At 44.0% G+C, this 143,259-nt stretch overlaps 4 protein-coding genes and 1 non-coding gene across 10 annotated transcripts; 1 reads left to right on the forward strand and 4 right to left on the reverse strand.

Moving 5' to 3' along the window:
• Window positions 1-23,030: 23,030 nt before the first annotated feature.
• On the reverse strand, window positions 23,031-57,685 carry Kng1 (kininogen 1). Of its 4 annotated transcripts, none has more exons than XM_035444690.1 (11): window positions 57,403-57,685; window positions 54,067-54,177; window positions 51,046-51,130; window positions 47,453-47,625; window positions 46,265-46,372; window positions 40,726-40,810; window positions 39,141-39,313; window positions 31,196-31,303; window positions 26,870-26,956; window positions 25,238-25,312; window positions 23,031-23,126 (listed from the first exon to the last, which is right to left on the reverse strand). In XM_035444690.1, the coding sequence occupies exons 1-11, from the start codon at window positions 57,595-57,597 to the stop codon at window positions 23,031-23,033; spliced, it is 1,296 nt and encodes a 431-aa protein (XP_035300581.1). In that variant the 5' UTR covers window positions 57,598-57,685. The 4 variants fall into 4 exon arrangements, with proteins under 4 accessions (XP_035300581.1, XP_035300582.1, XP_035300580.1 ...); XM_035444691.1 differs by lacking the exon at window positions 26,870-26,956 and adding an exon at window positions 31,021-31,107; XM_035444689.1 differs by lacking the exon at window positions 23,031-23,126 and adding an exon at window positions 24,605-24,850.
• A 6,650-nt stretch (window positions 57,686-64,335) lies between these two features.
• On the reverse strand, window positions 64,336-76,062 carry Hrg (histidine rich glycoprotein). The gene is made up of 7 exons (XM_027412987.2): window positions 75,847-76,062; window positions 72,941-73,057; window positions 72,075-72,165; window positions 70,554-70,720; window positions 69,002-69,082; window positions 66,984-67,085; window positions 64,336-65,172 (listed from the first exon to the last, which is right to left on the reverse strand). The coding sequence occupies exons 1-7, from the start codon at window positions 76,060-76,062 to the stop codon at window positions 64,336-64,338; spliced, it is 1,611 nt and encodes a 536-aa protein (XP_027268788.1).
• Window positions 76,063-83,971: 7,909 nt separating this feature from the next.
• Fetub (fetuin B) lies at window positions 83,972-96,740 on the reverse strand. Its single transcript, XM_027412990.2, has 8 exons — window positions 96,697-96,740; window positions 93,404-93,641; window positions 92,985-93,095; window positions 91,269-91,356; window positions 88,952-89,115; window positions 88,175-88,273; window positions 85,645-85,749; window positions 83,972-84,349 (listed from the first exon to the last, which is right to left on the reverse strand). The coding sequence occupies exons 1-8, from the start codon at window positions 96,738-96,740 to the stop codon at window positions 83,972-83,974; spliced, it is 1,227 nt and encodes a 408-aa protein (XP_027268791.2).
• On the forward strand, window positions 94,299-94,405 carry LOC113835435. The gene has a single exon (XR_003484980.1). It is a non-coding gene; the product is annotated as a U6 spliceosomal RNA (small nuclear RNA).
• Window positions 96,741-118,155: 21,415 nt separating the features above from the next.
• Window positions 118,156-124,667, reverse strand: Ahsg (alpha 2-HS glycoprotein). 3 transcript variants are annotated; one of them, XM_035444692.1, is made up of 7 exons: window positions 124,317-124,667; window positions 122,894-122,983; window positions 122,475-122,559; window positions 121,993-122,156; window positions 120,773-120,874; window positions 119,350-119,433; window positions 118,156-118,733 (listed from the first exon to the last, which is right to left on the reverse strand). In XM_035444692.1, the coding sequence occupies exons 1-7, from the start codon at window positions 124,527-124,529 to the stop codon at window positions 118,407-118,409; spliced, it is 1,065 nt and encodes a 354-aa protein (XP_035300583.1). In that variant the 5' UTR covers window positions 124,530-124,667; the 3' UTR covers window positions 118,156-118,406. The 3 variants fall into 3 exon arrangements, with proteins under 3 accessions (XP_035300583.1, XP_027268793.1, XP_035300584.1); XM_027412992.2 differs by having other exon boundaries at window positions 122,873-122,983; XM_035444693.1 differs by lacking the exons at window positions 120,773-120,874; window positions 121,993-122,156; window positions 122,475-122,559 and having other exon boundaries at window positions 119,350-119,415; window positions 122,906-122,983.
• Between the last annotated feature and the right edge of the window lie 18,592 nt (window positions 124,668-143,259).

Consider the following 143,259-nt stretch of genomic DNA (forward strand, 5'->3'; position numbering starts at 1 on the left):
GTCGGTTCCAAATAGTGGGGGTGCTGATGGAAGCACACCCGCTGGCATTTTTGGCCGTGCTGCTTCTTTCTCTAGCTCTGCTTCCTTGTTAGAGTCTAAAATCTCAGAGTCTGAGCTGCTCAGCTCTAAGGCTTCCAGTTTCGTTGCAGGGCAGAGGCTAGGTTCCGAGTCCTCATCTCTCCTAAATTTACCGGGGTGTGACCGGTTATCTCCTATTTTCTCTCCCTCCTTTTCTGTCTCTCCCTCATCCAGCTGAGCTGTTCCTTTTAAAACTTTATCTCTTGAGCTTTTAGAGTCATCAGAGCTATCAAGATTTAAAGCTTTACACATTCCCTTGTCAGTAGACATTCCAGGAGGTCCTTTTTTCTTATTTGTTGCTGTACACACTCCCTTGTCAGTAGACATCCCGGGAGGTCCTTTTTTCTTATATTTTATTGTTAGGCGCGCCCCATCTCTCATTACATTCGGTTTCTGATATGTAATTCTGGACTTCTTTAAGATTGCTACAACAGTGAGAAAAGTCAAAATAGCTCCTAGTAAAAGCATAGAAGCCTCTATATTAACCTCCCACAATAGCAACATTCCCAAGCCAAAGTCCAGAAAAATCATACCTCTCCGAATTTACCACCCTGCAGTTCTGAATCCGCCTCGTTAGAGGGGTCTCCGAGGTGCCAGAGATGTTCACATGTTCCCGGGTTTCGGCACCATATGTCCCGCGCGCTCTCTGTATTTCTCGCCAGCAAGAAATCATACGCAGGACACTCGGATCCTTCTGCAGACAAGCTTTAATGCATCTTGAGAGTTAGAGAGCATAAGCTTCCCAGAGCGGAGACATTGAACCAAGAAAACCATCCCTATATAAAGGCTGGCCAGCCGCCTGGGACGTGTTACCCTATGAATGGCTTCAGCTCCTCAGGCAAAAATGAGCCACCGGATAGGCAGAGATCAAAGGAATGGAGATTACCCAGCGCCTGTGAAGTAATTTACAACTTGGTGTCTTCTGGCACCTATTATAGTAATGGATAATGCAGGAACCGGCTTCCTACACCCTAAGCACTGTAGATTTCATGGGATGCCAACTGGGTTTTGGTTGGGGTATTTATATTCTTCTTCTTCATAATTTTAAGGGATTTTTCTGTTTGTTTGTTTGTTTGATAGAGGATATCATTATGTACAGCAGGTTGGCCTTGAACTAAGATCCTTCTGCCTCTGCCTCTGCCTCTGCCTCTGGAATACAGTTATGGCCTACCATACTGGCATCTTCAGAAATTGTATGGACTGGTTTTTATGAATTACAATTGATTTGTCTCTTTATTAACTTTAAAGACTTATTTTAACTGTAGGCATATGTTTGGGGTGGGCAGTAAGTGCATATGCGTTCAGGATCCTGCAGAGGCCAGAGGCATCAGACTCCCTGGAGCTGGAGCTGTGAGCCATCTTGTGGGTGCTGAGAACCAAATGCTCTCTTAACTGCTGAGTCGGCTCCCCAGCTTCCTCTTTCTTATTTTGTGCTCTTGTGTGTCTATGTGTTTGGGTGTGTGTACAAGTACTATACCACTTGTGTGTCAATCAGAGAATGATGTGTAAGAATTCTCTCCTTCCACTGCGTAGGTCCTGGGGAATCAAGCCAGATATTCAAGAGTTTCAAAAGATGGCTTTACCTGCTGAGCCGTGTGACTGGCACCATTGTTTTTTTTTTGAAACAGAGTCTTCCTATGGATCCCTGGCTGGTCTAGAATGCAATTAGTTCCCTTGCTGATGCCTCCCAAACACTAGGATTGTAGAGGTATACCACCATACCTATGCTTTGTATGTTTGTGGGGTAAAAGTGAGGAAGCTCTATTTGTGGAGAAAGTAGTTGCTTCAAGTAGGTCCTCATTCTGTAGACCAGGCTGGCCTCAAACTCACAGAGATCCACCTGCTTTTGTCTCCTGAGTGCTAGGATTAAAGGCGTGCTCCACCACCACCACCACCACCACCACCACCACCCAGCCCTTAATTCTTGGTTTAGTTTTTGAATAGACAATATAGTGACAACAATTACCCCATCTCCCTATTTCTACTATTTCCTTCCTTCCTTCCTTCCATCCTTCCTTCCTTCCTTCCTTCCTTCCTTCCTTCCTTCCTAAGATTTATTTAATATACACAGTGTTCTGCCTGAAAGTATGACTGTAGGCCAGAAGGGGCACCAATCTTGACAGATGGTTGTGAGTCACCATGTGGTTGCTGGGACTTGAACTCAGGACCTCTGGAAGAGCAGCCAGTGCTCTTAACCTCTGAGCCATCTCTCCAGCCCCCTCTACTATTTTCTTAAGATTCAACCAATGATGCTAGTTTCTTCTGTTTAACATCTATTAATGTGTAAGCAAGAAAATGTGACTTCTCTCTCTTTCTCTATTTCTCTATAACAAAAAGGATAGCATACTTTATTTTTCTTCATTTGTATTGTTTTTGACAGTTTTGCTATGTCAGCCATGGCTGACCTGAACTCTCTTTGTAGCCCAGGCTGTCCCCAAAATCATAGCAATCATCTTGCCTTAATATTTCAAGGGCTGTGATTACAGGTATGTGCCATCATGCTCCATCCCCCTCCCTCCACATTTTCTTATTGGTGTTTTGCGTGCTTATATGTATGTATATAACATGTGTGCCTGGCACTTGCAAAGATCAGGAGGAGGGAGTCAGACCCCCTGGGACTGGATGGAGTTACAGACAGTTGTGAGCTGCCATGTGGGTGCTGGGATTCAATCTGGGTTCTCTATTACAGCAACAAATGATCTTAACCACTGAGCCCTTGATGCTTTCTTGGGTCTGCATTGCATTCCATTGCAAGAATAGATACGGTTTGACCAGGGACATTCATGTATGACCATCTGTTTTTGTTTTGTTTGTTTGTTTGTTTGTTTTGTTTTTCCTCAAGACAAGGTTTCTCTACATAACAGTCCTGGCTGTCCTGGAACTCCCTCTGTAGACCAGGCTGACCTTGAAGTCACAGAGATTTGCATGCCTCTGCCTCCTGAGTGCTGGGACTAAAGGCATGTGCCACCACTGCCCAACTTTGTATGGCCATCTTTAGTTACTACAAACATGACCAAGTTGCTATCACTATCATTTACATGTGTACAGATATGAACTAGAGGACCATAGGTCAAATATGTAAAACTATAATTTAGAAGGGAGTTGTTACTTTGTTTCCTTTGTGAGTATGCAATATAGCAAAATATTTAGTGCAAATGACAAAAGGCTGAGTGGAGCTACTCATTTATAAAGTTTTGCAAGCCTGTGGTGGTGGTGGTGATGGTGGTGATGGTGGTGGTGGAGGTGGAGGCGTTGGTGGCACACTCCTTTAATCCAAGAACTCAGGAGGCAGAGGCAGGCAGATCTCTATCAGTTTGAGGCCAGCCTGCTGTTTGACAAATCTGAGGCTACACAGAGAAACCCCATAAAAACAAAGAAATAAATAAAAAGCTTTTGCTTGTCATCCCCTCCCTCAAGCTACGTCCCCTGAGTGAACACAACCTCTCTCTCAGATCCTGGAGCAGTGGGTCCTTCATTCTACTCTGATTTCTTATCTTTCTCTCCTCTCGTCCCTCTTTCAGGGTTTACTAATTGTCTTGATGTACATGTGCCTGTTTTTAGTCTCTAGTTTGTAACTGAGGGGGTCATTCAAAGAAAGAAAAAAAATTCTTTTTTTTTTATTGAAAATAGATTTTTTTTCACACAATATAAGAACCTGGACTGCTTGCCCAGATGTCATCCTTGAGCAGAAAACACAATAACCTCTGTATCAACCCAGTTTTACCGTATGTGCTGCCAAAGCAAACATAGGAAGTGGAAATTCTGTTTTCCTCAATCTAATGAACACTTTTGAATGTCTATGAGAAAATAATAGTTTACATTAATAATTTGGTTCTCTTTAGAATAATATTTGTAAACTTTATTTTGGTGAATTACAGTTTTACTGCTGTCTAGAAACAAAGACACCCTCTGTTTGCTCCTGGTTGAGGACACCTTTAAGGTTTAAGTCTTGGAAGACATAAACTTCCTGGTGGATTTGGGAAATCTCAGACTGCAATTTCAACAATGGGCACCAGGTGGCAGAACACTGTTCTTTTTGCTGTTGAATTTTATTCTGACTTGAAGACTCATTTGCTCTGATGATCTTTTTTTTTTTTTTTTTTTTTTTCAAAACAGGGTTTTGTTTTGTTTTGTTTTTGTAAACAGGGTTTCTTTGTGTAGTCCTAGCTGTCCTGGAGCTAACTCTGTAGGCCAGGCTGGTCTCCAACTCTCGGAGATCCGCCTGCCTATGGTAGGATTAAAGGCATGCACCACTACTGCTTGGAGCGCTCTCTCTCTCTCTCTCTCTCTCTCTCTCTCTCTCTCTCTTTTTCTTTTTTCAAGACAGGATTTCTCTGTATTGCTTTAGAGGTTGTCCTGAAAGTTGCTCTATAGACCAGGCTGGCCTCGAACTCACAAAGATGTGCCTGCCTCTACCTCCCAAGTGCTGGGATTAAAGTTCTTTTTACAGCAAACAGAGATCATTACACAAAACCACAAGGGGTCATGATGCAGAGATCAACAGAGCTAAGCACTGATGGATACATCTATAGCACATCTCCTGCACTAAACATCTAAAGCATAGAGAGCATCAGAGAAGAGGGGAGGAAAGATCATGAGAGCCAGAGGACCAGGAAGCCTGTCCTAAGACGGTGTCTCCTAGAAATGACAGGGAGGCTACACCCATGATACCCCAACAATATGGCTGCCAAAACAAGACATGAGGGAAGCAGCATCAGAACACTTGCTAATAAGGAAGGGGGGAATCTCACGGGGTCACACCCCTAGGCAAGAACCACAGGCAACTACTCACTGCTGAGAATGAATCAGCCTTTCCCAGGGATGAGCCCCCAAATCCCTTATCCATGTTAATGTGGCCAGCCCTGAAATCATATACACACAGACAACAGCAGGCTCAGCAAGTTGGGAGGCATTGGAGGGAGGAGAGGGAAGGGGGAGATGAAATTATAAAAAGAGACAGACATAAAAGACTCCCCTTCTTAGATTCATGTAGTCTGTGGTCCCTTGAATGTGCTGTGCGAGCCTCCTTGCAGTCGAAATGCTTCACTAGCTGTTTTATAAGTTGTCCTAAGGGTCCTTTGGATGTGTTGTCCTATCGGTTCAAGGACTTCCCCCAGGTGAGGTTCCCACCCCAGTAGAAAGACTTTACTTCTATAAGTTTCAAAAAACCCAGAATCCCTGTTAAGGTTCTAGGTCTCCTAGATACATGTGGCATTTATGGGGGGGGGGGGAAGAAGATATCACAAACCCAAAGCCGGATAACAAAACAGATGAGAAAACTTAACACAAATGGCACCCTGGTACCATGGACAAGGAGAAACAGATGTCTTAGTTATGGTTACTATTGCTCTGATGAAACACCAGGACCAAAGGGTTTATTTGGCTTACACTTCCACAGCACTGCTCATCACTAAAGAGGCAGGAAGAGCAGGAACCCGGAAGCAGGAGCTGATGCAGAGGCCATGGAGGGGTGATACTGGCTTGCTTCTCAGGGCTTGCAAGACCACCAGCCTAGGGGTTTCCCCACCCACAATGGGCTCTCCCAAGTCAATCACTAGTTAACAAAATGCTCTCTACAAGGCTGGCCTGCAGCCAGGTTTTTTTTTTGTTTTTGATTTTATTGTTGTTTTCTGAGACAGGGTTTCACTGCGTAGCCCTGGCTGTCCTGAAACTCACTCTATAGTCCAGGCTGGCCTTGAACTTAGAGACCTACCGCCTCTGCCTTCTGAGTGCTGGGATTAAAGGTGTGCACTATCACTGAAAGGACCAGCTTCCCTTTTGGCAGCCATAATGGCAAACACGTGCTTCTATGATCTTGTCCTAGACACTAGAAAGTCAGATGCCTGCCTCGTGACAAGGAACCAATCAGAAGTTAGCTGGTGGCGCTATGCTTTACAACCCTGGGTGTGCTTTACGGATAAGCGCACAGCAATGACGCACAAAGCATAGCAACCACCCTGGGAGGGCCTATGGGCCATAACAACCAGTTGAACAATCAACACAGGGCAAACCCTCCAAGCCTGGAGGCACACCAATCGTGAGCCTGTGCGTACCCCTAGACACTCCCCTTATGCTGCCCTACAAGATCAGTACTCATCGGGTTTGAGATGTCTTTTGCAAGCCATCCTCCATGGCGGGTGGGTGAAAGACCCGAGCTAACATGGGGTTAGCTCGTTAAATTACAATAAAGCCTCGTGCAGTTTGCATCAAGCTATCGAATCCGCCTGGTGATTGGGGTGACCGCAGTCATGGCCTGGGACCCCGGATACCTGAGTTTTCCGGAGGTCTAACATCACCACCCAGCATGCAGCCACATCTTATGGAGGCATTTTCTCAACTGAGGCTCCCTCCTGTCTAATGACGAGCTTGTGTAAAGTTGATATAAAACCAATGAGCACAACGGGGGAGAGAGCAGCTTCTCAAAGTAACCACAAGTCCTCAAAGAACAGCAGTCATGCAGTTACACTCCAGGGCGGGGGAGTGGCGGGAGGAGCTGCCTCTTGGGTAAGTCGCCTCATCCCAATGTGACTCTCTACGAGGGTCTCAGGGTCCTGGAATCCTCATGCATCTGAATGAAACTAAAAACATAAGTGAAGTCACTTTCAAATGTGGGAATACCTGTTGAGGAAGGACCCTTGGTTTCCCCTGGAAGCCCACTTTCAGTGGCTGCTGGATGGGCTCCAGAGTCCCTCACATCTGTACTAGTGAAGGCAGTCACCGGCTGTGACAGGAGCAAAACAATGCCGTGCTTCCAGAGTTTCTTACTGCAGTTTCACAGCTGTGCATTGTTACTGGGAGATGGTCACAGTTATCATTATAATAAAACGGATTTATGGAAATTGAAAATCTAAATTACAGGATTTGAATCTAAAGACACATCTAAACAACTATCATTTGTCTCCATCAGTGGCTCTAGCTAGCCAGCATGGCTTTGAACTCATAAAGATCCATCTGCCTCTGCCTCCTGGGTGCTGGAACTGAAGAAGTGCACCACCAGGCCTGATCCTCATTATGTTTTACTTTTTTGTTTTTGTTCTTTTGAGACAGGGTTTCTCTGTAACCAGCCTGGCTGTCCCGGAACTCACTCTGTAGACCAGGCTGGCCTTGAACTCACAGAGATCTGTCTGCCTCTACCTCCAAAGTGCTGGCCTCATTATATTTTTATATATGGTAACAACCAAGATTACAAAAAGCCCTTACAGCATGATTCCATTTGAGGAAAACACACACCTAAAGACATTTGGAAATTAATATTTCTTAGAAGCTATATCCAGCTGGGTGTGATGGCACACACCTTTAGCCCCCAAACCTGGGAGGCAGAGGCAGGAGGATCTCTGAGTTTGAGGCCATCCTAGTCTACAGAGCAAGTTCTAGGATAGCCAGGCAGGATGGTACACAGAAACCCTGCCTCAGAAAAATCAAACAAATAATTAGTTAATTAACTAATTAATTAACTAAATAACTTTAAAAAGCTATAACCAAAATTTCCAGTTGTTTCTTTGTCGCTAAGATTAAGATAGGCCTCCCCCCACCCTTTCTTTTGGAGACAGGTTCTCTCTACATATCTCAGGCTGGTCTTCCACTTTCAGACCTCTTGACTGTGTCTCCTCAGTGCTGGAATTATAGGCATGCACTTCCATTTCCTTTATTTTCTTTACACTTTTCCGCCTTTTCCCCATTAAGGTACAAGCTACAAAATAGTAAATATAACAGAATACACATCAGGAAACAGGAAAATAGTATTGAACACTTAAGTAAATAAATAGTAGCCAGCATGAAATAATATATCAATACAAAGTATCTCGCTACACATTTTCTTTTCTTTTTTCTTTTGTCTTCTTCCTTTCTTCTTTTTGGAGTAGAGCAAATGTAGACTTATTAAGGAAAAGTGAATTCCCAGGAGTGGTTGAGGCTCCAAAGAAGGGAGTTCTTCAGTCCTATATTTTCCTGGATTTTTTTTCCCAAGACAGGGTTTCTCTGTGGCTTTGGAGGCTGTCCTGGAACTAGCTCTGGTAGACTAGACTGGTCTCAAACTCACAGAGATCTGCCTGCTTCTGCCTCCCGAGTGCTGGGATTAAAGGTGTGCGCCACCACCGCCTAGCTTTCCTGGCTCTTTAAAAAAAAAAGTCATAAATCAGGCTGGAGAGATGGCTCAGTGGTTAAGAGCACCAACTGCTCTTCCAGAGGACCTGGGTTCAAGTCTCAGTGCCTACATTGCAGCTAATAACTGTGTGTAATTTCAGTTCCAGTTTCTGAAACCCTCACATAGATGTACATACAGGCCAAACACCAATGCACATGAAAAAATTACTTAATTAAAAAAAGATCAAAACCCTACACCATGTTTGTGTGTTTATTTTATATTAAAATTGTGTGTGTGTGTGTGTGTGTGTGTGTGTGTGTGTGTGTGTGTTTGTTCATAGAAGTGTGGGTGGTAGTATGCCACAGCTCACTTATGGAGGTCCAAGGACAACTTGTGGGAACAGTACTTGCTTCCACAGTGTAGGTCCTGAGGATTGAACTCGGTCATCTTTGCAGCAAAAGACTCTACAGGCCCAGCCAACTCACCAGCGTTTTCCTGGCTTTTATTGGTTAATATTTACATATTCTTCAAAACTGCCATGAGTTGCTTGGGGATAGATTAGATTACAGGATCAGCTCTGTGGGTGTAGCTCGGTTGGTAGAATGCTCACCCAGCATGAACTTAACTCCCAGTTAGATCCCTGGCACTGCATGTACTCTCTGCACCTGTCCTCTCAGCCCTGGACAGAACTCCAAAGGCATCCTTGGCTATACAACCAGTTCAGGACCAGCCTGGGCTACATGTGACTGCTATGCCCAGTCAACAAGACCCCCAGAGAGACCACCACTCGGAGCCAACTTACCAAATGCAATTTACAAGGTTTCTTTATTGAATTCAAGCCTAGGCAGGGACCTTGTCCCACAGACTGATGCAGCAGCTGCAGAAGGTCCCGAGTCTCACAAGCAAGGGGTTTATAAAGACAAAAAAAAAATCCCACAGGATAGGAGGGGTATGGGTTTAAAGCTGATTGGCTGGGGTGTCTAAGTGTAAGACCCCCGGAAGCTCAGGCCTCCAGAATCTTTTCCCAGGACTGTGGCCACCCCAACCACCAGGGAGGAGGCAGAAACTTGATGCAAACAGCAAAAGGCTTTAATGAAAGGTAGACGTTTGTACAAATGTGAGACCCCCGGAAACCTCAAGTATCCGGGGTCCCAGGCCACGTTCGAGGTCACCCCAATCACCAGGCAGATTCGATAGCTTGATGCAAACTGCACGAGGCTTTATTGTAATTTAACGAGCTAACCCCATGTTAGCTGGGGTCTTTCACCCGCCCGCCATGGCAGATGGCCAGAAAAGACGGCTCCTAGGGTCTCCTGAAAGATCTTATAGGGCAGCGTAAGGGGAATGTCTAGGGGTATGTACAGGCTCACGATTGGTGTGCCTCCAGGCTTGGAGGGCTTGCCCTGTGTTGATTGTTCAACTGGTTGTTATGGCCCATAGGCCCTCCCAGGGTGGTTGCTATGCTTTGTGCGTCATGCTGTGCGCTTATCCGTAAAACACACCCAGGGTCGTAAAGCATAGCGCCACCAGCAAACTTCTGATTGGTTCCTTGTCACAAGGCAGGCATCTGACTTTCTAGTGACTAGGTCAAGGTCATAGAACCACGTGTTTGCCATTATGGCTGCCAAAAGGGAAGCTGGTTCCTTCACAAACGGGCTCTCTCAGCATGCAGGCTAGAGAGCAGCCCCATCCCCCAGGCTCAGGCGTTTTTAAAGGCAAAAACCATAAGCTTAGGGAGGGGCCTCGACACTCTGTCCGTTGAATACGTGACCAGAGTCATGGGTTCCTAGGAGGCCCTTTGTCTTGAGGGGAGGCCTGGGAATCAGATGGCCTCCTGACCCCACCAGTTGTAAAACCTGCAGACCTCAGGATGTGCTAACTAATGGTAGCTATTTCTTTATTTCACAGGGACCCTTCATTGTTAATGATTGACACATTGGCCAGTGGGGCAATCTGTTTCCTTCATGAGACCCTCAGGGAGGGTGGCCATCTGGGAATTCTTGGTACCCAATTATCTTATGCCTTGTAAGGGAGTAATTGCTGGTGGCTGGTAAATTCCAGGCACTAAGTCATAGAAGTAGCCTTGGTCAGTTTCTGGGCTATATTTCTTTACTAATTTTTAAGTCTTTCATAAGGAACTTGGGGTGTTTGGCTAGTTTCCATAGATTTATCTCTGGTGCCTCCTGTGCCTATAAAGGTTATTTTTGCAACTCTGTTAATTGGCTAACCTGGGGTCCGGGCCAGTTGGGGTTATCTGTTCTTCCTGAGGGCCTGCTTTTCCTGGAGCCAGTGAACAGGTCCTGGGGCAAGGTTCCCATATTCTGTTTCTGGCCCTCTTTTCTAAACTGGCCCTGGTTTGGTCTCTTAGTGACCCTGTCTCAAAGTCAAACAAACAAAAAATAGCAACAAAGAAGAAAAAGAGGGAAGCATTCAGGACCGGGGTGATCATAAACACTAGGAAGGAGCCATTAAAGATCAAACAGAGCACCATTCTGTGCCATGCCTTCCTAGCTGTCACCAGCACCCATAATGGTCCTCCTTTCCTCTTGGTCACCTGGAGGCCTGTGATGTAAAGCAGTTTTCAGAATCCAGATCATTACAGACTTGAAGAGTGACTGGAGGCCAAACCCTTCCTCCAGTCCTAACAACCCCAGGCCTCCAGTGGGAGGGGCTTGGAATGCTTTCCCAGGTGGCTCTTGACAGGATGCTCAGAGCACAAACCAGGCCGCTCTCTGCTTAGGCCATTGTGCTGCTTGGTTTTTGTTTGTTTGTTTTTGTTTTTCGAGATAGGCTTTCTCTGTGTAGCCTTGGCTGTCCTGGAACTCTCTCTGTATACCAGGGTGGCCTCTAACTCACAGAGATCCACCTGCCTAACAAGTGCTGGGATTAAAGACATGTGCCACTACCACCATCTGGCTTGGGTTTTGTTTTTTGTTTTGTTTTTTTGTTTTCAATTCAAATCAAAGGAGCACCTGGGAAGAGGGCACCTTGATTGAGAAAATGCCTCCTTTACATTGGCCTGTAGGCAAGTCTCGAGAGCACTGCCCGGATTAACATTGGTGTGGGAGGGCCTGGAGGGGCACCCCTGTGCAGGTGGTCCTAGGTTGTCTAAGAAAACTGGCTGAACAGACTTCAGAAAGACAGCCAGTGAGCAGTGAGCGGTACTCTTCCGTGCCCTCTGCTTCAAGTTCTGCCTCTAGGTTCCTGCCCTGACTTCCCTCTGATAGAGCAGGACCTAAGTGTCGTAAAGGGAAATAAACTCTTTCCTTCTCAAGTTGCTTTTGGTGGGTGTTTTATCTAAGCAGTGGAAAGCAAATCAGAACAGCTATTTAGTGCTGGCATGAGGCAACCCTGAGCATGGGCTCTGTTCAGAGAAGCCCAGGTACTGTCTTGCCTCTGATATCAACAGCACTTGTTTATGTTAATTTCTTCACTGCAGCTACATAGGCTAAACACCCTTCTATCATTGTAGCTGTTTGCTAGTGTGTGCTTGCTAGGCAATAGCAAACATACTTAGGTTATCTAACAAAGGTCGACATAGAAATACAGTACTTTCTGTTGCATAAAGTACTGAGAGGTCATCCTTCTGTTAGAACCTGACAGTTTGGAGACAGTCCCTGGCTCCCTCTTGTCATTCACTTTCATGTCTCCCAGAACCTTCATAATAATCTGCCTTAAGCACTTGGGCATTTTAATGCCATGACAGGGACACTCCTGCCTCCTTCACTCCAGCTGCCAGCCTGGCCCCCTTCTATCTTCCACATTGGCTCTGAGACCTCTTCAACATCCTCTCATTTTATTGGTCAGGTCTGTTCACTGATCCAAAAATGATCATAGTTTGATTAAGAGTCAGTTCCATATGCTTTAAAGCAAATAATTTTTAGATTTACTTGTTTGGTGTGTGTGTGTGTGTGTGTGTGTGTGTGTGTGTGTGTGTGTGTGTGTACAACAGTTCATGTATAGAGGTCAGAGGAAAACATGTGTGGAATTGGAGTGTGGAGGCAGGACAACTCCATGAAGTAACAAGTCCTCCATGAAGTTTCTAGGGCTTGACTTCAGGTTGTCTGGCAGAAGCCATGCTGCCACCCTTGGGAACCACTTATAGGTGTGTTGCATATGGAGCTCCTAAGACGGCAAGGCCTTTTGGAGAATCCCATCCATTTGTCAAGGACCTAGAGATACAATACTGCAAACTCCTGTGCTGATTCTAGGGAGCTCCTGGCTTCAGGCTTCTCTAACTTTTGTTATGCTTATTCTTATGGAAACTCTTAGTTTTGCCTCGTTAGTCGTGATTATGCCTGAGTTCACTGGGAACAAAAGCCTCTACAGAAAAAGAAAATTTCTCTGATCTGTTACAGAAACCAGTTTCTCCAGTCGTCCTTGACTGTCTTTGCAGTCATCCTGAATAAGCAGGAGGAACTCACTAAGATTAAAGATTATTGCTTATTCAATTCCAAAAAGAGATAAATATACTCCAAAGAACTTAAGAATCAAGAAAGCAATTTCTTAAAGATGACATTAAAAACCTTATAGGAACACAGAAGAAAAAAGAGATAGGACACGAAAGATCAGACATTTCTCTGGCACCAGGACATGAACACTCAGATACTTTTTCAATATCAAAGCATCAATAAAGGAATCTAAAACTCCTCGTTCCTCTTAAAGAAGTACATTTAGAAATTGCCAGGAAGAACAAAGAAACTTAGTCTCAATAGTTAAAGAGTTAGGTATTAATCATTACTATTTTGAGAACTTACAAAGAATAGGATTATAACTGTAATCCATATAATAAAGGTGCCATACAGACTACTCAGAAACTGGTATACACCTGAAAATGATATCCTATACATCCCAATACACTCAGCTGCTTTTATATTGTTAAGAATTAATCACAGGGCTCAAATCCGGCTAGAGCATAGTATGAATAAGACGTACCTAGCTAGATATAAACATTTGGCTTGCTATATAATGATATGGGGTAAAGGTCAATGACATCAAGGGAGTGGGAAAGAAGAGAACGTAAAATGAATAATTGTTAATGATTCTTGGAAAATGATTAAAGAGAAATGATTTGAAACTGCTCATGCTTGAATGCATTAGAACTTGTATAAATAAAGATGGTCTGAGCTAGTCGGGGCCATCAGTTTGAAAGACAATTAGTGGTCAGACTCTTCATTTTTTGCTGACTTCACACATCCTTCCTATGGCACAAGAACCCCACTGGAGCTGGATTCCAGATGTTGTCTGTTTGGGCACAGGTGCCCTTACATACAGAGCCATCTCACTAGCCACCCTCATGCTTTTGTCTGGACTTTTCAGTGAGATTGTAAGCCCTCTCTAAAATTCATCTTTCAGGACCTGGCCTACTCAGTTACAGTTTACCTTAGTACTGAGACTAGAGTCAGCTAGAGCTATGTAACAGTTTATGGTTGAAATAATGACCATCTCAGAGTCATAAACTATACTGGTATATCTTTTTTAAAACATTGTTTTGTGTGTATGGATTTTTTTTTCTTGCATGTGTATATGTGCACCATGTGTGCACCGGGTGGCTTCAGGTTCCCTGAGACTAAAGTTACACACAGTTGTGAGCTGCCATATAGATCCTGGGAATAGAACCCAGGTCCTCTGGAAGAGCAGTCGGTGCTCCTTCCACCCCGTTGGCATGTATTTTGTGATACTAACCTTGAAGAAAGTCTCAAGGTGGATTGGTGGATTGGAGTTTAAAGGTCTGAGTTGGAGTACCAGCTCTGCCATTTACTAACCTTTGGCATTGGTTCCTTGACCTCTTTCAACATCCTCTTTTATCCCAGTGGCCAAGGTATTGAGAATAAAAGTCTCCTCAATGTAAAAGAAACTTGAGCACAAAACCTCAGGGCATTTGTAATAATTAAATGACCAAAAGTATGTGGTCTGGTCCACTAAGTGGCTGTTACAGGCATTAGATGGAGGTTTTGTTAAAGAAAATTTAAATTATCTACAATGTTTGGTTTCATTAGTTTTCTGTGTCCTCCATCACCCGGATCAAAGAGTTAATTTCAGATTCCCCTTGCGTTTTTTCTTTTTCTTCTTTCTTGCTTGCATACATTGTATCCTGGTTACACTCATTACCTTATCTCATTTCCCTCCCATTCCTGTTGATCCCTTCTTCCTTCTCATCTGTCACCCTCTTATCATAATGCCTCTCTCTATGTGCTGTTCTGGCATAGGTGGTCACAGCTGCTGTATGCTCACGGTGGCATGGCTATTTTATATCACTCCTCTCCATCCTCCAGTGTTGTTGGTTGTTGTTGTTTTTTTTTGTTGTTGTTTTGTTTTGTTTTTTAACTCTTTGCTCTTTGAGGGCTTGTCACCCAGCTCCCAAATAAATACACAGAGAGTCTAATTCTTTTTTTTTTTTTTTTAAGATTTATTTTATTATATATACAGTGTTCTGTCTGCATATATCTATGCAGGCCAGAAGAGGGCACCAGATCTCAAAAAAGATGGCTATAAGCCATCATGTGGTTGCTGGGAATTGAACTCAGGGCCTCTGGAAGAGCAGCCAGTGCTCTTAACCTCTGAGCCATCTCTGCAGCCTAAGAGAGTCTAAACCTTAATTATAAATGCTCAGCCTTAGGCTGGCTTGTTTCTAGCCAGCTTTTCTTGATTTAAATTATCCCTGCCTACCTTTTGCCTCTCAGCTTTTTGTCTTTCGCTCCTTTTTATTCTGTGGTTTGTTGTGTAACTGGGTGGCTGGTCCCTGAAGTCCTTCTCCTTCTCTTGCTCATCGATCTTCCCATACTTCTCCTCTTTATTCTCCCTGCCTGGCAGCCCCACCTATCCTTTCTCTTGCCTTGCTATTGTCTGATCAGCTCTTTATTAGACCAATCAGGTGCTTTAGACAGGAAAAGTAACACAGCTTCACAGAGTTAAACAAACACAACATAAAAGATTGCAACACATCCTTGCATCATTAAACAATGTTTCAAAGCATAAACAAATGTGGCACATCTTAAAATAATATTCTATAACACTCCAGCCCTCGTGGTCTTTGTATCTCCCTCTTCCACAATGCTCCCTGATGCTTGGAGAGATAGAAGTGTTCCATTTAGTGCGTAGCTCTCAGGAATCTCTTACTCTTAGAACTCTGATGTGTTGTGAGTCCCTGCTTTACCTGTTGCTCACAACCCCATGAAGCTTCTCTGACAGCTGTGCCAGTCTGTAGCTATAAATGTATTTAGAAAGTTGCTTAATTGCCCATTTAGTGTTTGAGTTTTGGTACAGGGTTTCTCTGTATAGCACTGGCTGTCCTGGAACTCACTATGTAGACCAGGCTGGCCTCAAAATCACAGAGATCAGTCTGCCTCTTCTTCCCACGTGTTGGGATTAAAGGTATATGCCACTGTACCCGCGTAATTGTCCCTTTAGCAAAAACATCAGTACTAGATTCCTCCATAGGGACTTTGTCCCTAGTCATAGGCTTTTGACCATGTTTATAGTGTGAGGTATGTGTTCCCTCTCATGAAGCATGTCTCAGACCCCATGGAACATACATGTCACTATGCAGCTGTGAGTGTATTTGGGCTGGCAAGTCAATGGTCCATATCTGTGTTGGATAATTGATGAATTTTCTTCTAAATATCTTACATAGCACTTTTTAGCACCATGAACACTGGCCATCAGGGAAGAAGCTTCCAGCCTACTTCTAACTTAATTTCTCTGTGTTCTGTAAAGATAGTGTGCTTTCTTCAACAGTGGGTCTTACTATCCATATTAGTTTGCTTTTTGTTTCTATGATAAAACACTGAGAGCAGCTTGGTGAAAAAAAAGAGGTTCGTTTTGGAATCTTGAAATCTGCAGGCAAATGGATGGAACTAGAAGAAACAATCCTGAGTGAGGTAACCCAGTCATAAAAATACAAAAATGGTATGGACTCACTCATATATGGATTTTAGACCTAGAGCAAAGGAGTAGCAGCCTACAATCCACACGGCCATAGAAGCTAGGAAACAAGGAGGACCCTAAGAGAGACATACATGGTCCCCTGGAGACGGGGAAAGGGACAAGATCTTCTGAGCTAATTGGGAGCACGGTGGGGGGGAGTTAGAAGAAAGAGAAGGGGAGACTAGGAGGGGAGAGGAGGTAGAGAGAGAGCAGGAAGATCCAGTCAGGAGAAGAATAGAGTAGACAAGAAAAGAGATACTATAATAGAGGGAGCCACTATAGGTTTAAAGATAAATCTGGCACTAGGGAAATGTCCAGAGATCTACAAGGTTGACCCCCAACTAACAATCTAAGCAATAGTGGAAAGGCTACCTTAAAAGCCCTTCTCCGATAATGAGATTGATGACTACCGCATATGCCATCCTAGAGCCTTCATCCAGTAGCTGATGGAAGCAGAAGCAGACACCCACAGCTAAATACTGAGTTGAACCCTGGAACCCAGCTGCAGAGAGGAGGAGTGATGAGCAAAGGGGTCAAGACCAGGCCGGAGTAACCCACAGAAACAGTTGACCTGAACAAGGGGTTGCTCATGGACCCCAGACTGATAGCTGGAAAACCAGCACAGGACTGTTCCAGACCCCCTGAAGGAGAATGCCAGTTGGAGGTCTGGTTAATCTATGGAGCCTCTGGTAGTGGATCCGTATTTATCCCTAGTACATGAATGGACTTTGGGAGCCCATTCCACATAGAGGGATACTCTCTCACAGGGGATGGTCTAGGCCCTGCTCCAAATGATATGACAGACTTTGAAGATCCATGGAAGGCCTCACCCTTTGTTTTAACTTACAGGTCATAGTCCATCATTGCGAGAAGCCAGGACAGGAGCACAAGACAAGAACCTGGAACAGGAACTGAAGCAGAGGCAATGGAGAAATGATGTGTACTTGCTTGCTTTCTGTGGCTTGCACAACCTGCTTTGTTATACAACCTAGGACCTCCTGCCCTCCCACACTGGTCTGTGCCCTCCCACATCAATCATTGATCAAGACAATGCCCTACAGACATGCCCCCAGGCCAATCTGATGGAGGCAGTTCCTCACTTAAGGTTCCTTTTCTAATTACCACCTCCAGCATTCTCCCATCTATTTCTTTTGGGACACGCATCTTACTCTTCTCTTATTTTAGTTTTATTTCCACACTGCTACCACCTCTACCTGATGGCTCCTTCCTTGATTCCTGACCTCTACAGATATTCACTCCAATTTAAACACAGAAATTTAAACTTTGAATCTAGAGCTCCCATATAAGAGAGAACCTACAGCATGTCTTTCTGGGCCCTGGTTACCTCACTTGGTAGAGTATTCTCGAGTTCCATTCATTTTCCTGCAAATTTCATTTCTTTTTTTTAATTAGCGCTGAATAGAATTCCATTGTGTAGTTGTGCCATACTTCCATTACCCATTCATCTGTCGTAGGGCACCTAGGCTGATTCCATTTCCTACCTATTGTCACCAGGGCAGCAATGAACATGTAAATACAAATCCCTGTCATGGGGTACAGAGTCCTTCAAGTGTAATGCCAAGGAGTGATACAGCTGGGTGATATGGTATGTGGTGGTTTGAAAGGAAATGGCCCTCAAAGGGAGTGGCACTATTAGGAGGTGTGCGTTGGAGTAGATATGACATTTTTGGAGGAAGTGTGTCATTGTGGAGGCAGGCTTTGAGGTCTCATATATGTTCAAGCCACACCCAGCGAGACAGTTCACGTCCTGTTGCCTGCGCAAGACGTAGAACTGTCAGCTACCTCTCCAGCACCATGTCTGCCTGCACACCACCATGTCCCACCATGATGACAATGGACTAAACCTCTGAACTGTAAGACACGCAATTAAATAGTTTCCTTCCTAAGAGTTGCTGTGGTCCTGGTGCCTCTTCACAGCAATAGAAATCCTAGACATGGTAATTCTACTTCTTAAAAAAAGATTGATTGATTGATTAGTTGATTGGTTGATTGATTATGTTTAGTGTTCTGCCTGCATGTATGCCTGCATGCCAGAAGAGGGCACCAGATCTCGGAACAGGATGTCAGACTCCCTAAAGCTGGAGTTACACAGATGGTTGTCAGCCACCATGTAGATACTGGGATCTGAATCTAGGTCCTCCTCAACTCAAGAATAACAAGTGCTCTTGACCACCGAGCTACCGCTCCAGACCCTGATGTTGAACATTTTAAACAATACTTATGGGCTGGAGAGATGGCTCAACGGTTAAGAGCACTGGCTGCTCTTCCAGAGGTCCTGAGTTCAATTCCCAGCAACCATATGGTGGTTCACAACCATCTGTAATGAGATCTGGTGCCCTCTTCTGGCCTGCAGGCAGACATACAGGGAGAATACTGTATACATAATAAATAAATAAAAAAAATCTTTAAAAAAGGTGTTGGTGACACATGCCTTAAAAAAAAAAAAAAGCTTATTAGCCACAAGTATCTCTTCTTTGAGAATCATTTAATTCCATTTTCTTGCCATTTATTTTTTGAGTTCTTTGTATAGTCCAGGTATTAACCCTCTGTTAGGTGTAGAACTTCTCATGCTGAAGGCTGCTTCTTCACTTGATTGACAGTTTCCTTTGCTGTACAGAAGCTGAAGACCCATTTGTCAGTTGTAGCCTTATTTTCTGAGCAACATGGGTCCTACTCAGAAAGTCCTTCCACAGGCCTGCATCTTGTCACGTGCACCCTCCTTTTTCTTCTTGAAGTTTCAGGTTTTAGGTTGAGACCCTTGATACATCTGGAGCCGATTTTTTTGTGTAGAGTGAGATACAAGAACCTGGTTTTAGTCTTTTTGGTGTGATATCCAGTTTCTCAGTACCAGTTTTGAAGACGATATCTTTTCTCCAGTGTGTATCCTTGGCATCTTTATTAAAAAAATCAAATGGCTGTAGTTCTATGGACCTCTTTCTGCAGCTTCTTTCTGTCCCATTATCAGCTTGTCTGCATTTTTTCCAGTACTATGGTGGCTTTATTCCTATGGCTCGAGGTGAACTTTGAAATCGGACATGGGGATGCCCCTAGCTGTACTCTTTTTGCTTAGGATCACTGTGTTTATCTGGGGTCTGTTGCGCTGTTATAGGAATCTTAAGGTTTTTTTTTTCTTTCTATTTCTGTGAGGAATAGCAAGGAGATTTGATTGGGATTCCAGTGAACTACAGTCTGCAGAGATAGCTTTTGGCAAGGTGGTCTTTTTTACAGCATGTATTCTAATCCCTGAGCACAGGCCATTTTTTTCATCTTGTTATGTCTTCCTTGATTTCTTTTCTTAGAGATTTAAAGTTTTCATTGTAGAGGTCTTTCAATCCCTTAGTAGCAGGGATTATTCCAGGATATTTTCTTTGAGGCTGTTGTGAATGGAATTGTTTCCTGGATACTTTTCCAGTATGTTTGTCATCAGCATATAGGAAGGCTAATTCCTTTTTTTTTTTCTGCAGATTTTTTTTATTTGAGTTAGAAACAAGATTGTTTTACATGACAATCCCAGTTCCCTCTCCCTCTTGTCCTCCTTCCTATCCCCCCAACTAAAACTCTATCACATATCCTTTTTGCTCCCCCTGGATAGTGAGGCCTTCCATAGGGTGTCATCAGAGTCTATCGTATCCTTTGGGATAGGGCCTAGGCCCACCCCGATGTGTCTTGGCTCAGGGAGTCTTCCTCTATGTGGACTGGGCTCCCAAACTCCACACCTATGCTAGGGATAAGTACTGAACTACTACAGGAGGTCCCGGAGATTTCCGAGGTTTCTTCACTGAAACCCATGTTCCTGGGGTCTGGTTCAGTCCCATGCTGGTATTCCAGCTATCAGTCTGGGGAGCAAGAGTTCCCCGATGCTCAGGTCAGCTGTTTCTGTGGGTTTCACCAGCCTGGTCTGGACCCCTTTGCCCATCACTCCTTCTCTGCAACTGGATTCCAGTTCAATTCAGTGTTTAGCTGTGGGTGTCTGCTTCTACTTCTGCCATCTGCTGGATGAAGGCTATAGGATGGCATATAAGTCAGTCATCAATCTCATTATCGGGGGATGACATTTAAGGTAGCCTCTCCTCTGTTGCTTAGATTGTTAGCTGGTGTGATCTTTGTAGATCCCTGACATTTCCCTAGGGCCTGATTTCTCTGTAAACCTAAAATGTCTCCCTCTATTATGGTATCTCCATTCTTGTTATCTTCTATTCTTCCCCTGACTCAACCTTTCTGCTCCCTCATGTCCTCTGCATCCCTCCTCTTCTCCCCTTCTTGTTCTCCTAGCTCCCCCTCTTCCCATGCTCCCAATTTGCTCAGGAGATCTTGACCCTTTCCCCTTCTCCAGAAGGCTACTTACTTTATATATTAATTTTTTATTATGCCACCTTGCTGAAGGTGGGTTTTATTTGTTGTTGTTGTTGTTTTAGTTCTAAGATTTTTTGGTGACATATTTAAGTGTTTCTTAATTTTTTAAATTTACCTTTATTTATTTGTATGTGTGTGTGCTCACATGCCATGGAATAGAAATGCTTGTAGAGAGGTTTGATTGACAACTTGTAGGGGTTGGTTCTCTTCTCACACTGTATGGATCCCAGGATTGATCTTAGGTCATGAGGATTGGCCACAGGGGCCTTTACCCACTGACCCACCAGGCTGGCCCTAGAGTCTCTTATGTCTAAAAGCATACCATGTGCAACTGGAATACTTTGACTCTTTTCCTATTCATATCCCTCTTCCTTTTTTTAATTGGTCTAGCCAAGACTTCCAAGAACTATATTGAATAGTAATGGAAAGAATCGTCACTCTTGTCTTGCTCATGGTTTTAATGATATTGCTTCAAGTTTGTCTCCATTTGGCATGATCCTGGGCCTGGGCTTGTCATATGCAGCCTTTATTGTGTTGAGATATATTCCTTCGGGCTGGAGAGATGGTTCAGCAGTTAAGAGCACTGTCTGCTCCTCCAGAGGAACCTGGTTCTATTCTCAGCAACATGGTGGCTCACAACCATCTATAATAGGATCTGGCATAAAGTTGTACATGCAGTTAGAGCACTCAACATACATAAAATAAATACATAAATCTTAGAGATGATTTGTTTTGTTTTTGAGTCAGGGTCTCACTATGTAGCCCTAGCTGGCTGGAACTTGCTTTGTAGATCACCAGGATGGCTTCAAACTCATAGAGAGCCCCTGTAAGTGCTAGATAAAAGGCATGCACAGCCATTCCTGGCTCTCTCCAGAGCTTTTAAATTAAGGGATACTATATATTGCTGTGTTGGGCTAGGGTTAAAGCACCAGAGGGAGTTGAGGTAAGGGTTTTGTCTATGGAGGGAGTAAGTGTTTCAGGTAGGTCTTGGAATGGTGGGGTTCAAGTACAGGGAGGAAAGTGGGAGTGCTCTATTCATGGAGAGAGTGATTGCTTCAAAGTAGGTCCTCAGATGACAGGCCGGGTTTCTCTGTATAGTCCTGGCTGCCCTAGAACTCTCTCTGTAGTTCAGGCTAAGCTTGAACTCTGAGATCTTCTTGCCTCTTTATCCCAATTGCTGGGATTAAGGGCAAGAAACCCTATCCATCTTGGTTTTTTTGGGGGTGGGGTGGGGAGGTAGTGTTTCTCTATGTATCTCAGTCTGGCCTTTAACTCACTATGTAACCCAGGCTGACTTCAAATTCTCATTAATCTTCCTTTTCCCAGTCTCCCCACAGTAGGTGTTACAAGTATATGCCACTGTGGTCACTGGATATTTTCTGATAATGAAAAGTTAGTAGACATCATATTGACATAGATTATTTTCTATTTTGGTAATTACCCATATTTAGAAATATTAATAAGCAAGTCTAAACATTCCTAGAATTGGCTTGGTGAGCAGGACCAGGGGAAGAAGAAAGAGCTAATTTTTAGATACCGACAGAAGTGGGCCTGCCACATTTTCTCTATCCATTCTTCAGTTGAGGGGCATCTAGGTTGTTTCCAGGTTCTGACTATTACAAATAATGATGCTATGAACATAGTTGACCATCTGTCCTTATTGTATGAGTGTGCATTCTTTGGGTATGAGCCCAAGAGAGGGATTGTTGGATCTTGAGGTAGACTGACTACCATTTTCCTGAGAAATCGCCATATTGATTTCCAAAGTGGCTGTACAAGTTTGCACTCCCACCAGCAATGGAGGAGAGTTCCTCTTTCTCCACATCCTCTCCAGCATAGATTGTCATTGGTGTTATTGATTTTAACCGTTCTGCTGGAGACTCTAGTCATAAAGCTGGGGAAACAGCATTGGACCAAACCAAGCCCTCTGAATGTGGGTACCAGCTAGGAGGCCAAGACAGTCTATAGGACCTCAAACAGCAGAGCCAATCTTTATCCCTAGAGTACAAATGGACTTTGAGAGCCCATTCCCTATGGAGGGATACTATTGCAGCTCAGATACAGCAAGGAGGGCCTAGCCCCTCCCCCAAACAATATGACAGACTTTGAAGGTCCTTGGTGGAGGGCCTCACTATTCCTGGGGAGGAGTGGGGGTGGGGTGGGTCGGGAACATGAGAGGATGGGAGGGTGAGGGAATGGGGGGGATGGATATGTAAATATGAGTAGTAATTAAAGAATTTAAATAAAAAATATTAAAAAAAAACCAAAGAAGTGGGACTCCCTAACCCTTCACTTAGCACCTGTGATGTCTCTGTGAGAAGGAGTCCATCTAAGGATTCCTGTCTAATTTAGAGAGAATGTTCCACAATGGGGTTGTAAGCTTCTGTGACCCAACTTTGGTGACAGCTTCGATTTGCTACAAGATAGGTGTGGCTTAAAGGAGACCACTGTGAACTTATCAAGTCTGAATTTTATTTCACCCAGGAGCAGAGTGATGAAGGGACATTCTTCCATGTTACATGTATCCCATGATTCTTCTGGTCCCCTTCCACTCAGGTCGTTGCTGGGGCTATTGTGCCAAGTGTGAAGATTCTGCCTTACTCCCAGGCGCTGACTCTGCCCCTGCCCCCGAGGGTCTGCCCTTGTACTCGCAGTTTAGGCGCCTCTGTAAGTATAGCAAAACTCTGTTAATTTGATGTTCCTGCTCAACATTTATTTGCAAAGTGATGAAGCCAGTTGACGAGGTGAGAATGTTTCCTAATGTCATCGATTCTTTATTTTAAAATGTAGACAATATTTGAAATAAAAGAAACACTCAGAGCTCAAATGCTTCCAGTAACTTCAAACAGCAGCAATACATGCATTCACAGAGGGGTATAGCTGTTAAAAGCCACATCCTTATTTTCTCTTCACTTTATTGCATTTTATAGATTGTTTTTCTAAATTCAAGGCTTGTGGCAACTTTACAAGGAGGGAATCCCTTCAGTGATGTGGGATCGCTTCCTTTCTCTTTCACATTTTGGTAATTTTGAAATATATATATATATATATATATACATATATATATATATATATGTATATATATATGCTCTCTATGTATGTACAACTTTATGCCAGCAGAGGGTATCAGATCCCACTATAGATGGCTGTGAACCACCATGTGGTTGCTGGGAATTGAACTTAGGACCTCTGGAAGAGTAGTCAGTGCTCTTAACCACTGAGCCATCTCTCCAGCCCCTGTAATTCTTTTCTTTTCTTTTTTTTTTTCCCGAGACAGGGTCTCTCTGTGGCTTTGGAGGCTGTCCTGGAACTAGCTCTTATAGACCAGTCTGGTCTCGAACTCACAGAGATCCACCTGCCCCTGCCTCCGAGTGCTGGGACAGCCCCTGTAATTCTTGCAGTACTTCAAAACTTTTCATGTTTATATGTGTTTTGGTTGCTTATGATCAATAATATTTTTAACAAGCTGAATTTGTTCTTTGACAATTTCACATATATACATATATATTCATTTACATATACATGTATGTTTATATATGTGCACATATATATTGTTCTTTGAAATTTTCATATATATATATATCTGTTATTCTAATTCCCCACACTGTTTTTTCCCTCCCATACTTGTCAGTGCCCCCTTCCTCAGGTCCATTTCTCATGTTCAGGTTTTTTGTTTGTTTGTTTGTTTGTTTGACCATTAGAGTGTCTCAGTGACCATAGGTATGGAACTGTCTAATGGAGCCTGATGGACTCACTAGTGGGTACAAAAAAAGCCATATTTTTGCAGGATAATTGATCACGTTGTGAATCCTGAGATTGCATTATTTACTGGGAAAACCTGTTTCTAGTTGTGATGTGGCTCAGCCATAGGACACACCTTTTCATCCAAGATCTTTCTATTTGAATATTGCAAACAGGATTAAATAAAGTTAAGAGGCAGAGCAAGCCTTCCAGTTGACAGGAAGTGAGCATAAGATTATTATGAAAAAAACATAGAAAGTAAGAGGTAGTCAGGAGGATGGATAGACTCAGAGGAAGTAGAGGGGAGGAACATTGAGTTGGCGGAGACTTAGTTGAGACAAGGAGAGGACGAAGGTCAGCTGGGTGCTTTCTTTGCCTCTCTGACCTAGCAGGCTGTATAAATTAAGAAAGAGCATCAGTGAGATCAAAATCAGAATAGCCTCCCATTTCTGTGCCTGGATCCTTTCTACTATGAGCTGGCTTCCACGGGCGTCCAGGACATTTGTGGGACGTTGCTTCTGGAAAGTCAGATATCAGCTTAAATGAAAGGCTATCTGGTTGTACATGGATATCAGGGATCAAATCATCGTCGATCTCGGTGGCATATGGTGGTGTGGTAGCTACCACGCTGTCAATTAAATCTGAGTCCTGAAAGTCAGAAGGCGTAACCATTACACTTGGCTGAGCTGGGGGAGGGCTAGGGGAGGTCCTCCCCTGTGTCTGTGTGGAGGATGTAGTACTGTCTTCAGAAGAGCTTGCCAAAGGCTCTGTTCTCTGGTCAGTGTGCTTTCCTTTGTTTTTGTCTTTATTTTTGTGTTTACCGTGACCATGACCATGACCATGACCATGACCATGACCATGACCATGTTCCTCTGGATGTCTGTGGCCAAAGCCATGCCTCCTTGGGGGCCAATGGCCTTGGTCATGCCCATGGTCAATCTTATGCTTTGTTTGTTTGTCATGCCCATGAGCAGGTCTTCGTTCATTTTCTGGATCCTGCTCTTCTTGCACCATGGCAGTATAGGGTGGACTTACAGTTGTTCCTTTTGTTTCTTGTGCGTGGACTGACCGGAAAGGCGAAAAGCCTGGAGGCCTTCTCAACATTGTAATCTAAACAGGAAATATTAAGATGAATGCATTATGTTAGAACCACTCTGTCAATGAGGGAAGAGAGACTGAGACCCTGATGATGCCGTTTTGATTTACAATGGGGTGATTCTTTGCTGGATTTTAAATACTATATTAATTTTCTAGAAAAATTAATTAACAATATGCCTTCTCTTTGGATTGTTCTTAAAACTTCTGGACTTTGTGGTACTGGAGATTGAACTCTGTACCTTATACAGGTTGGGCAAGTACTCTGCCACTGAGACACATCCCCAGCCTTGCCCGACTATTGTTATTCTCCGAGGCTGAGAGTTTTTCTTCATTTGGAAGAACTAGGTGGTTGAACTACATAAAAGCTAGAAAACACTGTTTGATAACTGATGCCACTTCTATTATAACCATTGCTCTTTTTATCCTTAGAGGCCCGAGGCATCTTTACAGTGCCACTTTGTCAGCTAAACCACTGTAGGGCTTGCTCACAAGCTTGCCGGGAAGGCTTTCTACAGTGTGTTAGACACACTGTACAAATGACAAGGACCTAAGCTAGAAAAAGAGAGGGGCGACTTGCACGAAAGCATGGCTTTGTTGATACTCTGCACCTCCATTTCTACCACCTGTGAGAGGTGACAGTTGAAGCCAGTGTTCAGAGGTGAAAGAAATTGGGCTTCAGAGACATGTAAGATCTTCTCAAAATTGGGATCATGATGGGAAGGGTGGGCTCTGATTTGACTGCACTCAATGCTGTAAAAACTAACTTCACTTTTCTGTGAAATAAACATAACAGCATCTGCCTCCCTAAGGACTGGGGAGAAAGTGCAGGAAGTTTGCTGTGCAGAGCCTGGGACAAGGGACGGAGAGCTGTGATTCATCTGGAGCCTCAACAGCATTTTATTTATTTATTTATTTATTTTTTTTTTTTTTTTTTTTTTGAGACAAGGTTTCTCTGTGTAACAGCTCTGGCTTTCCTGGAACTCATTTAGGAGACCAGGCTGGCCTTGAACTCACAGAGATCCACCTGCCTCTGCCTCTGAGTGCAGGGATTAAAGGTGTGTGCCACCACAGCCTGGCTCGAATTTCAAATCTTAGTGTCCCATCTTTGATAACTAACAGAGCGCTATCACAACAAGACATTCTTTAAAGACTTCAGAGGACGATGCAGTGTAATCTCACAGACTTGGATCATGTGTGGGAATCCCATGAGGACCTGGTTAAGATTCATTAACTGTGGAAGGGACACAAAGTCCTTGAATGTACAATACACAATGCTGCATGTGTCTCAGGCACATCTTGGAGGTGTGTGTCTAGGGTTAGCCCCTGGGCTCCTCACTGCCAGCCAAGAACTTCAAGGAACACTGACAACGAGATCAGTGACCAAGAGGTCACCTGTCCTCCTTTCCAGTCATAAAAATCAAGATCAGCATAGAAACATGCAACTTCTTACTGTTTTAAAAAGATAGCCCCTCCCCCAGTTTGTTTTAGTAATGATTCATTTTCGATACTCAGATGTGGCTTTTGGAATAGGCACAACTGGCCCGATGCTGCCTGTCATTGAATGCCTACCATTTCTAATGCTCCGCAGTTGACGGTCGGTTCGACTTTGTTCTCCCAAGGTCTCATGTACACGTTAGCCTTGCAGTTGAGACTTTGCTAATCATGAAAGCAGAAGCCAAGAGAAACATCGTTAGTCATGAGGCAGATGAGAAAGTGATTCTTAAAGCATCACATAGGCACAGTGCTACTCACACCAGCGGGTTTGACATCACAATTTGCTGTCAGTTCTGTGTTGCTCTCCTTGGAACACTTGGTTTCTCTGGCTATGAACTCAATAAAATATTTCATTCCACCCACCACCTGTAAATTAGAACAAAACAAGAGTTTAGCCGGGCAATGGTAGTGCACAACTTTGATCCCAGCACTTGGGAGGCAGAAGCATTAGGATGTCTGTGAGTTCCAGTCCAGTCTAGTCTACAAGGGCTAGCTCCAGGACAGCCTCCAAAGCCACAGAAAAATGTTTTTCGGGGGGGGAAAAAAAAAAGAAAAACCAAAGAAACAAAACAAAACAAAACCCCCACAAGTGTTTAATAAGGATTTGTAGAATAAATTATACATTTTCACTCTGATGAGTTTAAAGTTAGAACCTTGAAATTTCAATTATATATTGACCATATTAAATAGTCATACTCCCCAAGCTATCAATGTCTGATACAGACTTTGGGTTTGTGTGCATACCTAAGATTTCTGGATATTAGTTGGGTTAGCTTCCATTACTAAGTAGAAGAAAAGCAGGCTATACTGTTTACTTTAATACACACATATCTATTTTAATGTTCAAAAGCTGCAAACTGCACTCACTCATAACTCAGGGCTTAAGTTACAATACAATCTACAGTAGGGGAGGGCAAACTTAAAACACTTTCTTTACACATCTTTTTCTTGTCTTGCTGTCAAACAATGAATCAGTAAGTTCTTATGTAGATTAAATTATGCAATTAGGAAAATATTTGATTACATATTGTTTCTCTTAATATTTTTAATATTGAGAAACCGCAAATCTTTAAACTATCTATGTATGTATGTATGTATGTATGTATGTATGTATGTATGTATATATCTATCTATCTATCTATCTATCTATCTATCTATCTATCTATCTGAGACAGGGTATTACTATGTAGCCCTAGCTGGCTTGGAACTCACTATATATCCCAGGCTAGCCTCAAACTCACAGAAATCTCCCTGTTTCTGCCTCTTGGGTGCTAGAATTACAGGCCTGTGTCACCACTATCAGCCTGAGATTTATTTATCTTGATTTTACATGTATGGGTATTCTTGCATGTACATCTGTGCAACACACAGGTGCAGTAGTGTCCTCAGAGCCCAGAAAAGGACACCAGATCCCCTGAAACTGGAGTTACAGAGGGATGAGAGCCACCATGTGGGTAATGAGAATTGAACCCCAGTCCTCTATAAAAGCAGCCAGTCCTCTAAACCACTGAGCCATCTCTGCAGTCTTTCCATTTAAGTACTTAGTAGATTTTAATCACTACATAATGTCAATAAACAGTTGTCTAGAGCCAAATTTTGTGATCTAAGTATTTATTATAGGATTTAAATGTATGTGTGTGTGTGTTTGGAGTATTACATATCTATTGAAAAGAATTCAGGGCTGGAGAGTTGGCTCAGTGGTTAAGAGCACTGAATGACTGTTCTTCTAAAGGACCTGGGTTCAATTCCCAGCACCCACATGGCAGCTAACAACTGTCTATAACTCCAAAGATCTGATACCCTTAAGCAGATATACATGCAGGCAAAGCACCAATGCAAATAAAATAATTTATTTAAAAGAATGCATGTATACATATTGACCTGGAAAGACAGCTCTGATTGAAAAAAAGGAATTACATACTGGTACCACAATCCCACTTTGTAAAAAACAACTGAAACCTTTTCTAGCTCTTTATGGTTTTATTGTTTTTTGTTGTACTAGGGATGGGTGCTAGGACCCAGACAGAGGCCTACCATTGAGCCATATTCTCAACATCTTTAATTTTTACTTTTTTTTATTTGAGATATAATCTCAGTATGTAACTCAGATTGGCCTGTAACAAGTGGTCCTCAAAATCACAACCCTCCTGCCTCAACCTTCCAAGTGCTAGAATTATAGATGTGAGCTGCCATTCTGGCTTCCTGATGCTGACAGCTCAACTTAATTCAGAGCTGGGGGCGGGGAGGTCAGGACAAATTGAACACACCTAGTAGGGTCTCAAGACTGTATCCACACTTCCATCACCAAGGCATATTTATCAAGCTTTCCAATGCATGAAGGCTGAAGCCACTGTGCCCAGGTTCTTTGTTTTGTTTTGTTTTGTTTTTCACACTAGAGAATACTGTATGTCAATAGAAATCCCAAATGTATTTGAAAGTTTAAAATAACTAAAGAATAAATATTCATCAGAACCTAGGATATATATGGAGAGACATTCCTAGGAGAAACATAATGGAAGTGTATGAAGTAAAAGGAAAATGTTTATATTGATAAGCAATAATGCAAATCATTTCTCAGGCATTGGTGGTGCATGCCTTTAATCCCAGAACTTGGGAGGCAGAGGCAGGCTGATCTTTGTGAGTTCGAGGTCAGCCTGGTTTACAGATCAAGTTCCAGGACAACCTCCAAAGCACTACAGAGAAACCCTGTGTTGAAAAACAAAACAAAACAAAACAAAACAAAAGAAAAAGCCAGCCTCGAGTCTCTAGAGTAGGAGTCTGTCCTTCACATTCTGGTCATAGACTGCCAGCGCTGTTAGAGGTTTTGGCTTTTCTAGTCCAGCTACTCATTTTTCAGATGGGGCTACAAAGGCTGATATTTTAGTAACCACACAGAGCCACCAAGGATAGAGGCTATGGTAGTGTTGATCCTCTGACCCCAGATGAAGGTAACAGGTAGTGAAAGGAGAGCTGAGCCCCGAGAGATACAGTTGTAAGAGATGAGGGCATTGGGGACAGAGGGAGTGGTGGGAGAAAAGACATGGCCTCCTGAGAGTGAAGGGCATTTAATGATGACTATCAATGTGGCCAAGTCCAGTGGTTTAGTATCTCTCTCTCTCTCTCTCTCTCTCTCTCTCTCTCTCTCTCTCTCTCTCTCTGTGTGTGTGTGTGTGTGCGCGCGCGCGAGTGTGTTTTTGCATGTGTGTATTTTTTTTAATTTTTATTTATTTATTATGTATACAGTCTTCTGCCTGCATGCAGGCAGAGGGCACCAGATCTTATTCAAGGCGGTTGTGAGCCACCATGTGGTTTCTGGGAATTGAACTCAGGACCTCTGGAAGAACAGTCAGTGTTATTAACCGCTGAGCCATCTCTCCAGCCCATGTGTGTGTATTTTAAGACAAGATCTTGATATGTAGTCCAAGCTGACCTAGAACTTGCGGCAACCCTCCTGTCTCAACTTCTCAGAGCTTGGATTATAGGTGTACACCACAACACCTGGCATTAAATGTTTTTATCAGAGAAGAATCTGGAAAGACGGAAAAATAAAAGCCTTGCTTTTCCTAGCCAAGATTTTGCTAATTATACAGTGGTTCCCAGTATTTGAACAACCTTTTGGAATTTGGAAACCTTTTGGTTTGTCATATATTACCTAATTTGAGCTTTGCCCCAGACATTTTTAGGTAGAAAACAGAGCTTTTGTTTTATTTTGTTTTGCTTTGCTTTGCTTTGCTTTTTGTTTTTTGAGACAGTGTTTCTTTGTGTAGCCCTAGCTATCCTAGAACTAGCTCTGAGGACCAGGGTGGCCTTAAACCAGAGATCTACGTGCCTCTGCCTCTTGAGTGCTGGGATTAAAAGTGTGCACTACCACCTCTGGCAAACAGAACTTTAGAGACACTTGTCCAAGACACTCAAGCACACAGAAGAGTTAGAACTTTGGAATTTAAACCAACAAATCCTGTTACCATGTATAGTTTCCCCAACCAGAGCCAAGACTGGGGGACAAATTAGCAATCAGTCTATGCGTAGGCTACAACCTCCCATGTTTCTAAGTGTTTACAGACCTGCGATGTTGCTTTTTTCACGGTGTCAATCTTGAAATAGAAAGAATGGCTATTGTCTGTGTTGAGCTTTGTGATGGCATGACCAAGTGGCTCTGTCAGCTCCGGGCTGTCTACAGGAATGTTCTTGGGGCATCCAGGGCAATTCTCAGGAAGTGGCTGTACGGTTTCTAATGCTCGGCAGTTGACAGTAGGTTGGACTTTGTTCTCCCAAGGTCTCATGTACACGTTAGCCTTGCAGTTGAGACTTTGCTAATCAGAAGCCAAGAGAAACATCGTTAGTTATAAGGCAGGTGAGAAAGTGGCTCTTAAATTATTACATAGGCACAGTGCTACTCACGCCAATGGGCTTGACCTCACAATTTGCTGTCAGTTCTGTGTTGCTCTCCTTGGAACACTCAGTTTCTCTGGCTATGAACTCAATAAAATATTTCATTCCACCCACCACCTGTAAAGTTAATTAGACCAAAACAAGTGTTTAATAAGGATATGTAGAATAAATTATACACTTTCACTCTTTTTTGTTGCTGTTGTTTTTTCCAGACAGGGTTTCTCTGTGTAGCTTTGGAGTCTATCCTGGCACTCGCTGTGGAGACCAGGCTGGCCTCGAACTCACAGAGATCCTCCTGCCTCCGCCTCCCAAGTGCTGGGATTAAAAGCGTGCACCACCAATGCCCGGTTACACTTTCACTCTGATGAGTTTAAAGTTAGAACCTTGAAATTTTGATTATTTTTTGACCATCTTAAATAGTCATACTTTCCAAGCTATCAATGTCTGATACAGACTTTGGGTTTGTGTGCATACCTAAGATTTCTGGATATTAGTTGGGTTAGCTTCCATTACTAAGTAGAAGAAAAGCAGGCTACACTGTTTACTTTAATACACACATATCTATTTTAATGTTCAAAAGCTGCAAACTGCACTCACTCATAACTCAGGGCTTAAGTTACAATACAATCTACAGTAGGGGAGGGCAAACTTAAAACACTTTCTTTACACATCTTTTTCTTGTCTTGCTGTCAAACAATGAATCAGTAAGTTCTTATGTAGATTAAATTATGCAATTAGGAAAATATTTGATTACATATTGTTTCTCTTATATTTTTAATATCAAGAAACCTCTTAAATCTTTAAATTATCTGTCTGTCTGTTTGTCTGAGACAGGGTATTATTATGTAGCCCTGGCTGGCTTGGAACTCACTATATATCCCAGGCTAGCCTCAAACTCACAGAAATCTCCCTGTTTCTGCCTCTTGGGTGCTAGAATTACAGGCCTGTGTCACCACTATCAGCCTGAGATTTATTTATCTTGATTTTACATGTATGGGTATTCTTGCATGTACATCTGTGCAACACACAGGTGCAGTAGTGTCCTCAGAGCCCAGAAAAGGACACCAGATCCCCTGAAACTGGAGTTACAGAGGGATGAGAGCCACCATGTGGGTAATGAGAATTGAACCCCAGTCCTCTATAAAAGCAGCCAGTCCTCTAAACCACTGAGCCATCTCTGCAGTCTTTCCATTTAAGTACTTAGTAGATTTTAATCACTACATAATGTCAATAAACAGTTGTCTAGAGCCAAATTTTGTGATCTAAGTATTTATTATAGGATTTAAATGTATGTGTGTGTGTGTTTGGAGTATTACATATCTATTGAAAAGAATTCAGGGCTGGAGAGTTGGCTCAGTGGTTAAGAGCACTGAATGACTGTTCTTCTAAAGGACCTGGGTTCAATTCCCAGCACCCACATGGCAGCTAACAACTGTCTATAACTCCAAAGATCTGATACCCTTAAGCAGATATACATGCAGGCAAAGCACCAATGCAAATAAAATAATTTATTTAAAAGAATGCATGTATACATATTGACCTGGAAAGACAGCTCTGATTGAAAAAAAGGAATTACATACTGGTACCACAATCCCACTTTGTAAAAAACAACTGAAACCTTTTCTAGCTCTTTATGGTTTTATTGTTTTTTGTTGTACTAGGGATGGGTGCTAGGACCCAGACAGAGGCCTACCATTGAGCCATATTCTCAACATCTTTAATTTTTACTTTTTTTTATTTGAGATATAATCTCAGTATGTAACTCAGATTGGCCTGTAACAAGTGGTCCTCAAAATCACAACCCTCCTGCCTCAACCTTCCAAGTGCTAGAATTACAGATGTGAGCTGCCATCCTAGCTTCCTGATGCTGACAGCTCAACCTAATTCAGAGCTGGGGGCGGGGAGGTCAGGACAAATTGAACACACCTAGTAGGGTCTCAAGACTGTATCCACACTTCCATCACCAAGGCATACTTGTCGAGTTTTCAAATGCATAAAGAAGCCACTGTGCCCAAGTTCTTGGTTTTGTTTTGATTTGTGTTTTCTACTAGAGAACACTGTATGCAATATAAATCCCAAATGTATTTGAAAGTTAAAAAAAAAAAACAAAAAACTAATGAATAAATATTCATTAGAACCTGGGATATGGAGGGACATTCCTAGGAAAAACATAGTGGGAGCATGTATGAAGTAAAAGGAAAATGTTTAAATTGATAAGCAATAATGCAAATCATTTCTCAGGCATTGATGATGCACGCCTTTAATCCCAGCATCTGGGAGGCAGAGGCAGGTGGATCTTTGTGAGTTCAAAGCTAACCTGTCTACAGAGCAAGTTCCAGGACAACCTCCAAAGCAATACAGAGAAACCCTGTTTCGAAAATCAAAACAAAACAAAAAAACAAAAAATCATTTCTCAAAATATCGAGTAAGTGGCATAACACAGTGGTGCATGCTTTTAATCCTAAGCACTTGGGAGGAGAGGCAAGTAGATCTCTGTGAGTTTGAGGTCAGCCTGGTCTACATAGCTAGCTAGTTCCATGCCAGTGTGGACTATATAATGAGATCCTGTCTCAAAAGTAAAACAAAAATAAAAATATTTAGGAATATATCTAACTAAAGAAGTCAAAAAACCTCCACAATGATATTTTCAATATATTGGCAAAGGAAATTACAGAAGGTAATAGACAATAGAAAAATAGCCCATGTTCCTGGATAGGCAAAATTAATATTGTGAAAATATCTATACTACCAAAATTAATATACAGATATAATGCAATACCTATAAAAATTCACATGCCATATTTCACAGGGTTAGAAAAAATAATACAAGAGTTCACATAGAAGCACAGAAGAGTGAGTGGGCAAAGCCACCCTAAGGAGTAAGAACAATGCTGAAGGTACTGTAACACTTGACCTCAATTATATATAGTATAGAGCTGTAGTGATAAAGACAGCCTACAACTGGTACAAAAACAGAAAGGGAGACCCACAGCACAGGAACCAGCCCCAAGTGTCAACAGAAGGGACTGCATGAAAATACAGTCTCTGCACAGCCAAGGAAACAGCTGGACACACAACCCACAGCATGGTGGTAATCTCTACCAGCTACACTTCAGACAGAATTTACAAATTAGTGTAGACATGGAATGCAAGGGAATAAAACTTCAATCAAAAAGTAGGCACTCAAACTGAAAGGAAGTCTTTTGTTTATTTTGTTGGGTTTTTGGTTTGTTTAAGACAGGGTTTCTCTGTGTAGCTTTGTAGACCAGACTGGCCTGGAACTCACAGACATCCATCTGCCTCTGCTTCCCAAGTGCTGGCATTAAAGGCATGTGCCATCATGTCCAGCTCTGATAGGCAGTTAAAAAAAATACAAATGGCCAATAACTATTCTAAAAAGTATTTGGGTCCCTACCAGTCAGGAAAATGAAAGTTAAAACCTTCCTTGAGGTAACACCTCTTCCCATTCAGCATGGATACAATTAACCAATCCAACAACAAAATCAAAGAGGATATGGAGAGAAACGAACCCTTATTCACTGTTGGTAGGGATGCAAATTAATACAGCTATTACGGAAATCAGTTTGAACATTCCTTTAAATTTTTTTTTTAAAAAGTAGAACTACCATATGACCCATCTATTTTTTCTTTCAGATTTTTATTTGAATTAGAAACAAGATTGTTTTGCATGACAATCCCAGTTCCCTTCTCCCTCCTGTCCTCCCCTACCACCATCCCCCAACTAAAACTTTACCTAGCACATATCCTTTCTGCTCCTCCTGGATGGTGAGGCCTTCCATAGGGTGTCATCAGAGTCTATTGTATCCTTTGGGATAGGGCCTAGGCCCACCCCCATGTATGAGCCATCTATATCACTCTGTGCATATACCCAGAGAACTCCACACCCTTCCATAGTTTTTTTTTTTTTTTTTTTTTTTTGGTTTTTCGAGACAGGGTTTCTCTGTGTAGCTTTGGAGCCTATCCTGGCACTTGCTCTGGAGACCAGGCTGGCCTCGAACTCACAGAGATCTGCCCCTGCCTCCCGAGTGCTGGGATTAAAGGCGTGCTCCACCAACTTCCTTCCCGGCTTCCTTCCATAGATATTTATACCCCATGTTTATTACTGTTTCATTCATTATAGCAAAGAATTGACATCAATTTAATTGTTCATCAGCAGATGTTGGGCAATGGAGAAGGAAAATTCCGTACATACATATGTACACTGGAATATTACTCAACTCTGAAAAAATGATATTAAAAATTTGCAGAAAATGCATGGGTTTAGAATGCATAATAAATATTAAATGAGGTCACACAATCTCAGAAAGAAATATATTACCTGTTTTCATATGAGGAACTTGGCCAATAATATATGTAAATCAGTGTACATGTGAATACAGTGTAAGATGAAGGAAAGAGAACAAGAAGGAGAATATAAAGCTAATTGGTTTTCTAAGTGCTAATTCTGTCATGGACCTTTTTATTTTGATGATGAGTAAGTACATAAAATACATTTGATTCTGCAAACATAAAACTATGTGAAGCTTCACAACTTCTGTTTCAATGCCAATTATATTTGCATATGTTCATTAGGTTATATAGTTGGTGATATATTGTTTATGATTTATTAAATCCACTGACGATCACAGAAGCAAAGCAGCCAAGCCATTAGCTCTGACCTCTATCTCAGGCTGAAAGAGCTGATCCTGTCTCCACGAACTCTCACCAAGCCTCAGACTGCTGCATTTCCTCCACATAGTTGAAGAGTCAATGTCTTCCTATCCCCAAAGCAGCTGGAGAATGAATGCCAGCTCTGAGACCCTGCTCCTGTTTTAAATACCTCTCATGAGTCCTGGGATTAAAGGTGTGAGCTGTTACTCTTTTAGACTGATTCAATCTCAAGTAGCTCTGGGTGGCTTTGAACTTAGAGACATTCATCTGCCTTTGTCTCCTGATTCCTAGATTTAAAGGTGTGTGCCATCACTGCCCAGCTTCTATGGGTAACTACATCATGGGCTTTATGGGCTTTAATACATCATAAACAACATATCACTAGGGATAGACTTTGGGTGTGGTTAATTTTGGTGTGTGATGTTGATTTGTTTATTAAAATGATAAGTCAGATGTCACGATAAGCAGAGTGAAAAGGCAAATGCATACAGATGAGATGTAGCATAAAGACTGTCAGGAGCATAAATCCCAATGTTGAAAAGTGGACATGGGGCCTGAGTATCTCAGAAAAAACATTACAGTGTGCACCAGTCAGGAAGAGCGTTACTGCTGCTAATAAGCAAAGACAGGTGCTGTGAGAAAGCAGAGCAACACCATTCTCAACTGTCCACACCAGCAAGCACTGAGGATGTGCAGACACTGCTGGTCCAGTGCACATTTGGTTCCAGCTGGGAGGAGTAGGATCGAGACCAGATCCTTCTTAGTGATCTCTATCTCAAGGGCTGGATCTAGTTCCCATGTCATGAGGTCCTCTCACTGAGCCCAAAGTTCATTCCTCAATGGTAATTTTTTTAAATCAGCTCCCTTCCTTCTTTCCTTCCTTCCTTTCTCTGCCCCCTCCCTCTCCTCCCTCCCCCTCGCACCTCCCTCCCTCCCCCCCTCTCTCTCTTGTTTTTTCCAAGACAGGTTTTTTGTTGTTGTTGTTGTTTGTTTTGTTTTTTTTTTGTTTTGTTTCTTTGGTTTCTTTTTTTGGTTTTTCGAGACAGGGTTTCTCTGTGGCTTTGGAGGCTGTCCTAGAACTAGCTCTTGTAGACCAGGCTGGTCTCAAACTCACAGAGATCCTCCTGTCTCTGTCTCCCGAATGTTGGGACTAAAGGCTTGCACCAGCCAACAGCTCCTTTCTTGAACCTACCTGCCACCTCTCCATTTTGTTTCCTTAGCACTGATGTGGCAGCTGGTATCAAAAGTCTCAGGTATATGCAAATTGAATTGGTGGTTTAGTTCATTCACAGCCCCAGGACCCAACATCCACAGCCCCAAGGCCAGCAGCAGATGTGGGGCAGAAATCTCACTCATGGAAGGTGGAGATTCAGAGCTTAGTGTTACAATTATTAATTCAGTTTGGAGTGGAAGCACACTCTGATAGAACTAAACAGATAAAGCCAAGGCAGGGTTAAAACTATACAAAACATCTTAGCAACTTAGCAAGATCTCAGTGACAAGACTGCCTGGTAGCAAGTTCTCACAGCTAATTGATGGCCTCTTTTCAGTATTGCTTTCTGTGTGACACAATTGAGAGTATAACCTCTGCTTCTTATTGGATACTAAAGCACAAGACACTGCCCCATCCAACACTCCTTACAAAGATGCCTTTAAGTTTCTGCCTAACGCTTCACTGTAGAGTACTGCTAGGCTCCGTTTAATCATTGCCATATTGTTCATCCTGTTATTATTATTAGTCTATATACGGCAGGGTGGGGTGGGTATGTGCATGCCATGGCATGCGTGTGGAATTCCGAGGACAACTCCATGGAATCGGTTCTCTCCTTCTGACCTTATGTGAGCTCCAGGGGTGGGTTCAGGCTATCTGTGGGAAAGGTGGGTAAAGCAAGTGCCTTTACCATCAGAGCCATCTCACTGGCCCTGCCAGTTTGGACAGCTCACCACATCTTTTGCTATTTTAATTGAAATGACAACAACTATGGTTGTGGATGGAGTCTTTTGCTTCAGATTCCTAGAAATCCAACAACCAGGCCAAAAGTATGAACTTTTAGGTGAGAATTTTCTTACTAGATTAGGAAGATCATATGGGCCTCTGTAGCAGCTTGGTTCTATTTTGATTCATTTTTTTTACCTTGTATTTAGGGAAGCCAGCCTTGAGTCTCTAGAGTAGGAGTCTGTCTTTCACATTCTGGTCATAGACTGCCAGCACTGTTAGAGGTTTTGGCTTTTCTAGTCCAGCTACTCATTTTTCAGATGGGGTTACAAAGGCTGATATTTTAGTAACCACACAGAGCCACCAAGGATAGAGGCTATGGTAGTGTTGATCCTCTGACCCCAGATGAAGGTAACAGGTAGTGAAAGGAGAGCTGAGCCCCGAGAGATACAGTTGTAAGAGATGAGGGCATCGGGGGCAGAGGGGCCAGATGGTGGGAGAAAAGACATGGCCTCCTGAGTGAAGGGCATTTAATGATGACTGACTATCAATGTGGCCAAGTCCAGTGGTTTAGTGTCTCTCTCTCTCTCTCTCTCTCTCTCTCTCTCTCTCTCTCTCTCTGTGTGTGTGTGTGTGTGTGTGTGTGTGCGTGTGTGTGTGCGCGCGCGCGCGCAAGTATGTGTATTTTAAGACAGGATCTTGCTATGTAGTCCAAGCTGACCTAGAACTTGTGACAATCCTCCTGCCTCAGTTTCTGAGAGCTTGGATTATAGGTGTGCACCACAACCTGGCATTAAATGTTTTTATCAGAGAAGAATCTGGAAAGATGGAAAAATAAAAGCCTTGCTTTTCCTAGCCAAGATTTTGCTAATTATACAGTGGTTCCCAGAATTTGAACAACCTTTTGGAACTTGGAAACCTTTTGGTTTGTCATACATTACCTAACTTGAGCTTTGCCCAGAAATTTTTAGGTAGAAAACAGAGCTTTTGTTTTATTTTGTTTGGCTTTGCTTTGCTTTTTGTTTTTTGAGACAGTGTTTCTTTGTGTAGCCCTAGCTATCCTAGAACTAGCTCTGAGGACCAGGGTGACCTTAAACCAGAGATCTCCGTGCCTCTGCCTCATGAGGGCTGGGATTAAAAGTGTGCACTACCACCTCTGGCAAACAGAATTTTAGAGACACTTGTCCAAGACACTCAAGCACACAGAAGAGTTAGAACTTTGGAATTTAAACCAACAAATCCTGTTACCATGTATAGTTTCCCCAACCAGAGCCAAGACCCGGGGACAAATTAGCAATCAGTCTACACATAGGCTACAACGTCCCATGTTTGTAAGTGTTTACAGACCTGTGATGTTGCTTTTTTCACGGTGTCAATCTTGAAATAGAAAGAATGGCTATTGTCTGTGTTGAGCTTTGTGATGGCATGACCAAGTGGCTCTGTCAGCTCCGGGCTGTCTACAGGAATTTTCTTGGGGCATCCAAGGCAATCCTCAGGAAGTGGCTGTTCCAAATCCTCTCCTGAAAAAACAGGTTTAAAGTCAGCAGGTACACCCAAAGAGTAGTCTAGCCTGGCTCCTGTCACACAGAAGCCCAGCATCCTCATTTAAACAAGGTGGGAGGTGACCAGAGCAGGGTTAGGGGAAGGTGGTCCATGAGATAGCCACATTCTTCATCTCTTCTTTGTCCTCCTTGCAGCTTAGATGTGTAAGGAAACCTGTATTTGACCATGTTGAGTCATACGCTGTACTTGTTTTGAATCCCCCCACTTGGGCGGGCAGCTGGCGTAAAGTGCACATGTGGCGGTGGGACTCGGTGGCTTTTGGCAGAAAGATTTATCATAACAGAATGGTGACAGTGAGCGGGATGATCCCATGCCCCAAGGTTCCCAGAGGAAGAGGGAAACCTGCAGCCACACCCTGCTCTGTCAGGCCGGGCCGCTGAGAGGCATGGGAACAGCTTCCATAGGCTCGCGCCATCCGGATGCTCTTAGGGTTTGGACTCCAGCACTCCTGAGAAGGCCTGCAGCCTTTGAGGGTCCTTTTCCCCTTCTCCTCCTCCAGCAGAGCAATGTGAACCACCGGCAAGGAAGGACGCCAATAAGGCATCCGATAAGATAAGTCTTATAAAATATATAGATGTATGATAATTGAGACTGAGCTAACAGATGAGAATCCTAGTCATTGGCCAAGCAGCATTGAACCTAATACAAATTTCTGTGTAATATTCATTTGGGCCCTAACTCGGGCAGGCGGCTGGCGTAAAGCGCACACGTGGCGGTGAGGCTCCGAAGCTTTTGGTGGGAAGATTTATCGTAACACGCCCCCTCCCCAAGTCAGGGTCTGATATGTCCCAAGCCAGCCTTGAATTCTATATGTAGCAAAAGTTGGCCCAGAACTTCTGATTCCTGCCTGTTCAGCTTCCTGAGTGATGTGATTACAGTTGTGTGCCACCATGCCCAGTTTAAAACTCCTTGATGTAAACTAAAGAGAAATGTGTAACTTAGAGGAAGACACTGGTGAACTTAAAGGAATGACCTTCCAATGGCATGCCAGCAAACAGGCAGTGCCACGGTGACTATTGTCTAGACACATGCACAGTGGTGCCTCTCGTGAGAAATGCTGATTTAGTCATAAGCTTTTCAAACCCCACTCCCATCATAACAGGCAGGGAAACCCACCTTTACCTGGAAGGATTCCATTGTGGGCAGTTAAAAACCAGATGCAGTTCTCTCCAACTCAAAACAACACATTTAAGAACAATTGGTGTAAAAGCAAAGCCAGCTGGCGTTGCACCTGAAGACAACTGCCTTGGCCCAGAGAACACACACTGTCCCTTCTGTCACTGTGTTGCCGTGGCCATTACCCAGCGGGGGAGCTGGGTAAGAAGGCAGGCCCCACTGTTTCACCATGGCTCCGCCTGTACCTACTCACCTGGATAAAGGTCACAGTTCTGGGAGAATTGGACAATTTTTTGCTTGATATCCACAAAGGCACTATCTCTACACTCACCGGCATCCTGGTGGGTCAAAATCAGAAATTAAAACCAATTTTGAAAGCAAAAAACTAGTAAAAATAAAAGTCAGTATTCCTGCTTTACAAATCCTTACATAGGGAAAGGGGGGGGGAAGAGAATAAAAGCTGAAAGCAAAAGAAAATCAGAAGTGCATAAGAGCGTCGATCGCAACAAATGAACACAGAGGGGAATGAAATAAGAATATCCACTACACAGTGAATGTATAAGTAAGTGGGATACTCTCTCTCTCTCTCTCTCTCTCTCTCTCTCTCTCTCTCTCTCTCTCTCTCTCTCTCTGGGTGTGTGTGTGTGTACACAGGATAGGATGATGAATCTGTTGAAGCTGGAGTTATAGGAGGTTGTGAGCTCCCAGATGCCAGATGGGGGTGCAGGGAACCAAACTCAGGTCCTCTACAAGAGCAGTGCTTCCTTCTAAGTGTTGAGCCACCTCTCCACGCTCTCCACCTAAGCTTATGAGAAGGATTTCCCACTGAACCTGGAGCTCATTGATTCCCATAAGCTGCTGTCAAGTGAGCCCAGGGTCCTAATGCTGTGTCGTCGGTTCTGGGATTACAGGTGTTCTCTGCATGGGTGGTAGAGACCCAAAGACAAGCACTTCACTGACTGATATCTCTCTCCCCCAGCTCCAATTTTTGCTTTGTTTTGTTTTAGAGGCAAAGGTGAGCTGAACATATGGTCTTTCCATGCATCTTCACAGGCGAGCACCGAAGAGCACATTCACACATGCATACACCACACACACCAAGAAAACAATGGGCAAAGAATACAATTATTCATCCAGAAGTTCAAGCCCTAAGTTTCTAGCATATTTATAAAAACACTTCAGCAAAATAAACACATTAGCTGAATTATTGATTGAGAAAACTAAAACTAAACTATTTTTAGCTATACTAACTAATGAACAAATGAAGAGTTCAAATGGTCTCATAATGATTTATATCACATATAAAACCGGGGCCTTATTCTGGAGGAAAAAAAGAAAAAACCAAACTTAGAAACAATTTTATCACAAAAATGTTTGCTGTTACTAATTATATGAAAAAATAGAAATAATCCAGGTATCCAAAGGTAGGAGTGCTGTTGTAAAAACAATCTATTTATAATGAATATTATACAGTTATTGTAAAAGTTTACCAAGATTTCTAATGGCATGGAGAAATTCTTAGGTAGAAGAAAACAGAGCATGCAAATAATCACAGGACTGGAGAGATGGCTCAGCAGTTAAGAGTCCTGACTGTTCTTACAGAGGACTGGGGTTCAATTCCCATCATTCCCATGACAGCTCACAACCACCTACCACTTCAGTCCCTACGAGGCTCATGAGGGTGCAGATGGACTTGGACTTGGACATGTGGGTTCAGACTTCAGACGTTCTAACAAGCTTCCAACCACCGGCAAAATATTTTTTATTACATTTTGTTTAGTTTCATAGAAGCTGGAAGCTCACTGCTAATACCATTTCTTATCTTACAAGGAAGAAAATGAAGTCTCAGAGAAGCTATACAAAAGCAATTGGCATTTTCTAATTTTGCCAAAAGGCAACTAAATTGATGGCTTTTAAACAGATGCAGAAAAACAAAGCTGCGTGGTATTAAGAGACACACAGCCTCCAGCAGCTGTGGAGCCTAAGAAACACAGAGGCCTTTGTATGCCAGAACTGTTCCAAACTGAGAAAGTTAATAGTAGTTAGAATATATGCATTTTTAGAGTGTTTCCCTTTGGGGTAAAACAATTATATGCATATGAAATAAGATATAAAGATAGATAGGGTGTCTATATATAAAATGTAAACTTTTCCATTTGAAACATTGAAAGTTGTAGAATTATCTGGCATTAATTAAAATTCATCATGCTGTACAACGTCACTACTGCCTTGAAAAATACTTTTATCCCAACAGAAATTCTAAACCCAGTAAACAATAGACGAGCATCCTGCCTTTTCTTGGCCCCCTGAACTCTTCTCTGCTTCCTGTCTTTATGAACATGCTTCCCTTACTTATTATATATAAATGGAACCATAAAGTATTTATATTTCCATGTCTGACTTACTTCACTTACACCATGCTTCAAGGTTCACTCATGTTGTAGGTGTGTCATCCTTTGGTGTATGTAAATAGTATGTCATTCATCCATTCACCTGATGTCCTGGTTAATTTTTTTATTTTTATTTTATTGTTTTTTTAGCTTGACACAAACTAGAATCATTTAGGAGGAGGGAACCTCCATTAAGAAAATGCCTCCATCAGATTGATTTCTAGGCAAGTCTGTGGAACATTTTCTTTTTAAAATTTTATTTTACATGTACCAGTGTTTTGCCTACATGTGTGTGTCTACCATGTGCCTGGTGCCCGTGGAGGCCATGAGAGGGGGTCAGAAACCCTGGAACTGGAGTTCCAGAAGGTTTTGACCCACCATGTAGGTGATGAGAATGGAAACTGTGTCCTCTGGAAGAACATTAAGTGCCCTTAAGCCCTGAGCCATCTTTCCAGCCCCGGAATTTTCTTGACTAATGATTGACACGGGAAGGCCCAGCCCACCGTGGATGGTACCACCCTGGGAAGGTGGTCCTTGGAGGCGCTGGGAAAGAGCTAACCAGGACCCTGGGCAGCAAGCTAGTGAGCAGTTTCTCTGTGGTACTGCTTCAGTTCCTGCCTCTAGGCTCTTGTCTGAGTTCCCGCCTTGACGTCCTTCAGTGACTGGACTGTGACTTTTTTTTTTTTTTTTTTTAATTACCTACTTCTCTCTTGGACTGTGACTTTTGATGAAATAAACTCTTCCCAAGTTGTTTTTGGTCAGTATTTTATCACAGCAACAGAACTAAATAGGACCCCTGCTGGTGGGCACGTGGGTTGGTTTTACTTTTTGGTTCTGTGAGTGGTGCTGCTGGGAATACACTCTGTCTGTATGGGCTTCTGTTTTGAGTTCCTTGGGGGTGTCCACCTAGAAGTGCTGTTTGCAAGGGCACCTACTCGTTTTCTGCTTAGTGTAATTTGATGTGTTTATTTGTATATCAGGTGTGCATACCTTCATCTGTGTGTGTGCACACCAATTCAGAAGCCAGAAGTTGATGTCAGGGCCTTTCTTAGTTTCTCTCTACCTTATTGGTTGAGATGGTGTCTCTCACTGAAACTGGAGCTCTCTGGTTCAGCTAGGGCCAGTGAACAGCAAGAATCTTCCTCCCCAGTACTGGGAGTAGAGAACATGCCACCACTCCTTTATGTGTGTATTGGTGATTTATTTATTTGTTTATTTATTTATTTGTATTTTTCAAGACAGGGTTTCTCTTAGTGGCCCCAGCTGGCCTCAAACTCTCTGTAGACCAGGCTCGCCTCGAACTCAAGAGATCGGCCTGCCTCTGCCTTCCAAGTGCTGAAAATAAAGGTGTGTGTCACTGCCTTTATTTTCTATCACTTTTTATATTTATATTTGTTCTACTTTGTATATTTGGACAACTGTATATATAGTTTTCCCTTTCTTTCTTTTAAATTTTTTTTTTTTTTGGTTTTTCGAGACAGGGTTTCTCTGTGGCTTTGCAGCCTATCCTGGAACTAGCTCTTGTAGACCAGGCTGGTCTCGAACTCACAGAGATCCACCTGCCTCTGCCTCCCCAGTGCGGGGATTAAAGGTGTGCGCCACCAATGCCCAGCTTCTTTTTTAAAATTTAAATTAAAAAAAATTTCTTTTTGAGACAAGGTCTCTCTATATAGCCCTAGCTGGCCTGGGATTCAGTTTGTAGACCAGTCTGGCCTTGAACTCACAGAGATCTAGTGCTTCTGGAGTTCTGGGACTAAAGGTGTGGGCCAGCACATTCAGCCTCCTTGCTTCCTTCACTTATTTATTTGTTTGTCTGTTCCTGAAACAAGGTCTTTTGTATCAAAGACTGGCTTCAAACCCACTGTGCAGGTGAGGATGACCTTATCTCTTAATCCTCCTGTCTCCATGGCTCCTGTGAGTGCAGTTTGTATCCTGGTTTATGCTTTTTCCTTTACACCAAAATGATTTGCCAATGTCACTAAAGGCTCTGCAAAAACCATTATAGTCTAAGGTCCACTATACTTTGTCTATTTCCTAATAATGCATATAGAATTCATTTCAGATGCTTTATCATTAAAAACACACAAAATTGGGGGCTGGAGAGTGGATCAGTGGTTAAAAACACTGGCTGCTCTTCCAGAGGACCCGGGTCAAATTCCCAGCACCTACATAGAAGCTCACAGCTGCCTGTAACTCCAGCTCCAGGGCTTGTAACATCCCCATACATGCAGGCAAAACATCAATGCACATAAAATAAAAATAAATCATATAAAAATTATCCCAGATTAGCATATTGTGGTCTAGATTTCTCAGTGTTCCCTTGTTGTGGAATATTATTTTAAGGTGTGTTATATTTGTTTATGCTGTGGAACATTTGTTTAATGATGCATATTTTATGTTGCATTTGTTTGACTCTGAAGCTATGTTACTTTGCCTGTCTAAAACACCCGCTGGCCTAATAAAGCACTGAATGGTCAATAGTGAGGCAGGAGAAAGGATAGGTGGTACTGGCAGGCAGAGAGACAAATAGGAAGAGAGATCTGGGAGGAACAAGAGAACAAGGAATGGAGGATGCTAGAGGCCAGCCACCCAGCCACCCAGCCACCCAGCCACCCAGCCACCCAGCCACCCAAATACCCAGCCAGCCATGGAGTAAGAGTGAAAGTAAGATTACAGAGGTAAGAAAAGGAAAAGGCCCAGAGGCAAAGGATCAAAGAGATAATTTAAGTTAAGAAAATCTGGCAAGAAACAAGCCAAAGTAAGGCTGGACATTCATAAGAAATAATAAATCTCTGTGTGTAATTTATGTGAGAGCTGGGTGGTGGGGTCCCCAAAGAGCCAAAAGAACAAATAATAAAAACAATCGACTAGATTCCCTAATAAAACAGAGCTACTAGATTGAAGAACTATCTGCATCATTATCCTGGAAGGCTCGTGCTTCAGTCACCTTGGCATTCGCTGGACATAGCATAGTCATTGACATTTCTATGTGATCGTGGTTGAGATGACAAGATGCCATCCACAAAGGGATAGAATCCCAGAACGCGTTTATTAAAATGAAAATAGATGAAGGAAAATGAGGAAACAAGGAGATAAGAGATCAAGGTAAGGAATCGGGACCTAGAGGACCCTGTTGGGACACTGAGCACACATGAGATCGGAGGAGACTAGGGGCATATGACAACCCAGGCCCCATTCCTAATCCTTGATGAATGTAAATACTTAGTGTGTCATGTGTAGTCTTTGACCAGCAACTCTGGGCTCCAAGATCCCCAGTGAACACGAATGTGAACTACTAAATGACATGCTAGCTTTAGTGACAGCTTTCCCACAACGCTTGGCAGTCCTGTACATGCTGTTAACAAAACGTTAAAGACGATCATTAAACTTTTGCCTACTTACACCGTTCGGAAGGGATTTGCACTCTGGAGTTAAGAGTAGAAAATCCTTCTTTGAGCAGTTAGTTTGCACAATTGAGTAGGTGACTTCAAAGTTCGCTCCTGCCACCACCTGCAATGATTTTAGGTTGAGCACTTGAAGTTCAGCTTGAACATTATTCACAATGAGTAAAGTTATAAACACCTTTAAACATTGAATTGGATATAATAAGCGCTCAAGGAACACAAACCGTCATTATTACTAGGCAAAGGTATCACCAAGTAAATATTGATTATCTTCTCTCTCTACTCTCTCTCTCTCTCTCTCTCTCTCTCTCTCTCTTTCTTGAAACTGCAAATGAATATGTGCATGTCTCTGTGTTTCTTCCAGTTTTGTGAAGCAACATGATTTTCTACACAGTGTGAAATGGGAGTGGTCTTTCTTGATGACTCCTCCTGTCTCAGGTCACCAGGTAGTGAAATTCTCCTGCTTTGTCCTTGGAAGGCTCCATGCTGACACCACCCCCATGCTGACACCATCCCCATGCTGAACCACCCTCACACGGACTGCTGTACATGAACACAGGAAGTAAAGTGCAAATGTCATACAGTGGCAAGCTGAACTAAAAGTAGAGAATGTCAGAGGCAGAGGTAGGCAGAGCTATGATTCTGAGGCCCGCCCGGTTTACATAGTGAGTTCCATGATAACCAGGGCTGTGTAGAGAGACTGTACCTCAGACAAAAAACAAAATTAATAAATAAGCAGTCAGATAACTAACTGTTTCCACCCACCACCAGAGGAAGTGGGCAGTATAATTTAGGGTGTACCCAGAAAGTCATGACCACATTTTTAGGAACAATTTCATATTTTGAGGCCATGTTTAAATTAACGACAAGATGGTAATACAGATTTGTGAAAGCCCTAAAGCCAGAGTGACATTTTCGTTTTCCATCTCTGGGACAAACATGCCATGCTGACTGTAAGATGTGAGAGCCGCCCTTTCCTTCTTACATGTCACTCTACTTGCCAGGACCCCAGAGAAAGCTCCTTTCTTTAAGAGTTATTCTCATAAAAACACAGGAGGACACTCTAGTACCATGCCAGCATGTGGCCAGACTGCTTCCTCCTGCCCGTGGCCTATTTTGTGTGATAGAATGCTGGTCTAAGCAATTTTTAACCATATCACATATCATGAAAAACTGAAAAACAAACCTGTCTCTGGGCTGCTTTTACTTCTTCAAGAGCAAAGAAGTGAGAATGTTCGGTGTTGTTGTTGAAATGTTCAATGGCGTGCTTTAGAACAGGCTGCAGTTCAGGGTTATCAGTCGATATGGGGTGCACACAACCCAAGCAGGTGTACTCGGCTGTCACTATGGGGCCATTACCTTGACAAAGAGCAGACAAAGAGGCAGCGTTAACAACTGAAAACACCTCTCATAATACAGTCCTAAACCCAAACCATTTAGAAGGTCCTGATAAGATGACTTCCCAGTAATTCCTGTATGAGTTAAAGATACTAAGAGTCTAGGACTCCTCTGTAGTCAGAGGTAAAAAATGGAGAGTATAAAGAATACTTTTTTATATTATATTGTTTATTTCACTTTTTTTTAGACAGGGGTCTCATATTCCCCAAGGCTGGTCTGGAACTATGTGAGTAGCTAAGGATGGCCATGAACATCAGATCTTCCTTCCTCTACTTTTCTTTCCAGGCTTCTGTGCCTGCTTTATGAGCTGATGTGGATTGAACCCAGGCCTTCAGGCATACTAGCTTGTTGGAACATGGTCCAGGAATGGAATCATATGAGAATTCGGAGTGCCTGTGAGAACACTCCAAGAAAACAAGACAAGAGTCTTGTGACCTCAGTTGCTTCAAAACACAGAATTGTTCTTGGGATGTGTTTTTGGGCCCCTTCGAGGTGTAGAGGATAGGAGTGAGTTTACTTCAGATTACTCATTGTGCCTTGCTGCTGTTATTCAATTAAATGTTTAAACTATCCTTTATATGAATCTTTAGAAAATCATGTTGTTGTTGTTGTTTTTTGTCACAGTGTGGCTTGTCCTTATAATCGTATGCAGCTTGAACTCATGAGAACTTTGCTCATGTGATCTTTGAGATTTTTTTTAAAGATTTATTTATTTATTTATTTATTTATTTATTTATTTATTTATTATGTATGGTGTTTACCTGCATATATGCCTGCGGACCAGAAGAGGGCACCAGATGGTTGTGAGCCACCATGTGGTTACTGGGAATTGACCCTGGGACTTCTGGAAGAGCAGCCAGTGCTCTTAACTTCTGAGCCATCTCTCCAGCCCCTCATATGACCTTTCTTAACCCTCACAGTATAAGTTGTCTGAGGCTCTGGATAAAGTTGGTTATTGCATAAGTCTTGGTCTACCTCATTTGCCAGCTCTATTCTTCCAGGTCCTACCACCTCCAGAACAGTGACACTAGCAGAGCTACATCATTAGACCCTTATTTTAATGAATTTTCAATGGGCACAGTAATACATTAACTCACCAGCCTGTAAGAGGGAGAACATTACAGACACATTGTTATTTTCCGTGTTATTAAAGCTCCTTGATGCCTAACTCCATTTATTTCCTGTCATTGGTCCTGACAAATTCAATCTGAGGCTTTGGCTCATGGAGAAGAACTCTCCCAAATAGGTTGAATTTCCATTTTTTATGTCACACAATATTATTATACTTTGTTCATCTTTACATTCGCGTTTCATCATCTAAAACAAGTCATTGGCAGGTAGTAAATTTATGACTCTATGCTGGTAGGAAGACATTCCTCTGTTAGCAAATGGTTAATGCTTGCATGAATGTAATTGGCCTCCATAATCTCATAGGGAGTGGCACTGTTAGGAGGTGTGGCTTTCTTGGAGTAGGTGTGGACTTGTTGGAGGAAGTGTGTCACTGTGGGGATGGGCTTTGAGATTTTTCTAAGCTCAAGACACCGTCCAGTGTCACAGTCCATTTTCTGTTGCCTTCTGATCAAGATGTAGCCAGCACCATGTCTGCCAGCACACTGCCGTGCTCTCTACCGTGATGATAATGGACAGAACCTCTGAACTGTAAACCACCTTGAATTAAATAGTTTCCTTTATAAGAGTTGCCGTGGTCATGGTGTCTCTTCACAGCAATAGAAACCCTAACTAAGACAACTAGCATAGAAGGCAAGAGGCATTCTTATTAGTTAGCCCAAGAGGAGCCTTTCCTTGAAGTCCGTCTGCCTCTGCTTTCGATAGCCAGGTGCTGAGCTAGGGTATAGGGAGATGTTAAGTGTCCCTTCCATGAAGGAACGGTGGCAGTCAGGTAGAAAAGAAAGAGTGTAGACAGATCATTTCATGGGGGTGGGCAAGAGGTAGGAGAGACAGGAAGCTAAAATGAGATCAGGGAAGAGGTCTAAGAAAATGATGAAGATGCCTGAACTGTAAGGAAGAAGGTGGCAAGAGGTGTGGGGGCAGGGAGAGAAGGGACAGACGGCACTGAGAAATCAGAGTTAGTTGAGGTAGCATCTATTCGTTTAACCAGAGCATCCAACGTGACACAGAGAGGGCCAGTTGGAGTTATGGACGGTCGGAGAGCAGCTGTGTTCCAGGCAGGAGCTACTAACAGCACATTTAGTCACTGTCTAGTCCCAAAGCTCATGAGAGCCGTAGTCCCTCCCCAGGAAAATGCAAATAATCACAACATTGACGTATGATTTTAGGGTTCTCATAGACCCTCTGACATAAGCAAAGAATACACGACTGTGGACAGCTGCAGAGTGGGTAGTATGTGTGGCAGAGACACCACATCAGGATGGAAGGCTTCCTTACCACTTGGGAACACACTTCCTGGGTGTGTTCTGTCATTGGATCTCCCTCTCCCTTTCCCTTTCTCTCTCTCTCCACCTCACAAGAGGCCAGCTCCAGGGAGACTTTCATAACTGGCTTTATCCATACACACCCATCCCTCTATAAGGCCTTGGTACCTTTACAACATTATCAGAAGTGATGGGAATGGCTGTATCTGTTCATAGGTTGCTCTTTACTGTTATTCTTAAGGGTTTAATTTACACAGGACCTACTCTACCAACTCTACCGCTGACTGTATAGCCATAGGTAAACTACCTAACTGCTCCTGCCCCAGTTACCTCATTTGAAGAATCAGGATATAATACTACCCTGGTGGAGCTGTAATGGTCAGATGAGTTAATACATGTAAAGTCCCTAGATCCAGGGCAGCACAAACGTGCTTGGTGAGTGTTAGCTGTCGTTGTCATCTGGTGTCTACAGTCTTATGATGCCCAGGCATTGCATCTTTTCTCGTCTCATTTTCTAGCGCACCAATCACGTGAAGTATACAGTTCTATTATCTCCCTTCTGAGGCAAGGAAAAAGGAAAGTGAAGATGATAAAAACCTGGAATGATTTCAGGCCCGCCAGGGCAGACCTCAAAGTTCACAATCTCCTCCCTGTAGGGTGCTGTGTAGGACTGGAGGCAGGTCTGTCCCCTTATCCTTTGTCAGCCAGTCCCACCCCTACCTGTCCCTGGGGACACAACACAGGAGGATTAGGATAGGTCTGAGGGGATGATTGACACAAGCCTGAACCAATCCAAGAACCTAGTTCAGTGCTGCTCTGCCCACATATCTACCACAGTCCCAACATGCAAATGACATTGCCTTTGTCACCTTCTGGGAGGGTGAAGTGGTCTGGTACATAGGAATAATCAGCACCAACATACCTACCCCCTCCCCAGGATCCTACCCACTGCCACCACCAGGGCAGGTCCCCCAGATGTATCACCCACCTGGAGTAATCTTGCATGTCTGGGTAGCTAAGGAGAATTTCTTAGTTCCTCTCTTCCTTACAGTTGCTGTGCATTCTCCAGTGGCCTAAAAGAAAAAAAAGAGAGACTATTTGCCCTGATCTTTCTTTCTAACAGAGACATCTAGCTAGCATTGCTGTTAAATGTGACTTAAAGATTTTTTTCTAAAGATTTATTTGTTTTTATGTACATGAGTGTTTTGTATGCATTATATATGTATGTGTGCATGCATCTGGTACCCATGGAGTCCAGAAGGCAGCATCAGATTTCATGGAATTAGAGTTACAGGTGGTTACCTGTATATTGTTTATGATTTAATAAAGCCACTGAAGACCAGAGAAGCAAAGCATCCAAGCCACCAGAGAGTTCTTACCTTTACCAGGGCTGGTGAGATCCTGTCCTCATTGTGGCTGGAGACTACTTGCTAAATCCGAGACCCTGCTCCTATCTGCATCTCTAGTGCTGGGATTAAAGGCCTGAGCTCTGTTTCTCTTTTAGACTAATTCACTCTCATGTAGCCCTGGATGGCCTTGAACTCACAGAGATCCATCTGCCTGTCTCCTGAGTTCTGGGATTAAAGGTGTGTGCCCAGCTTCTATGGCTGGCTTTGAATTCTGATCTTCAGTGGCGTTATTAGATCACAAGCAATTTATCAACACAGTTATGGGCTCCATCTGGGTTCTAGGAACCCAATCCATGTCCTCTACAAGAGCAGCAAGTGCTCTTACCCACTGAGCCATCTCTCCAGCCTTCTAAGTTTTGAGCATGAGAATGAATATTTATGTGACTAGTGATTGCTTTCACAGGTCACTGATCTTCACGGGTTGGGAAGAGGAAGAGTAAGACTTCTAAACTTGAGCCTTGATGTGGAGTCCTAGAGAGACTGCTCTGTCACCAAGACAGCCACTGTGCCTCGGGACCAACAGTCTAAGCTTCCTCCCTGATATCCCTTTCAGTGTCAGTGGGTTCACACTCTTTATATAAACTTCAGTTTAACCTCTTAGAATACCCTGATGGGGGAAGTACTTCTGTGTATGTTTATCTTATTGATTGTTAAATAAAATACTGTTTGGCCAATGAAACAGCAAGTTAGGCAGGACTAGGAGTCAAAGAGGATTCTGGGAAATATAGTAAAGAAGTGCTGATCCAGGCAGGAAGTGACATAGCAAGGAGACTCATATTTAAGCGAAGGAGAAACAGGAAGGGCCCTCTTTTCCCCTCCATTCCTGCTCCAGTGGCACAATGTGATCCACCAGCAAGGAGGGACGCCAATAAGGCATCTGATAAGATAAGTCTTATAAGTCTTATATAGATTTAAGATAATTAAGACTGAGCTAACAGATGAAAATCCTAGTCATTGGCCAAGCAGCATTGTACCTAATACAAGTTTCTGTGTATTCATTTGGGCCCTAACTCAGGCGGGTGGCTGGCATAAAGCTCACACGTGGCGATGGGGCTCAGGCGACTTTTGGCAGAAAGATTTATCTTAACAATACTCGATTCAGTTCTGCTGCCTGCTAGCTGCTCCCTCTGCCTTGATGCTTCTCCGTGCCTCAGTTTACCTCCTTTTAGAGATAGACCACATGTACTTAACAGGTTTCTGTGAGGTGTAAATGTGCTAACACACAGGAAATGCCTAACGAAGCAGCACACAGTTGGTGTTTACACGGTGGCTGTCCACTGTTAGTGGTGAATACTGGTTTTTGTCTTATTCTTCAGTCTTACCCACTGTACCGAGCATCAGGAGCATTTGTGTGAGGCTAGAGCTCACCCCGATGCCTGCGGGTATCTCTGAGAGATTGGCTGTGCAGGGTATAGCAACTGCCAGACAAGCTCACTGAGGAGTGGAGCCAGCACGGCAATCCTGGTCTCCAAATTTGGATGGCCACAGTGTGTAAACAAGCACTCAGGAGGATGCTGACATCCGATCTAAGAGGGGAATCCAAGCCTGTGAGAAGAGAGACGTGTTTCTGAGGCAGATAATCGCCAGCCATCCCTTCTCACCAGTGCAAGGCAACTGCCAGGGGCTAGATCCAGTGTTTCTTTAAGACACCTAAATTGTCAACAAGATCCTTTGTATAATTTATATTGTTTCAGACTCCTGCAGCCAGTGAGATCAATGTTGTCTCATTTTAATAGGGTAAAGCACCTACTGAGGGTGGCCAAGGACTTCCTGCCACTTAGAGGCAAAGTCAAGATTTGTACCTAGGCCTGGTATAGCTGGTACTCCCATATTCTTCCTTCACTAGACCTTGAACTCAGCCCAAATGTCTGGGGTCTGACACACAGTCTTCGTTGGTTACTACGACGACCTCCTTGTGAGTGGACAACAAACCTGGTTAATGATTGGCATACTCCTGGTTTTTCTGTCATCTCAAGAATTTAGAGATAATGTGGCTAAATGTTCTATGTACTAAGATGTTTATGTGCATCCTTCATAAAAAGCTCAATAATGTAAATCATCTCCTTGTAATTAAAAAAGTCTGCAACTGACGAGTGGGCAAGGAAGTTGGTGTATATACATAGTGGAAAGAACTGTAAAGAATTAAAACTCGTCACTTGCAACATGGAAGGGACTGGAAAACAGCAGGTTAGTGAAAGCATGTAGGCACAGGACATCAAAGGTCAACAAAGGGTGATGTCACAGAAGCTGGGAGCAGAATACTAGTCACCAGCCGCTGAAGGCTGGGGACAGGAAAAGGCCGAAAGGATCACTGAGTGACAGTTTGATTGGAACCAAGTGAATACAGATAAGAATTTCATGTTTTCATTGCAGAATGGCTGGAAGGATTTTGAATGTTGTCACCTTAAAGGACTGATGACTGCCCAAGGAGACAGGTGCCCCAGGTTTAAGCAAGTGCACTGGATCAAATTGTCAGGCATACCCACCACATGTATAAGTTTTATGTTTGATCTGTCAGTTTAACACTTTCATTTAAATTTATAGAACCCAGATGGTTACATGGAGAGGGCTGGGGGCTTTTGTATAAAGAGCACACTCACCGCTTCCTCGGCATCCCTGAAGTCGCAGTCCTGCCAGGTGAGGCCACTTTGGACAGAACAATTGCCCTCCTTGATTTGATATTTGAAGGAATAAAATGTCTCAGAGCCAACCTGAGGAAAGCAAAGGTGACACTTGGAGTCATTCAGTGGAGTCAACAGCAAGTATGTGGGACCCGACACATCACAAACAGCTGTCCTGATCAGACTCAAGGAGAGCTAAGTGTTTATTAAAATATTAAAGTTTACGTTTACGGGTTGGTGAGATGGCTCAGCAGTTAAGAGCACCGACTGTTCTTCCAGAGGTCCTGAGTTCAATTCCCAGCAACCACATGGTGGCTCACAACCATCGGTTATAAGATCTGGTGCCCTCTTCTGATGTGCAGATATACATGGAAGCAGAATGTTGTATACATAATAAATAAATAAAATCTTTTTAAAAAGTTTACATTTACATAAACACTCCTGGGAAGAATTCCATAATATACTTATTTCCTTAACGATTCCAAAGCAGTATCCATAGTAATAGCCCTGCCCTCTTTTTGGTAAAACCTAGTTTGCATGTACATGTATAGGTCTTCAAAATGTCAGGTTGGAGCTGGGCGTAGTGCAAAGCCTGTATGATTGAGGGGCCTAGGGGACTGAGATAGGAGGACCTTGAGTTCAAGGCCAACAGAGCTACATAATGAGGCCCTGCCTCAAAAAACCCAAGGGCCAGGGTTCAGCTTAGTGTTTGCCTGATGTGTGCCCTGGCCTGCATCCCCAGTGACAGAGAGGGGAAGCCCACTACACAGACATTGTACAACAAAACACCCATGTACTCCATCCATCACCCAGTGGAGGTACTAGTGGACTGAGGCCCCAGAGTGCCTGGAAGCAGAATTCACACCGTGCTGGAGAGAGAAACAAAAGGCTTTGTTTTATCTGTGGGAAACAAACACATAAGTCTACATCCATTAGGGTTTTCTTTTTATCCTCACATCAAATGACTGGATTTTGTTTTTCTGCTGAAGAAACTTGACTTATCCAAAGAAAGAGTCTTTGAAAGTGAAATTTATTATTTATCTTTTTGAAAGCTTTTCAATTTTAAAGTTTTATTTCTGCTGAGTAGTTCTCCATTGTGCAAATGTACCACAATTTCTTTATCCATTCTTCAGTTGAGGGGCATCTAGGCTGCTTCCAGTTTCTGGCTATTACAGATAGTGCTGCTATGAACATCGTTGAACAGATGTCTTTGTTGTATGAATGTGCTTCTTTTGGATATATGCCTAGGAGTGGAATTGCTGGATCTTGTGGTAGACTCATTCCCATTTTCTTGAGGAGTTGCCATACTGATTTCCCAAGTGGCTGTACAAGTTGGCACTCCCACCAGCAGTGGAGAAGTGTTCCACTTTCTCCACATCCTCTCCAGCATAAACTGTCATTAGTGTTTTTGATTTTTAGCCATTCTGACAGGGGTAAGATGGTGTCTCAGAGTTGTTTTGATTTGCATTTCCCTGATGGCTAAGGATATTGAACACTTTCTTATGTGTCTTTCAGACACTTTAGATACCTTTATTGAGAATTGTCTATTTAGTTCTGTACCCCACTTTTTAATGGAGTACTACTCAGCAGAAAAAAAAAACCAATGGAATCTTGAAATTTGTAGGAAAATGAATGGAACTCGAAGAAACCATTCTGAGCGAGGTAACCCAATCACAAAAAGACAAACATGATATGTACTCACTCATATGTGGATTTTAGACATAGAGTAAGGGATTACCAGCCTACAATCCACACTGCCAGAGAAACTAGTAAACAAGGAGGACCCTAAAAGAGACAAACTTTGTCCCCTGAAGAAGGGGAAAGGGTCACCATCCCCTGAGCAAATTGAGAATATGGGAAGAGGGGGGAGGGAGCTACAAGAATGAGAAGGGAAGAAAAGGAAGAATGCAGAGGTCATGAGGGAGCAGAAAGGTTGAGTCAAGTGTAGATTAGAAGAAAGGATATGTGATAGATAGGGTTTTAGTTAGGGGGGTGGTAGAGGAGGAAGGGAGGGAGAAGGGAACTGGGATTGTCATGTAATTCAATCTTGTTTGTAATTCAAATAAAAAAAAGTCAAAAAAAGAATAAAAAAACATAGTTTCTTAGTTTGGAAAATTAATGAAATTTTGACACTAATTAGCTAGCTGTCTGTGTATTTTATAACAAGACTTTCTGATTAGTAAAAGAGAACCAATGTTAACTGTGTGGAACTCTCTCATATCTTAGTTAACTCCACCCAGGGAAAATATGCAATTGGGTCTAGGTTTTCTTTTTTCTTTTTTTTAATAAATGTTACTAATAGCTTAAAAAAGTTTTTATTTTATGTGTATGTGTGTTTGCCTGAAGGTATGTATATGTACTACATGTGTGCCTGATGCCAGTTGTGGCCAAAAGAGTTACCAGATCCCCTGGAACTAGAGTTATAGATGGTTTTGAGCTACCATGGGGCTGGGAACTGAACCCAGGTCCTCTGCAAGCGTACCCAGTGCCCTGAACCACTGAGCCATCTCTCCAGTCTCTAAACTTTTTTTTTTTTTTTTTTAAATCTTGTTGTTTGAGACAGGGTCTCCCTATGTAGTCTTAGCTGTCCTAGAACTCACTCTGTAGACCAGGCTGGCCTGGAAGTCAGAGATCCACCTGACTCTGCCTGCCAAATGCTGGGGTTAAAGGCGTGTGCCACCATCACCCAGAAATTTTTTCTAAACTCTTAAAGATTTTGTCTTTCTTAGATTTATGGATCCTGCCTACATTTGTCTCCTACCTTAGTGCACTAATGCAGAAATGAAAGCATAGTAAAAACTAGCCTAATGGGCTGGGGGTGTAGTTGCCTAGTCTGTCCTGTGTTTGATTCTCTGGTACCACATAAACCTGACGTGGTGGCACATCCCTGTAATTATAGGGAGATGGAGGCAGGACGATGAAAAGTTTAAGTTTATGGTCATCACCATAACAATTTGGTGGTTAGTCTAAAGCTACATGACACCCTGCCCCAGCCTCCCTGCATCCCCCCAAAACTGAAGAAAACTAATGGAAACATTGCTATTAACCTCAAAGAATCAGCCACACACACTCGGTGGTATTCATGTGGTCCAAGGTAATAATTCCCACTTACTCTCCTCTTACTCCCGTTATTCATCCCCATACCCAACTCCCACTTTAGGCAGGAGGTCACTGAGTTCACAGACCCAGTGCATTCTCCTGTTGCAAGCTGATGAAGTTGCTGGATTCCCCACAATGCCTTGTCCCTTCCTGTCCTCCAGTGCCATGCCAGAGAGCACAGATTATAAGCAATTTCACAGTTAAGCAGCCACTCACCATTTTAGTGCCCTCAGTCACTCGGTACAACATGAACTGGTTGCCGCTTTGGTTCCCAGCGTTATACTTCTTCAGAGCCACATCCACAGCCAGGAATACATCCTCGTCATTGCAGTCAATTTCCTGGGAGACTTCTCCCTGTGTTAAACTCGGTAGCAGCCTGGAGCAGAGGAACAGGATAGTAATTAGCTTCATGATTTAAGTTTCCCTCCCAAATGGCGGGGATGGTTTTGCCAAGGACTGGAAGCCAGCTTAGAAACTGCTTTTTAGCAGCTTCTCTGGTCTGTCCTGTCCTGTCTCTCCCTGCCTCGCCACTGGAGACCTATTTGGATTCCTGCTGTCACAAGCTGTTTGTCCTCTTCCCAAAGAACAAATACAACTCTGCACGCTGTCCAAGCAGGTTTCAGGCTGGAACATTGCGACATCGAGGTTGTTGACCTGCTCGTTTGCCTTTGGAAAGAATGTGGGAGTAGGGAGCCCGTTTCCAAAACGTTGCACAACTTTGTACAGTAAATTAGAGCAGAAACCAATAAAAGAGGAGCTAAAACCAACAACCAATCCCGTTATCTTCTTGTGACTTTACTGGACTGGTTGCAAAGGTCTCTGCATGTGTGAACAATGAGGCCAGTGTACAAACACCTCCCATACGGAATTGCTAGTGGGATATTAATGTGTACAGGAGCAGACTGCTGTCAGTTCTGGCGCGTTCCTGAAAAGCACAAGCACAGAAAGGACACTGGCACACCTGAAAACCAGCCTCTCTGCTCAATTCTACTAGCTCAAGGGAAGGGAGAGGCCAGCAGGAGCCCAGCAGGTCAAAGTGCTTGCCTCACGAGCCTCATGCTGACAACTTGAGTTTGATGTCTGGGAGTCAGACAAAAAACTGTGGATGGTGGCACACATTTGTAGTCCTGGCATTCCTACTGTGATCCATGAGGTGGAGACACGAGGATTGCCAGGAAGCTCACAGGCTGGTAGCCTGGAGTATGAGAGCAGGAGAAACAAGGAGACCTGTCTTACCAAGGTGGATGGTGAGGCTCCCACTCCTGAGAGGTCTCTGACCTTTACATGTGGGCTGTGGCTTTGTGCTGCCTTATACATTCTCATCCTCTCTGTATAAACACACACAATAATAATAATGAAGAAAAGAAAGGAAGGACAGAGGGAAGGAAGAAGAAAAAGAGAAAGAAGAAATAAAAGAAACCTCTAGTTTGCAATGGAGCCTGCCTGAGAGGCCCTGAGGTGGGGTGCTGTCACCATGGGTTGAATGGTGACTTTATAGGAGCAGGCAGAAACAGTCCCTTGGCTGGAGATCCTAGATGGATGTCAATCTGGCCTCTACTCCTGAACTTCTATGTGATTGAGACTGAACAGGCATGTGCATGTATGCCAATTGTGTATGTGTATGTTTCCTGTCTGGGTGTGAATGAGTGTGAGTTTATGTCTGCCCATGTGTGTGTTTGTGAGTCAGAGTCTTAACCATCCCATCTCTATTTCTTCACCCAAAGAATGTGGAAACCTTTTTTTTTTGTTTGTTTGTTTCTGAGACAGGGTTTTTCTGTGTAGCCTTGGCTGTTCTGGAACTTGTTCTGTAGACTAGTCTGGCCTCAGACTCACAGAGATCCACCTGCCTCTTCTGGGTTTAAAGGTGTGTGCCACCACCTCCTGGCTGGAAATCAGAATATCTTTTTTTTTTTAGTTTTATATTTTTTATATATTTGAATTACAAACAAGATTGGGTTATATGATGACACCAGCTCTCTTCTCCCTCCCTTCCTCCTCTACCACCCCTCCAACTAAAATCCTACCTATCATATGTCCTTTCTTCTAATCAACACCTGACTCAACCTTTCTGCTTCCTTATGACCTCTGCATTCTTCCTTTTCTTCCCTTCTCACTCTCGTAGCTTCCTCCCCCCTCTTCCCATGTTCTCAATTTGCTCAGTAGATGGTGACCCTTTCCCCTTCTCCAGGGGACAAAGTTTGTCTGTTTTAGGGTCTTCCTTGTTTATTAGTTTCTCTAGCAGTGTGGATTGTAGGCTGGTAATCCCCTTACCCTATGTCTAAAATCCACATATGAGTGAGTACATATCATGTTTGTCTTTTTGTGATTGGGTTACCTCGCTCAGAATGGTTTCTTTGAGTTCCATCCATTTTCTTGCAAATTTCAAGATTCCATTGTATTTTTTCTGCTGAGTAGTACTCAATTGTGTAAATGTACCACATTTTCTCCATCCATTCTTCGGTTGAGGGGCATCTAGGCTGCTTCCAGTTTCTGGCTATTACAGGTAGTGCTGCTCTGAACATGGTTGAACAGATGTCTTTGTTGTATGAATGTGCTTCTTTTGGGTATTTGCCTAAGAGTGGAATTGCTGGATCTTGTGGTAGACTCATTCCCATTTTCTTGAGGAGTCACCATACAGATTTCCCAAGTGGCTGTACAAGTTGGCACTCCCACCAGCAGTGGAGGAGTGTTCCCCTTTCTCCACATCCTCTCCAGCATAAACTGTCATTGGTGTTTTTGATTTTGGCCATTCTGACAGGAGTAAGATGGTATCTCAGAGTTGTTTTGATTTGCATTTCCCTGATGGCTAAGGATGTTGAACACTTTCTTATGTGTCTTTCAGCCATTTTAGATTCCTCTATTGAGAATTGTCTATTTAGTTCTGTACCCCATTTTTTAATTGGATTGTTTGGTGATTTGGAGAATAGCTTCTTGAGTTCTTTGTATATTTTGGAGATCAGCCTTCTGTCAGATGTGGGGTTGGTGAATATCTTTTCGCAGTCGAAATCAGAATATCTTAATGGGGTTATTTTGTTTTGTTTCATTTTGTTTTTTTACTAAAAATCCTTTTATTTAAGCAAGTTTTGAAAGTGAAGACAGAAACACTTAAGCTTTCATGTGAATTAAACAGCCCAGCACCACAGCTCACAGAAGCAAAGAAAAGAGAAGGTGGGTATCGAAGAGAAACTAAGGCAGAGAATGCAAGTCTTTAATTTTAGTTTCCTGAAGTCAAGCGAGGTATGTATGGTATCTACTTTCTAATATGGGGAAGTGAATTCAGACTTTTGTAAAGGTTGCACAAAACCACTGCACTTCCAAAAAAGCACAAAAGTGAAAACAGTAGCCAGTGCACATGCACAACCATTCATGTCTTCAATAAAGAGGGCTAGCCCAAGACTGCAGACCTGAGGAAGAGCAGTGCTTCAACGGGCTGGTAAGTGCTGGAGTCACACAAGTCACAGTAGAAGGGCAGATGTCGCCCAGGTAAGAAGCTCTTGTTATAGCTGGAGCAGCAGGGTTAAGACTGTCAAATCCAAGCAATCATTCAAAGCTTCTGGAGCCCACCTACTTGTGTCTGAACTATGCCACTTGTCTTCCAACCCATGGCCAAAAACTTCTGGCTTACAAAATCCAAAAGGAAAACACGGAGTAATCAGTTCAAGGGAGGTCCTATTAAATAAGAGCAGCATAAAAAACTGTAATTATGCGGAAGCAAGGAAAGCCTGAGCTTGCTACTTGTTGGAGCCAGCCAGCCCTACACCAGCTATGCAACATGTACAATTACTGTTGCATGAATTACTTGCATTGCCATTACACATCCCCTGTATTGGTTAAACTAGCCAAAATCTCCATATATATAGGTTCCCCCTACTAACTACCACAGTGCACACTACCATGTCAATTATGATAGAAAATATTCTTTGTATTTCTAAGAAGTCTGGTCAGTACACTGCTTACTTTCTAGTCATATTGTAGGCAGTGTTCCTTTAACTAAATTCTACTTTGTGTAACTTAGTATTTCCTAAAGAATGTTTGTTAGTAAATCCTTTTAACATCAATGTTACTATTTCAAGTTTCTCCTACATCAAAATGACCCAGATAACAAATAAACAAATGCTATCAAGCAATATCCATGTTACATCCAACATTAATGGTTGATGCTCATTTTATAAAGCCTCTTTCAACCTATTTGCTGCTTTCAGCAAATGATTATCACAACACACACATACATTACTTTTGTATCAGGGGCACAGAAGAATACACAACTTAAGATTACAGTTATGCATTAGCTTAGGTTGTAACATTTGACTACATGGGCATTCCAAGGCAAGTAAGGTTGGTTGTTGCATTGTTCTCAAGAAGGCAGGTCAAACAAACATGATGAGTACACAGTAGGACAGCAGTCCTAGGTCTTCAGTGACTTCAAGGTGTATTATTAACTCTGACTGCGAGGCCCAGCAAACGTTCCAGGCTCTTAGAATATAAGAGATGTTTTCATAGTATTTCTTCACCATAGGTAAGTTTCCAGGTTGAGTGGAAGGAGGAAGAGGAAGAAATAGAGGAGCTGGAAGATGGGAGGGTGAGGAAGTGAGTAACTACCATGAAGGACTTGGGTCACTGTGAACACTTCCAGAACAGCCAGAACAGCCAGTGCGCAAAGAATATGGCTTTGGAGGAGGCTCACCAGAGCTCTAACCTGAGTTCTACAGGTTACCAACTATGTTGGTTGAAAGAAAATGGCCACCATAGGCCCACAGGGAGTGGCACTACTAGGAGGTATGGCCTTGTTGGAGTAGGTATGGCCTTGTTGAATGTAAATATGCTCCTTACAAGGCTGATGCTTTGGTTTGTTTGTTTCTTGTTTTGTTTAGTTTTTTGAGACAAGCTCTCCCTATTATATAGCTACAGTTGTCCTGGAACTCACTATGTAGCCAGGCTGGTTTTGAACCAGTAGAGATCCTCCTGCCTTTGCCTCCTGATTTCTGGGACTTAGAGGTGTGTGCCACCATGCACAGCTTATTTTCTGCCTTTAATGCTATTGTTTATCTGTAGCAACTGCAATAGGATATCTATAAAAATGAATCAGGGGTTTTTAATATCTATGCTTTTCAAGATGTATTCTCGTAAACTCAAGAAACATTTATCAAAGTGCTTTATTAATTAGAAAATGAGTTGGGCGGTGGTGGCCCATATCTTTTATCCCAGCACTTGTGAGGGAGATGAAGGTGAATCTCTGTGAGTTTAAGGCCAGACTGATGTACAGAGCAAGTTCTAGGATAGTCATGGCTACACAGAGAAACCCTGTCTCAAAAGACAAACAAGTGAACAAACAAATAACAACAAAATAAAGAAATAACAAAACAAATCTGTGGGAAAATAATATTTTGGGTTATTAATCTGAGTTTATTTGTTCTTGGCTACCTGATAGCCCCCTTTTCTTAACCTTTCACTCAGGCAGCTGACTCCAGGTTCATGCTTCCGAAAAAGAATGTGGTTCCCTAAGGCAACATTTAGCTGGCCCCCATAGAATGGTCACACTGGTCATTTCTGGTTGGCAAATGTTCTAAATGGTTGCTGGAACTGGTCAGTGCCTGTGCCATGCCGGTTTTTCAGTATTTAGAGTACTAATGACCACTGGGGCTGGGAGGTAGAGAAAATCTGAAGTTGATTAACCTGGTTCCAGGTGTGTGAGTTCAGATTTAGAAAGAAGGAGCAAGAGTATTAAAGTGGAAGAAAAACAGTTGTTTAGCATCAAAAATAAATAAGGCAAACTCACCCGAGACTAGAGAGAAGGCATCTTATGGAAAAGAGATGGGAAGGACAGTGGGAGTGGGGTCTAGGGTTCCTGAGAAGCAGAGCTCTGCTCTCCCTTCTGGAAACACAGTTTGGGCAAGATCCCTGGAAGTGCAGTGGTGCATCTTGGCACTCTTGTCCCTTGGTGATCTTCTAGGGATTCCTTTATCTTTAATTGGATGTCGAAGTGGCCGTTAAGCTAGCCTCAAAGAGAATGTGCACATGCTGATGGCCCTGTGTCCTCTCAAGTGTGGCACTCTGTGGTACAAATCTGCATGGGGAGAGGCAGGCTGCAGGGACTCCAGGCTTAGTTTCCCCTGAGCCCAGGAGAGTGCCTGTGTGAAATGGGAATTAGTTGGAACGTGAATGATATTTCTTGAACATCTGAATTTAGGCTCGTGATTATGCTAAAACTGTCTCTGCCACTTATAGCCAGTTTTATTAAGTGCTTTGTAATGGAATTTAGACTGGCAATCATTAGGAGTGAGTCACTTTTTAAAAAAAGCAATATATACTTTCTTGATATGTCCATTGTGGTGGTTTGATTGAGAATGTCCCCACAGGCTCAGATGTTTGGACATTGGGTCCCCAGTTTGTGATCCTTTCTGGGGCTGTTTAGAGTGTATGGCCTTGCTGAAGAGAGTATGTCATTGGATTCAGCCTTTGAGATAAAAAGCCCCATGCTACTTCTGTTCAGCTCTTTCTGCTTTGTGCATGTGATGTGAGCTCTCAGCTCCTAGCTCCCGATGCCCTTCCTGTCACTTGCTGCCACGGCTCCCTGCTATGATGGACTTCTCATCTCTCTGGAGCCATAAGGCAAAACAAACTCTCTCTTCCATAAGTTCCCTTGGTCATGGGATTTCATTACAGCAACAGAAACGTAGCTAATACCCTCAGCTAGAATTAGGGAATTAACCCAAGGAAGACAGAAATTCTTTTTTTTTTTTTAAAGATTCTATTTATTTATTAGTATACAACATTCTGCTTCCATGTTTATCTGCACACCAGAAGAGGGCAGCAGATCTCATAACGGATGGTTGTGAGTCACCATGTGGTTGCTGGGAATTGAACTCAGGACCTCTGGAAGAGCTGTCAGTGCTCTTAACCTCTGAGCCATCTCTCCAGCCCAGGAAGACAGAAATTCTTAAGAGACTTCTCATCTGATGCAGGATCCAGTGACGGAAATCAACTCTGTTTCATAGCATTGATGTCTTTCCTCTCCTTTCCATTTGTCTGTCTATCTTGTCTTTCCCATACTCCCCTAAGTGTGAAAATAACCACACCTTTCATTTCTTACTGTTCACATTTTATTTATTCAGAACATTGTTCATTTTCTCCCCACCAAGGAGTCAGGTTTTATTTTGGAGGCATATTTGCAAAAAACTTATGAATTTGTGGAAACTCACTTCTGAATTTCCCTGGACATGACTTGGAGGCTGCCTCGGGGAAGGATTGAATTTCTGGTTGTAGGGGATTGTTGCAATTTGGTGGTGAGATGCTGGGGAAATTGGCTTCAGGAACATCCAGAACTTCACCTGTACTTAGTGGAGGGAGTCGGTAGACATTTCCAATTTCTTGGTGGTGGAAAGGAGAGAACCCTTTACCTGAACCTCTTTTTCGTGAGTGGCCATGTGGTGGGCCATGGTCCCCGTGATACTGCCCTTTCAGTTTTTGGCTGTTGGAGGGTGGATCACAGGGTCCATAGTCATGGAAATCATGTCCATGAGGAGGGTGTCCATGGGGATGGTGTCCATGAGGAGGGTGTCCATGGGGAGGGTGTCCATGAGGAGGGTGTCCATGGGGATGGTGTCCATGAGGAGGGTGTCCATGGGGATGGTGTCCATGGGGAGGGTGTCCATGGGGATGGTGTCCGTGAGGAGGGTGTCCATGGCGATGGTGTCCATGGGGAGGGTGTCTATGGGAAACATGCTCATTACAACTGTGATTATGAGGGGGTCTATGGGCTCTGTTGGTACCAAAAGGAGAGGAATGTCGAGGAGGTGGTTGTGGGAGGGATCTGTCTTGAGGTGGTGGTCTATCTGAGTCTTCCTCTCCTTCTGGTGGAGGCGGGTAGCCATGTTCATACATCTTGTGGGTATGATGATGACCCCTGGATCCACTGAACTTGCACAAATGTTTGCCACAAGAATGCTCATGGCCCCAGTGGGGCTTTATGTCACTCATGTTTCTATCCTGGTAAAGGACACAGAAAAGTGAATGTAATTATGTAAGAAGCTAGATGATAGGCTTGACTGAGACTGGAGGCTCTCAAAGATTTTATGAATCAATTTAAGAAGTAAGATACTAAAAAAACTCTTAAAATAGTATTTTATGTGTGTGTGACTTTGCCTGCATATATGTCTGTGCACCGTGTGTGTGTGTGTGTGTGTGTGTGTGTGTGTGTGTGTGTGTGTGTGTGCAGTGCCTGTGGTGGCCAGATAAGGGCATCAGATCCCCTGGAACTGGAGTTACAGACAGCTGTGAGCTGCCATGTGGGTGCTGGGAATTGAACCCTGGTCTTGTGTAAGAGCAGCTACTACTCTTAACCATTGAGCCATCTCTCTGGTCTGGTTCTCAATTTTTTTCTAGCCAAATTACATTTAAAATACCCAATCCCCCCAAAAAAAACCCAAAAAACAAAAACAAGAACAAAAAACAAAACCCTGTCACTGAATAGCATTATAATTTTCCAAGAGAAATACTATTTTGACAAATTAGAAAGATAATCTCAAAAGTAAGGGTAGCCCTTTGGATATGCTGTTTCATAAAATATTGTATTATACTTTCCAGCAATGGTGGTGCATGCCTTTGATCCCAGCACTTGGGAGGCAGAGGCAGGGAGATCTTACTGAGTTTGAGGCCAGCCTGGTCTACAGAGCAAGTTCCAGGACAACCAGGGCTATACATAGAGAAACCCTATCTTGAAAAACTAAAAAACTAAAAAAAAAAAAAAAGTTTTATTCTTATTTTTTTCATTTCAATGAAAATTGATGAAACTCTATGAAGGAATGGTACCTGTCTATTAAACTAGCATTTTATGCTGGACCTGACATTTCTAACACAGTCTCAAGACACCCTTCCAGAGGACAGTCACTCTTCTGGAAACAGACTCTCTTCCAGAGGACAGATGACACTTGGTCTCTAAACCCTCGACTTTAGCTCTTTTTATTTTTTAAATAAAACAAACAAATAAAAAACCCCAGAGTCTTTCTCTGTATCTCAGGCTGGCATGGAACTCGGCTATTCTTCTATTTCAGCTTCCTACATATGGAATCACGGTTGTATACTAACAGACTTTAACTTAAAAAAAAAAAAAACTACAGTTGGGCATGGTGATGTACATATGGTTGGTGTGACAGTGTACACCTTTAATCCTAGCACTTGGGAGTCAGAGGTAGGCAGATCTCTAGGAGTTTGAGGTCAGCTTGATCTCCGAAGTGAGTTCCAGACCGGTCAATGCTACATAGTGAGGCCTTGTCTCAAAAACAAAAACAGGGGGGTGAGAGGAGGGAGAGGGAGAAGGGACTTACATGTGAAACAAGTTTGTTCCCTAACTTGAACTAATAAAAATAAATAAATAATAATAAAAAAGAAGTTCAAAACAAAAACAAAAACAAAAACAAAAAACCCAAATAAACGAAAGAAAATACAAATAAAATCTATGGATCCATGTTCTTGGTGACAACAAACCTACTCTCTCTGTCCCTGTCCCTGTCCCTGTCCCTGTCTCTGTCTGTCTGTCTGTCTGTCTGTCTGTCTGTCTGTCTGTCTGTCTGTCTCTGTCCTGTCTCTGTCTCTGTCTCTGTCTGTCTCTGTCTCTGTCTCTGTCTCTGTCTCTGTCTCTCTCTCTCTCTCTCTCTCTCTCTCTCTCTCTCTCTCTCTCACACACACACACACCTATACACACATGCATAATAAAAGCCAAATGAGCCAAATGTACTATGTGTGAGAAATTGTCACTTGGCCTGGTCCTGCTCATGACAAAGGATGCTCAGTTAGCTCACCTCAAAGTTGAAGACTTCACAGTTTATGTCAGTGTCTTTTGGGGTTTCCAAGTTGGAGGCTTCTACATCATAGGACAAAACTGCTCTGCAGAACCCAAAGACCTGCAAAGGGAGATGCCTGTTAGTTTATTAGTGTGTGTACAAAGAATGTGTGTGTGTGTGTGTGTGTGTGTGTGTGTGTGTGTGTGTGTGTGTGTGTGTATGTATGTACAGGAGAGTGAAGATTTCCGACTGAGTTAAGCTTTAAATAATAAGTGGAAAAGGAACCAGATCTGTAACTTCCCAGTGGAGGCCTGGCACGCAGGACACCTAAACAAACAAGGAAAACAGAAGACAATACTATCATACACCCCTAAGTGATTTATCAAGGTTATCTAGTCAACACTCTGGTAAAGTACAGGTTCCACACGTTTTTGTTCCGGCTTCTGTGGTTTCCTGCCATGACCAGACATGAGGACTGTACTTCCACAGGGGTAGGAAGGATGTCCCTGTGGTTCTTAGGCCAGTGCTTCTGCACTGAAAACCTGGGTTGCTTGTTCCTGGGTGAAGGAGGAACACTGTAGAAAATGGATTTGTGTAACTTGCAGTGCTGTGAAGGGCAGAGCCACTGCAAAGACAGGTCTGCTTGGGCTCTGTGAATGTGTCTGCTGGCCCTAATGGCTGGCATTCCTGTGCTCTGGAAGGCCCTAAGGCTATTTGTCCAAGGACAAGGAGACAACTCATTTCTAGAAGAAGCTATGCGTTGAGGCTGTCTGTACAGTTTTGAAGTCAAGCAAACCTATATGGACGTCGCTTTATCATTTGCCAGAGGTGGGAGACAAATTGTACAAAAGTTCTGAAATTCACTGTTTGTAAAATGAATGTAATGTTATCTACCTACAGATTACAGGCCCCTTTCGTTCAGGGAGATGAGGCTGTTAGCTTCCCCTTCTCCAGCCCTCAGAATTCTGCACTGGGTTTTTAGCACCCACCACAGAGACACACCGACAAGTTTGTTAGTGGTGGGCTTAGGAGAAAGAATGTCATATCTTTTGTGGCTTCTGAGTAGGAATCTAGAACTGGCCCAAGTGGGAAATTTGAGCAGTTGGAACATGAAACAGTAAATGCTTCCTCTCTTCTGGCCAGAGAAAGTGAATGTGCCATTAAACCCCAGGAAAGCCCTGGAGTTGAGATCAGAACCGAGTTGCCATTTGCTGACATTTCCTGGCTAACAGAGCACAGGTACATGGTTCTGATTTCAGGCCTCTCTGGGTGGGTGGTGATGTACCCCTTTAATCCCAGTACTTCACTCTTTCTGAGTTCGAGGCCACACTGGACTACAGGGCAAATTCCAGGACAGTCAGGCCTATGCAAAGAAACACCCATCTAGAAAAACAAACAAAACTATAACAAAAAGAGATTTCAGGCATCCTTATTCCGGGGTAACAGAGCTAGACACTTGCATCCACTTGGTTGTATTGTCATGAAGCCTGGCAGACACTATGTGGAGATGCTTTGTAAACACCAAGGCACTATATATACTAGCGACTTTCTTATCACTAAAACCAAATACCTATTAGCGATGACTAAAGGGAAGAAATATCTGGTTTTATTAGTATGATCTTCCAAGAGATAATGGGTCGATTTGACTGGGGAAGAAGTCATGCTGGAAAGACCTGGATCCTAATTCAAACTTGGTTGTGAACCTTGGCAAGACCACAATAATGTCTTCACTTGCCATTTGGAATCCCAGTGGGGGTTGATTCGTTGTTGTAGATGACCCTAGTATATGCTGGTTATTACTTCACTAAGTCTTTAGTCTTGATGAATTGAAAACTCAATTTCAGGTGTATGTAGATAATATCACGAATATGCTAAAACCATTTTCTCATTTGCATACCAGAGAAAATATGAGCACTTACCTGCTATGGTGGTAGCATGAGTGTCGGTAAGTGAACACATGCATAAAACATTTGGAAGAGCTCCTTCAAGTGGTGAACACTGTCTGGCAGTGTATCACAGGGGTGTGTCATACTTACTGGAGGGTGTCTGGGGAAATGCTGTGTGGAACAGTTCCTCATAGAGAAGTCCAAGTAGTAATTGGTTCGTTTCCCTCCTCTCTAGAACAGAGGCATAACATAATTTCAGGAAAAGCAATAGATATCGATTAAACAATATCTCTTAAAGCACCATGGGAATTAAAATAATGAATACATGCTAGTTTTCTATGCTTTCTGCCTTCTAAAAATATACTGTATCAGTGATACAAGATCACTATTTCACAGAAGCTTTCTAATATATAGGCATAAGCATAGCAGGGAAAAACACCCTCCCTTAGCCCAGACCTTCATTCTTGGGGGATGGCACCATTACTGCTTTTTTTTCATTTTATGTATGTTTTTATGTGTGGGGTATTTATCATACATGTGTGTCTGTGTTCCATGTACACATAGTGTCCAAGGAGGTCAAAAGAGGGCATCAGATCTTGTGGAAAAAGAGTTACAGATACATGGTGAGCCACCATGTAGGTGCTGGGAATTGAACTCAGGTCCTCTACAATAGCTGTCAGTGCTCTCAACCTGTGAACCATCTCCCTAGTCCCATTGCCACAGGTTTGATGTGTTTCTCCTTTTAGGCTTTGTCCACATGTAGGAATATATAGATTTTTTAAATACTTCATTTACATGGGCTCATATACTAAGTATTGGTCTGCAGCCTGCTTCTTCCCTCTTGCCAATACATGTGAGACCCTAACATTCTTCCTAGCAAACAACACTATATACATCCCGTTGCATGAAACACTATGATCTAGTCAATTTTCCATTCCCAAAACACTTGGAAAGGCTGGAGAAATATTTCGTTAGCAAAGAGTACTTGTTGCTCTTTCAAAGGACATGAGTTCAATTCCAGGACCCACAGCAGGATATCCATTGCCCCCTTCTGACCTCTGGGAGCAGATCACACATGGTGTGCACATACATACATGCAAGCAAGCAAGCAAACAAATAAATCTTAAAAACATATCTTAAAAAGAAGCAAATACCAAACATCAGCTGGCTATTCTACCTGACAGTTCTGTGTGGGAGGCACTAGAATTCTTGGCCTTCGAGGCAGAGACTTTCAGTATCACCTACAATGCTGGTCATGGTGAAGGTTTTCTCTTTTTTCTTTTTTTGTGCTTCCATATTTTAGCCATAATATAAGGAGGCTAAAATTGGATAGTTTTTAATGCTTGAATAACCCCATCATGCTCTTGTCTTTCCTTCAGATTTTTTCCTTTTCCTCCTCCTCCTCCTCTTCCTCCTCCTCCTCCTCCTCCTCCTCCTCCTCCTCCTCCTCCTCCTCCTCCTCCTCTTCTTCTTCTTCTTCTTCTTCTTCTTCTTCTTCTTCTTCCTCCTCCTCCCTGTCAGATCTTCACTATATCCTCATTCTACTCTCTCTCAAGAAAAAGAAGTTATAGAAGAGCTGTGCATTGGGATTGCTGTTTGCCAAGCATCAAAGACTGTGATGGTTGTAAAGGCAACTAGCCAGGTGAGGCAGGTATACCAGGTGTGCCCCTCAGCTCACACCCGCCAGGTAGTAGAAACTCACCGCTCTTATAACCCTCTCTATTCGTTCCACTCTGAAAGAGCCAAAGTCGCTATTCTCCCATTTGTACTTGTCAAGGGCGGTATTGGCTTGTTCTCTATAAGGCTCAGAATCCTCAAAGAAATCCAAGAGCACAGGGCTGTCTTTCGTGTTGCTTAGGGCTGAAGAGACTAAGGAAGAAAAAAGATGGCGATACCACAGCATCAGAGGGTCAGCCGCAATGTCAACACCATGTCTGAATACAGCACAGTGCAGAGGAGGACACTAGGTTCCATATTACAGACAGAGCAATTGATGGCTAAAGTAACTCGTCAAGATCAGTCAGGCAAGCAGCAGCAGAGACACCCAGCCACTCTTCCCTGCTGGTACTCGTCATGACCTCTATCCATGATGGCATTCCTGCTCCAGCTTTCACAGTGTGCTGTTTTGGTTGACACTTCTTATCTTTGTCAAGGAGAGAGCTTTAAGCTAAAGTTACAGAAAAGGATTCAGCAAATCTCTCTCTCTCTGTCTCTCTCTGTCTCTGTCTCTCTCTCTCTCTCTGTCTCCCTCTCTCTTTTCTTTTCAACCACAGGGAATCACTCTGTAGCTGGCCTCAAACTCACACATTGGCCTCCTGAGTGCTGGAGTGCAGGCCTGTCCCATCACGCCTTGCTTCTTTCTTTAAGCAGCTTCCTATAGAAGCTGCTGGGTTGGTGTCTATGTTCAGTCATGCTGAAATCTGCCCTTTTAAAACCAATTCTTTCAGGAAAAAAATAAACAAGAGGAGCATGGACTCTGGAGCCAACCCTGTAGAGATGCAGATGTAGTCGTCTCTGTCGTGTTACCATGTGCTTCTAAGAACATGGTTGGAATCTTTGCCAGCCCCAATTATTTTTGTCTCTAGAACAGAAAGTTTTACAATGATTACTCCATAGTTTTGTGTGAGACTAAATGAAGTGATTAATGCATACATTACATATAATACAATATATAACTACCTTGTACACTGCAGAGTGCACTACAGGACTTTTAACCATTGGAGGCAATTCTTACCAAGTGATAAGTATTTCACAAACAGCACACATTCTATTTGATTCCAACAATAATCCTAAATGAGGAAAGCCAAAAGAGGTTAAGTAGCATGTGCCCCAAGTCACAATTATTTTGAGGCTGGCAGAAGTTCATGACCATGGAAACAAAATCTAGACTCGATTTCATTCCAACAGTGTTGACTCTGAGGTAACTGGTAAATAATGAGGTTTGAATTTAACCTCAGGCTGGCCTAAACTCAGAACTAAGTCTCTGTGATGGTGTGTACTGTCTCTTTAAATCCATTTCTTTATATATTAAATCTCTTTATATGAAATATATCAGAGGTGGAGAACTAACTGTCGTCTATTTTCAGGAGAGTGAGTATTAACGGGGAACGAAAGGGCATGGGCCCTCTCTGATGTCTATCGTGCTGTTACCTAATGAACAGCACTGTATGAGCGGGTTCTGTGTTAATTTGGAATTAATTAGCAATTCTGCAGGTGACCTTACCAGAACTTGTGGTGCAGTTATAGTTATTCACTCTAAAATCTTGAGACTCGTCTGAGTATCTTGTAGCGATTACCTTGCATTGTCCAATCACCTGTAAAAGAGAGGATTTTAAGCCCTAATGGAACTATGTGCCTCAGATTGCCTATGAGGGACACACAGGACATGCTACACCATCTCACTTAAGGTGTATTTGGGGATTCTTCCATCAGTCTTGTCCCCAAGGGTTGCCTTTTTCGCCTCTCTGTGTGCTGTACACCATCGCCACCCCAAACCCTTATGAGAGCAACTGTTTAAGTGGATCGTGGCCACATCGCAAACATATTTCAAAGGAGACAGTACTAGGGCCCCTCGAAGTGTAAGACTCTCACTTCTGGAACTGACATCATGTCTGCTTATTTCTTTGTGTTCTCCTCTGTGACAGGGAGACTGACCTCAGTAACCAGGTCCAACATGCACAGCAAGGCCATATTGCTCACTGCGACTATGGCCATTATTGCAAACAGGACCACTCTTCAAGGTACACAATTCCCAGTTCATAAATTCATAGACCGTGTGGTCTGGAAATGACACGGGAGTCCCCCTATTTCAATGCTCTTACTTTAGAGTTGAGGAGACTGAAGTCTAAGATGATTGGTGATTTGCCCCAAACTGGCAGCTGGTGGTGTTATTCCTGGTGGGGGGCAGGCACAAGCCCTACTGACTTACCTTCAACGGGGTTCTCAGGAATGACTCTTGTCATTTAAGGTTGACATCATCTTCATGACTAAGGAAGGCATCAACAGCTTTTTCTAGCCCATATGTGGCTTTTCTGGGTGAACGGAATGGACAGAAGAAACTTAAGAGGAACACTGGGCCCAGTTACTTACTATTTCAGATGGCCGTCTAGAAACATCTAGAAGACAGGCATCCCGGGATTTTGTGGATAAGACCCAACAGTCAGATTCTTTCACATCTAGGACTAAGTAGTAGACGGTGGCATTTCCCTGAGGATGACAAGTAAGAAACGGGTCAGTAGGATGTGGGAACCCAAAGATTCCTTGTTTTGGTTTGTTTCTCTTTCTTTCTTTCTTTCTCTCTTTCTTTCTTTCTTTCTTTCTTTCTTTCTTTCTTTCTCTCTCTCTCTCTCTCTCTTTCTCTCTCTCTCTCTCTCTCCCTCCCTCCCTCCCTCCCTCCTCTCTTCCTTCCTTCCTTCCTTCCTTCCTTTCTTTTTTGTTTTGAGACAGGGTTTTTCTGTGTAGCTTTGGAACCTGTCCTGGCACTCGCTCTGTAGACCAGGCTAGCCTTGAACTCACAGAGATCTGCCTGCCTCTGCCTCCCGAGTGCTGGGATTAAAAGCGTGCACCACCAACGCCTGGCTTGTTTTTGTTTTTAATGAAAGCAATTTCTTACTTTCTCTTCCCTTCCTTTCCTTCCCTTGTCCTCCTCTTCCCTCCTCTTTCTGTTTTCCTGTTCCCTGCTCCTTTTCTTTCCTTTTAAGAACAGGATCCCAGGATGTGACAACCCAAGCTGGCTTAGAATAGATCTTCTGGCTTCACATTCCCAAGTGCTGAGGTTACGGGCATATGCACCACTATGCCTGGCAGCAATCTCCTTTCTTAAACAAAATTTCTTGGTATACCCAAATCTGTTCGGATATTCTATTGTGTCCTTTAATCTACATGTTTGAGTAAACAGCTTCAAACAGTGATGTCTAAATCCTCTCCTTAAGGACCAGGATGTCTCTTCTCTGGCCTTCAAAAAGCTGTCACTAAATGGCCCTGTTGGTTTGCTCATCAGTGGCTTCATTAATCCTTTAGTTGGGTTCAGGTTATACAAATGTAAACTGCATGGGCCCAGGGCTCATACCTATGACTCCAAAGCTCAGGAGGCTCAAGAGTTCAAGATCAGCCTAAGCTATTAATAGCAACAGCAGCAGCCAAACAAAACAAGCAAGGAAAAAGATAAATGAATCTTGCTTTGATCCGTTTCTTTGCTTTGGCCTATCACCAACCAGGCTGAATGGCTTTTCATTAAAATGTCTCTTGTGTCCTCTCTATTGTTTTCCCTTTGCTGCTGCCTCGGTCTGGTCCTCCCTTCCGAATTCCCGAATACCTGAAAATCTTCTTAGTTCATGTCCCTGTCTCCTGCTTCTGTCTCCTCTATCTCATTGTGTCCCCTCCTCCCACCTCTCTGTACTACCATTCAGAATTAGCGCCATGCTCTCCCATCCTGTGTCTGACACTTGTGGCAAAGAGCTTAGAGGGGTAGAGCTGGCCATTAAATTGTTTGTTGTCTTAAGTTCCCGTGCTCCCGTTTTCTGCACTTAGCCGTGCCTCCTCATCTCCAATGCTGTAAAAACTATAAACTGCTTTATGTGTTGTCTGTAGTTGTCCATGTCTGGCTTCTCATGGTTCTGGTTTCCCGCTTTCAGACATTCCACCAGAGAAAATGTGGGATATTGTTGCTGTTACTGTTATTGCTGCAGTGGGAGGAATCAGCATCCTCCATAGTCCCTATCAAATCCATTCTAAACAACCATATAGTCTAAATGAAGATAACAAGTTTTCGGGCTTTGAGATAAACCTGTACTCTCTCCCAGCTTCACACTGAATTTGGGCCTTCCCAGAGCCCTGTTCAACTTCTGTAACTCTCTGATTATTCAATTGCTTTGCAACACACCTCTTTCGGATTCCCGGCTCTCCTAGAGGAGATAATGTGCTAGAATACATCAATTCAAATCCTATCTATCCTCCAGAACCCACCAGCACCTTTCTTTGCCTTTCGTATTAAGAGAACTGTCATTAAATCGCTCCAACATCTTGGGCTGGCACATGGTCACAAAATATGTCCTCTGTTACACAATTGGCCTATGTGCCTTTAGCAGACTGGTGTTTCCTTGAGGCACACAGCTATTCTAGTTTTTTTTTTTTTTTTTTTTTTTTTTTATGTGGTTGAAGGGACTAGCTCCCCTTTCGGCAGCCATAACAACCGAACACGTGCTTGCCATAAACCTGCCTTGGTCACTTAGAGGTCAGATGCCTGTCTCATGACAAGGAACCCATCAGAAGTTAGTTAGTCACTAGAAAGTCAGATGCCTGCCTCGTGACAAGGAACCAATCAGAAGTTAGCTGGTGGTGCTATGCTTTATGACCCTGGGTGTGCTTTACAGACAAGCGCACAGCAATGACGCACAAAGCATAGCAACCACCCTGGGAGGGCCTATGGGCCATAACAACCAGTTGACCAATCAACACAGGGCAAACCCTTCAAGCCTGGAGGCACGCCAATCCTGAGCCTGTGCATACCCCTAGACACTCCCCTTATGCTGCCAACGCTGCCCTATAAAGATCTGTATGCAGTAGCTTCGAACTGTCTTTGCTAGTCATCCGCCATGGTGGGTGAGTCAAAGACCCGAGCTAACATGGGGTTAGCTGGTTAAACTACAATAAAGCCTCATGTAATTTGCATCAAACTTTCGCCTCCATTCTGTGATGGGGTGGCCGTGGTTCTGGGCTAAGATTCTGGAAGCCTCAGCTTTCCGAGGGTCTTACGGTGGTCAGTATTCCATGGGCTCAGTATAGCTCTTCTGGGTCCTTACAGACTGATGCATAGATAATGATCTGTCAATAACAAACATTAGTTTAGAGGCAAACCCAACAATATTGAGCAAGCCTCAGAAACTAAACAGGAAAGCCTGATCAAAGCCACTAATTATGCAAGGCAGTCTGCTCAGGGGCACCAGTTCCTTTTCCCCTTCGGCTCCCAGCTCGGCTCCTCATTGGCCATTTCTCACCACTCTGTCCAGGTGAGCATCAGCGACTCGCAGCAGCTCGAAAGCATAGCCATTCCTCCGCCCTTTATTGATCAGGTCTAGAACTCTCTCAGCCGAAGGCTCGGAAGCATCACAGTTGGTGGGACTCAGGGCATGACAATACTGCAGGGTGACTAGAAGCAATGCTGTGGTGAGCACATTCATTGTGCTAAACCATCCTAGGCTGTGGTCCCCCATGGCAGAGGACTCTACAGTGACACAGACTCAATTGATGAAGGTCTTTATAGAGTTTGGTTGTATAACTGGGGATGGTCACCTTGACCCCAGGTTCAAATGTCTGTCAACAGTCTGTAAATGATTAGTGGAGAAAGTTGAGACATAATACTGGAGAGAGGGTAAGATTATCATTCACACCACCTTGGCTACATCCGGTGGACAACTGGCTCAGGGTGTCTTAGACCCTAAACATTTACTGTGTGGGTGTGGGGATGGAGTTGGAAGTAAGTTTTCTTTTATCTGTCTCAGTTGGAGATCTCGACTATCAGCTGCCTCTATGGACTACAGCACTAAAATTCCTCTGTGGAACGTGGCTGTATTATCTGAAGGAAGTAACACATTCAACAGCCTGGCCCTTGAAGGGCATGGAATCAGATGGGGATTTCTAGCCTTGGCTCTGTTACTTTCTTCCTGTGTAATGCTGTAGAACTCCTCTGTTTACTCACTGTTCTATTACTGTGAAGAGACACCATGACCATGGCAACTCTTATAAAGGAAAACATTTATTTGGGGCTGGCTTACAGTTCAGCCATTAGTCCATTATCATCATGGTGGGAAGCATAGAGGCTGGAAGATGCCCATGGTGTTGGGGAAGTAGCTGAAAGTTCTACATCTTTAGGCAGCAGGAAGAGAGAACCACTGGGTCATACACACTTCCTCCAACAAGGCCACACCTGCTCCAACAAAGCCACACTTCCTAATCCTTCTCAAGTAGTGACACTCCCTGATGACTAAGCATTCCAATATACATGAGCCTATGGGGGTGTCTTAGTGAAGTTACTATTGTTGTGATGAAATTCCATGGCCAAAAGCAACTTGGGAAGGAAAGTTTATTTGGCTAACACTTCCACATCAGCATTCATCATTGAAGAAAATCAGGACAGGGACCCAAACAGGGCAGGAAACTGGAGGCAGGAGCTGATGCAGAGGCCATGGAGGAGTGCCTCTTACTGGCTTCCTTCCTGTGGCTTGCTCAGCCTACATTCTTATAGAACCCCCTTCCCTATCAATCACTAAGAAAATGTCTTACAGGCTTCCTACAGCCTGATCTTATGAAGGCATTTCCTTCTCTTCTCTTCTCTTCTCTTTTCTCTTCTTTCTTCTTTTCTTCCTTCCCCCCTCTCTCCCTCTTTCCCTCCCTTCCTTCCTTTTTTTGTTTTTTTTGAGACAAGATTTCTCCATGTAGCCCTGGCTGTCCTGAAACTCCCTCTGTAGATCAGGCTGGCTTTGAACTCAAAGATCTGCCTGTCTGTTCCTCTGGAGTTCTGGATTAAGGACATGCATCACCACAGCCCAGTTTGGAGGCATTTTCTCAATTGAGGTTTCCTACTCTTAGATAATTTTAGCTTGTATCGAGTTGATATAAAATATTCAGCACTGGCAGGGGGGCATTCTTATTCAAACCACCATAGCCCCTGACTCTTAAGTTTCTTCATTTATAAACTATGAACTGATAGTTCTTGGCAATATTGTGCAATGAATAAGAAGCTATGTGTAGGTCAGTCAGTGCATGGAATAACTGCTGAGTTACTGATGCCACTTGCTGTTACTAGTGTCTGTGTTATAACCAGGGGCACTTCCCCAGTTATGTGTGACTCTTACTGTAAACCCCATGAAAGAAGATAGTGGTGAGATGGACAGGGGCTGAGAAATTGGGTGACTATCTTATTTGGAGAAGGGCTCAGCTCTGGGAACAGGGATGAATACAGCAACGCCGACCCGACCCCTCCAAAGTGTGGAACACCTGCAGAGGCTATAGTTTCAGAAAGAAGTGAACCCAAGAGTACTTGCCTAGGTTTCCTTCTCACTACTGCATGTAGTGTCTCTACAGCATGTCATCTCTTCCTAAATGATCTCTATAGTGAGGATCTGCAACAATGGTTAGACACACTCACAGAACTTTAAGAAAGGTCCTAATTTGGGGATAGAGATACTACTGGGTGGTAGACTCTTGTGGAACACATGCGAAGTCCTGGGTTCATATCCAACAAATGGAAACATATCAGTGCATGCATCCAGATCCTTTTAGTTAGAATCAGGGTCTGGGCACTGGCAGTTTTCAGATTCTAGGTAACTCCAAAGTATTGCAAAACTGAGAAGGAAGACGAAAAAGTAATTAAGACAGAGACACATTGATGGGGTCTATATGTGGTGATGCAATGTCATGAAAATATCTCTTCATGCTCAGACACTCTTGGTAGGTCTCACAACCAAAGTTAATAATAAACTTTGAGGTCACTTAAGATCTAAGACTGCTACCCTACTTACTGTGTACTCAGCCTGTTTATTTAATGTGCTTTTAAGGGAACAGTGTGACCATCAAACTTATTTGCCTTGGCTAGCCCATTAAATCAACTTTTGTTTGCTTTGTTTGTTTGCTTGTTTGTTTGTTTGTTTGAGATAAGGTTTCTCTGTGTAGGCCTGGCTGTCCTGGATCTCACTCTATAGACGAGGATGGCCTCTAACTCAGAGGTCAAGTGTTGGGATTAAAGGCATGTGCCACCACTGCCTGGCTGAAGACAACTTTTACAATGTACACTAATGTATAGCTGTAATTTTAACATGCCCCTTACCCATGAATAATGCATGTGTCTTTGTGGTTGGAAACAGCTTTATATAATACTTCACAAGTATTGGATGCAATGTATGGATATTGCTTGAGAAACAATGATGTTTGTAATACTGTTTGTTGCCTGGGTGAGTTGGGATCAGTTGGAGTCAGTGACTTAATTCCTAGTAAAACTCTGTTAAAGATTTCTGTAAAGTGCTTCTTATTCCTTCCCTGTGTGTACTCTTTAATAAATACAAAACAGAAGCTCTCTGTTAGGGATACACAGAAATAAGGGGGCAACAGATTGATAAGACAGGCATAGATTCAGACTCTTACCCCAGATACAGGGAAAGCAGAGTAGATTATTCAAATGTGTGCTCACTCTTGTTTAAATGACACCAAGAGGAAATGCTTTTATTTCTGTAAATGCAACACTGATGCATTATTGGTGACTCTTGGTATTATTAATGTGTTCAAAATAACATTGTTAACCAAAGGCCAAGGCTGGTTCTAGAAATACAAGGAACACATTTGGTACAGTATTCAAGACTGAGCTTTAAATCATTACCATTGGCCTGTGAAGACCCAACACTGTGACCCAGAATCCCAGGAATAGCAGGGAGGTCCAAGAGTAACTTTCAGGGATTGACTCTCTTCTTCCTACCTTGTGGGTCTTGAAGATCAGACTCAAATCATCAGGATTGGTAGCAATCACCTTTCCCCACTGAACTATCTCACCAGTCCAGCAATAGCTGTAATACCACATAACTAGAAATACTCAACTCTTGCAGTTCTAGAGCAATTAGCATTAGCAATCTGCAAACCACTGATTATTTGACAAGGTTGAGATTGGTTGACTTGTTCACATGGAATTTGCAGACTGAGGAAAAAAAAAGATTAAGATCTGGAAACTAGAGAAACTGCATCTAAGAGGTGAGGCAGAGAAGAGGAACTTGAGTTTGGGTCTCACAGGGTGTTGTCCACAAGGCAAGAGGCACAGAGGTGGGGTACTATTTCTGTTTGAGGAAGTTTGAGGAGTAGTAGACAAGTTAGCCTTGCAGCAACTGAAAGGGTGTAAGTAAATGTAAATAAACACTGTGCTTTGACTTTAGCCTAAGGATGTGCTTAGCATCCAATGAGCAGATTGTAGAAAAGAAAGAATAGTGGGTAAGGGAAATGGTAAGCATGGGAACAGCCCACTTCATCAAGAATTTAGTCAAGAAAAGGAGGAGGTCAGAGTAAGAGGAGTCACAAAGCCCAAGGCCCTTTCCCACCGTCCTTTCAGTACATGTGTGGCTTATAGATTACCCTTAGGAAAATCCTCTGCTGGGTCTGGTGATCGTCTTTCTATGTTTGCCCCTAGATCTACCTCTGTTTGATTTTGTCTGCCTGGCCCTATGTCCCAGGATTCCCAGGGATTGGTGAATGCTGGCTTTCCTGCTGGTTGGTTGCTTTTGGGTTCAAAGAACTGAGGTGTAGAGAAGAGAGGAAGGAAAGAGGAAGAAGGTAGTGTGTTTATTCAAATGATGAGTCTTAGGTTCTCTATCCTATCACCAAGACTGCTCCTGCAAAGCAGCCCCGGACCCACAGCTCAGCCCACACAGGGTTGGGGTAGCCTGCCACTTCTCTTCCTGCCTTCTTGGCCTGGGGTGCTGCTATAGGCCTCCTATTGTGGCTATTCTTCGGTACCTCAACATATTTTGTCAGTTCCTTCCTAGCCTAAGGGGAGTTATTACAGATACTCACTGATACCTTTTTAGTTGGATTGAGTGCCATTCTACTTCTTGTCAGACCCTGACTGATCTTGCCTGCCTGGGCACATGTATGTTTCCAACTGAAAGGAAAATTTCCCGTGATTTCTTAAATACACAGAAAAGAAGACCACAACCGAATGTCATGATGGGCCCTTCAAGTCTATCCAAGTTTGTTCTGAGGGTTTCTATAGCAATGGAGAGTGGTGTATATGGTGTTCCCAATGGATGGCACAGGATGGACACACACACACACACACACACACACACACACACACACACACACAGAGAGAGAGAGAGAGAGAGAGAGAGAGAGAGAGAGAGAGAGAGAGAGAGTTCTCTTCCATGCTTTCCTGTCTCAGTGAGGGGGACCCCTGTCAAGACTCCATACCTTGAAGGTAGTTAAAAAGAGGCCCAGGGTTGGAAATAGTTCAGACAACCCAAGTTAGTTCTTTTAAGTATAGGGGAGGCAAAGAGAGGATTAGGGAGATGTGTTTATCCGTCCACAGATGGCACCTGTAAAGCTGAGTATATACACTGGCTGACATGGTAAGTGAGAGGTCAAAACCAGAAAGGTGGGGTAGAGTGTGTCCTGATACAGCACCCACGAGGTTCCCATCTGTGATGGTTGAAGATCACCCACGTTCCTAAACACCAACATTATTCATTCATGGAAATACTTCCACAGGAGAAAAGGAATCCAGACTGACCAACACACTCCAGTAACAGGCCCACTGTCCAACAACTCTAACAGAAAGCTCATTTGTGAACCAAATCAGGTGGCCTGCCAAGAAACTATAGATGTTGTGACTACCGTGATTATGGTAAGTCCACAGTTCTTCAAACATCCAGGCACTAACAAATGCCACATTGTTCAAATACAGTCATGGAAAGTGTTAACTTTCAAACCTGGGACAAACAGCTGAGGTGCCTATTTAACATATCAAAGCAGACCTGGCCTCTAGATTCTCCCAGCGTCCTCAGCCCCTACCTGTTATAGCATATGGCTCACAAAACCCGCCTTCTACCCTGAACTCTGCAGCCCAGGGGCTGGGCTGCCCTTCCCCCAGAGGCTCTTCCCTATGTAATCCAGACATTTTGGTTACTCGCCCCTTTTTGGATCTTTGACCTCCTAGCTGCTGCACATGGTTCCCCTTTCTCTCTTCTTTTCTTCCTCTCCCATATGGCCCAGCTCAGTCTGGTCATGTCCACTCTGGACTCTCCCAGATATCCCCACCTCTGACTATGCTCTTCCACGTATCTATAATAAACTTTCTCCTCCGCCACACCTAGCAGCATCATGTCTTCTCCTTTCCTTTTTATTTTTTTTTCCATTCTGAGAGAAAGCACCAGAAATCTACCATAAAAAATGTAGAGATATGAGCTGCTTGACAAAGAGTTCAAAGTAATTGCTTTAAGAGAAATGTAAAGAAACAATTCAGCAAACTAAGAAACAAAACAGTTTTTATGTTACCTATGGAGAAACTGAGTGGGTGCTCAACTAGAAGCTTTCCTCCTAGTGACCAGCCTTCTGGTCTGGTTCTACAAGGTGTTCTGCACACTACTGGAGAAGAAAATTAATTAGTAGTCCCTCATAGCTACAAAATAGCAACTTACCTGCAAGATATACCCACTGATGCAATAATGGCACAGGTGTTGTTGGGAGTAACCACCTACTTCTTGTGTGGATCCAAGTCTTGTTCTAAGTGATGGAACAAACCCATACCCAATATGTTAATAAAGCCAAGAACCTGAGACTAGATAAGTCATGGTTTCCAGGGGAAAACTATTACTATTATTCTGCTAAATGAACATAGCAACAAAATGTATCCAAATGACACATTACTGTAACCACAGATCAGAGTATTGCTCAGCCTTCATCAGGGAAGCTTATTTTAGTAGTAGATGGTAGTTAACACCCAGACCCACAAATTGAACAATGTGAAGAAAGCCTGTGTCTGTAGTGGTTTAAAAGAAAATGGCCCCCCGAAAGGAGTGGCACTATTAGGAGGTGTGGCCTTGTTGAAGTAGGTGTGGCCTTGTTTGAGGAAGTGTGTCACTGTGGAGGTGGGCTTTGAGGATTCACATATGTTCAAACCATGCCCAATGTCTTAGTTCACTTCCTGCTGCCTCTAGATCAAGATGCAGAACTCTTAGCTCCTTCTCCAGCAACATGACAGCCTGCACGCCACCACGCTCCCGGTCATGATGATAATGGACTAAATCTCTGAAACTGTAAGCTGCCACCTCAATTAAATATTCTCCCTTATAAAAGGGACTGTGGTCATGTTTTCTCTTCACAGCAATAGAAACCCTAACTAAAACAAAACCCTTAATAGGATGACTTTATCAAACTTACGGCTCGGGGATCTTTGTGGAACAGGAGGTGGAAAGATTGTAAGAGCCAGAGGTGGTGGATGACTCCAAGGACACAGCATTTTCCAGATTTAACAGGACTAATTCACATGTGATCTCACGGACTGGCAGCATATAGACCTGCATATGCTCAAGCCAGATGAAATTCTAGCACAGAGAAGGGGATGTGGTCACCCCTGACCAAGAAGCAATTTGCCATTGATGATACCTGCTTCTAGAGGGAAAATCCATTTTCTTCAATGGAGCAACACTGGGTATATCAACCGCATTCTAGGGCAGGCCCCATGCTCAGCATAATAGACTCCGTGGTTTTGTTGTTTTTGTTTGTTTGTTTTGAGCCTTTAGGGGAAAGATTGGCTTTATGTGTGTCTGTGTCTCACCCCCCCACTCCCTTTTCAAGAACAAGAAAGAACATGAATTTGGGAGGAGTTCAAGAATGGAAGCAATATGATTAAAATATACTCTACAAAATATTTTAAAATAACTTTTAAGCCGGCGTTGGTGGCACATGCCTTTAATCCCAGCACTCAGGAGGTAGAGGCATGCGGACTTCTGTGAGTTCGAGGCCAGCCTGGTCTCCAGAGCGAGTGCCAGGATAGGCTCCAAAGCTACACAGAGAAACCCTGTCTCGAAAAACAAAAAAAAAAAAAAAAAAAAAAAAAAAGTTTTAAAAAGAAAGCTGGAGGGTATCTAAAGTACCTCATCTAACAACATTGCCCTTTTATCATTAAAAATAAAATAAAAACAACCCAGACAAAAAGTTACCAGAAACTGAAATCATAGTCACAAGCTATATACAAAGAGCATTTAGGAGAGCAGTGCTCCATGTGTTACAATAGACCGGTTAAGTGAAATCATCTAGTGATATTACAGCTATTCTGGCTTATGTGTATCATGTCGGTTCTGCATGAGTAAAGATCTTTAAAAGATTAAAATAGGGAGAAACCAAAAGGCAGTTGGAGTCTGAGCAGTTTGTACAGGATACCCCCCAGCATACAGAACAAGACCAGTGTGGCCCAGAGTGGGGATTTAGTCTCATTTCCATTTCCAGTCACACACTGAGATCAAGATGCAAATAGGAGGGTTCACTTTATTAGCCTTTCTACATTTGATCGTCTGTCTCCTTCCCATTCCCACCACCTCTCATCTGGTGCAGGGGACCACATCTTATGGGAAGCCCTGTTTGTGATTCTCAGGGTGGGAGGATAAGAGGGTTGGTTCCCTCTGCTGGCCCGGGGCACTCGGTGGAGCGCCGTTCCGTTCCCGGGAATGGCAGCACCACCAGCTTCTTTTCCTCGGGCCCCAGGTAGAGGAAGGAAACATCCAGCGTGTCCCCCTGGGGATTCGTGGTTAGATCCAGCTGCACGGGAAAGGCTTCCACGGGACTCTTTTCCTTGGAGTCTTCGGGCTTCTCAACATCCAGGTCAGGCAGGTGCTGAACGGATCCTCTTGGAGCAGTTTTGGAGGGGGAGTTGGTGGGGGCGGTGTTTTTCTGAGGGGCCTCGTCCGCCGTGGGGAGTTTCTTAGACTCCTGGGTAGCAGCAGTGTTATCATCTCCAGGAACCTGAGCCTGAAACAACAGTGTTTTCAAATTCGGAATTCTACAGGGAATGCCAGCTCCAGGCAAAGCAGTTTTGTGGCTGCGCATTTGTAATGAGGTCTTAGACGTGGATAGCCTAGACTGGAAATCTTCCTCCCTTGCCTCAAGTCTTCTGAGTGCTGGGATTACAGGTTCTGGATGCTTACAGAAACCAGCTACAGCCGCAGCGGTTCTCAAGCTTCCTAATGCTGAGACCCTTTCCTTAATACAGTTTGTCATGTGTGGTGAACCCTGACCATAAAATTACTTTCATTGCTACTTCATAACTGCAATTTTGCTACTGATATGAATCATTCTGCAGATATCTGTTTGCTGATGGTCTTAGACCACCCCCATGAAAAGGTCATTCATCACCACCACCACCCCTCAGGGCCAAGGGGTCATGACCAACAGTTTGAGAAGCTACAGGGCTGGGCCTCCTAATACAAAGATTCATGAAAAAACACGTTAAGTGGCCAAGTGGAACCAAGGCCTGCAGAAACTGCTGTTTCCTTTCAGAGCAGTGGTTCAGAGGGGCTTAAGGATTTATTCAGATTCCCCTTTACTCCCAGGTGTGGCAGCAAATGGCCTCTTTTATTGTTTGTTTTGTGCCAGTCCTGGTATGACACCCTTCATCCCAGTCCTCTCTAAGGTGGGTCCACCTTAGGAATCAGAACCAGCAGGCGATGAGGGTAGCAAGACCCAGACACAGAAGGTGGGTGCCTGTGGCCACACAGCTTGTAGGGGCAGAGCAGGGATGAAGGCCAGGCAGCCTGACTGGTCGGATCAGGCTACCCCATAATAAATACTAGGGATTGGACGTTTTCATGGAAGTGAGCCTCCCTGAGATGAGAGAGGTAGCTCTGAGATACTGAATTTAGCACCTTGAAGGCTTGAGCTAGGCAAGTTTGTAGTTCACTGTTTCTGAGTGTTTTCCTTTATTCTACAGGGCCACACTGTGACTAAAATAGCAGGATAATCTTCTCTCTTTTAGGTATGGGCTTAGATGGCCTAAGTAAAGTGACCCTGGATCTTGAGAAAACCAAAAGTAGGTGGGGAATAGGCCCCTAGAGATAGATGGTCTGATTCCATTGGAAATCACGGGGTTAGGATGAGAGGCTCAATTGGGGAAAGCCACACTCCTGCAAGCCCAGTGGCCTGAGTCCCAGGCCCCAGAACCCACGTGAAGGTGAAGGAGAGAACAAACCACCAAGTTGCCATGTGCTCATATACTACATTTGCAAACACACACTAATAATACTATTTAAAAAAAGAGAGATAAATACCTGAGATTCGAAAAACTCACAAGTCACAGAGACACTCTTTTTTCGAATCAGAGCTGGTACTTGAACTGATCCTTGAACCATAGAACCATGGCAAAAGCCGACAGGCTAAAAGAAAGACATGTGAGTATTAAGTCACCGGTGAGCAGAGCCCCTGCTTTCTGCTGTGTAGACACACAGCTGCACCACGTTTTCCTGCTCCTGCCTTGAAAGAGGGCATGACTCAGCCAGTTCCCTCTGAATTACCTAAAAACAACCAGGTGCAGCTTGGGAACAGTGGTTTTTTACGAAGTTCTTCCTGTGCCTACACCTTGCTCACTGCCTGGCCCTGGGTCTGTCATTATGCACTGTCCATTGCCTGGGTCTGCTATTGGCTCAATTAGGAAGGTTGGTTGTTTCCTCTTTACAGGAACCCTTAATGTGCTCCAAATGAAGTTTTGTCTTCTCAGGCAAAAACACTCTCAGCTCCTTCAGTTTCTGTCTATTTGAAAATAAAACTACTTTTAGAAAATGATAAAGGTAAAGCCGGGTGGTGGTGTCACACACCTTTAATCCCAGCACTCAGGAGGCAGAGGCAGGCAGATCTTTGTGAGTTCAAGGCCAGCTTGGTTTACAGAGCTACACAGAAAAACCCTGTCTCAAAAAAAATAAAGATAATAAATTATTTAGAACTACATAAATAAAGAGCCACGACCTGTAACTCCATAAATGGTTCTCATTGCCTGCAAACCTTTGACATTTTCTTCTAATCTTTTCCCTACTCATGCATATTTTTCTTCTAAGCAGTTAGATCATATTACATATGATATTTTATAACTATTTTGTCACTGAGCAATATATTATAAAAATCTTTGTATGGCACTGGACAATCTTCTATGTTTTTCTTTGTTGTTGTTGTTTGTTTTGATGATTATCTTTATGATGGCTATGGCTACCTAGTATTTCTCTTCATTTAATAAAGTCTCTTGTCAAACAACTAGATTTAATGTAATTTTTTTAAACATTGAAACTATTTTTTTCATGTATCTCTAGTTTTTTCCTTAGAGTAAATCTTTATGTGGCAGTTTGAATGAGAATGTCTCCTATATGCTTATCTATTTGAATCCTTGGGCCCCAGTTGGTGGAACTCTTTGGGAAGGATTGGGAGGTGTGCCACTGAGGGTGGACTATGAGGTTTCAAACACCTAGACCATTTCCAGTTAGTTCTGTCTGCCTCCTACTTGTGGATCAAGATGCAAGCTCTTCAGCTTCCAGGACAATGCCTACCTGCTTTTTGCCATGCTCCCTACCATGATGGCCGTGGATGCTAACCCTCTGAAATTGTAATCCCCAAATAAACTCGGTCTTCTATATGTTTCCTTCGTCATGGTGTCTTATCACAGCAATAGCAAAGTAACAAGAGACCTTAGAAGAATTATTTTAAGATCATAGAATATGTTCATTTTCAATGATAAGTGAACTATTATAATAAAATTCTGCCTCAAACTCCAAAAAAGAGCTCTTGGGCATATCCAAATAAAAGTTACCAAATTACATCTGAACTGGTTGTCTGAACATTATATCCTTCTCCAGGTCACATGAAGAAAAAACCAGAAATTCTTCAAGGTGGGAAAATCATTAACGTAACATGGCACCCCAGTCTTCCCTTTTGCTTTCATCTCCATGGTCAGGAGCTCTAGGAGAACTTTCCAGAGAAACTGCAGGTTCCTCTGGCTAGAACAGCTGGCTACTCCACACTAGCTAGACTTTTCTTCATTATTTAAATGTGTGGACTTCCTGGTGCTGCACTCGAGTGGAGGGGACTGTGGTGTCTGTACCTTAGTGTCACTACCCACTGGCTAGTCTGATGGAGTTAATTGTTTCAGTTTCCTTTTAAAATAAATACTTCTCCCCCACTCTGATTCCATTTGTATGAACTGTCTAAGTGGACAAAGCCATTGAGACAGAAATCAGATTCACAGTTTCCCGGAGCTTTAGAGGGCAGCAATGGGGACTGATTTCATGGAGATGGGTTTCTTTTGAGAGTGAATTATAATACTCAAAAATTATGAAGTGGTTATGGTGGCACAGGTCTGTGAATATACTACAAAAATGGAGTTAACTGCCTTAAGAGGGTGAATCTTATTGTACATGAACTGTATCGCAATAGAGCACTCAATACAGCTTTGCCCAATTGTGCTCCAACACGCCATGCTGAATGACATCTCCCATTATATTTCCAATAGTTTTGGGGTACTCTAATCTTTATTTTACTTAGCCTTTCTTTCGTGAAGAGTGATCCAAAGAATGGAACACCGTGCTGTATTCCATGTCCTCCTGTGATTTTTCTTTTCTTTGAAATTTTATTACAATGATGATGAAAATCCTATCACTGAGTCTCTAACTGAGACTCTCTAAGACCTGGCCAGTCTCTAATTATCTGAGGCATGGAGAAGCATCCTGTGTTCTGTGCCACCCTCAATGTAATCTGTGCCCAACAAATACTGGTGATCTGTGAACGCATGCAGATTTTACCACAGCCAGGAACACTCACCGCCGAGTCGGAGGACTGAAGTGAACAGCTAGCCTGGGATTCAGTACATGGTGACTCTTTGATCAAAAAATCCACAGAGTAAGCAGGGCCAACCACCCACTGTTGTGAAATAAGAGTTAAGACATTAAAAAGTATTACTCCAGGGAAAAGTCAGGATTGGCAACCTTCCTTGTATAGAACTGTCAACAGAGTGAGGCATGGTCAACACACAAACAACACACTGTTCCTAAAAGTTCTCACGGGTACCAAGCCATGTCAGTAATTTTGCTCTTTAGAAAATATAAATCAGTGCCCTTCCCTGTTAAGGATGTGAAGGATGCCCTAACATCTTCTCTTAGCTTATTTTTCCTTGTGGAGATTTGTCTTATATGTGTTTATGTAAGAGAGATAACAACACAATTGAAATATAAATGAGCCTCTTAATCCATAACTCAGAAAACTCAACACCTACCCAAGGTCTTAATGAAGCAAAAGTTGTCTTGCTAAATGGTTCATAATCCATCAGAAAGCAGCGCATTTATGCCCCCCCCCATGAGACTATGAATCTGTTTTTCTTGCTTTAAGGTTGGAGAAATGAAATCAAGGCACCTGATACTTGTACAAATTGCAAAGAAAAGTGGAAGCTGTAACATGACTGAATACACACAGATGTGCTAGAGATGGGACTGGAGAGAAAGGACCTCAGGGCCTAAGCAGACAGAAGTCCTAGGTAGCCTCCTCCCAACCTAAGACCTGCAGCTATAGTCTGCATAACAGACCCGGGCATTTTAGTTTTACCTGGGTAGTAGCCCTGGTGACTTTAACAAGTGAGTACTGTTTCGAGGGGTTCTCTCTGTTGAACTTTGCAAGTGACTCCGTGGCAGCTTCCAGAACACTGGGGGCCGACAAGTCAACGGGGAAGGGGCAGTCAGGACACATGGATTGAATCTTTCTTTGAGAAACTATTGATGAGAAGTTTTTAAAATATTATTAATTTTCAGTCCTAATAAGAGTCATAATCATACAACTATATATAACCCAGGCAGAACAAACTAAACTGATAATACCCAGTGTTGGCAAGGAGGCAGTGAGAAAGACGATTTTTTGAGAAAGCACTTAGTTGTTGGCAGTATGATAGTTAGCAGGGTAGTATTCTTTCTTTATCTTTGCCTCCCTCCCTTCCTTTTTGAAATAAGGTCTCATGTACCCCAGGCTGGCCTGTGCAATCAAAGGGGCCCTTTAACTCCTGGTCTTCTTGCCAGGGCTAGGCTTGCAGGCATGTACCCTTGTGCTTGGCTTTTGTAGTGCTAGCATCAAAGCAGGGCTTCATGCATGCTCAACACTCCAGACCTGAGCTAATGTCCAGTTTCTGAACACTATTACTTTTGTAGTCAAAAAGAGATCAAAGGAAGATAGTCTTCACCTCTAATGGACTTATTTGCTATAGGAATGTGTTCAGAAGCACACAGGGCATGCCCAACCAACAACCTGTGGGGTACACAGAGTCAAAGAGAACAATGAACATGGCCCAGCATGAAATGGTAAACATACTTAAAACATTATGAAAAAACTTGCAACTCAATTACTCAGTTCTTACATATGAACTTTGTAGATGACAACATTGTATTTCAATGCCAAAACAGTGGACACATCAGTCCCCTCCCTAATTCAATGTCCTTTCTCTTTACTGCTCAGATAAACAAGGGCCTTTGTAAGGTTGGTGTTTCATTACTGACATGACTTACTTCTCTGTGATCCTTAATGCCAAGAATAAAATCTATCACATAGTGACTATACAGAGAATCCTGTATATGATACTCACTGTAAAATCCATGTCACAATGGTAGGAACATACCACCTTTGTTTAGAAATGCAAATAAGTCAGAAAGTAAAACTGGCCACACCATGATGCCATCAGTACAGTAACAGTCTCTTTGGGAAGAGATGGAGCTGGCAAATGTACACTCATCAAGGCAGAGAATTTGCCTTGGAGTGTTTTCAGAGAAAATCTACTGTCTTAACTAATGGATGTTAGGGAATGGAGGAAGATGGTGGGAGAGCCATGTCCACAGCTTGCCACTGGTGCCTCATAGCAAGTCCCCATACCTATGAAATTACTGGCACTCTTTTCAGTTGTCCTCTGATTTATTTCAGACTGGTCCTGTGTTCACACTGTAAGCTGTGGCTTGTACAGTGTTTGCTCCAGGGCTTCCTTACCCCAAGGAAGCAGCAGCAGCATCGTGGCCATCTGGAGTTTGTTAGAAACTCAGGCCCTCAGGCCCCGACAGGCCCATGGAATCAGAGTCTACACTTTGACAAGATTCATGGGGAGAGTGCATGCACGTGTCTGTTAAGTGGACACTTTCCGCCTTCCCATGCAATGGACTCCCGCTTTTCCACCACCTTCTCTTGTACAAGAGGAATGAACCCATTTATTTCAATTGTCCATTCATCTTGGCCTTATTCTTGCCTGTTATTCAGCAACGGTATTGACTTTTTAAATTTGGTATAGGCTAGGAAGTCTTTAGCTGGGGGCGAGGGATGTGCATCCCATATGATAGATGGTGTAAGACTATAAAATAAGGCCATGCATGTTCTGTACTTTGAGTGTTTTAGCCAAAGTGGAGAAACTGTACAGTGGGAAAGCAACATTCCTTTGGCATCATGAAAGCAGCACTGGGACATTCCTTAAAGAAGGGGTTTGAGTTACCAGGCAGAGGTCAGCAAGGGCATAATCAGTGGAGGGAGAGGCTCAGGCAACTGCAGAAATGGATCCATGTGATGTGTGTTCGTATGAGTGACATATCCTTTGCGAGGGTGACAGGAGGTCAATGGCATAGACAGAAAGGAACCTGGAATCAGCTGTTGGTACTGTGACACTCGGAGGAGATTGAAAATTTAGGATTGGAAGTATATCCTGGCTCTTGATAATGATTTAGGAGGAGAACATAGTGAATGCAGGCAGGAAGGCAGTTCTGGAGGACCGAGCAATGGGTGCCATGGAGAACACAGAGTAAGGGAGGAGATATTGCATGCCAACTTGACAAAGCCTTAGTTAAATGCCTCCCCCCCTATCTTTTATTATTAAAAGGTACCGAACCCTCTTGACTCTCACCTGGGCGAAGAGTACAGTTATAAGCAAGTAGATAGAGAACTCTTCTTGGCCTGTTAATGTGAAACATTGCTTTGCATTGACCATAAACCTAGAAAAAAACAAATACACTTGATGGCATGATGCTGAGAACCATGAAATTAACACATCCCCCCCCCACCTCCACCCTCCCATGCCAAGTAGAATTTTGTTTTAATGTAACGAGAAACTTAAAATCAAGGTCTGTGGTTTGGGGGTGGGAAGAACTGCTGTTTGTCATCAGACTGTTGCCTTTTCCTGAGGCACAGCCACCTTCCCAGCCTCTTCGCATTTAGGTATGGATCCTTGTAACTTAGGAATGGAGAGGAAACAGTTTTCCATTGCCACACCTCACTGCCACTGTCTGCATGTTTTCTTTCTCCATCCTTGGTCATTTGACAGCCTCATGCCAGTGAGCCTGGGGACTAGGGAGCCACAGTTGGAGGTGGCAAGGTCAGAGAGAAGCACAGCAGGAAGCAAGGTCTCCAAATCATTCCCAGGATAAACCCTCCTGGTCAGGAGCTTCAAGTTTGAGATTACATAATAAAATCCCCTGGAAATTTAAGTTTGAAATTACACAAGAAATAAACTCCTAACCCATGTGCCCCTGAGCAAGCATACACCTCTATGTGGTGTCCTGTATACTCCTGAGCGAGCATACACCTCTGTGGGTGTTCTGAGTGCTACTGGGCATGCATATACCTCTCTGTGCAGTCCTGTGTCACTGAACCAACTCTAACAAGAGGACATACAGACTTTGTTTTTCAAAATCAGGCACAGGTTGGCATGTTTGGTCAAATAATGAGGAAAGGTAGTCTTGATCAAAAAGTTGATTCAAACAACTGAAGATCCCATCTTGTATTCTATGGTAGTCTGTGTCCATGCATGGAAGAGATCCCAGAATCACTGAGAGTAAGGTGAAAACTAACTCCCTTGGTTTTAAGTCTTGTCAGTGGCCATCTTTGAAAAGATGAGCTCAAGGCCAGAGAGATGGTTTAGTGGTTAAGACACTTGTTACTCATCTAGGGAACTGGAGTTTGGTTCACAGCATCCATATAAGGTGACTCACAGCCATCTGAAACTCCAGCTGGGGGTGGGGGGGGAGAGAAGGAAGGGGTCGCTTTGGGGATGGGGGGGTGTTTCTTATGCCACCTTATGGTTGCTGTGGGCACTGCATGGATGTGGTTACCCATACAGGTAGAAGAATAAAATTATTTCACAAAGAAGAAGGGATGAATTCTGAGACCCTTTAGTTCTATACTTCAGAAGGTTCTCCTAGAAGACCCCTGGTGATGCCCACACTGCAAGTCACCCCCTTTCCTATATGAAAACCTCATATTAATATTCATTAAAACAAAATCAAGCAAAATAAACAAGCCATCCTCCATTAACTGCTGCTGTCTGCCTTATTTACATACCAGAAATCTCTCTCTCTCTCTCTCTCTCTCTCTCTCTCTCTCTCTCTCTCTCTCTCTCTCTCAGCTCAGTGGCTGCTGAAGGATCTTAGGGTAGAAAACAATTTGGGGTACCTTTTGAAGTCCAGTCAGTAAGACCCCAGTAGGACATCATAGGAGCCTCCCTTCCTGACTAACCTTGGTCCTGTCTCTATATTAGACTAAGCACACGGGCCTTTGGCTGGGAGGTAAGAAAGACATGAACAGATGGCAGACATGGAACAGGCACCTGCCCCCAAGGACTTACTGACTCATGCAAAGTCCTCGGGCCGCAATCCTTCTGTGCCTTCTTGCTGAGCACGTGGCAGCCAGTCTCTAAGACATCCAGTGTGAGGTAGAACAGGGATCCCATGTCCTCCTGTGGTAGGGTTGGAGAAATAAATACCCCACCCCACATGAAACAATCTCAGAACAACCAGACAAATAGCCTCTTTCTGGGTGAGACAAAGCATGTGTATAGCAATGCCTTTTACGCTGCTGAAACCCAGAGTGGATCACCATTAGCCCTACTGCTTAGGGGAAGCAAGAGTGTCTAGAACACCTGCTGACAATGGTAGAGCACTGTGTTTCCAAACTGGAAAGCACCTGCTGACAAGTAGCCCTGACTTGCCACCCCTGGCTGGTCTCTGCTCTTGACCAAATGCTGCCCCAAAGGCTGTCACTTGCCTGGTAGTGCTCCCAAGCATCATGCACTCGAGAAAGGCTCAACATGTAGCCGTCCTTTTGGTCTCTGTTGATGTTCTGCAGGGCAAAGCCTGCAACTGCCAGCACTTGGGAGTCATTACAGCTCAAAGGATCCAGAAGTAGGGCGGGGGGAAGAGGGGGAAGGGGTGGTGCCGGAGGAGAACGAGCCACACAGCATGCAGCCAGGGTGCAGAACACCAGAAGTCTGAGCAGAGCCATCCTGTGGGGGAACCAAGGTGGGGTCAATGTGTACAGATGCCAGGCTGGGCACTGTTGTGGGCCTCAAGACTGACTTGAGCAGTTTTATAATTGCAATCAGAATGGCTGAATGTGACTTGAAACACTATGTCCTAACATCACCTTGGTCCACACAGGGCATGTTCTGCGTCAATATTTTAGATAGGATTTGTCAATGTTCTAACCTTAGACCTGGAGCATGCCATTCTTGTATGCATGTAAATAGCTCTAAGTTTCCTAACCTTTTCCCAGTAATTACCACAGATATTTGATCATGACTTGGGAGACCTGGCTTCTGTCCCGGTCTCTATTTGCAACATGGGGCCTAGCACCTCATCCCACCTTCCCTGCAGATGGCCTCATGTCCATACTGTTACTTGAGCAGCAGCACAGAAGCTTCGGTCTTCCCAGCTCACCTCCCACCAGATGAGAGTCTCATCTGACTGGAACTGAAGATAAGCACAATTCAAAAATTTCCCTTTCTAGCACCTGTATCAGTCAGGAAAATCTTGTGCCTCATCTCAAAATTGTATTTAAGGGAAAAAAAGCTGAAGAGAGCCTAACAGTTTTCCCATCACACTGCAGATCTAGTCTTCCTTTTGTGCACTGACAAGTAAATTCATTAAGAGACAAAAACCTGGTTCTCACTTTGGCAGCACATACACTAACATTGGAACAATACAGAGAAGATTAGCATGGTCCCTATGCAAGAATGACATGCAAATTTGTGAAGCTGAGAGAGAGAGAGAGAGAGAGAGAGAGAGAGAGAGAGAGAGAGAGAGAGAGAGAGAGAGAGAGCCGGCCATAGAGAGAGCTGGCCATAGAGACTGACCATAATTCTCTTTTATTTTTTGTTTTTTGTTTGTTTTTGGAAACAGGGTTTCTCTACATAATAGCTCTGACTGTCTTGGAACTCTTTTAGACCAGGCTGGCCTCAAACTCACAGAGATCTTCCTGCCTCTGCATCCTGAGTGCTAGGATTAAAGGTGTATGCCACCCCCACCTGGCTGGCCATGATTCTTGCCTCTCTTTTTTAGCTTCCATTTAGAGCCCAGGGAGGTTAGACTTATTAGGATGATATAAAAAGCAATTTATTTTTATTGTTTTGACAGGGCCTAGAACTTGCTATGCAGCTGAAGGTGGCTTTGAATTTGTAATCCTCCTGCTCTGACTCCCAACTGCTGGGATTAAAGGTGCATACCACCATTCCTGGCTACAAAAACGAGTATCCTTCAAACTTCTTTTCCTCTAGGACTAAGTCTCACATACACTCAATACACAGAAACTTCTCTTTCATTGCACACCATCACAGGGATTTTTGTTTTGAGACAGGGCTGCTCTAAGTTCCCCAGTCTGGCCTGGAACTTTTTACCCTCAAGTTTCTGGGATTACAGGTGTCCACTACCATACATCACACACACACACACACACACACACACACACACACACACACACACACTTCATGAGTGTGTGATGTCAAGAGTCAAACACAGGGCCTCACTTATATCAGACATGCATTCTACTGCTGAGCTACATCCACAGGCCACTTTTTTTTTTTTTTCAGTTTCTAAACATTTTCATTTCAAATCTCTTTTTCATCCCTCCTCAAAAAGACACGGGTCGGTAGAGCAATCATAAAAAGGAGATACAAACACAAGAGTCAAATGTCTCCTGCACTGACAGTTACAAAAAAAAATGGGAATTATACACAGGGTTTCCAAACAGGACTTGCAGCAGCTACTATTATCCCACAGGCCACTTTTTAAAAATGTTTCTATCGCACATGCATGCACATGCACACACACACACACACACACACACACACACACACACACACACACACACACACACACCACAGAAGCTACCCTGAAAGCAAAGACCTGAGTCAAGAAGGGAGCCTGCAGATTAGGCTGACTCTGCAAGCATTCCCTAAGCTGAGCAACCCCTCAGCCCCTATCACCTCTGTCCAGGCATTCTGTGTTCAGACAGATGGAGGTATGGCTGTGCCCACCTGCACCCATGTGGCAGGCCCTCAATACACAGAGTATCTCAAAGACTCCAAAGCTTCGGGGGTCAACACTATTTCAAACACAGTTCCCTACAGCTACCAGAGCACCCAGGAGCATTTCTGAATAGTGTTTACTTTTAATCCACAGATACATTTTGGAAATGTCTGTGTTCATACAGAAGGATTTCCAGTCTATGAGGCCTTTTCGTGAGAACCTGGTGAGAGGGACCAAAGATTTTAACTGTAAGTCAGATCTTCCAAGTAAATGGAAATAAATGTCCTTCTGGTCTGGATGGAAACCCGACATGTGGTAAACTGTGGCTGACAATAGTGAACCAAGCAAAAGAAAAGCTGTCAGTGCTGCCAAAGTATCTCAATTGACTTAAAACTTTGATCTCATACTAAACCTAAATATAATACCTGACATGCTTTTTTTTAACTAACATTACTGTTACTAAGAAAAATTTAATTTTATGATAAATTTAATAAATGACTTAAATTTAAATTTACTATGATAAATTTAATTGTATCATAGTAGAGCAGAAAACAGATTGTTTCTTTCATTTGATAGCCACCCACAGGCAATGGGTAATGAAATTTGCTCACTAACTTAGTGGTGGTACAAACACTCACTGAAAACTGTAAAGACAACTTAGCCACCAACCAGGTGAGAAAAGGGTGAAACTCCTGACTAAATCAAGGCAAGAACCAGCATAGGAGCCTTCTCTTTTAGCATTTTTCATCAAGTCTGGTGAGATGGCTCAGCCAGTAAAGGTGCTTGCTGCCAAGCCCAATGTCCTGAGTTCAATTCCTGGGACCCTCATGGTAAAAGGAGAGAAGTGACTTCCAAAAGTTGTTCTCTGACCTCCACAAGTGAGCATGCATGTGGCACCTGCATCACTCCCCATGCACGAAAACAAACAAACAAATAAATGTAAAAGTATCTTTTTTTCATATCACTGGTGATTAGAGCACTGGCTGAACTACACTCTTTCAGTTACCAACCCACCGAGGCAGCGAAGCCACTTACCTGCTGAAAGCCTGGCTGCCCAATCTGTCAAATGTGTTAATCATGACTCCTGAATCAGAAATCATTCGTGCAGAAGGCTAGAACATTGGCTGGCACATTGCTAGACGTTGCGTAATACTGCTACCTGTAACTCACACGTTCTTATTAAGCAATTGCACAATGCCAGGAATTGAGTTAGGCTGTTTGGAACCAAGAAGTAGTTAAGGCTGACGTGGCTTGAGCACGTCCCCAAGGTTCAGAGGTTGGAAAAGCAATCACCTATTGAAACCAGTGGAAAAGTGGTACCTTTGAAGAGAGATTAAGTCTCACGGGGTCTGTCCTCGTGAGTGGAAAATGTCCATGTCAGGTGAGTGAGTTTGTGATACCTTCGGCTGCAGCATGACACAGCAAGAAGCCTGTCCCCAGTGGATGTCCCAGTCTCCAGCATGGTGAGTGGGATTCTGGGACAGCAGCACAGGATGGATAGGCATTAGCAGAGCCCACTATTTTTTTTTTTTTAATAAACAAGTTGTTAGTAAAAAAAATGACTTACAAACCCAAATCCGAAGATCACAACTCTTTAGAAATTGGCTCATGGTTGTGCTTTCAAATGGGAATAACATGAGAAAATGGGCATTGAAACCAGAAATAGTTACTTTTAAAACAGCAACACAAATTGGGAGGCCATTAGGCTTTGGAATTTAAATCCCTAAAAACAAAACAAAGCCAAGGGTAAACCCTGAGACTAGAAAACAACAGCTAATGCTAGGCAGGTACTCCAACCAATAAAAATTCATTTTGCTTCTCTTGTGTCTGCAACTTTATTTTACAAGTTTACCCTCTCACAATCCTGGGCTCATAAATCGATGAATTAAAAAAAAATGTTTTTTTAAAATTTAAAAGTGTTGAAGTTTTTCCTTTATCGATTCAAAAATCAGATATTCAAATTCTGGGGTTCAAGAGAGACTCAGTTTTAGTCAGCTGTGGGCCCAGGTTTATGGGGTTCTCTCTGCTAGTGCATCTGAGGCCTGAGAAAATGTACTCAATACATTCAGGTGAAGGCCACTGGAACAACTTTAATGAAGGGCAGATGCAAAGATTCTAAAAAATGTCATGACCGAATGGGAGGCTGGGCTTTGATGAGGCAGCTGCTTTAGCTCTTGTCTGCAAGAGCCAGGCTAGTGGTAAAACCCTTCTTAAGCCCAGCTTCCTCATCTGTGTGGGGCTTCCAACCATGCAATTGCTAAGAGCCCTTTAGCTCCGATGGGGTAGCGCCTGCCTCTCTGTGCACTGAATGCCATTCCATCTCCAGTGGCTGCTGCTCACTGCTGTCAGTAGGATGGAGCTTGTTTACTGCCATTCAGCTGTAGGTTCTAATACACCTGAGCCTAACAGCTTACGGGAGCCCTGGCAGGGGTGGCATGGGGAAGAGGCCAGACTAGTTGCCCTTGCTAAAGGTGGTCTCCAGAGCTCATTGATCTGCCCCCCTCTCTCTTTCCTACCCTTATCTTTCCTTTCTTGGACAAACACTGAGCAAACAGCTCCTCCACATGTGGGCAAAGAACCAGGGTTGTGTAAAAGTAACACTGATAGGTTCTTATAATCTTCCCAGCCCTGCACTAAATACTGCTTTTCTTCTGAACCAGGGATTTAGATGGTACAATGATTCCTATTGTACAGGAAAGGTTAGAAAGCTTGCCCAAGACTTACAGTTCGATTATAAAATCTTAGTTCCTGCTCTTAAGGAGTCAAGACTAGGAAAGCACAGGGAACCCTTCCTGCAAGAGGCAGCATTCAGCCAGAGAGACTGGAGCTATGGCTCAAGGTGTGCTGGATGGGTGAAGTGGGGAGGATGTGCCAGGGAGGAGAGTCAGGACAGTGATGTGTCACCGTTTCCTTGCACTCTAAACCTCCCCCCTTTGGAATCTGAAGGGAAGAGTTACAAGGTCCAGGAAACTTAAGAGGTTTAGGAAGTTCACAAAGTTACAAGACTCACAAGGCCACTCCCCACAGTAATTGCTAAGGTCAAAGGAGACTCTGGAGTGAATCTTGCTCAGTTTTCTGGGAGAAAATGATGCAGCTTTTTGAGCCAGATAAAAAAAAAAAAAAAAAAAAAAAAAGGACCATGAGGAAGAAAAGGAGCCCTCAGGCTGGAGCCTGGTTGAAGCCTCTCACCAGCCAGGAAGCAAGAATTTCAACATAGTTAACACTTGCTGTGAGGGCTGCTGACACAGAGAGAATATTTTTTTTGCACATATTGATGTTTCATGTCAGAATAGCAATAAACTAGAGGCAAAACCATGACCTTGGATTGGCATACTCTGAAAGGCTAACATTGTTTGTAGTGATAACATCTCTCCTTCCTTCAGCTGTCACCCAGGATTACTTCACCAGTTGTAATCCTGTCCAGGGTCCCCCACCAAACTGTTCCTTGATCTCACTGAGGCTCATTAGCCACCCCTTGAAGACAGTAGTCTCTATATTGACAGAGCTAGACATGTATGACTATGTATGACTATAGCTAGACAGTGAAATGTCTTTGAGAAGCCTACATTCTCTTAGGTGTGTCTTGCTTTCTTCCTGAATCTTTCCTATTAACCTTTGTATTTAAAAATCATATTAAGCTGGGGTGGGGAGGGTGGCGCCCGCCTTTAATTCCAGCACTCTGGAAGCAGAGGTAGGTGGATCTCTGTGAGTTCAAGCCCAACCTGGTCTAGAGAGTGAATGCCAGCTGTTACACAGAGAAACAAACCCCTGTCTTGAAAAACCACGTAAAATAAAATCCTATTAAATATATCTATCAAATCCTGGCTGCTTTGTGATGGCTTGCTCTGAAATGCTTTCCTGCATCAAAAGATCTGGTTCGACCTGAATGAAGGGGAACTTGATGGAAAAGTTCCAGGGAACTCCTCAGGTTACTGCAGGAAACAGAGTGACCACCTCCAATGACAACCAATCCCTCCTGCTAGGGTGTGCTCTTCAGTGACCTAGCAGTCTTCGAGTTGGCCATGCTGTAAGGAGTAACTTTCCACCTATGCATAATGAGGTCATGAGTTCACCAAGATAAACTTGGCTAAAATGGTTTCTTTGGTCTGTCCTTGATGCGCCATCTGGGGTGAGAATGTATTTGTTGGTATCTCCCCAGGAATGGTCACACTCAAACAATTAAAGAAAGAATGGATTATGATGTGTGCAGGAAGGTAGATTCAAATGGAAATCATTATAAGCAAAACAAGTCAGTCTTTGGGAAAAGATATTCACCAACCCCACATCTGACAGAGGGCTGATCTCCAAAATATACAAAGAACTCAAGAAGCTATTCTCCAAAACACCAAACAATCCTATTAAAAAATGGGGTACAGAACTAAATAGACAATTCTCAATAGAGGAATCTAAAATGGCTGAAAGACACATAAGAAAGTGTTCAACATCCTTAGCCATCAGGGAAATGAAAATCAAAACAACTCTGAGATACCATCTTACCCCTGTCAGAATGGCTAAAATCAAAAATACCAATGACAGTTTATGCCGGAGAGGATGCAGAGAAAGAGGAACACTTCTCCACTGCTGGTGGGAGTGCCAACTTGTACAGTCACTTTGGAAATCAGTATGGCGACTCCTCAAGAAAATGGGAATGATTCTACCACAAGATCCAGCAAGTCCACTCCTAGGCATATACCCAAAAGAAGCACATTCATATAACAAGGACATCTGTTCAACCATGTTCATAGCAGCATTATTTGTAATAGCCAGAAACTGGAAGCAGCCTAGATGCCCCTCAACCAAAGAATGGATAGAGAAAATGTGGTACATTTACACAATGGAGTACTACTCAGCAGAAAAAAAACAATGGAATCTTGAAATTTGCAGGAAAATGGATGGAACTCGAAGAAATCATTCTGAGCAAGGTAACCCAATCACAAAAAGACAAACATGATATGTACTCACTCATATGTGGACCTGCTTTATGATAGATAGTAGTGACCGTGCTTTATCAGAGCTGTTTTTAATGATGTTGCTCAGAATGGTTTCCTTCTAGATGATGATTGAGAAGTTAATTTGAAAAAAAAAATGGTACTAGGTACCACAAGAGTAACAGAACTGTACTGTTTTCTGGGATTTTGTTTTTCACTTTTTTATTTTTTAAATGGAGTGTGCTGGATGTCTCTACAATTTTGTTCAAATGACTGCAGAACCTGAAAAAGCTGTTGCTGCTATTGATGCATAACATACTGCTATTATTGGTCTTTTTATATAAATATATATATATATATATATATATATAATTTGAATTTTTGGAAACTTTAGCTGTACTGTCAACTTTGGAAAAAGTATCCCAGTTTACCATGTTGAGTTGGCATTGTACAGAAATTAACAGCCATATTGGTCTAGAAATGTTAAACTTAATTTTTTTTCCATTTGTATAGGGGTAACAGACTGTATTAAATATGTAAGGTCTTATCTGCGTGGGTTTGATTACAAAAGCTAATAAAGTATTCTCTAAATAAAAAAATTAAAAAACAAAAACAAGTCAGTCTCAGAAAGGCAAGTCTACAATCTGTTTTCTTTAAAATGTGGAATCTAGGTTTTAAAATGTGTGTGTGTGTGTGTGTGTGTGTGTGTGTGTGTGTGTGTGTGTGTGTGTGTGCTGCGTTTTTCCTAATTCATCTCGACTTGCTTTCTAGAACTAGATGCTATTTAGTGCTCCCAAGCCACCCAGCCTGAGGCGACCACCCCTTGCCATTCTGTCTCAGGTCGCTCCTCCTAGAACCCGGCTCTCTAATGTTAGTCACATTTAGGCAATCATTGGAAAAATTTAGACTATTAAAGCACAGTTTCCCATCGACAATGGTTGCAGGGAAAGACTGCCTGCTGCATTGCAAGTGGGATTTCCTGTCAAAATCCTTGTTGGGGAGAGGCCAATAAATAGTACAGACGCTGGTTTCAAACAGGCGTAGGTTTAATTCCAGTTCCCTACCTGCCAATGGGAACCCTGGAAGCGTTTTTCCACACCACCTAGGCTGGGTGTGAGGACCAGTGAAAAACAGTGCTTGGCTATGGCCTTTATCTCTGTACTTCACCAAAAAAGATTCTAAATAGTAAGGAAAGGGCAGGAGGATCTCCACCCACACCACATACTCACAGTCCTGTTGATCTAAGAGAGAAGTCTTCACAGCGGAAGCCTCACTAGAGGTGAGGCTCAGTCTTGTGGGTCTCACAGCCAGGCTTTCCTGAGGACTGGCGTCACTCAGGCTGGGGATCAACTCATACAAGCAACTGGTGTATAAAGCTAAAGCCTGTTTGCTAATTTGCTAGCCAGAGGGATTCTCTCTTGGTGTTCCCAGTAGAGTTGAGAGATGCTGCCAGGTTCTTCCTCTGATTGCCTTTTTATATCCTGCCAAAAGAGTGCAGCCATCACTTCAGAACCCGGGGAACAATACACTGCTTAGCTGGGTTTCGGGACGGGCATACACCCTGAATATGACTGAGAGGCAAGGTCTCCGGGAGAATAGGCTCTAATTAGATTTCTTTCTTAGGAACCACCCAGCACTTTGTTCCCACCTAGGCTTTTCCAAACGAGCCTCACCAGCACTTTTACAATCCCACCCACAGGGTGTGGCTGCCTCGCAGATGGCCTTCTCCACCCATAGAGAAGCTGGTTCCCATACATCTCATTCAGGAGGTGGCTTTAATTGCTGAAATCCACCATAATCAGTACTGCACAAACATTGATCCAGAAAGGCCGGGGGCAGCATGCCAGGCATGGGTAAGCTCACATGGAACGGCGAGGAGTGAGGCTGTGTCAAAGGTCATCCCATTTGATAGCTGTGTTACCGCATTGCAGGTTTCTTTTTTTAATGCATAGGACACAGCTGTGAAAGCAGCAGAAGCAGCGTTTGACTTCAGCCCCTGTTCTCACTGCTGTACTTCCGGTGGGAGCTCAGCTTGCTTGTTTGGGGAATAAAGAACGCAAGCACACCTAGAACAGGGGAGGTATGACTGTGGAAAGCCCAACAAATCCTACTGGAGTGAGGTATTCCCAGTAGGAATTAAAAGAAAACTCGCAACTCAAATTGGAGCGATTAATTTAGCCCTCAAAATATCGGTATTTTCAGAGTATTCCTTTTTGCCTAGTTTTGAATTTTAGGACATGCTAATGTTTTCCACACCCAGAACTGTAAAATTAATAAGCAAAACTGAGTGGGGGTGGGGATAAGAAAATTAAATCCAAACAAAAAAGAGTGAGCTTGTACTTCAGATGACTACTGGACACAGCAGAATGAAGAAAAAGACAGCTCACCTTGCTGAACTACCTCTTGTTGAACGCAGCTCCTTGATCACATAACAGCCTTAAAAATGTAGTATAAGGTAGAATGGGTGTAGCAATTGTAAAAACTATTTGCATGTACTGTGATGCTGAAAAACTGCACTGGGCACCAAGAATGTGACAGAAGACAAGGAAATTCTGGGGCTTTGGTTCCGAACTAGTGAATTCAGGTTTTGACAGACACTCTTCTGAGATGATTAATTTCCACTATGTCAGCTGAAAAGGCCTACAAGCAAGGAGACTCAGAACTGAACTGAACCTGGTTTTCAATATATATATATTTCAATATATATAATATAATATATATATATATATATATATGTTTCTTTTGAGGTTTCTCTACATATCCTGGCTGTCCTGAAACTCACTCTGTAGACTAGGCTGACCTTGAACTCTCAGAGATCTGCCTGCCTCTGCCTCCAAGTGCTGGGATTAAAGGTATTTGTCACTATGTCCAGCTCAATCCCTGTCTTTCTTAGAAACCCAGGCTCTTTGTCCCTGTAGATTCCTGGAGAATGGAGAGTGGAAGCTGACCTTGTACAGAATGTAAGGAGGAACTCAAAGAGTGAGTTTCTGTAAAAGAAAGCAAGTGAAGCCACTGTCAAGGACATAATATCATTTTTTATTTTTTTTGTGGTACTGTGGGAAAGGTGATTGGTTTAAAGACATTCTATAAAACAAAGATATATGAGTGCTTATATATGTACACACAGAAGGGCACATGTATTCATTACTATGTTGCCATGGTAACAAAAGTGACTGTGGAAGAAAGATGTTTCAGGGGGATAAGAATTCCTCATGGCTGGGAGGGAGGAAGCTGAATGCTCATATCTGCAAACAAGGCCACGCCTCCTAAACCTCCCCAAACAAGGCCACCAACTGGGGACCAAGTGTTCAAATATTCAAATCTATGCAGGACATTTTATTCAAACTACTACAGCAAAGGTGTGTGTGTGTGTGTGTGTGTGTGTGTGTGTGTGTGTGTGTGCACACGTGCATGTGAGCATGTGTGCACATGAGTGTTTGAGCTATGCTATGAGAGCATAGAGGAAAGACAATAGTAAATGTGGATGGAAGACAGAAGGTAAGAGGTGACAACCCTGGGTGGGTTGACAGAGAAGAGCGGATGTGACTCTGGACCTAGACAGGGTGGGTGAGATCTTTGTATTTCCTGCCTTTCCTTGTTTCAGAATATTTGTTTACACTGTAAAGATATGTCTAAGGAGCCTTCTGATTGGTTTAATAAAGAGCTCAATGGCCAATAGCTAGGCAGGGGAGAATAGGTGGGACTTTTCTGCAGAGAAAGACACAGAGAGAGAGAGAGAGGGATAAGGAGAGGGAGAAAGAGAGGTAGGGGGGAGGAGGAGGGGGAGGGGGAGGGGGGAGGGGGAGGGGAGGGAGAGGGGGAGGGAGACTGAAGAGGATTCTAGGCACATGATTTCACCAGTAGACTTGGAGCAAGTTGGACATGCCATACCAAGAAGAGGTAAGTGAGTCCCGTGGCAGAATGTAGATAAAAAAACAATATGGGTTAATTAGGTTATAAGAGCTAGTTGGGGAAAAAATGTCTAAGCTAAGACCAAGCTTTCATAATGAATAAGTGTCTGGGTCATTATTTGTGGACTGGAAGTTCAAAGATGGTCCAACAAGAAAGCTTGCTACACTTCCTCATCACTATCAGTAACTTTTAGTTAGTGGAAACAGAGAAACTGTTTTTCTTTTTTTCAAGTTCATGAAATGTGTTTAAATATCCTTCACTCACACATGGGTGTACAGATTCTCAGAGCACACAGAAAGTAGAGCCTCTGAGAGACCTGTAGTTGGAGTTTATTTGGGGGGAAATAAGTGAAAATAAACATCAGGAAATGCTTCTTCCTGGACCTGGAAAGATGGCCCAGGGGTTAAGAGCACAGGTTGTCTTCCAGAGGGCCTGGGTTCAAGTCCCAGCACCCCACATGGTGGCTAATAACTGTCTGTAACTCTAGTTTGAGGGAATCTGATGCCTTCTTCTGGTCTCCATGAGCACTGCTCACACGTGCCACACAGACATGTGTAAGCAAAACATCCATAAACATTTAAAAAATAAGAAGAAATAGAAATAGAAAGAAATTAAAATAGAAAGAAATGCCCCTTTAGGAGTTTTGATTTTCCAACTCCAGAGCCAGGCTAAAGGCCCTGTAGGTGAGTGGAACAGACTCCTGTGATCCTGTCCTAGGAAAGTACTGTGCCAGCCTTCAGCCTTTGTTAGAGAAAGTATTACCTTACACTTCATAAATTTCTTAGGAAACAGACACACTCCTCATAGTTTAAAGATATGTGTGATATGGGGGGAGATCGATGAGATCTCATGAAGGAAGCCACTCAAAAGTCCGAGAATTTAGCTGTCTCTGAGAACCAGTTTCTTCCTTTTGGGCATAAAGATATCTCCCTTTCTGTGAAGGCTGGTGACATGGGACCTTTGGAACATTGGAAGTGCAAACTCCATCCCTCCAACATCAAACCTTTAATATGATCCACACTGGATCAGACTCATGAGGGTAGAGATTGGCAGGACCTCAGAGAGTCTGTCCATCGAAGCTTGCTTTCCTGGAATGATAATCAGACATCTAAGAGCACACATCCAGCCAGAGTCAGTGAACCCCCAAATCCCCAACCTTGTGTGCTTCCAGCCAGTACATGGTGTTTGCTGCTCTTGGCCATCATGGGTTTTGTTGGGTCAACCCTCAGACAAATACACAGTTATCCTTTAACCCAGGGAAAACTGCCCGGGGCTTTGATCTGGTTTCCTGGATACAAGGATCACTGGCCTCTGGTGGGTTTACATCAGAGGATGATGCTCTCAGGAACTGGCTTGTTTTCACCCTTATCAGTGCTGGTGCTGGCTTGGACCAGAGGCTCCTAGGTGGGAGGAGGTTAGCTGGAGGGATGTTCTGTGGGAACAGACAGAGCAACACTCACAGATGGTCCACATGCTGGATGGAATATGTGATTATCTGGGTGACTTCAGGTACAGGTATTTCCCCCCTTGATGTCAGTTTTATTATCAATGAAAATGTAGAGGCTGGTGAGAGAGCCCCATGGATGAAGGTGATGCTGCCAAGCCTGACAATCTGGGTTTAACCTCCAGTATGTCTGCCACACACTGTCCTCGGACCACCACACCCAGCCATGTGCACATCCCCTCCCCCAGGGATTCATGCTTATTAAACAAAGAGGTAAAATTGTAATTTAAGAAAAATTAAGTTAAAAATATAGACAACATTCATATTTATACAAGACCATGCAGACAGCACATGCCTAATGAATAGTGAGGTTTAATAATTTATTTTTTCTTTTTGTTCTCTGTCCAAAAATATATATGCCTATGAATGGAGCTGGGCCTAGAGGGCTTAAATAAAATTTACTCCAAGCTATTCAAACTTTTCTTCCCATTAGAAGATTATCACCAGTATGATTTGTGTGCTACTAGAAAACCCAGAAAATCTGAAAGCTGCTGGAAAACAAGCCTGCTCCATTGCACTGCTTGGTAAGTAATTGTTCAATATCTGAGATTTTCTTCTATGCACATACCACATCCATTTTATATAAAAGTAATATAATACTATAATTCTTGATTATAAAAGCCAACAGCAGATTATTAATACCTAATATAAATAAGCCCATTTCTATAGTTTAATTTTTAATTACTATATGGAAGCTTTTGGACAGTTGATGCAATTATCCAAGCCAGGATTCTCTTTGTAAGATGCTTAGATTCTTTCTTTCTTTCTTTCTTTCTTTCTTTCTTTCTTTCTTTCTTTCTGTCTGTCTGTCTGTCTGTCTGTCTGTCTTTCTTTCTTTCTTTCTTCCTACTCTGGTCAAAAAAAAAACATTGCTTCAGTTAACATTCTTGTGGGCAAATCCGATTAATTATTGTTTCATTATTTTCATTATTGTCTTAGTATAAATGGCTCAAAGGGAAGTCATTGGGTCAAAGGCAATCTCCAATGCTTTTGATAAGACTGCTCTCCAGAATCACTGTGAAGACAGAATCCACAATGGCAGTGAGTGAATCACCAGCAAGGAGCTTCTTGGAAATGCTGTAAGCACAGCAATTACTACAGAACCCTTTTTTGAGAAAGGGTTGGGAGGGGCTGTGAAGCCTGAGTCCAGGGCTCTTCCCTGGGCCATGGACCTGGATTCCAAGGGATCAGAAGGATGTTCCACCACGTGAGTAATGCCCCAAGCTCTCCTCCAGTTAAGAAAATCAACAGCTTTATGACAGGCACTGTGCCTGGTTCTGAGGATGAGGAACTGAAAAGCTTATCAGGCTGGCAAGGTGGCTCAGTGAGCAGAGCACTTGCTGCCCAAGCCCGATGAGCACACACTAAGGTGGCAGGAGAGAACTGGTTTTGAAAGTTGCACTCTGAACGTCATGTGCCCTGGTCTGCAATCCTGCACTCACACAACCTACAGGCAAAATAATAATAAGTTGCATTTTGTTTTTTGTTTTTTTAAAAACTTTAGGCTGGATGGTAGTGGTGCAAGCTTTTTATCCCAGCTCTTGGGAGGCAGTGGTAGGTGGATCTCTGTGGGTTCCAGGACAGCCAGAACTACTCAGAAAAACCATGCACTGAAAAACAAAAACAAAACAAACAAAAAAGAAGCAGAAATTATAATTTTTGAGTCTCACCACAACAGAAAGTGTAAAGGTTAGGCCCTGATTCGGACCTGGTGGGTAGGGGGGTTAGCAAGGATTCCTGGAGGACTTGGCATCTGAGACAAACTTGGAAGAATGAATAGGAGTTAGTTCCACAAAGAACCAAGGAGTTCAGACAGATCACATGTTCAAGGCCTCAAAGCAAGAAAAAGTGTTGTAGACTCAGGAGATCTATAACCAGAAGTCTAGGAATCCAAATCCAAAACTTCATTCAGAAAGGCTTTTTAGGATCCAGGGAGATGGCCCAAAGAGCTTGTCTTGTAAGCATGAGGACCTGAGTTCCAACCCTCAGCACTTTTGGCTGCAGATGCCCCTGTAATGGGTGTTATGGGGAGGGCAGGGAAGACAGGAGGATCCTGGAAACTCATTGGCTAGTCAGCCAAAAAGGAAAAGGGCTGGTTCAGTGGAGATTGTCTCTAGTTAATACGGTGGAGAGCAATCAGGGCGGAAACAAACTTTCTTCTGGTTCCCTCTGCATGCATGCATACAGGCACAGGCATCTACATATCCATGCACATACAACAAATGAATGTATACACACATTCACACACATACACACACATATACATATAACACACTCATCCATGCATATACACACATGCGTATGCACACTCACATATACAACACACGTACACACACCTACACAACCTTTTAAATGAATGCTTGAATTTTAACCCAGTCCATGGTAAGGACTGAAGACTCACTGGCTGCTGTGGCTGGTTGAGCCTCACAGATACCACAGGACTACAAATGACCAGTCAGGGATGAAAGAAGAGATAGCCTACCTTGTGAGTACACACTGATGCTCTTAGTAATAAAGCCGCTTGTACTGGGGGTAGCTGGCTTGTATGCATGACTTGTGGCAGTCCTTAACCTTTTGTATGTTCAGCAAGTAGAAACATTTTTTGAGACAGGGTTTCTCTGTCTCAAAAAAGGTTTCTCTGGCTGTGGCAATTTTTCAAGTGTTCTTTTTAGAGTTGAGATACCTAAGTTTGGACAAATAAATAAATATAACAAATAAATACATAAATAACCAGATCCCAAATAGTATAAGTAATTTTTTTTTTGTTTTGTTACTGGGGATAGAACTCAGGGCCTGGCACATAGTAGGCCATTGCTCTAGCCCTACGCCATAAGCTCTCCAAGATCCTATTGGATGCTTTATATTGTTTTTGTAGAGTTGGGAATTTAATCCAGGGCCTTGTACATGCTAAATCAGTGATCTACCATGGAACTGCATCACTAGCAAAAGTGATCGACAGGCAGGACCCAGAGGGCCTTCTGGACTATAGTGATTTGCATAGTCTCACTAGACTTAAAGGGCCCAGGATCCATAGGATCGGTCAATGGAACAGGCACAGGCATCTGTCTAGCCTGTGGACTTTAGCTCACACTCATGGCTTCCAGCCTGTTCTCAATCCCTCTGTTCCATGTACATCTCTCTTACTGAATGGCCATTCTGGACTTCAGGCTCCACCACACAGCATGGAGACAGCTTTCCAGCCACTGTGTGCCTGGGCCCCACCACTGGATAATGCAGTTCCTTACAATGCCTCTCACTGGGTTTATTAAGTTATGAGTGAGGGACATCTATAGCAGAGATGGAAATAACTGTGGACAGAAGGGATGCATCTGAGCTGTTTCGAAGACTCAAGAATTCAAGTCTCAATGAACAATCAAATATGGAGGCAAGGAGGGAGGGGTTGAAAATGACCCTGAATATTTGAGGGTCCGCGACTGTGTCAAGGCCTTTTGTTGCCAATGCCAGAGTATTACAGAGGGTTGCTGTCTGATCACTGTGTCCATTTTTTTTTGATCTCTTATTCAAAAGGCTGAAGATGCACCAATAGATTGCATAGTGACAAGGAAAATTTATTTGGACTCAGCAAAGTGATAGTGTGGATCGGATATGCTGGGCAGGCAGCTCCCTGGATCAGAGAACACAGGGGCCTCAGGCTACTGTTTGGGGACTTAATGATGTCTAGGAGGAGGAGCTCCTTGCTAGTCAGCTGCTGTGCAGCTAGTGTGGTTCTCTATTCTAGCTGCAAGACTTGGGTTACATAAGCAGTTCTACTGAGCATGGCTTTCCCGTGATGCTTGTGGTTTTAATCCCATGTATGCAGACATATAATCATAGGCATGAGATAATAAATAGATTCACCCTGAAAGTTCCTTCAGAGGACAGAGTTTGTCATATCACACATGCACCCCAAACAGCATTACTGATGTTACTTGCTCATCTCGCACATGGTTTCAGGATATGACCCAGAATGTGTCTAAATAGAAACAGGAAATTATCAAGGGATTATTAGAGGGACTACATTATTTCCCTTGTTTAAGTAAGTATATGCACAGCCTTGTGCAGGTGAGGGTTCACGTTGCAAACTGTTTGGTATGTGCATTGCTAGGAAGAGGTTATGTTTATTGCTCAAGCCTAATGAAGTCCCAGGATGCTAAGCTGTTCCTATGCTTGCCGACCTCAGGAGTTGAGCAGAGTTGAGAGGGAGAGGTATGAAGATTAGATTTTAGGCTTAAGTGTAAAGGGCCTGAGGAATGCCTAAATGGCATAAAATTGCCTAAGTGGTTTATAATTGATGCTGCTTTATGGACCTGAAGCCTTGTTTGTTTCTGGTGGGATATTATATATCCCAGGCTGGCCTGGAACTCACCATATGAAGATAACCTGGAGCCTCTAATGTTCCAGTTCCTACCCACAGAGAGATGTGATTATAGGTTCGTATCACACCCAGTATGGACGGACCTGAATTTTAGAGAGGATGAAAAACATCAGCAGCAGCCACACATAGGGACAAGGACAGCAGCAGAGAAGGGACTCTAGGAAAGCTTGTGTTTAAGGGGAAGATGAGCCACTGACTGACTGTTAGGTTGAAAGGCCCACGGGAGAAAGGCTGGAGCCAAAGGTGAGGAGAGATCAGATCCATAGAGAAAAGGGCTGGTCTGAGTGAGGGTAAGATGCCAGAGAGAACTAGACCCAAACCAGGAATTAAAATGTATCCATTGCTTTCAGCACCCAGGAGGTGCCTGGAGATAGGCCTCGAATGATCTTCAGAGGAGTGGAGAGGGCAAAGGCCAGATTGTAGTAGGGTGGGGAGTTCAGGCATTCAACAGGCTATGTGTAGACAGCGCCTTTAAACCCAGCTGTAAGGAGGAGGGCAAAACCTGAGAGAGGGGATATGGGGTTGATGAAGGCTCCAACACTAAGAGGCCCGTGCACATATACATGTGACCCCCAGATATGTGACCCCCAGCAGGTGGCACGGTTTTGGGAGGTCGTGGAAGCTTCAGGAGGTGAGTGTGCTTTTGAAAGTGTACCTGGTTCCCTTCCCTGCCACTGGAACCTGTCTACCATAAGGTGAGGCCATGAATTTGAAGGCTAGTGGGGAGGGTTTGAGGCAAAGACTGGGAGGGAGAAATGTTATAATTAAACTATAATCTTAAAAGCTTTTAATTATTTGTGTGTGTGGGTGCGTGCGTGCGTGCGTGCATACTCATGGAGGCCAGGCGGTTCTTTGGAACTAGAATTACAGGCAGTTATGAGACACCTAATGTGAGTGCTGGGGTTTGAACTCTAGTCCTCTGATAAGAGCAGGAAGCATTCCTAACTGCTGAGCCATCTCTCCAGCCCATATTCTCTATACTTAAAACAACAACAACAACAACAAAAACAAAAACAAGAATGGAGATGTCCTAGTTAGGACTACCATTGCTGTGATGAAACACCATGACCAAAAGCAACTTGGGGAGGAAAGGGTTCATTTGGCTTACACTTCCATATCTGTTCATCATGAAGGAAGCCAGGATAGTAACTGAAACAGGGCAGGAACCTGGAGGCAGGAGCTGACACAGAGACCATGGAGGGGTGCTGCCCACCAGCTTATTCCTCATGGCTTGCTCAGCCTGCTTTCTTATAGAACCCAAGGCCATCAGCCCAGGCATGGCACCACCCACAATGAGTTGAACTCTTCCCATCTATCACTAATTAAGAAAATGTCCCACAGGCTTGCGTACAGCCAGATTGTATGGAGGCATTTTCTCAATTGAGGCTAGAAGTGTAAACAAAAACCCTTTTCCTCCTTTTGGTCCTTGCTTTTGGTCACGGTGTTTTGCTATTGTTGTTTTGTTTTTCAGACTGTTTCTTTGTGTAGCCTTGGCTGTCCTGGAACTAGCTCTGTAGATCAGATTGGCCTCCAACTCACAGAGATCCACTTTATCTCAGCAATAGAAACCCTAAAACACTTTATAAGTTAATATTAGAAAACGACAGACCGTCAATGTGGATGAAAACTACTGAGTGACAGATAAAGTTACAAAACTGCAAAGGAAGGGAGGAAAGAGTAAGCCTCTGAAAACATACTCCTCAGAGCAATTGCTGCTGCTACATGATACACAACCATAATTAGGGAAGGCGCAGGTGGAGGGAGTAACCTGAGGCAGGTGAGACTTGGAGCTACAAAGATGCTGAGAATGGGTGATTTGCAAGTAAACCAGAGGGAGTTCTTAGCTGGTAACACTTCATTTGGCAACTGAGATATTCATCTGTTGAGGTTTGAGACAGACATGCAATCAGGGACTTGAGAGGGGCAAACATAGGTTAGCCATTGGAGGAACTGGGAGACAGTCACAAAGCGATGAAGAGAAGGCTAGAGGCCTTCCTGTGTCCCCATCTAACGACGCGGAGCAACTTGTGTCAGTGCATCAAGAGCAGAGGTAGGAAAACCCTTCTGTGAGACCCTCAGGCTGGAGGCATGGAGGAGAGAAAGTACCTGAAAGGTTGAGGCCTGAAGAGGATGCTTTTGGGTGTTATTAAATAAGTGATGGGGACTGGAGCCCACAGACAAGGCAGTGAAACCAGGAGGTGCCTAATAGATTGGATGATGTGGGGACAGAGGAGTTGGTACTCGCAGTGAGGCTGAAAAACAGGTTGAGCTGCTCAAAGATAATTGGAAATGGACAAAAGGTGGTGGGAAAAAAAGAAAGAAAGAAAAGTGAAGTCTGAGTGGGACAACCTTTGTTACCAGGATGAAGGCATCTGCTCTGTGAGGGTGTGACTGGGAACAGAGGGAGGCAGAAATAAAGCAGAGGCAGAGGAGACAAGGTGGTGGGCAGGGCTTTGCAGGTGGCTGGGTAGGGAAAGAGAGTAGTCAAGGCGATTGGTAAACACAGAAGAGTCCCCAAGGATCAGACTAAGTGAGGTGAGGATGACAATGTTTTAGTTAGAGTTTCTATTGCTGTGATGAGACACCATGAGCATGGCAACTCATAAAGAAAACATTTAGTTGGGGTGGCTTGCTTACAGTTTCAGAGGTTCAGTCCGTTATCATCTTCACTGAGAGCATGGTGGAGTGCAAGCAGACTTGGTGCTGGAGTAGCTGAGAGTCCTACATCTTGCTGGCAACAGGAAGTTGACTGACAGTCACACTGAGGGAAGCTTGAGCAAAAGAGACCTCAAAGCCCACTCCTATGGTGATACACTTCCTCCAGCAAGGCCACACCTCCTAATAGTGCCACTCCCTTTGGACGCCATTCTCTTTCAAACCATCACAGCAGCCTAATGTCAATATGTGAGAACATTTCCTGGCACACCCCTCTGATTCTTATCGAGAATATATAGAGACTGTTTCCCCTTCACAAGGCATAGGGAGAAGAATGCTATTTTATTGTGGCTTATTTCAACAATTAAACACATGGAGGCTTTCTAAGTATAAGTTTGTTTTCCTCAGCACTGAGGCTAGAACTCAGAGACTTGCTCAAGTTGGTAATTCTACTGCTGTGCTACATTCATAGCTCTGAAATACTGTAATTCACATTGCTAATATATGTATAACTATTACTTAATTATATAATTGCTAATCAACAATTTATATGTGTTACAGCTTGGTCCTGCATCTCTCAAAGGTGCTCAAGGCCAGGTCACCAACTGGTAGTGCTATTAGCAGACAGCGACATCCATTTAGAGCAGAGGTTCCCAATCTTTGGGTCATGACCCCGTGGAGAGTCAATGGACCCTTTGACAGAGGTTGATTAAGACCACCAGAAAACATAGGTATTTATGTTATGTTTCACAACAGTAGCAAAATTACAGATATGAAGTAGCAATGAAAAAAATGTCATGGTTGGGGGTCCTCACTGTTGTGGGATACTTTGATTGCACTCTGACACTCCCAAGACAGCCAATACAAGTTCACCTTGAATCAGAGGGTGAAGCTAGCTAGCTACTACCTGACCAAATTGGCATAGAGGTTTTGGAGGACCCAGAACATATAGAGAAACACAGGAAGTAGTAGGGAGGGGCTTAGAGAGATGCTCAGCCCTTTTGTTGGAGGAAGGGGAGACAGAGAAGGTCACTGGTTTCTTCTCTGCCACTTCTCTGATCAACCAAGTTCTTACCCCAATAATTGACTCCAAGTTTTTATTAATAATGAATAATTAGATAAATGCTTCACACTACAGCATGAGGAACTGTATTAAAGGGTTACAGCATTAGGAAGGTTGGGAATGACTGATATAGAGGAAGCAGGTGTTGTAATCAGAGTTTTCCTGTTCTGACCACCAAGTCCCAAATAACCACTCAGAGTCTTAATATTAATTATAAATGCTCGGCTGATAGCTCAGACTTGTTACTAGCTAACTCTGACATTTAAAATAACCAATATTTCTTATCTATGCTTTCCACATGGCTTGTTACCCTTTCTCAGAACAGCATGCCCATCTTGCTTCTCCCTGCATCTCTGGCGACTCCCAAGACTCTGCCCTCCTCCGTCCCAGGATTCTCTCTGTGTCAGGCTGTCTCGTCCAATCTCTTATTGCCCAGCTATTGGCCAGCCAGCTTTTTATTAACAAGAGAGCAATGCATATTTACAGTGTACAAAGATTGTTCTACAGCAAGGTGTCTGAGAGGGGAACCTCTTGTCTCTGGTGGGAACAGCTTTTTCCCTTCCTTGTCACTCCTGTCTTCAGACCTTCTGATCTCTCCCTCACTGTTGACAGTCCTTAGCACCTAGCTTGTATATCTGCCCTCAGCTCCCACACTGCCTTTATTCATGTGAACTTAGGACCCCACATAGCACACCCTAGCAGCCTTGTTTGACTGTATGGACTTGGGGAGCGAGCACCCAGCATCACATGAGACCTAGCCTTTGACCACCAGTGAGCAGCATTCCTCCATGACCTCTGCTTCAGTTTCCACCTGCAGGTTCCTGCCTTGAGCCCTTGCTTTGGCTTTCCTCAATGACTGATCAGGATTTTATCTGTATGTGACTGATAGTCATTAGAGAAGACTAACTTACCAGATGGACAGCATAGATTTAAGAGGAAATCAAGATCTCAGCCTTCTGAAACCACCCATTCTAGGCAAAGAAAAAGAAAGGGAGAGGGGGAGGGAGGGAGGTGTCAGGAAGGTGTTGTATACATTCAGCACCTCCTTGTCCTCACACTTTGAGGCGCCTATTTACATGAGGGCATAAAGAGAAGGAAGGCAAGCTGTGTGGTCCAGTTCCTGCAGGTCTGTCTGACCATAACAACTCCTTGAAACTCATGAGGTAATTATATGGGTCAGCTAGACAGTAAAACTTTGAGGAGAGAGAATTTGAACTGAGTGAAATAGAAAGAACTGGTGTTTCCTACTACAGCCATGGGTCCCACTACCTACCCCAGCTTGCAAAGGCACAGTTCCATATCTTGTCTTTTTTTTTTTTCATACTGCCACATCAAATTCAACAGCAGGATCTAGGGCTTTGACCTCCAAATTTGTATCATGTCTGTTGCCCGCCACTGCAGACCAGTCGTGTTTATCTTTTCCCTAGACTCGTCTAGTCATGTGGCTTCAACCTACTTTCCACCCAGCAACTTTGTAGGTGTTGTTGGCACTCAGTTAATGACTAGAGATTGATTAATCATTGTCAGGCCTCCTTTGAACATTACAGAGTTTTTGCCAGCATTGGCATCTGACCTCTAAACTTCAATGGCCTCCCAAGGAAATGCCTCCACTTCTAAGTGACTCTCAGGGGGTGTGGTGTGGTTCTGTTTCACTGTACTCCATCCCATCCCCAGGCTGAGAGGCATGGTGTATAAGTGATATTTTTAGTTTAAATTTATTTATCTTTTATGTATATAGATGTTTTTCTGCATATATGCACGAATACCATGTGTGCCCAGTACCCACAGAAGCCAGAAGAGGTCATTGGGTCTCTTGGAACTGGAGTAGCAGACAAGTGCTGGGAACTGAACTCAGGTCCTTTGTAAGAACAGCAAATGCCCCTAACTGCTAAGCCATCTCTCCAGATACTCCAATCTTTTAATGTAAAATAAACTACATCACCCCCTCACCATTTAAAACCATTAGTGTTTTCCCTCTGAACTCATACCCCAAATTCCTCCTGGGAATATCAGGGCTACTTGTGGCCTGGCTTTTGTCATGACAGTCCCTTCTCTCTTCTTCAGCCCATCCTCTCTCTTGTTCTTAACCACACCAATCTACGGCCTGCCACTGAGCCACTGCACCTGCTATTCTGTCCCAGAATGCTCTTCCTTTCATGTCTTGGCTGGTCTTCCATCCAGGAAGGTTGGGTAGATGCAAAGCTGTTAGTGGCCATGTTGAAGGGAGTAGAGCCAAGAAGAGAGAGAGAGGCATGGCTAATAGTTGATGACATCTTTTGAACTCCTGGATCCTGCTGTTTCTTAGGCAAGAGCAACACAATGCATATCATTCCCCCTTTTACTTAATTTGGGCTGCACATTTGCCACCTGCCCTGGGAACCTTAATCCTTAACATGGACTCTCACAGCCACCCATGTGTGTAGCAAGAGGGGAAAGTAGGTAAATCTTTTGCAGTCCTGTGAGAGAAGGGCCTCTTTGGGATCCCCTGACAATCTTCTTCAAAGAAAGACTAGAATTCCCACCTGCTAACACCCACAATCATGGTTCACATCCCTATTTCTTCCTCTGTTTCCCTAATGATATTTGGAACCTTTTTTTTCTTAGATGAGAAACCGTTCTTCCTACTGTTTACTATTTCAGACAATGCTTGGTCTCTTGTACCTCTCATAATCTGCTTGACAGTGGCACCTTATCTGCCCTCTATGTCCTCATCATGTCCCATTGGGCAACTTTGGCATTCAAGTTACCCCTCCTAGTCACACCAGCCAGTGGTGACTGCAACTTGTCAGTCACCAACTAAACAGTGGCCTTTCTCAGTCCTTCTGCTGTCTGCTCTCCCTACAGCACCCAGCACAGTTGCCCATGTCCTCTTCATATTACCTGGATGCTGTGACCCCTGTGATTTTCTTGCTTTTCTGGACAGTCCTTTCTCTGTAATGTGGACAAAACTGAAGCAGGTCACACGGTAAGTAGGAAGGCCTAACCCAGTCTTCTTGGTTCAGTGTAGCCACTCAAATGGATCTTATATATTAAAACTCTATCTGGAAAGGTCCAGGAGTGAGCTATCATAGTGACTTCATAAAAACAAAAACTGACACCGCCTAGGAGTCACCCTACATGGGGACTACTTATTCCATCGTGGCATCTGGTCCCTGAGAATGTCTACAGACATTCACAGGTCATCTTCCCAGACTCCTTTTGTGTAACTGTTCTGACAGCAGACCTTTTACCCTGGTTTTAAGTGGGTGAACCAGAAAGACCACCCCTATCATAGGATAAAGCACACACAGCAGGTCTTTGTGGAGTCGGGCCTCTTTCCACTTTTCTGTGCTCACTGGGGGTTGAGGTCAGGTTACCAGGCTTGCACAGCCATCATCATCTCACCAGTCCAATCAAGAGGGACTTTAAACATGAGAAATGAACACATCCAGTGAAAGTGAGATTCCTGTGTCAATTACCAATCCTTCCTTACCTGAGATCTGGGAAAAGCCAACTTTGTGATTTCAAAGTGTAGGCACTGAGCCCTCCTTTAAGAATGTTTTTGGGCTGGGTGATGGTGGCACATACCTTTAATCCCAGCACTCGGGAGGCAGAGGCAGGCAGATCTCTGTGAGTCTGAGGTCAGCCTGGTCTATAGAGTGAGTTCCAGGACAGCCAGAACTACATAGAGAAACCCTGTCTCAAAAAAACAAAAAGCAAGGATGTTTTTGGTCCTCCATCAGTGAACAGGATTGCTTTCTCATGAGGAAATGGCGATTTACTATGGGATTCAAGCACATCTTGGCCTCATACTTTCATGGTTATTGTAACCCAGCACAGTTTTCTCCTGCTTCTCTTCTCAAGTAGACTTGGTAAAGTAACACTGGTACACTTGTTGGACTGACAGACCACACACCAGGAGACTGGAAGGAAGTAGACCATGATCATAACACATTTTGCCTCAGACCTTCTTATTTAAGAAAGGCCCTCCAGGCACTTTTATTTATGGGTATACATAAGATTGGCAAGAGCACCTTTCAAAGTCACAGTTGTGACCATTTTTTTTTATGAGGTCAGTGAGAAGGCAGAGAAACAATGGCAGTAGTTTTGTCATCATAACAGTGGCAGTGCTGTTGCTGGCTTTGTGCCTTTCCTCAAATATGACCATCCCTTCTCTGCCCCGTTCTCTGAGGAATGAGGAGAACTGGAATTCAAGCCGTAAGGTGGTATTTGTTTTGTCAGTGGACAAGCTCCCCAGCTTCATGTCCAGTCTTGGACAAAATGGCGGCTATGTCCTCTCTGCCAAAACTTTACTTCAGCAAGTCCAGCCTAGATCTTGAAGTGTCTCACCCTGCCTGGGCACAGGGGGGCCACTGGACCAGCAGCACCCGCCATGCCAGGCTGGACCACCTTAGGTGGGCCAACAGCTTCTCCTGAGGCTGACTCCACTGAAGCCACAGGTGAGAAGGCATGGCGTAGGTCATGGTGTGTTCGGTGGGCTGGAGGTCCAGGAGGAACCGCCACCACCATGGGTCCTACCACCAAAGATGCAGGTGAGCCAGCTGATGGGGCTGCAGGTGCAGCTTGGTCTACTGCAGGTGCAGCTTGGTCCACTGCAGGTGCAGGGCCTGCTGTGTTGGCACTGGCTGGCTGGGGCTGTAGGGGCACAAGGAGAGAGGGGGGGAGAGAGAGACAGAGAGAGACAGAGACAGAGACAGAGAGAGAGATCCAGTTTTTGGGCAAGATTGTTTCCTCCTCCCAGACAGGGTTCCCCATGAGTCTGTGTTGTAGCCAGCTCTATTTCCTCAAAATAATGACTGTTAGTTGGAAATAGTTAAAAAAGAACTGGTAAAATACTCAGGACCCTCACAGGAAGAGGTAACTGGTCTCTGGGGCTCTAGTCTTACTAGTTTTACTGTAGTTCCAATAGACTTCCACAAACACAGTCCCTTTTATAAGCACCCCCACCCATTCACCCTTTGCCATGAGTACCTGGGAGCTTGCTACTTGGTCTCTGTAACTAGGAAAAGCACTTCTACCTTTTACAAAGGTGGCTTTGCCAACTACACATAAGGACTGTTCTCCCCTGTAGCCACCAGAGCATGAGAGGAAAAGACCCGACTGGCACATCCTTCACCCAGTTGGTGAGTCCACATACTGTAGTGTTACATCCCACTTTGAGGCTTAGGACAGGATAGCAAGTGTCCCATTATTGCTAATCCCCTGCAGAAGTGTGAAGGGGTTACTGTCTGTAAAAGATCCGTGAAGTTACCTGTTTTTGGAAATCTTTGCAGGCCACTGAAACCTCTTCCCCACCAAGCTTTTGGACAAGACTCGCCTTGCAGAAGCCATATTGCTGTTTCCAGGAAGAAAGGGGTTATTTTAAATGTTATAAAGGTGCTTCTCCCCCAGTCAACCACAGTATAATATATCAAAACAAAGAAACTTAAAGTTGTAATTCTCTTAAATTTACCCCTTTTAAGTTGATAATTTCTGGGCAACTGTCCTTGAGAAGCCACACACATGTCCTAAGTAATGAAAGTCAGTCCTCTCTCCTCTCTCCATATATATATATATATATATATATATATATATATATTATATATATATATCCACTTAAATCTTTCTTTAAAAATCTTACGTCAACCCTAATTTTGCTTCAAATGAAACTTGGTTTTTGCTTATGAAACATATGGAATTCAATTCTACAAATAACCCTGGATACAGAGAAACACACTATGAGAGGGAGAACACGTGCCTGGTATCCCTGAGATGGAAGTGACATAAGGAGAGCTACTGCTAATATAGGTGTGCTTTTTTATTTTAATGAACTCTGTTAAGTACAACTTAAACTACATCTTGAGGTCATTGTGAATATGACTTTGGTACCCTATGTCTTCCAAATACTCTGGGGATGTTTTACTCACATCTGTGATTATCCCACACAATTTTCTGTTCACTTCTGTACCACAATTGTTCACTGACTCAGTCTTACCAAACACTGGGATCCTTCCTCTGTGCTCTATTAGTTACTGATGACACATCATCTTTGTAGGTATATTTTGGTCAAACACTTCTGACACTCTCTTGAGCTAACCCTCCACAAACAGATATGACTGGTTCAAAGACTCGATGCTTCCAAGGAAATCTACTTCTCACTGCCCAGCAGCCACACACACCAGACTGCAGTGGGAACTGGCTGCTGACTGTCATCAAGCTTCATGTGCTTCTAAGAGGTGAGATAGTTTGGTGACTACAGTTAAAGGGGGAGGTGAGGCACCAGAGAAAGTTCTGGCATGGCCCAGCCCCATAGCAAGTGGGTAAGTGGACATTTAAAATAAAATTAAGATTTGAATTGATTACTTTTAGTTTTGTGTGTGAGAGAGAGAGTGTGTGTGTGTGTGTGTGTGTGTGTGTGTGTGTGTGTGTGTGTGTGTGCAGGTGCCTGCAAAGGCCAGAGGTGTCAAAGTGGTGAGCTGCCTGACAGGGGTGCTGGGAATTGACCTTGGGCCCCCTGGATGAACAGAAGTATGTGCCCTTAACTGATGAGCCTTTCTCCAGCTTTATAAGTGGGCATATTGCACTGTTTTTTAAAACTTTCTTCCTTTAACCCCAAGATGTAAACTGCAAAGAGATGCTTTGTTTCATAGCCAGGTTTGCCTGGTGGCAGGAGCCCCAGGGTCTGGCCCACTCACCTTTTCTGCCAGCAGGTTGCATTTGGCTGGATCTGTGACCTCTTGAGCATTACAGTCAGTAGCAGCTACCACAAACTCCACAGAAGTAGAGACTGGGAGAGGCTGAGGATAAAAATGGAAACATATGTGAGGCAAGATGATCTGGGATTGAGAAAGGGGCAAGAAGAGGCTGGAGGGAGGGGAAGGAGGATGGGGAGGGGAGGGGGAGGAGGAGGGGAGGGAGTAAAGGCCGTGGTGTGGCATAGCTTAAGAGAACACAAATCACACAGACCATGTGTGTGGCCCTAGGCAGTTGAAGGGGTTGTGTGTTGAAGCATTTGGGATGAGGAGGCAGGAACTGAGTCTTCTCAAAGGATTGACAAGTGTCTATCACCCAGGGCAGAGGTTAAGTTTTCAGAGAGGAAACAGGAAATCAAAAGGCTGACTTTAGGCAGTCAGGGATGGGAACCCAGCATCTCCAGGCCCTCAACCACTGTAACTCAATGTTTGGGTCATTCCAGGCTGGAGGAGGAGGTGAAGAGATGGCCCCACACCAGTTTCATAAAGCAGAATCAAGAGAGAAACAAACTAGATGAAAGAATGGAAGTCATTGCTCATTGCTTCCTTCCTGGGAATGCTAGGAGACTCGCAAACACAGCACATCTGTTACTTGGTGTATGGGATGGGTATTCTCTAGGAATTACCACGTAGATTAAGGTATTTGCAAGTATGTCCTGGCTGACTTCCAGATTGTCAGGTTTCTTATACATCACAATTCGCTACATGCAAACAGTTAAACCTTTGTTGTACAATTAGATGATCCCCTCCCAACGCCAACATCTCTGGGCTTGAAAGGCAGATTAGGAGCCTTCCATTATATGCCTGTCAGTATGAGTAGGCCCATACCTTTTGCCAGTGGTGATTCCCAGACTGCAACTGATAATCAGTTGATAATCCAATCAACCGGATGCTACTGGTAGGGTGGTGAATGTGTGGCACCCAGAGAGCCCTGGTGTTAAGGGTTAAGTAGAGGCAGGGAAGCTGCTCCTTGTGGCTGACTTATGTTGAAGTGGCTCAGCTTGGGACAGTGTTGCTGAGAGTCTGGGGTTCCTCACAGTCCTAGGAGCCCCCTTGCCAGCCTTTTCAACCAATGTCCCCTTGTCTTCTGGTTGTCATCCCCCAAACATTTCCCAAGGGCCACCAAATTACCCAAATCTACCAAAAGAGTCTTAGGTTTTTACCACATTTAGAGCTCTGGAAATCTCCACTAGTTTAAAATAGGTTCCATTATTCTGTGCATTGAAGGTATCCAGGGCAGCTTTGACGGTGCGCACCACATTGGTGTCATTGAATGGAATCAGGAGTCCGCAATTTGGGCACAACTTACGCACGTCCTCAGCAGAATCTGGACAGAAAGATGAATGGAGTCTCACCTGCCGTTCACCAAGGTACTCACCACTCTTTGCTTATTTATAAAGGGCTACACATGCTCAAATGGAACATGTTTTTTCTCTAAACCTTCAAGCTGCTGTATGAAGTTTCATTAAGTCATAGCCATAAGGGACAATGTTCACCCATGGGAACAAGCTCCTTTTAAAAAAAAAATGGTGTTAGAATCCCAAGACCCAGAATCCTCACCAATGACTCAAGGACTATTTGAGTTCAAAATTATTGGTTCCTTTCTCATTCTACAAGGTAGAAATAAGCAGAAGAATCATCTGACCTGGATTGGAATGACACTGGCTGTGAAACACAGTGAACTTGCCATCTTGTTTCAGAACGTGGAAGTCACAGTCTCCCTCCACCGCCTGAGAAAGAAACCCATGCTGATATCCAGGAGCACTTCGTCTTGACTACTCATCTAGGGAGTGGCCTGGCAGGGCTGTCGGGGGTAACCCACCCAAGATCACCTTGACAGGTCTTACAATCTGCTTTCAGGGAGGGCTTCAAGAAGAAAGCTAAAGAGCTGTGAAAATCAGCCTCCCGGAAGGCGCCATCCTGCAGCTCTGGCTAGCCAAGATGGCTGCCAGGTGTAGGCTGAGGCCAGGCTGCTCTTTGCTGAACCGTCTGGCTAGGCCCCACCCACCCATCGTAAGGTAGCACCCATAAACTGGTACTCACATGCTCGGTCACCTGCCTCACAGAACAGTTGGCCGGAGGAGTGGGGTCTAGAACATGGCAGGTGGTCTCCAGTGTGTCTAATTCCAATTCGTATACCACTCCAACGGGTCGCTGTGGAGACCAAGGGAAGAGGTGAGCAAGTGCCAGCCCATTCAGTGAATCAGCCAGAGTGAAGGCCTGGTAGAGCCTGGGTGGTGGTGAACTCTAGGAGAAGTGAGAAGAGGCCCCACCGGTCTCAAACCCCCTCTATTTCTGCACTGTTGTTTGGTTTTTTTTTTTTTTTTTTTTCTTCCACTGTAGATGGAGCAGGTATGAAATGGGGACAGGAGGGCAGAGGGCCTCAGTCCTTATTTTGAGCTCTCTTTTACACAGGAGAAGTGGCACCGAGGGCTACTTTTTAATTTTGGGCGGTTTATATCTTGCTATGTTTTTTTTTATCCCTCCCTCTGCTTCACCCTTTCTTCTCTCTAGTTATCCACATCCCTCCTCTTCTCCTTTCGGTTTTCTTTTCCTTAGAGGATTCTCTTGGCTTTTCCCTCAGCACTGCCAGGAATAGAAGCACCAATCGCAGGGATGTCCCAAACGACTCCCTGAAGACATAGAGAGCTTCCTGCTGCATGAGGGAGTCCCAAGGAAAGCAGCCCTCAATCTCTGCTTAATGCACAATGCTCTCCCGTGGCTTTCCCTCCAATATGCATACTTCGTGTTATTCTACACAGATCTGCTCATTATGCCTTCGCTGCAGTACTCTTAAAATTCACCCAGGGAAACCCTTGTTTCCAATCAGCTGTCCCTGTGCAATACTGGTTATCATTCCTTGGTCTGGGCATCCTGACATTTGTTTTATTTTCCCTCCTAAATCACAAACCTCTTGTGACATAAACATGCCTTCCCATCTTTATGTTAAGCTGAGCCATATGGAATTTCCAACTTTGTATGTCAAAAGCAGCTAAATATTGGAAATTTTATCGTTTCAACGTGCTAGTGCCCATAGCATCTGGTGTAGAACCAACATGGCTACCACACAAGGCTGGGAGGGAGAAAGGGGAGCTTAATGAAATGGTCGGTGTTAAAGAGCTGTCACACATAGGCACTGGTCAAATGCCACTTCCCATTTTTATCAGAGATAAACAGAAACCAAGAAAGATAAGTGATTTTCAAATAGGCAAGTAGGAGCCCAAGTTCCCAGCAGGTCGTACCTTCCACCTGTGGTCTGTGAACTATCCTTGAGTCCTTTATTCTTCCCACATGAAGCATCCCCTGTGAGATTCGTGACTACAGTTTGGATGTGACCCCTCGTGCTCTCCTCTTTCCCTGTCCTGTTTCTGGGAAGAGACCAGTCTCTGCCACAGTTTTATGGACACTGGGAGATGCTAACCTTTGAGGCACCGTGTTGTGCCCCCAACACAGATTCTTTCAGCTCAGTCATGGCAGGCTCACTTACCCGAAACCACAGCTTGACTTTGTCAATCCGATTCAAGACGTGACTGAACCCATGAAGAAGATGTTGATTGAGGTAGTCTACGGCCAACAAAGCTACTTGCTCTACTTCTGGGTCATCACAAGCCACTTCTTTAAAACCCAGCCCTGTATTATGTGGAGCCGATTGGCAGCCCCAGAGCTGAGCTAAACAAAAGAGCAGGACCAGGGACTTCATGGCTGCTCCAGAACGGCAGTAGAAGATGGGCAGACGTGAGAACTAGCCCAGAAAATCAGCTTGGAGAGCTAGACCAATGGAGGGTTAGAGGGCTTTATTTATCTGATAGAGCCTGCTGAAGGAATTGCATAAGGGCGTGGGATGATTTTTGTTCTGGTTCCAAATAACCCTGCAAACACCAGCTCTGGAAAAGCAAATAAGGTTAGGACATCAGCCATCCCCAGTAAATCTGCCAAAGTCAATGCTGCTGTGGGGGAAGATGTTCCAAAGTCTGCTTGGAACACAGTGCTAACCGTAGAGAGAGGAGGCAGCCGAGGGATGAAACAGACAATGGCCATCCCAGAGTGCAGTTGGGGTGGCAGCAGAGGGAAGGTCATCTACCCAAATAAGATAACACATTGCCAGCCACAGCACTCATGAGGGGGCAGGCAATATGTTATCTGATAAATCGTTATCTGACAAATCTTTTAATGGTGGTGACTGATCCTCCTCAAGAAGAAACAGTGAGCTATGGGAGGTGACAGATCTTTGGTAAGAAGAATGGACTCGAAAGGAATGAGTTCTTATGGTAGGGAAGGTGTGACCAGCACAGCTGTATGGATTTCCCTTCCCCCTCCTTCCTGCAGACCTCAACCCCGGCCCTGCCGGGAACAGCACAGGCAGGCCCTGCTTTGTGACTTCTGGGTGGCTGTTTGGCACCAGTAGCACTCTGGTCCCAGCCAGGGCACAAATGTAGTGTAGTAGAATTCTGATCTACTAGGAGTCCCTCATTTAATACAGCTCTGGGTTGGATCCTGGCATTCCAAGCAAGGGCAGTTATGAACACACTCGCCTGCCATAAGGGCAGTTATGAACACACTGGTCTGCCTCAGGGGCAGTTGTGAACACACTGGTCTGCCTCAGGGGCAATTGTGAACACACTCGTCTGCCATAAGGGCAGTTATGAACACACTGGTCTGCCCTACCCTTTGTGCAGCTGCAACAAGCTCATAGTGTATCTGTGGCTTTTGACAGCCCCAGACATGACCTCCAGGGAGTGTGGACAGGGCAGTGACGGGTTTCAGAAATGCCATGCAAGGACCCAGAGCAAAGAAGCCTTTCCACGGAGACCGTTTCAAATACTGAGACTCACCGTCATGTTTGGGAGGGCTTGTTCTGTGATTTAATGTTGCCTCAAGGGGGAAATCCTTGTTACAGGAGAAGAGAAAGAGAAAACTCCTGGAGGAAATCTCAATGGCATCAACTTGTAGGGGACAGATTGGGTGTGGTTGCTGAGGGAGGGTGACAGGGCCGAGATGGTGGCTGCGATGGCTCAGTTTACATTTGCTTCCAGCTATGCATGCGCGTACAGAACTGAATGGGAACTCTGGGTTCTCTGGGGGTCGGGTCATAACTCTCAGAGACATCCAGTTACTCATCTAGCACAGTCAACTTCCCATTAACCATGTACAATCTTAATTAAGGGCATGCCATAGGAGCTCTTTGGGAGGGGTAGGCTTTTCCCTGTAAATACTTAATCTAGACATTACTGATTATTTGGAAACCCAGGAGTGCTCCGTAAGTTACAGGCTCGGGCATATAAACCATGACTTTAGCCTCCACAGGGCAGTCGAATTGTAGACTTGGAACCATCTTTTGTGAAAACCTAATCTACTCTCTTTCACATAACCCAGTTCTCAGACCCTTGGATAGAAACCCATCCTGTTTAGTGTGACTTGTCCCCCACTGGGGTTAGAATAAGCCCGAAGTGAAGAGGGATAATTTACAGAAGTACCTCATAAGTCAGAGGTGGATAGGTGTATACACCTCTGCTTGCTCTGTAAGAACCTGTTCTGGAGCCCTCTGCCAGGTAAACTGCATCATCTTTAACGTGGGCTCTCTACCTGTGAGCAGTATATTCCTTCTCTCTGTTTGACCCATGGCAAGATGGCCTCCCGTCAGCTCCGGCCACCTGGGGCTCCCTTTCCCAGCCATGAAGGCCTTTCAGGTCTTCTCTCAGCTCCTCCCTTTACCCCAGATGAATGCAGCTTCTATGTCCATATAAGGAATGGGTTTTTAAATAGCAGCCTTCACGCCCATCTGCATGGACACCCCTGAAGTCACAGCCCCTCCAATGCTCTGGTGCCAGCCTGCCACTCAGGGGCATCTCCCGATGCTGCACCTGTATGCCTGGGAAGAGATCTAAAGTCTATTAAAATGCGATTTGCATGAAGAAAAAAGACAAAGTGGCAATGTACCAAACAGTAACACTATTTGTAGCATAAGGTAGCAGTTGACTGTCACCCAGTGATGCAGGGAAAGGAGAAGCAGAAATTTCTCTTAACCATGTGCCTCATTTTCCTAGATCAAATAGAATGTAAGGCTCTTTATTTTTTCTATTTAGCATTATAACATAAATGTTGTTCCACACTATTAAAGAGACTTAAAAGCATGTTTGTAAGGATGCCATGTGGCTCTGTTGGGTGCCTGTGTTATTTTGGTGACTCTATGCACTTTTCCCCCTGAGCACTCAAGTCGCTATGGGGCAACATTGCTCTGTGCTCACACCAAATACAACGCAGCGTGGTAAAGCTTGCTGAGGGAAACTGGTCCTAAGTCTCAGGATTGCAATTCCCAAGATGGCAGCAGGGTAGTAGGCAAAGCTAATGATGGCACAGACCTTAGGACAGAAGTTAGGAATGGCATCAGGGCCTCTATGTGTCACGAGGGAGTCATTAGACTAGGCCATATGATTGAATCATTCCAACACAGAGTTTAGTATTTAAACCAGGCCTGGTGACACAACTCTGTTAATCCTGATCTTAGGTACTAGGGAGGCTGAGGCAGGAGGATCATACATTTAAGATCGGCCTGGGCTACAGGGTGAGTTAATTGCCACCTTGGTCACTTTTAATGTGATTCTGAGGGAGAAAGAAAGGAAGGAGGCTGGGCACATAGTTCAGTGGTAGAGCATTTGCTTAGCATGGACAAAATCCTGGGTTCAACCCCTAGTTATATAAGGGAGAGGAGAGAAGGTGAGCAGAGAGAGAGGAAGAGGGAGAGAGAGAGAATTCAGTATTTACAGCCGTGAAATGTGACTCAGGACAATATTAACTCCAGGGCCAGAGTTTTTCAGAGGCCTGCCGGGGTCTCAGTATAGAAGCGTAGTTCTAGGAGGGGGTGAAATACCCAAGTGAGGCAGGGGGACAGTTAGAAATACAACTCACAAACTAGAGCATGAACGTGTGCATGCCAGCAAAAGCCAGAAGACTGACTGGCTGCCACGGAGAAGAAGAAGAAGCCTCAGGGTTGGGTTAATCATGGGTCGGCCACTTGACTCTGCCCTTTATGGTTCCTAAAGGGCCCAAGCACTGTGAAGCCACGCATTTAACTTCTGATAAACATGCATGCTGTTTCTTCACTCCTATGCTCAAAGAACAAACTTTTTTTTTTTTTTTTTTTTTTTTTTTTTTTTTTTTTGGTCAGGTGGGGGCATCTACTATCTATGAAGTCAGGTGCCTAGACACAGAGGGAGAAGCCGCCATCAGGTGTCTTGAAGGTCCTCTCTCATCACACTGGGCTCTGAAACATCTGCTCTGCTAGAAACCACATATTATTGTACAAAACCATCATGCCATGAGTGTATGCATTCTCATACACAGTGAGAGTGGGTTTTAGTTCTCGGATATAAAACACCAACTAACAGGGTGCCAGTTAGCCTTTATCCCAGGCTCCATCAGGTATCTAAGGAAGGTAATTCAGCACCAGTCCCTCCACAAGACACTGCCCAGTTGCCTGAAGAGCCCTTTACATTCAGTGCCAGTGTGCCACGTTTGGGTGGCACGGACCTGACCATAGAGGCAAAGAGTTTAAAGCCAGTGACCTGGTCCTGATGATCACACTGGCTCTGCAGCTCTACCTGCAAAAGAAGACGCATGAGGACACACATATGAGGGAGCAGCATCAGACTGAACTGAGGCAAGGAAGACACGAAGGTGCCAGGGTTAAGGAGATGCCACCCTGGGCTTGCTCCCCTTCATTTCTGAGCTGTAGGCTCTTCCTTCCTCTCTGGCCTTGGTGAAGGGCAGGATGTACACACAGAACAGCAAGAAAACCCTTTGGATCTCAACTGATCTCTCTTCTTTTTCTCCCTTCTTTCTTTTGTTTCAAGGGACATTGCCATTGTCACCACCATTGTTGCTGTCTTTATCATTTGAGCTGGTGAGACGGGCCCCAGGGACACCATGATTCATGCAGCTGGTTGTACCTGATCCCAGAAGAAATGACAGGAACCCTCCATTCTCTTTTGTTCAGAAGGAAGGCCTTCTACTGCATGCTACTCAGTGTGGCCGTGATGCCTCCCACATGCTCCAGCTCACAAAGGAAGAAAGGAAGGAAGGAAGGAAGGGAGGGAGGAGGAAGGGAGGGAGGAGGGAGGAAGGGAAAGGAGAGGGAGGAGAGGGGAGAGAGAAGAGGAGAGAGAGAGAGAGAGAGAGAGAGAGAGAGAGAGAGAGAGAGAGAGAGAAAATCAGTTTAGGGTCAAAGAATGAGGCGTGTGGCTGCTGAGGCTGGAATCTCACCTGCACAGGCAGCCAGCATCCTCTCTTTCCTCACCTAGGAGACGAGGGAGAGCTGCGCTGTTCTTACCCTCCCTTAACACCAGAGAAAGCAGAGGCTCAGGGAGGTTCTAGAACCTGATCTTGCTGACACATCAAGAAAGGAGAGCCTGGGTTTAGTCTACTCATACTGCTTCTCTAGTAATCCCAAGGCAGAAGGCTCTAGAGCCCAACAGAAGCTGAAGCTTTAGCTCCTGGTCACACTATTGATCAGCTAGTAACTTCTTAGCATGGCTTTGTGGTGGGGGAGGCTAAAGGAATATACAAGTTCAATGAGTTTGGTTAAGAGTGGAAAAGAGGTTGAGTTTGCCCACATGATCTGAGTCAGCAAAAAAAAAATATTAGGAATCATTTTTTTTTCTGAAAAAAAAAAAGCCTCTATAAACTTTAGTGATGACTTGGATGGTATTGACGTTGTCTCAACTGCAGGTTTAGAAGGTAAATAAGAAGTAAATGATTACACTATTTCTAGTTAAACGTTTTCCAGGGAATTTCTAGCCACTGAGAGCATCACTCCTGCTGGCTTCCTCATCACCCTTTGTCATCTTCAAGGTGAGTGTCACTCTTCAACAGAAGAGAGGTGCAAGTGAGCTGTGCCATGTGCTTGCTGGGGGTTGGACATGAAGACTCTAGAAGAGCCATGCCTCACCCTTGAAGGTTATCTGGGGCCACGGACACCAAGTAACTCATGGCACCTTAAGTTTGCACATTCAGTGTTCCATCTTGTGGGTAGTTGAGGCTGCAGTGCTCTGTTCACCAGCGAGTTGATATTTCTGTGCATCTGTTCGCTGTCCAGACACATGTCAATTAACTTCAGAAGTTTTCCTTGCAGAAGTCTGATGTGCTGTGTACCAGGGAAACCCAGCTGGAAGGTGTGACCCTTTCCTTCCAGTTGTCCCCTGCTGTGTGTGACAGCACGGCTGGCTTTCTGCTGCCTGTTGTGAGCACACAAAGAACAGGTTCCTGCCCTTAGCCTGAAACCTAGAAGAACACAGCCCTGGAGTGGGCAGAGTTCTCTCTCATATTCAATCTTGAAACCACACAATCTGCCTTGTAGCTATCAGGGAGGGACTGAGGAACAGCTTCCCACCGAGGAATTCCCTCTGGTACCCGGAATCAGCTGGAGAATGTTCAGACACAGGGCTATTAAGAACTATATATTGGTGGCCAACCCTGTGGCAGGCCTCACAGTGAACACTCTGCTAATGTTAATTTCACAAACTCCTTGGGCTATCTTTACTAGCCCTGTTTTAGTGTCATGTTTACTGATTTTTTTTTCTTACTGTCTGATCTCTTGACTACTTTTAGGGAGGTGGGCCATCATTATGGCATGCGTTCTTATCAAATATTGAACAGCAAGAGGACACTGGAGAGGCAGCTTGTCGTGAAAGTGCACATCACAGGGCCAGGGTAGCTTTTCTGTGTTCTGAGATTGTGTAACCAGAAGCCCAGTCATTTGATGGGCTAAGAGGCAGGCTGAACCTCAGGACCCAGATTCTGACAGAGACTCAGGCAGTGGCAGGAGCAGGAAGGTGAGGGCAAGTGGGGAGTAAGGTTAGCTGTGTGGGAGGCATGGCTACAGGCAGCTGAGCATGGTTACAAGCCTCCACAAGGTATCAAAAGGCACACCCAAATCTAAACCCTCTGCCACTATTGGTCAATTTAGCAAGGTTAAGTCTTGCTAAGGCCCAGTTTCTCCATCAGTTAAACACAGCACTAAAACTGGGCTGGTAAAGATAACCTGAGGAGTTGGAGATTGACAATAGTAAAGTGTTCACTGTAAAGCCTGGCACAGGGTTGGCCATCAATAGAGTTCTTAATAGTCTCAATGCTCCAGTATGGAGAGGACACAGAGAATATGTGGGGAATGCTACAAAGAGGTGGCCGTAGGCTTCATATAGCCCATGTCAGAAGCAGGGTAGGCAATGGCCAAAGGTAAAGTCTTTTTGGGTTTTATCCCCTTGGGAACAAGTTGCTCAAACTCTGAGTCTCATTCTACTTCTCTATAAGAGGAGTGATTACAGACATGGCTTTTACAGCATCAAATAAGAAGTACACTTGACACTCCTGGCAAGGACCATCTATACTACCAACAGCACAGGAGGGCTATAATAGGCGAAAGTGATAGGCATGACATACGTGCTTGGTTTTTGTGTCCATATGCTACCTCTGAAAGGCCTTGTATTGGTAACTTCCAGCAATGGAATCAGAAGACAAAAGGAAAACAGGGGTGTTACAAGAAAACAGTTGGTTTGCCAACTGAGGAACCCAGCAAGGCAGGGTTCAAGAATGTGTGCACTAGGTGTGAATGGCTGGTGGGGACTCAGGAGGCCAGAGAAGCAGGTATCTAGTGCTGGAGCCAGAAACGAGGCTTCTGACGACCTCCCCTGGGAGGACTTCCAATAGACACCTGAAAAATGGTTTGCTTGGTGCTTCTCTCAGTTTCTCCTTGGAATCGACAGTGCAGTCGGGTATGGCCTCCCCAGCTGACTGCCCACTCTTGGGCACCAGGTCCTACACTTAGAAGCCACCTGTGCTCGGTGGAATACTGCACTTCAGATGTCTTGAAATTTCAAACATTCAGCTTTCTGACAAGAGAACCTGGGTTTTTCATTTTCATTGGGCCATGCAAAGCATGTAGTACTCCAACATTAAAAGCCTGTGTCCCAACATTAAAAATGGTATGATTAACTTGCCTATTGCTGTTGGGTTTTTGCTCTGTAACTGTGTATAAACTTCTGGTAGGCTATTCCTTTCCTACAATATAGGAAATAATTCTGTTTCTAAACTATCATTTTTCCTCTCACATTTATTTCCATAAAGTATAGCCTAAAGCCATAATTTTGAGTTATTAAACTTCAGCACTCCCATCCAGCTCAAGCAGGATATAAAAGGACTGAGTGCTGCAGGCATCCGCAGACCAGGACGGACTCCTTTCTAGCAAAGAGTAGCAGGAGACGGGAGGAAAAGGAGGAGGCAGGATCTGGACAAGTAGAGGCCTGAGTCACTCACAGGTTGGGTCCCCCATGCTCAGCTGGCCTTTTGAGGGGTGATTTTTTTCCCCAAGGGCTTTCTTAGTCCTGTCCTCCAGATGTCAGCTGCCTGCCCAACTAATAAATCAATTGTGACCATGTTAATTTAAAACCATCTCCAAAATGAGTGCAGATGGGAAGACAAGTTTAAAAACCAACAAATGCTTCTTTCTTCTCCTTCTCCTCTTCCTCCTCCACCTCCTCCTCCTCCTCCTCCTCCTCCTTATTATTATTATTGTTTCTTGTTTGTTTTTCTTTGAGACAGGGTTTCTCTCTGTAACAGCCCTAGCTGTCCTGGAACTAGCTTTGTAGATTAGGCTGGCCTCAAACTCAACAGAGATCTGCCTCTGCCTCCCAAGTGCTGGGATTAAAGGTGTGTGCCACCACCACCCAGATTTGTTTTAAACATGTGAAGGTGTGTGTGTCTGCATGTGTGTATGTTTATATGAGTGTGAGTGCCTTCAGGGACCAGAGATGTCAGATCCCCTTGAGTTGGAGTTACAGATGGGTGTGAACCACCTGACATGGGTCCTGGGAACTGAACTTGGGTCCTCTGGAAGAGCAGCAAGTGCTCTGAACCACCTAGCCATCTCTCCAGCTCACCAACATATTCTTAATGAAAAATATGGTTACTGAAAGAAAAATTAAAAAGTAATTACATAAGGGCTAGGAATATAGCTCAGTTGTAGAGTTGCTTATATGTGTGATGCACTAAGTCACCTCCCCACAACTATAAAAAATACATAAGTCAAATAATAAATTATGCATAGACCAATCGGCAAGAGCCTCCATGCTCTAACTTGTTGTTTCAGCATCTTTCATGGCAATGGTTCTGTGTGAGGACTTGCACAGCAGCCAAGTGATAGTGGTAGAACTTTGACCGAGGTCTGTATCCTCTACCCACACTGGCACAACTCCACTGCTTGCCAAGGTGACTCCTTTCCCACACAGAGGCCGGGAGTGACCCAGCGACCAGTACAGGAGTCAGCACTTACATGGTGCCTGAAGCTATCCCTACAGACTCCATGAGAGAGAACAGAAAGGCAGTTTTTTATAGGAAAAATCTCACCATCCCCGTTTTCAACCTCTATCCTAATATTTGCAATTCAAGTACTGTTTCTAATAAGCTGACCCAAATACCATCATTTTTAGTATTTTGACTTGTGATAAATGATAAACCATTTGCATTTTATTCTTTCCATTTGGTTTGCACATTTATCCAACTTCACTTATTCAACAAACTTTGGGGTTTTTCTTGTCCTGTGACTAGTCAAGATTTGAGCTTTCTCCCCTCATGGGACAGTGGCACAGATAGCTGGATGTTTTCTGGGCTCTCAGCCTTTGGCCTTGTCTGTTCTCTATAGACAATAGATATCCATATCTCTGATTTCATAGGAGTGCATTTATTAAGTACACAGGGAGCAGTTGTAAAAGAATAAAACAGCAAGCAGCAAAAACAGCAGAGCTCCAGATCAGACCCTCACACCATCAGCAGAAATGGACTGGGGAATCCCTGGGCACCAAAACAGCTAGCTGGAGCTTTTGATGGCCAGAAGGCCCCAGACAGAACAACCCTTTCGGTCTAAGACTTCCAAGTGAAAGAGCAAATAGCAACAGATAGAGACAGTATCATCAAATGAGGTGCTCCCAGCAACCAGCAGAAACTGACAGGGAAGTTCAGGAGTTGTCTGGCCTTCCTGGTTGAGCTTTCTCTCCACAGATGAGCCTCTTGCAGCTGAGCTTTCCATGGCTGAGCTTTCAACATCTCCTGCCTGCTGCAGGCCCTTTCATGTCAAGTGATAAACATTAGTAGCCTCTGCTTGGAGTAGTTCTCAAGGACACAGCTGTTTTTCTGCATACTCTTTATTACAGGAATTAGGGGGACCAGCCTACCCTCAGACAAGGGATGTTGGAAGACATTTTGAGACAAATATGCTTGGGTCTTAAATGGAGCGGAATGTAACCCTGCTCCCAGAGCCAGCTTTCCAGTGAGATCAAACAGTATGTTACAGTTTGCCAATATAATGTACCTTACACTCACCCCAGGCAACATGGCTGCTTTTCTGGGGACTTAGGGGACAGACCACCTAATGGAAGGGGTAAAGGAGCTGTGGTGGTTAGAATGAGAATGGTCCCCACAGGCTCATATGTTTGAATACTTGGTCACCACGGGGTGGCACTACTTGGGAAGGACTGGAAGGTATGGTCTTGTTGGAGTAGGTGTGGCCTTGTTGGAGGAAGTGTGAGGTTTCAGCGGCTCTCTCTCTCTCTCTTCCTGTTGCCTGTGGATCCGGATGTGGAACTTTCAGCTCCTTCTCCAGGAGGCTCCTTCTTGGATAGAACATATTTCCTTGAACTAACAGCTTAGCTTGGTACTGGAGCCTCCAGGAACAACCAGAAAAACCCAACAGTGCCTGTCACTTGGATTTGTCTCCTGACACAAATACTTGAGTTCATCATAAGACCTGAAAGACACTGTTTCAGAGGACTTCAGAAGTTCAAACACCTTTCTTTTGGTGCTCGTTGTCAGCTTGGGACAAAGGAAAACGAAGAGGAGTTATCCTACAATCTTGTATAATGCTGTATGACTCTGGTGTTCAAGACCTCTGCTGGAACTGCAGTGGGCAAAGAGTCAGGATAGTGCCTAGGGCAAAGGCCAGCAGAGCAGGGCTGAGGGTAGGCAGCGTGGCCAGCAGCATGCAGTGGCTGTTCAGCACAGGCAGTAGTGTCCGGAGGCAGGCAGTGCTGCCAGGAAGTAGGGAAGTTTCTAGTTAACAAGCAGTAGTGCCCACAGCCAAGCAGTGGTGTTTATGGCACGCAGCAGGACTCCAGCAGAATGTTTCCTCCAGAGAAAGTTGTATCCATGCAGAAAATAGTGCCCAGGAGACAGCGGCAAAGCCCAGAGGTAGGTCAAAGTGGTTTAAAGAGAACAAGCAGGGACCCAGGAGAAACCAAGTGTCAAGAATCAGAAGTGATGGCCAGCGGAATGCTTTGGTCCCCTATAGAAAGGAGTAGTTCCTAAAGTCAGGCAGCAGTCACCAATGACATTAGGCAGCAGTCCAATGGGTGCAGAAAGTGGCACCCAAGGGACTGAAAAGTGTCCGTGATAAGCAGTGATATGTACGAAGAGGCAGTAGTCTCCAAACTTAGGCAGAGATATTTTGAAGAAGAGCACAGAGCTGAAGGGTGGGCAGCTCTCTGCAGGGACAAGTAGCAATGCCCAGCAACAAGCTGTGATGGCCAGGGACAGAGAGCAATTCCTTGAAAAAGAGCACGGCACTCACATGGTCCCTGTAGCTATTTACATAAATAGCTACTGTATGACACATTTTGAGAAATGAGCAGATTATAGGACATTTAACTAAGGAAGTTTGGGAGCATCACGCTTCAGAAGGGACGGGAAATGGTTACTGAGGACATTTGAAACCCAGAAACTACACGTAGCAAGGGATGGCTGCATGATCTCTTGTAGACAGTCCAAACTAACAGTTCAAGGCTAATTTACTTTGTGATGCAATGGGATGCAAGTCCACAGTCAGCTTGTTATTCATGTGTCCTCAAACACAAATCCAGGGAAAAGCTGTTGACAAGGGAGCCTCAGCAGGAAATAACAGGAACGGGCGACCCTGAGTGGGTGGGGAGAGGGCAGCATGTTCTTCTTTTACTGTGAGTAACGGATTCTCTGTTCAACATGAAATGTCACTTCACCACGTCAGCCGTTAACCCATTTCCGTCTCCTACACCATGGCACCAGCAGCATCTCTAAGCCTATGGTCGCTTCTGTGGTGTTGGATGAATTCTGAGTCTCCTTCCTCAGTGAGAGCATCTATACTCACCGTGGGAGAGAACACCCCTCCCACAGACCCCTGATCCCCTCTTTATTATGCCCTAATGAAGGCCAGATGTCACGCCCAGAGCTATAGAATCAAACATATAGTTCTGAAACCTCTGGACATACTAGGGGTCCCATGCTCAAGGGTTCCCGTGGTTCTTGGTCTCTAGACAGGAAAATTCAAAATACACTATACTAGGCTCTGGCTCCTCTCTTGTCTAGAATCAGTCATTCTAAATGACCCTGTCCCTGTACACACACACACACACACACACACACACACACACACACACACACACACGAAGGGGGGGAAGAGAGAAAGAAGGAGGAAGGGAGGGAGAGAGACAGACAGACACACACACACACAGATACATATATAGAGGGGGAGGGACAGAAAGGAGGAAGGAGGAAGGGAGGGAGAGGAAGAGGAAGAGACAGACACACAGAGACAGAGACATATATAGTGGGGGAAGAACATAGAGAGGGAAGGACTGAGAGAGGGACATACAGATAGACATACACACACAGAAACAGAGAGTCAGACATACACAGAGACAGACAGACGGACAGACAGACAAACACACACACATACATACACATGAGAGACCATTGTTGGTCATCAGACCTGGATTTTTCACTACTCGGCTGCTCAGTTTTTCCTCAGGAAAAGGCATTTTGTTAACTATTTAATACATGTGTTTTATAGCCGACTCCATTCTTATACTCTCTATTCCGATAAATGAGTAAACGGAGGTGGGGTGGGGGCAATCGTCTCTCAGAGCTCATGTGACGTGGTAGCAGCCCAGCTGGCACAGGACCTGCTTTTCCCGTCCCAAATGAAGGAGCCAGCATCTGGCTCCGGGCTATATATACCCACAGGAGGTGCTGGTGACATTGCCAGAGGAGAATGTGTGTGGAGGAGGAAGAAGGAGAAAGAAAATGATAGCAGTCAGACTTGAGGGGAGGGTGGGCACAACGACTGGACGGGACAAACGACCTAACAACAGACCCAGCATGCCAGCGGCAGGGCGGCGGGACCAGAGAGAGCCATCTTCATCAAGAACTGGACCCCCATGGCCTCATGGATTGGACTCACCCAACTCCATGCACTCTGTGCTTGGAAGGTGTCTGAGTCTGGAGATTGGTTGGGAAAGGCATGGTGGAGTAAGGCGGCCTCCATCACTCACCTGGCTGGCCTCTGGACATCCTTGGTTCCCTGGTGCCTATCAGTGATTTCAGCCAGCAGCAGCTTCAAAGTGCTCAGTGGGTCACTAGAGTGCAATGTTTTCATGTCAATTCCTGCATAGAGAAAGGTGTTCTCAGCTTTTTGTATTCTCTTGCAAGAGTCTATACATTCACCTTGATGTGTTTTGACCTCTCTCTCTTTCTCTCTCTCTCCCTCCCTCCCCCTCCCTCCCTTCCTCCCCCTTTCTCTCTCTCTCTCTCTCTCTCTCTCTCTCTCTCTCTCTCTCTCTCTCTCTCTGTGTGTGTGTGTGTGCGTGTGCATGTGCGTGTGTGTGTGTCTCCTTCCGAGACATGAGCGTTTCATCTGCTAGAACAGAGAACCCCTACCCGAGTCAAGAGGAAGGCAGGCACACACAGACCTGGCTAGCAGAACTGACTTAACAAACACGGGAACGGACTCAAAGCCAGAGGGGAAAGTTTCTATCTGTGGCTGTATTTGGCAGAGTAAGTTAGCCCCTGTCCCCTGACCCTCCCCCCCCAGCCCCTCCAGAGGTTGGTCTTCAGGGCCTAGGAGATGCTCCACACTCGGAGTCTCAGCTCCTTCTCCTACGCTGTGAGCTACATGGTTCTCCCACTGCTGCACTGATGTCCTACAGCTGCTTCGGCTTGCATGCTCACCTCCTGTGAGTGTCAGGGATTCATTTTCAAACATGGCCACAGCAATGCTTGCAACTTCACATACTCTTTCAGGACTTAAAGGTTTTGTTTTGGTCAAAAGATCTAGTCAGACTTCTCTCCCGTGGATGAGACCCATGGCAGCCTCTGTGCGCAGAAATGTAGCCGAGGAGGTGTGTGGGGTTCTGAAGCCCGATCATGGAAAGGAACAAGGCCTCCACCCTGGTCTCTCTTCCCTATGGGGCATGTGTCTTGAGACTGACACACAGGACCTGTGTCTTAGAATCAGCTGTCAGACATATGAGAAAGGGCCTTTAAATGACTCCAGTCCCTTGTCCCCAAGAAGCCACTCTAACACCAAATAGAAAAAGACAGTCTCCATCAAGCTCAGCTATAATATGGGTTTGGGGCGGGGGAGTTGCTATTTTGAGCCACTGTGTTGAGTAATTAGGTCCATGGCAATAGCAATGGGACACAACCCTTATAGTTTCATCTGCATGTCACCTGTCTCCCTGGAGACCCTGACTTGTTTTTTACGGCAGCTGCCAAGCAGCGTTAGAGGAAGTCCTCTGCTTCAAACAGTCAGCATTCCTTCACCAAACCACAAAACAAAAGGGGGGGGATTTAGTTTATTGTAATGTGAAGCCTTGCAGCTTCTTGTAGCCCCTGTTGTTAGACCCTTTATTCATTTGGCTCATTTGTTAGTTACTCTACCCACACACGTAGGACAAGCTCTCCTGTAACTGTGTCAACAGACACTGATTCAGGTGAACACTTGACAGTGTTGTTAAGCCATGCCTCTTCACTTGTCAAAGTTGTTTCTCTGTCCTGAAACATCAAACAAGTTTACCTGGTTGATGTTAATTATCTCTGCCTTTCCCTGAGCTCTTTGGACTCGAAAGTGTTGTGAGAACTCCACAGCTCGCACACACAGTAGGTATTTGGCACTTAAGCTCTCCTGCTGAGATACTCATCGCCAATAAAAATACTGAGCAGATCAGAATACAGTCCCTTTGTGCCAACAGACTCTGCCTTCCTTCCGTGTTGGCCGAGCCACTCACCTACCATAGCAGGTGCCACTGTGATTAGCAAGGTAGGACTCCAACCATATGCCTCCCCAGGAATACCCCAGGATGGATCTTCACACACTTTACAGAAAATTTGTCTGTTACACACATTCCCTGCTCTCCCAGTTTAATGAGCTAGCTCAAAGAGGAGGCCAAAGCTTTAACTAATTATCTGCCTTATGTAAGGATTTAGGCATTATGCTGGCCTGCCCCTGTCACCTGGCAGAATGCACTCAGTACTCTGGTCAGCCCAGGGATCCATGGTTGCGTAGTCTACACACAAGTGAAATGAACTCTTTAAAAGTAAGAACCCACCCCCTCCACACACACACTTATGCTCTTTTTCTCTCCCTTTTTCCTGCTGTTCCCTTGGGGCAGACAGGACTTCTCCTGTCTCCCTCTGCTCTTCTGTTCTCTCTGTCTCTGTGTCTCTTTATCTCTTTTCTCTTTCCTTCCCACTTCCCTCCCCTTTCTAATAAAACTTCTCACTAAGTGCTGGCATGTTTATCCCTCCACCTCGGTCACCCTCCCCTGCCATGGTATCCTCCAAGGTCCCCCTCACACTGTATCATAACACCTTGTTCTTGACAACACACTCCAGGGCTTGGGAGTGGTCCCCAGGACTGTCATTCATCCGATCTCAGAAGTCCTCTTAGCTTTTAATATTATTTTAATATTATTTTAATATTATTTTAATATTTTTATATTATTTTTATATTGGGCAGACCCATGTTCCAAATACAAACCCAGGCCATGTTGGGCCAGCAAGATGGCTCAGTGTGTGAAAGGGGCTTGCTGCCAAGCCTGATGACCAGCTTGATTCCTGGGACACACACTGTGGAAGGAGAGAACAGACAGACTTCCACAGGTTGTCCTCTGACCCCCCCCCACATGTACCGTGGCACCCCCCCCCGCGCGCGCGCGCGCGCGCGCGCGCACACACACACACACACAGAGAAAAACGTATAAATAAATGTAACAACAAAAACCCAACCCATGCGGAATCTACCTTCTCTACATTAGCATTAAGGGAGGAGGAGAGGAGGGCAGGCAGCCAGGGCGCATTATGTGTTTGAATTTGAATTTAGATTGTTATTTGCTTTAGTGAATAGCTTGATCCTCATTGACAACGATGGGAAAAATGACTTTCAAAAAAAACTATTGCCCCAGTGCTGATTTTACATTCACTCCACTATTTTAGCGCCATCTGGGGACAAACATTGCTTATTGCAGCAGGAAGAAAAAACAAAACAAAACAAAAACCCCCAAGACAAAACCAAACCAAACCTTCCAAACCTTTGATAAACAGAGATAGCCTTACTTCTTTTTGCCTGTCTGTTCCAAGAAAGGTACTCCAGTTTCAAATGTCTAAGCAGTCAATAATTCTATGAAATGGGTATTATTGAAACCACCACCCTACAATGGAGAAATCGGGGTAGTTTGTGAGAAAAGTGGAACATGAACATACTGGATGTGAGTTTAGATACATACTTTCCCACTATGGCATGAAAACTTCCCAATTTACTTCCACCTTCTGTCAAAACGAACAGTGTTAGAAACACGCCAGACGGACTGAACACCAGTAGGGAGAAATGGAGACTCTCAGGGAAGCAGTGATTGATAAGACAGCAGTAACACTTGGAAGAAACCATGTCTTCAGATGAGATCAGCTGTGTGCAGGGTGGAATGGCCACCGACAAAGTATGTCGGGAAGTTTGATAAACCTGTGGGTGGCTTGAAGATATTGTGAACAGAGGCCTGAAAGTCTGCAGACGCCCAGTCTCTCTCCATCACCAGAAACTGTCAAGTCCTGACCCCAAGGCCCAACACAAGCTCTTGGAGAGTAAGAAGCTCAGGCAGGCTCATCCCCCAATAGACTTGTGGTAACTGGATCAAGATAAGCTTCTCCATACACCACTGGAGGCATGATAGAAATACAGCTGGGTGAAAAGGACTCATTTTCATGGAAACATTCTACTGCTAAACAATCTGGAGGACTTCACTAACAAAGTCCATGCGTTGTTTTCAGCTCTTTGGTGGCAATCTGTTTGGTTTTGGATGGAAATCTGTGCCTCAGCCAATACAGTATTGGGATTACAGTGTAGAGGCAAACAAAATGATGGGCTGCATTGGTTGGAGGACCCCAACACAGTGTAACAGCCTGGAATGGGAGATGCTGGAGTAAGTCCCCACATACAGTTCTTCCCTCCCACGCTGATCTGGACAGCCTGGGTACAGACCCACTGTCAACAGAGATAGAATGTGAACTACAAATGTACCTTAATACTTTTAATAGTCACATTTTGAAAAGTTTTATAAGAATCTTAGGCAAATTTTAATATCTTTTTTCATACTGTATTTTACTTTACTGAATATACTCAACATAAAAATTGAGTTGTTTTACGTTTTACAGTTAAATCTTCAAACTCCAGTGCAAAGAAGATGTAGCTCAACGGTCAGTGCTAGCATAGCATGGGCAAAGCCCCAGAGGTGACTTCCAGCACTAGTAACCTGGGCACCGTGGCACACGCCTGCACTCCTAACACTTTGGAGGTGGAAACCAGAAGTTCTTGTTCAAGGTCAGCCTGGGCTATACAGTGAGTTTGAGGCCAGCTGGGCTACATGAGACCCTGTCTCCAAAACAACAACAAAAACCTCAGTACACATTTGTACTTCTCATAGTCCCTCTTGAACCACACATGACTCAGGCCTCCAGTGAGACTGTCTTAGAGTTACGTCATTCTCAGGCAGGCTGCTTTGTTAGGGGCTATGTCCCTATTCAGAAGCATTTTGTCTTTCGGTGGTCTAGGGTTTACACTTTTTTTTTATTACATTTATTTGCTTAGGTTGTGGGGGAAGCGTATATGCAAGGCTCTCTTGTGGTCAGAAGACAACTTGGAGGGACTGGTCCTCTCCTTCCACAGTGTGGGTCTCAGGGACTGAGCTCAGGCTGTCAGATCTGGCAGCAGGTGCCCAATGCCCATGGAGCTATCCTTCTGGTTGGGTCTGGACTTTGGACATATAACATCCACACAGGAACTGTACTGATGCTCACTGTCGGTGACTTTATTCAAGCCTTGATAGACATATAACATCCACACTAGAACTATGTTCATTGTTGGTGACTTTATTCAAGCCTTGATCACAAGTGCTGGGGCAGTTATGGTGGTGGTGGGATACTAGAATTTAAGGAAGTAAACATTAGGGTATTTTTCTCCTTATTTCCTGGAATCCTTGAACATACTTGCCTTTTCAGAACATCACTACAACTAGTAGAATTAAAAAAAATAAAATTTCTTTCCATTCCCATTTGTAGCAACACCAAAAACTTTTCAATTGGGGCTTAAGTCACCCCCCCCCCCCAGGGTTCCTGTGTGTGGGCTTTGGAGCCTGTTCTGGAACTCACTCTGTAGACCAGGCTGTCCTCAAACTCAGAGATCCACCTGCCTCTGCCTCCCTAGTGCTGGGATTAAAGGCGCGTGTGCCGTCAACGCCCGGTCTGGGGTTTAACTTTTAAAGAATTCATTCTAATTACTTTACGGCGTGTGTGTGTGTGTGTGTGTGTGTGTGTGTGTGTGTGTGTGTGTGTGTGTGTGTGTGTGTGTGTGTGCACCACCCGCATGTGCCAGGGCCCAGGTGTTGAGGTCAGAAGGAACCTTTTGAAAGTCCATTCTCCCTCCATCTTGTGTCTCCCTTGCTTCATCCTCCAGAGTGGCTGACCTGCAGTCTTCTCTGGGAGATTCTTCAGTCTTTGGATCCCACCTTGCAGTCAGAGTGTGTGAATACAAGACACAAGCCACAGCATCTGGCTTTGGTGGGTTCTGGGATGGGACTCGGGTCATCAGGTTTGTGGAATAAGCCCCTTACTCCGTAACTTCTGAACACTAACACCCGCACACACTGGAAATATAGCAGCTTAGCCAACAATTGAGCAGGAAAAAATTAGTGTCTGAATAGCAAAACTAGATGCTAAGAAACGCACAAAAGCTCAAGTTAAAAAGTCACCCTTTAACTGGGCGCAAGCTTTTAATCCCAGCACTCAGGACAAAGAGGCTGGTGGATCTCCATGAGTTTGAGGCCAGCCTGGTCTACAGAGGGAATTTCAGGACAGCCAAGACTACACAGAGAAACCCTGTCTCCCAAAACAAAAACATCTCACCCGTCTTCACCTTCGTTTTACGGATAACAAGGTTCAAAGGGGTTACTGGCTTCCAGCATCCAAGGGTAGATCTGTTTCCAGGCCCGGTATCCGTTCTGCCTTCCAGAGCTCCCATCTGCCATTTTCCCTAGCATTTCTGGAGACAGTAATTCTTCTCCCACCCTCTTTCCCTCTTCCTTAGCATG

The sequence above is a fragment of the Cricetulus griseus genome, chromosome 4 (assembly GCF_003668045.3).
Source record: "Cricetulus griseus strain 17A/GY chromosome 4, alternate assembly CriGri-PICRH-1.0, whole genome shotgun sequence".
Lineage (NCBI taxonomy): Eukaryota > Metazoa > Chordata > Mammalia > Rodentia > Cricetidae > Cricetulus > Cricetulus griseus.

Bases quoted from the DNA above. Each gene is read 5' to 3' on its own strand.
- Fetub (XM_027412990.2), bottom strand. From the start codon at position 96,740: ATGATTAACACATTTGACAGATTGGGCAGCCAGGCTTTCAGCAG. The intron at 93,096-93,403 runs GCAAGTGACAGC...ACCCTACCACAG, and splicing joins ATGCTTGGGAGCACTACCAG to GAGGACATGGGATCCCTGTT. The intron at 91,357-92,984 runs GTAAGTCCTTGG...GTTTTTTTCTAG, and splicing joins CGAGGACTTTGCATGAGTCA to GTTTATGGTCAATGCAAAGC.
- Kng1 (XM_035444688.1), bottom strand. From the start codon at position 57,597: ATGAAGCTAATTACTATCCTGTTCCTCTGCTCCAGGCTGCTACCGAGT. The intron at 40,811-46,264 runs GTAAGTAGGCAA...TTGACCCACCAG, and splicing joins GCAAATCCCTTCCGAACGGT to GATGCCGGTGAGTGTAGAGA. The intron at 39,314-40,725 runs GTGAGTAGGTAC...CTGTTTTTTCAG, and splicing joins GAACTGTGACCTTTATCCAG to GAGAGGATTTGGAACAGCCA.
- Hrg (XM_027412987.2), bottom strand. From the start codon at position 76,062: ATGGGGGACCACAGCCTAGGATGGTTTAGCACAATGAATGTGCTCACC. The intron at 73,058-75,846 runs GTGAGAAATGGC...TGTCATCCTCAG, and splicing joins ATGCTCACCTGGACAGAGTG to GGAAATGCCACCGTCTACTA. The intron at 65,173-66,983 runs GTGAGCTAACTG...GTCCTTTACCAG, and splicing joins GTGAAGTCTTCAACTTTGAG to GATAGAAACATGAGTGACAT.
- Ahsg (XM_027412992.2), bottom strand. From the start codon at position 124,529: ATGAAGTCCCTGGTCCTGCTCTTTTGTTTAGCTCAGCTCTGGGGCTGC. The intron at 122,157-122,474 runs GTCAGATGATTC...CTTTCTGTCCAG, and splicing joins CCAGTGTCATTCCAATCCAG to ATTCTGCTGAGGACGTGCGT. The intron at 119,434-120,772 runs GTGAGTGGGCCA...TCCTGGAAACAG, and splicing joins GCAACCTGCTGGCAGAAAAG to CAATATGGCTTCTGCAAGGC.